The sequence below is a fragment of the Nelumbo lutea genome, chromosome 5 (assembly GCF_056320005.1).
Source record: "Nelumbo lutea isolate HS-2025 chromosome 5, American lotus-T2T, whole genome shotgun sequence".
NCBI lineage: Eukaryota > Viridiplantae > Streptophyta > Magnoliopsida > Proteales > Nelumbonaceae > Nelumbo > Nelumbo lutea.
In genome coordinates this window covers 58148723-58292901 of record NC_142688.1, presented here as the reverse complement: position 1 = coordinate 58292901, position 144179 = coordinate 58148723, and the positions used below count along the sequence as shown (strand labels likewise).

General features: G+C 40.6%; 2 protein-coding genes across 7 annotated transcripts; one reads left to right on the top strand and one right to left on the bottom strand.

The window, feature by feature from the left end:
* Positions 1–47019: 47019 nt before the first annotated feature.
* LOC148852605 (disease resistance protein At4g27190-like) lies at positions 47020–49986 on the bottom strand (the record flags this gene model as incomplete). The annotated part of the gene is given in 4 exon segments (XM_088945835.1): positions 47020–47290; positions 47454–48918; positions 48921–49591; positions 49632–49986. Coding segments are annotated over 4 exon segments (2628 nt in total), but the record flags the coding sequence as incomplete, so codon positions are not given.
* Positions 49987–86557: 36571 nt separating this feature from the next.
* Positions 86558–114668, top strand: LOC148852604 (uncharacterized). Of its 6 annotated transcripts, none has more exons than XM_088945473.1 (10): positions 86558–86828; positions 86970–87050; positions 87139–87219; positions 87308–87388; positions 87477–87600; positions 90853–90950; positions 104518–111439; positions 112325–112453; positions 112991–113099; positions 114183–114668. In XM_088945473.1, the coding sequence occupies exons 7-10, from the start codon at positions 104526–104528 to the stop codon at positions 114369–114371; spliced, it is 7341 nt and encodes a 2446-aa protein (XP_088801599.1). In that variant the 5' UTR covers positions 86558–86828; positions 86970–87050; positions 87139–87219; positions 87308–87388; positions 87477–87600; positions 90853–90950; positions 104518–104525; the 3' UTR covers positions 114372–114668. The 6 variants fall into 6 exon arrangements, with proteins under 6 accessions (XP_088801599.1, XP_088801597.1, XP_088801600.1 ...); XM_088945471.1 differs by having other exon boundaries at positions 90827–90950; XM_088945475.1 differs by having other exon boundaries at positions 86563–86860.
* The last annotated feature ends 29511 nt before the right edge of the window (positions 114669–144179 follow it).

Here is a 144179-nt window from a genome sequence, read left to right as displayed (position 1 = left end):
AGGGGGGAGTTTGAAGTCTTTAGGCATTGGAACTGCCAGGAGCTCAGGAGACAAGGGGAATGGAACAGAAAGGAGGGGAGCCTTAGCTTCACCTGAGCTTACCTCTTCTCTACCTCCGAGCTTAGGTAGGTTGTGGGTGGCAGATCAGCGAGCTCGGCGGTGACGTCTCTGCTTCCTGGGGGGCTCCACATTGTTGTTGCTCACCTCCGTGCTTTCAGGAATGGTTTGCACAGGAAGTAGCTCGAGCCGCTGGTGGTGGCTGTGGACAGAGGGATCCTGCTTGGAGTCTGTAGCTAGGATCCCAAATTCGTTCTCCAGAAGCAGGGTTTCGGACTTTGACTGCCGAGGTGATGTAGACCTGGCAAGCTGGGGTCCTTCTGACCTGACTGCCCATAGTGAGACCGGGGTGGCCGGTCTTTCTTGTCTGCCGCGGGAGGAGGCTTGGCTCTTAGTGGGGTTTTGGGAGGCTTCTCCTTGGCGAGAAGGGCATTCATCCTGGCGGCGAGACATAGCTCGCTGTGAGGCTGGGTGTCGAGGAGGGAACTGCGGCTGCTGAAGCTGAGGCTGAGGTAGCTGAGGGATATGATGCTGGTAGTGGTACTAGGAGACGTGGTGCAGCACTTACTGCTGGTGAAGCTGGTGTTGTTGGAGCTGCTGCACTTGGGCTTGCATGGCCCGCATGCACTGCATCAAATCGTCGAGCTGGTTCTGGCTGGTCGCCAAAGGGATGACAGTCAGTTCAGCAAAGGTCGTTTCAACAGAGGAGGGAAGGGGAACCCCCACAGGCGCTGCTGCTCGCGGCATGTTCAGGCTGGGGACTTCGTCCACCGAGAGGGGAATGGTGAACTGCCAAATGCAGACTGTGGGAACCTGGGGTTGTTCCCTGGCTTTATCCATCTCCATGCTACGTCCGGCATTGCTTGAAGAAGTCATGAGTGCTGAGTTTTTAGAGAAGAAAAAACTGTGAAGGCTTAGAGGAAGGCTTTTAGAAGCGGTTCCCATAGACGACACCAAATGATGGTGCGCAATCCGGTCCTGAAAGGTACCTGAGATGAAGAAGAAGAAGAATCTCCGGGGGCTTGCCTGGCGGGAACCCTCTGACGCTTAAGTTAGTATTTTGTGGAAGAAGCAAGGAGAGGATCAAGGCTAAGAGTGCAGATAGCGCGAGTGATAGAAGTTACCTCTGTTCTTTGAGAGTAGGCTCCTTATAACAGAATTCCGTGGCATCAGGCCCACTAGCCTCTGGTAGGGCAGGTATAACCACCGCTGTCAGCCTACCGCATCCGTTACAGGCATGGCTGCGGTGGCACACGCGGGGCCGTCACTGCAGGGCACGTGCCTATCGGGTGTAAGGCACCCTCTAAAGGTGACAGGTACGACACTGCCTGACGAGGGACATGGCTGCTATCCCCAGATTTGTCAGGTATGGTGGTCGGGCAGGAGATCTTCCTACGATATGCCGAACTGCTCTTTCATGCCGAGCTACCCTACAAGTGGCGAGCTGCCTATGGCAACGAGCTCATTGGAGAGCTGCCTAGCTCCTTGGCGAGCTCCTTGGTGAGCTATCGAGCTGTCTGGCCCAATGTGTCTTCACCTCGGGATACCTAGAGGCAGATCGGGGTGTTCCTATCTAGAAGTGGCCTGAGATTCACTGAGAGGAGCTCAGGTATTAGGAAAGGTTAGGGGACCCCGAGCTCGGAGGCAGCTTGGGGTGCCTTGGCCTCGGGGAGGAGGTGCAGGCTAGGCGGCTCCCGACGAGTAGCCTATCCTGCCGAGTTGCCAGACTGAACTCGGTGGGACTTGCCCTCCAAGTTACGGCTACACTGAGTCATTGCTTGAGCAAGGTCATGCCCACGTGTACCCATGCTACGAGGTCGGGCCAAATCACCCTCCATCAATTGTCCCCTACTCCCTGTGTTGGTGGTGTTGACCCAGCGCGGGGAGTTCATGTTGCGCCGGGTGGATTTGGCTTTGGTACTGATGCCGCTTCATCATGCATTTCGCCCAACTGGATCAGTCTAGTTCCCGGCTCAATCAAAGGGAACCTGGGTCGCGTTCAGTTTACGCACGGACGTCACGCGATTTGAACTTTGCGGATGCTACAAAATGCGCTAAACTGATTTCACCTCGAGGAACCCATAGCCGATTTTGTTGAGAGCCGTTGGATCGTCTCCATCTTGACCGTTAACGCCCGGGTGTAGCGGCTATAAATAGTTGGGGACCGTTGATCATTTCTTCATCACAAAGTCCCCAGCGTCAGTGTTGAGTTCGCGTCTGAGGTTCCCAGCTCGGGTCTTCTAGCTCGGTTTGTTCCTCTAGTTTAGTTCGCATTTCCTGTGGTGAGTCTCTGAGCTTCTTTTTCTTTTTCGAATATTCTTTGCTTTTTGCCTTGTAATGTCGTCTAGCGTAGATAGCCTCATCAATGAGCCCGAGGTGGGTACCTCGGTTCAGGGAGGCTCTTCTACCGCCCAACTGTCTGATGTACGGGTGGCTTCGGGTCATCTGGCCTCCACCTCCCACCGAGGTCGGGCGCCAGATCAATTCGGCCCTTCCATCATGACTTTGGAAGGACTCCAAGACCTCATACAGAGGTTCAAACTTCCCAGGGAGTACTCTTACAGTCTTCATACTGGTAGCTTTCCATGGGAGCACGGTCCCGACGAGATCATGATCTTCAGGGAGCAACTAGTTGTCAGGCTCTGACTTCTTCTTCATCCCCTGATTGTTGAGGTGCTGGTGCACTTTAACATCTCTTTGGACCAACTTCATCCGAATTCCATATGGAATGTGGTTGGGACCATTTCTCTTTGCTTCGACCGTTCTCTCCCTATTGACCTAGATATCCTCAGCACCATCTTGGCCATAAAGAAGAGTGCTTCGAGCACTCTCCCTTGGCACAAACGGTCTTATTACCTGTCTCCCCGCCTGGGTTTTAAACTCATGCACAAGCTCCCGAGTAAAGTCTCAGCTTGGAAGCGGGACTACTTCGTAGTTCGGAGCAGCACGGGGTGGCCCTTCCCTACTGACTGGAGGGTGGCCGTTCAAGACCCCGATGTCATCCTCGATGGGAAGACCAAGAAGTCACTCCAGTCGTGGGCTCAGCTCGGTTTATATTACAAGGACTTCACAGCCGAGGAGAAGCTCATCCAGGCCGGCTTGAGCCCGGGTAGGTTTTTCTTTACTTTGGCTTTTTTGTCCATATATTTACTTCGTGATTACTAATGTCGAGCTTCACTACAGGTACCACGGAGGCGAAGAAGATTGACGGTCAGAGGCTTTTCCGCCAAATGAAGAGAAAGAACCGCATAGCCAAGAAGGCACGCGTTGAGTCTCCGTAGGCCTCTGTCGAGGCTCAGCCTTCACAGGCTCCGGTTCCGGAGCCTGAGCTCCCTGGCATTCAGCCCGTCATTGATCTGGAGGAGGACCTGGCGCCTCAGGGACCTAAGACAGTGGCAGAGGCCACCACTGAGCCTGCCGAGATAGCTGCTAGAGGTGCTATAGAAGCCGCTCCTGAGGCACGCCTTGTAGGGGTTATAGCTGGGGCCTGCCCTATTGGTGCCGCCACCGAGACTTCCGAGGAGTCTGCTCATGCGGCAGAGATGATGGCATCTAGCTTGGAGAGTCAGGGGGTGAAAGTATTCTGAACCCCCGGTGTAGTCTCCAGAAGAGCAAGGAGGCCGCGTACCTGGAGGAGGTTACAGAATGGGCTGATCTCACTCCTGGTCAGGTCAGTGCCCGAGCTGCTTCTCATACCATGGTGGTGAGTTCCTTGTGAAAGACTCTCCCTTTTTTTTTTTACTGGTCCCCTTCTTGTAGGTGAACTCAGCTATGCGTGCTTTGACCTTTCAATCTAATCGGCACCTGAAACAGGCTTTGGAAGTTGAGAAGTCATCACGCACAGCCCATACCGAGCTGAGGGCAGCTCGCAGTCAGATCCATCGCCTGCAGACGATGCCTCAGCTCAAAAGAGCATTATTGAAGTGTTGTTGGTAGAGAAGAGCGAGCTGGCCCGAGACAAGGACAGATTGAGGACCGAAGTGAACAGGTTTAAGTTCGGCCAAGAAGCCTTGAGGCTTGAGGTTGACAGTCTCAAGGCAGACCGAGACAGTCTCAAGGCAGACCGGAACGGTCTCGAGGCAGACCGGGACTCCCTGAAGCTCGAGGTGCAAGGCCTCAAGAAAGCAAACGGGAAGCTAGAGCGCGAGGTGGAGTACCTCCAAGCCAACCTCAAAGAGAAGACAGAAATCTTCGAGGATGCCCTCCAGGAGACCAAGGTTCAAGCTATCATTGATTATGTTCAGTCGTCGAAGTTTGATGATGTGATGACCGAGGCCTACCGCAAGGGCTTCAAGCTCAGCCGGTGGCTGATTAGACACCTCTACCCCAGCCTGGACACAAGCGCCATCACCGCTTCCCGAATCACCAATGACATAGTGCATCAGTTGGCGGATGATCCGGACTCTAAAGACGAAGGCGCCAACGATGAAGCAGAGGCTGTTGGCCCTGTTACTGCCCTCAAGGAGCTCCCTGGAAAAGACAACGAGCCTCCAAAATAGCTCAGTCCTTGTATTTGCAAGTTTAATCTTCTCTTTTTCTTTTTCTTGTAACAAAACCTTTTGTAATGAAATTTTCATAATAAAATCACTTCGCTAAATGCTTGTGCAATTTTCTTTACTTGCTGAAGTGATTGTTTTATCCTGAACTGTTAGGCTATCAGGATAATTACCTGAAGTGAGGGTTCCTCAACTATCGTGACCCCAAACTATATTCCAATACTTAGTAGGGGTAGCCTTATGTACACCGAGGTGAGTAACATAGTAGGGTACATGCCCGGCCTGTTTGCACCCAGGTTAGGTTGATATCAATTGTTCTTAACGGGTTCAACTTGTTGCATGCTAGGGCGGGCTATGCATCACAAGGTTCACACTCGAGCTGCCTGTGCCTTAGGCATTATAAATACTTAGCTTATGCTGATGAGGCGGCTAGGTCTTATGTGGTGCCGGGGTTTTTCATTAGCTCAGTGTTTTAGCCCTTAGGCTGGAGGAGTGGCTTATAGTCCGTTCTCCTAGAGTTCACCTGTGCCGAAGAGGCGACATGGTCTTATAGTGCCGAGACCATGTTAGATCAACATCTTGGCCCTTAGGCTCTGGGAGTGGCTCGTAGCCTGCTCAGTTGTTACAGATAGTATTGTCTTAAATTGACAATATTCCATGCCCGAGGTATTTGTTTCCCTTCGAGGGTCTTGAGCTTGTATGTTCCTTCCCCGAGCATTCATTTCACTCGATAAGGTCCTTCCCAGTTGGACCTGAGCTTGCCAGCGCCGGGCTCAGGTACCATAACTTTACGAAGGACCAGGTCGCCGACGCGGAGGTTCCGCTTCTTGACCCTGGCGTTATAGTACCAAGCTACTCTCTACTGGTAAGCTATGATCTTGATGTACGCGAGGTCCCTTACTTTGTTGAGTAGATCAAGGTTGGTACGTAGCTCATCTTCGTTCGTCTGGTCACTGTGTGCTTCCAGTCGCAGCGTAGGTACTTCGATCTCTATGGGGATAACTGCTTCGGTGCCGTAGGTGAGGTTCTAGGGAGTCTCTCCTGTGGCAGTTTTCTCCATGGTTTGGTAAGCCCATAAGACACTGGGTAGTTCATCTGCCCACAACCCTTTATCTCAGTCCAACCGTGCCTTCAGTTCGCGGAGGATGGCTCTATTTATGATTTCTGCTTGACCGTTTGCTTGTGGGTGTGTGACTGAAGTAAAGTTCTGTCGGATTTCCATGTCTTGGCACCAGTTTTGGAATTTGATGTCCTCGAACCGCTTGTCGTTGTTAGAAATCATTACCCGAGGTAACCCCAAGCGGCACACAATGTTCTTCCAAAAGAAGTTTTGGATGTTCTGGGTTGTGATCGTTACAAGAGGTTCAACTTCTACCCACTTGGTGAAGTAATCCACTGCTACTACTAAGAATTTCCTTTGGCCTGCTGTTGGCGGGAACGGTCCAAGTATGTCAATGCCCCATTGTGCGAAAGGTCATGTGTTGGTGAGATACTTGAGGTTGGCAATAGGTTGGTGGTGGATATTGGCGTGCTTCTGGAATTTGCCACATTTTCTGACGAGCTCAATGACATCTGCCTTCATTGTTGGCCAATAATACCACTGTCGTAGTGCTTTTTGGGTGAGGGCCCTACTCCCCAAGTGTCCGCCGCACAGACCCTCATGAGTGTCGTGGAGTACAAGCTCGACTTCGGTAGGTTGCAGGCATCGCAGGTAGGGGAGCGTGTAGGATCTCTGGTACAACCGTTCGTCTATTATGACGTATTTGGCTGCCTGGCGCTCTACCCTTCTGGCCGCATTGCGATCTGCAGGGAGGGTCCCATGTAGCAAGAAGGTCACGAGCGGGTCAATCCAGCTCGGCCTTGCTTGAACGACGGGAGTGACCTCCTCTGCCCCCCCGAGAATGCTAGGCCGAGGCAAGTCCTCTATGTAAACGATTCTCATGGTGATATCACAGGTGCTGGCTAACCTAGACAGGGCGTCGGCCTCAATGTTCTCCGACCTTGGGATTTGCTTGATGAAGTGTGACTGGAAGTTGAGTAGGCCCTCTCTGACTTTGGTTCAGCTGGAAGTTGAGAAGGCCCTCTCTGACTTTGGTTCAGTAGGCGACCATGGTTGGCTCGTGAGCTTCGTATTCACTAGTGACCTGGTTGACCACAAGTTGGGAGTCGCTGCAGATAACGATATGCTTGGCTTTTACTTTTCTGGCCAAGGCTAGCCTAGCTATCAATGCCTCGTATTTCACTTCGTTGTTGGACGCCGCAAACTCGAAGCATAGCGCATACTCCGATTTCGTGCCACTTGGGCTGTGCAGAACTATTCTCGCTCTGCTGTCCTGTTGGTTCGAGGAGCCATCTACGTGAAGGATCCAGGGCTCCTCATCCCAGTTCACGCTTGGCCTAACTAGGAGAGATGCCACACCGGCTGCTACCTCACGGGGCTCAGACTCAACTGGCCCAGGAGCTTCGGGCTCACCCGAACTGGGGACCTCGTTCTCAATCGGCCTGGGGACTTCGGAGCTGAATGTGCACTCGGTGATGAAATCTGCTAAGGCTTGGGACCTAATAGCAGTTCGTGGCTTGTACTGAAGGTCGTACTCGCTGAGCTCGACGGCCTACTTCGTCAATTGACCAGAGACCTCGGGCTTAAGTAAGACTTGCCTCAGAGGTTTGTCAGTGAGGACGATAACAGTATGAGCCTGGAAGTACGGGCGGAGCTTCCGAGCTACGATTACTAGTGCGTATACTAGCTTTTCTATCTCCAGATATCTTGCCTCTGCTCCCTGCAATACTTTACTAACATAATAGATGGGTCGTTGGACCTGATCTACTTTCTTTATTAGTACCAAACTGACCACTTCGTCATTTGCCGAGAGGTACAGTTCTAGAACATCGCCCTCCTCGGGCCGGGTTAAGATCGGCACACTAGCATGGTATTTCTTGAGCTCGTCAAATGCGAGCTGGCAGTCTTGGCTCTGTTTGAACCCTTTGCTCTTAATTGCCTTAAAGAATGGTAGACAGTGGTCCGCCGAATTGGACATGAAGTGGCTCAGGGCTGCTACGTGGCCATTCAACCTCTAAACCTCCTTCAACTTCTGGGATGGTCTCATATCTAAGATGGCCTTAATCTTATCCAGGTTGGCCTCAATGCCGCGCCGGTTAACGATGTATCCTAGGAATTTACCCGAGGTAACACCGAAGACTCACTTGTTTGGATTCAACTTCATGTTAAACCGTCTCAGAATTTGAAAAACAGAATGCAAGTCTTGTATTAATTCGTGTGAGAATTGAGTTTTGACAACCACGTCGTCTACATAACATTCTACTTTTCTACCAATTAATGGCTCAAGCAATTTATTTACAAGCCTTTGAAAGGTTACCCCAACGTTTTTTAACCCAAAGGGCATAACCTTGTAATAGTAGAGGCCGAACTCTATGATGAAGGCAATCTTTTCTTCATCCGCTGGGTCCATCTTGATTTGGTTATAATCCGAATAGGCGTCTAAGAAACTCAGCAACTCGTGCAGGCTCAGTTTGGGTCGGTGTAGTCGACGCGCATGCGCCACTTGTCGTTAGCCTTCTTTACCAGAACGGGTTGGCTACCCAGCTCGGGTAATGGACTTCTCTTATGAAGTCAGTTGCGAGGAGCTTCGCGACCTCCTCGTCGACCGCTTTCCACTGCTCTGGGGCTAGGTTGCATTTCTTCTGTCTAACGGGCTTAACTACAAGATCAGTATTGAGCTTGTGAGTTATAAGGTCAGGGTCTATACCGGGCATCTCTACCATGGACCATTCAAAAATATCTAAGTTTTCAAGTAAGAAACTTACCAATTCGGATCGTAGAGATTCCTGGACGGAAGCACTGATTTGAAGTGTCCGAGTTGGGTCTGCTGTGGAAGTCAGAACAACGACTGTTTCTTCTATGGGTGCAGCTCGTTCTTCGCCTTGCTCCGTAGGCCGCTCTAGTTCGAGGTCATCGGCCACATTGGTCTTTCCCTTTAGGGCGGTGATATAGCACTTACGGGACTCGAGCTGGTTGCCCCACGCTACCCCTACACCAAAATCTGTAGGGAACTTCATTGCCAAATGATAAGTGGAGACCACCACCCATAGGACATGGGTGATGGGCCAACCTATGATGGCATTGTATGGGGATGGGGTCACGACCACCAGGAAGTCATGGTTGGGTCTGACTATGTAGGGCTATGTGCCGACTTCCATAGGTATTGTCACTTTCCCAAGGGGCCTGACCTCTTCTCCGCTGAAGCCCACCAAAGGAGTGCTCGCGGGCCTCAAGTCACTTCCCTGCAACTGAAGCTAGTTGAACGCAACTTTGAAGAGAATATCTATCGAGCTTCCTGAGTCAACGAGGACGCGCCTGACCTCGAAGTCGTTGATCCTTAACTTTATGACAAGCGCGTCGTCATGAGGGTAGTGGACCCCTCGCGCATCATCCTCCATGAAGAAGATTAGTTCTTCTGTCTTTGGCCGCTTCGGAGGATTTTGTTCTTCCCCGGCAGCTTCGCAAACTGACGTCTAAGCTGCTGTTGAGGTACAACCTGCAACGATCGAGCCTCCCATTATCATGTGGATGGTGCCTTGAACCAGCCTCTCTTCCGGAGGCTGCCTCTACGATTGTTCGGCTGGCCTGCTGCTGGACTCGGGAGCATCCTTACCGTCTTCCCCTTGCCGACCTGCCTTATTATTATTATTATTGTTATTATTTTGTACCAAATTCCTTAAATATTCATGACAGATGAGCTCCTCTATCTCGTTGCAGAGGTTCTTACAATTTTTGGTACTGTGGCCATGATCTCTATGAAAACTATAGTACAAGTTCTTATTTCTCTCATTGGGATTCCCCCTCAGGCGGGGTGGCCACTTCACATACGGGGCATCATGATTGCCATCAGGATTTCGGCCTGCTTCGCGTTCAATGGGGTATAATCAGTTCAGTCCGCTACAGGGACTCAGAACGACTGGCCTGGCTTTAACCCCCAAGCTGCATTCTTTTTCTTTCGGCTGTCCCCTTGGCTGGAAGACTCTCTTTCTCTCTTCCTCTTCTTGGGTGTGCCCTGGCTCTTCTGGTTGATCTCTTCCTCCGTGGCTATAAATCTGTCAGCGAGCTTTAGGAATTCGGTTATGGTCAACGGTTGGTTGATGACCATGTGTCATTTGAACTCTTTATGCGTCACACCCTTCTTGGCTACTACAAGGCGCACGGCGGGGTCCAGGCGCGGTATCTGCATGCATGCCTCGTTGAACCGCTTGATATATCCCCGGATGGACTCTTCCTCTCTTTGTACTATGTTGAGTAGGCTTTCTTCAGTTGGTGGGCAACGCTTACTGGTGACAAAGTGGGACGTGAAGGCTTGCGCAAACTTCACCCAACTTCTTATCGATCCGGGTGCTAGGTTCCGGTACCATGTGCGGGCCACTCCTCTGAAAGTGGTGGAGAAGTCCACGCACATGCATGACTCACTGGCTCTCGCCAGGTGCATCTGTGACTGGAAGGCATCTACATGATCATTTGGGTCAAACGACCCGTCATATTTGTCGAGAGGAGGGAGCTTGAAGTCTTTAGGCATTGGAACTGCTAGGAGCTCGGGAATTGAAAGGAGGGGAGCCTTAGCTTCGCCCGAGCTTACCTCTTCTCTGCCTCTGAGCTCAGGTAGGTTGCGGGTGGCAGATCGACGAGCTCGGCGGTGGCGTCTCTACTTCTTGGCGGGCTTAGCATTGGTGTTGCTCACCTCCGTGTTGTCAGGAATGGTTTGCGCAGGAAGTAGCTCGGGCCGCTGGTGGTGGCTGCAGACAGAGGGATCCTGCTTGGAGTCTGTAGCCAGGATCTCAAACCAGTTCTCTAGAAGTGGGGTTTCGGACTTTGACTACCGAGGTGATGTAGACCTGGCGAGCTGGGGTCCTCCCGACCTAACCGCCCGCGGTGAGACCAGGGTGGCTGGTCTTTCTTGTCTACCGCGGGAGGAGGCCTAGCTCTTAGGGGGGTTTTGGGAGGCTTCTCCTTGGCAAGAAGGGCATTCATCCTGGCGGCGAGATAGCTCGCTGTGAGGCTGGGTGCCGAGGAGAGAACTGCGACTGCTGAAGCTGAGGCTGAGGCAGCTAAGGGAATTGCTGCTGGTAGTGGCATTGGAAGACGTGATGCAGCACTTGCTACTAGTAAAGCTGGTGTTATTGGAGCTGCTACACTTGGGCTTGCATGGCCGCATGCACTGCATCAAATTGTCGAGCTAGTTCTGGCTGATTGCCAGAGGGATGACAGTCGGTTCAGCAAAGGCCGTTTCAACAGAGGAGGGATGGGGAACACCCACAGGCGCTATTGCTCGCGGCACGTTCAGGCTGGGGAGTCCGTCCACCGAGAGGGGAATGGTGAACTGCTGAATGCATATCGTGGAAACTTGGGGTTGTTCCCTGGCGTTATTCATCTCCATGCTATGTCCGGCATTGCTCGAAGAAGCCATGAGTGCTGAGCTTTCAGAGAAGAAAAAACTGTGAAGGTTTAGAGGAAGGCCTTTAGAAGTAGTTCCCACAGACTGCACCAAATGATGGTGCACAATCCGGTCACTCCTAGCTGGCACTTGCGTGGCTCCTGAAAGGTACTTGAGATGAAGAAGAAGAATCCCCGGGGGCTTGCCTGACGGGAACACTCTGACGCTTAAGTTAGTATTCTATGGAAGAAGCAAGGAGAGGATCAAGGCTAAGAGTGTAGATAGCGTGAGTTATAGAAGTTACCTCTGTTCTTTGAGAGTAGGCTCCTTATAACAAGGCAGGTATAACCACCGCTATCAGCCTACCGCAACCGTTACAGGCAGGGCTGAGGTGGCACACGCGGGGCCGTCATTGCAGGGTACGTGCCTGTCAGGTGTAAGACACCCTCTAAAGGTGACAAGCATGACACTACCTGATGAGGGACGTGGCTGCTGTCCCTAGTTTTGTCGGGTACGGTGGTCGGGCAGGAGATCTTCTTGTGATATGTTGAACTGCTCTTTCGTGCCGAGCTACCTTGCAGGTGGTGAGCTGCCTATGGCGACGAGCTCCTTGGAGAGCTGCCTAGCTCCTTGGAGAGATGTCGAGCTCCCTGGTGAGCTCCAGTGAGCTGCCGAGCTGTCTGGCCCGAGGTGTTCACCTCAGGATACCTAGAGGCGGATTGAGGTGTTCCTGTCTGGGAGTGGCCTAAGATTCACTGAGAAGAGCTTGGGTATTAGGAAAGGTCAGGGGTCCCCAACTCGGAGGCAGCTTGGGGTGCCTTGGCCTCGGGGAGGAGGTGCAGGCTAGGCGGCTCCCGACGAGTAGCCTATCCCGCTGAGTTGCCGGGCTGAACTCGATGGGACCTTCCCTCCAAGTAGCGGCTACGCTTGCTGTGCTGTCACGCTGAGCCATTGCTTGAGCAAGGTCACGCCCACGTGTACCCGTGCTACGAGGTTGGGCCAAATCACCCTCCATCAATTGTCAACACTCCATTTTAGTGGTGTATTAGATGTGGGTGGTTCATGTTAGACAGTGTATGCCCTTAGCTCCAATCAGATTGATGTATAGATATGTTTATTGTAAGTGAACAAAAGTACATTATTGTTTCATATTGGTATTTGTATGTTTTTGTGAAATTACTCCTTAAACTGGATAGTTGTGAGACTTGTGTAAGTTTAGAATGCTCTCAGCCATTGGATAGGTTTGGGGAGTTTATCCAGCTAAGGGGAGAGGTCCATCCGAGCAGAAAGTGTGACACTGTACCTTATAGCCAGGGGAGAGGTCCTTCCCTATTGGGTAGTGTTGTGATCATTATGAGCTGAGAGGTTAAGTGTAAGACACCATTGCAAGGTTGATTACCTGATGGGCTTTATCTTACTTAAATCCATTATCGTTGGATCTTCATCGGATGGCTGAATTGAAGGATCATTGAAGTGGAAATGTTGGGCCCATATTGAGCCCATAATTATATGCTCAGGGGTTCACTATGTTTAGTAGTGAATTTGGCCAAGCCATTTCACAGAGGCTGGACCGAACTCACGTGGACTTATGTAAGGTCATTGTGGGGTCCCATGCGCAGGCGTTCACTGCGTTTTGTAGTGAATTCAGCTAAGCCGTTACACAGAGGCTGGGCCGAACTCACGTGGACTTATGTAAGGTCATTGTGGGGTCCCATGCGCAGGCGTTCACTACGTTTTGTAGTGAATTTAGCTAAGCCGTTACACAGAGGCTGGGCCAAACCCATGTGGACTTATGTGAGGTCATTGTGGGGTCCAATGCCATAAAAATCAACCCTAAGTTGGCCATGAAACACCCTTGGGTCGTGCGCCGTATAGCTAATGGGCCTAAGGCCCATAATTAATATGATTAATTAACTTGTCATGTGACAACTTGGTATAGGGCGAATCTGGGTTTGGATCTAGGTATAGAGCACCTAATCTTATAAGAAGATAAGGTATATCTCTAATTAGAGTCTAGATCTGATTTAGATCTGGATTATCTTTTAATTAAATTAGGAGATATCTCCATAAGAGATTATAAAAGGGGAGGGGGAGGACCAGTCTAAAAAAGCTTCACATTTTTGTAGTTTCTGGTTCTCTACACCCTTTTATCTCCCAATTTGACCTCATATCTCTGAGATTGATATAGATCAGTTTTTTCCTTTGATTCTTGCAAGAAAAATTCAGGGGATATCAGGCTCAACTTCCCTAGTTTGATCCAACCAGTTGGGCTACTATTTTGAAGAAAACTGTGTTGCTGAACCAGTTTCACCTATACACTATGCCATTTTTAGTAGATGCTAGTTTTAGGGCTGATTTGGTAATGAACTTTCTACCTTGGGATCTGCATTTGTGGTATCTATATCAAGTATAAATCTCCCTCTTTGTTTTGTTTCAAATCTAGTCTAATTCAATGCAAGACTGATCCTGAAAAATCCAGTTTTTCAAAACATAAGGAATTCGTTTCCTAGAAAGATTAGAAAATTTTTGAAAAATTGCCTACCTATCAAGCATGATTCGATCATCCATATCATGGATCCTAATCCTTCTAACAGTTCATCGCTTCCTATATCGCTTATTAGCTTCTCCTAATTCTTGATAGTGTGCTTCTATCATGGGCCCCTTTTATTGATACGAAGCATTTTATCAATAGACAAGTAAAGCGATTTAGCTAAGATTGTTGATTTTCATCGCCCTCTGTCTTGATAGATTGTTTTCTATCAAGAAACATTATTATATAGTTTAACCGACACGGTTGCTTTGTGCAACCTCCCATGTCTATGGAAAGGTGCGTTGTGGGGCGATATGCAGTAGTCAAGGTGTTTAGCCCCTGTAAGTGAGATTTACTAGCAGTCGTTCTTGTCATTATAGTGGAGGCTTGATTTTCTTGTTGACACGTTTATGCGTGCGTTATGTAACCGGTGAACCCTGTGGCGATTTGTTGGTAGCTTTATTTAAGTTGTAAATGAGAGTGTCTCGCCATTTTAAGGGTATTCTGATAATTTACTTTTTGACAATTCGTTTACTGTTTGGTCTATGGAGAATGACCAGTCGGTCACGTCGGTCCATCGTGCAGCATGGTTTCAAGCCCCTTGCACGTGTGGTGGTAATGTTTAAAATAAACTTTGTGAGGAAATTTCTTTATCCCTCAAGTTTCATTTCAAGCCAAAGCTCTCGTTCCTTGTTACCAGTCATGTTTTCTATTGCACATCTTTTTGTCCGCTGTTGTTTGTTAGGGTATTTTATTTTGGATTGAATGGGGCTCCTCACAGACAGAAGAAGGATGTCTGAATGGACTGCCCTTTTCTTGATTTTGTAAGAGAGGTTGATACAGTGGAGCTCTTGTCTGAGTATGAATCTATAAAGGTTTCTTATCTCGGCATGGGTTTCTGGCCACCTGTGCTTGTGCCGAAGGGGAAAGATGACACATTTCATGTCGTTGAGGGGAATGAGCTTCTATATTTGTGTGGTTGACAAAAGCACAAGATAGTTTATAGATGCAAGGAGATGAAGACAATAGGGACAAAGGGTTCCACTAGTTATGCATCTTGGACGGCTTTCGTGTTGGAGAACCCTATGTTCTATAGACTTCTTTGAGATGCTAGCCTGTTAAGGCTAGTGGATTGTTTCGTGAACCTCCCTGGGTGGAATGGTGTTGATTTCATGGAGCCTCGTCTAGCACATTGGTGTCATCGGACACATACGTTTGTTGGTGCTTTTGGCAAGTTTGGAGTGAAGGTGGAAGACATCGTTGCCTTGGTGGCTTTGCCCCTGGTTAGTAATGTGTCCACACATTTCTGTAGTATACTGAGAGTATTCCTAACGAGCTTATAGCTCTCCATAGAGAGTTGGTAGAGGAGATAGATAGGTTCAAGGCTAAGGTAGACGCTACTTCCGCCCATGGTAAGATGCCTCTGGATGGTAGGATTAGGCACTGCTTTGAATGTTTGGGTACAAATAATTTCATGGTGAGGAAGATGAACAGCCAGTGTCATTTGGCTACATTTATCCTATACATTGCCTCCAAGTTCTTATTTCCTGGCAGCCTTGATATAGCTTATGAAGTGTTCTAATGCCACTTGCTGTTTTGCCGCCAGTGGGCATAGGCTACCATTGGCATCGTTGTTTCTCGGTTTCCTATATGAGTAGATAGATGACACAGCTCATCAAGTTATGGACCCTAGTTGCAGGCGATGGTCGTTGTACATGTTTGCTTTGTTTCTTTTCATGTTTATCTGTGAGCGATTCGACCTTGATGTTGTTTCCTGTTAACTATCTTCCCTTAGTAGATTACCTTGGAGGTCTGTCAAGGGAAGCGATGGCTAAATGCGAAAAGGGGCAAGGGTTTTGGTGTTGACGAAATAGAAGCCTAGATTTCTAGTCTCAATAGGGGTGTTCATGGGTCGGGTTGGGTCGGTTTATTGGGGTTTTCCCAACCGACCTGACCTGGTCGGGTTACCTGAGGTGGAAACTGAAACCGACCCACTGATAGGCCAAACTGACCTAGTCGGTTTGAGTCGGGTTGGGTCGGTTTTGGTTTTGTTCCTATACAAAATGACACCTAATTGAATTGTAATTGTAGTTGCCTAATGAGTTGCCTATTTGGTGTAAAAGATTATAGAAAGTTCGAAACTGGGATAAATTGCCTATTTTAATTGTAATTGCCTAATGGGCCTTCTAGTTCTTATAGAAGACTAGTTATAGTTAAGTAGGAAACTACTCAAACTAAGAACTACCGAACTAGTAGAAGACTAGTTTGGTTCGGGTCAGGTTGGTTTCAGTTTTCACACAAGAAAACCAAAACCGACCCGATATATCGGTTTATATATTCACCCAACCCGAATCCGACCAGTACTGATGAAAACCCGGCTGACTCGGGTTGGATCGGTTTGGTCGGATTGGACATTCTTATGAACAACCCTAAGTCTCAATGGGTTTTTCCCCATCCTTACGTAGAGTACATTGCCCATTCCATGTCGTGTTGTGCTGGCATGAATGTTGCTAAAGGGGGTGACCAACAATGTGTTGTTGGTTTTGATAATCCAGTGGTGGGGGTCGCTCACCTCGTTTTATGGCCTAGAGTTATTTGTTATATATTTGGATAAGTCAGGAAAGACTCAATTGATTGCCTACTGGTCAGATTAACTTCTCCACAAATTTGGTTATGATAGCTTAGGCTTGTAGTTTCTGTGAAATGTGGGCGAACACATGTTTTGGTAGCAAAACAATGCTCTCACTTTCATCCATGTCATAAGTAGGGGTGGACATAAGCCAAGCTCTTCACGAGTTATTTGAGTCGGCTCAGCTGAGTTTCAACCAGGCTTCAAGCCGAGCTCAAGCCTAATTTATAGGCCTGTTTATTAATCGAGCCGAGCTCTTTACGAGCTATTCAAGCTCTACTCGTGAAAAGTTCAGCTCAGCTCGGTTTCAATTGAGTTTCAAACTGAACTCAAATAGCTACATACATACATACATATAATAATAGTAGTAGTAGTAGAATAATAATAATAATAATAATAATAATAATAATAATAATAATAAATTATAGAAAATATTATATATAATATTTTTATTTTTATATATAATAATAACTAATTATTATAATTCTTATTTTTTTAAATATCAAATAAAAATATGGGTAAATTACAAAGACCCCCTTGTACTATGACCATGAGACAAAGACCCCCTTCTGTTAGCTTTTGTTGAAATCTGCTGTTGCAATATTTTTAATCCCCATACACGATCTTGGAAGAAAAACATTGTTCATCTTCCTCGACCTCACGATACACGATCTTGGCTCGGCTCAAGTTTGACTTGAAAAAAATGTTTTATAATTAAAATAAAAAATATATAAAAATATTTATAGGGTAAATTACAAAGAACCCTCTATACTATGGGGTCTGTGACCCTATGCTATGATCGTGAGACAAAGACCCCTTCTATTAGCTTTCCATTGAAATTCGTTGTTGCATTATTTTTTAATCCTCATACTACCCCTGTAATAACTATTCAGACAATTGGAAGAAAAACACTATTCACCCTTGTAATATCCACCACTGTAATATTTTTAATCCCCTTCTACCTCAGATTCCTTCACATTTCTCTCTCTCCCCCAATTTCTCTTCTTCCCCTTCCCCTTTCTTCTTCCTGCTTTCCACTATTCCGTCTGTTCCTCTCGGCCATAGTTGCCACAACTTGTTGCAGCGGCTAATGGTAACAAAATTGACAATAGACAGAAAATGCAATTGTTTCTACAAGAGCCATCTTAAATATGATTCTCATTTTAAGGTACTTAAAAGATAAGGAACATTAGGATAAGAATGCAGATATGGTGGAGAAAATCAATAGATTCATGATACAATGAATAATTACTTAAAAAGAGGGACGCGACATAACTCTCACAATATTAACATTAAGATTATGTAAATGAAATAATGTGGACAGTAATACTACTATGTTTATTGAAAACCCTAGACTTTGCAAACTCATCAGGAAGTCCTCTATTCTTGTTTATTTTATGAGTGGCCCAATTCAGACATTCGTTTAATTATTCTTGTTCAGAGTTAGGAATTGTTTATATTCTTTGTTTATGATCTATTGATACTGAACTTATCTGATTATTAACACCATGGTACCTATGGATAAGGTTCATGTAGTGAGAATTGATTTGAGCCCTCACAACTTAACAATGGATATGGCTTTTGATAGAGTAGAATGGAAATTATTAGTGCACCCGTGCCCATTTAGTTGGCTGAAGTTTGTTGGTTAGCTGGTTTTCTATGTTCAAGAGCACAGAAGTATATTCCTCTAATAGGATATATTAAACATCTTATAAGCTCCCCAACCCATAAGTATGCTATCTGGTCATTGATTCTCAGTTGCTCATCTGATAATTCGGGCTCTTCAGTACTTAATTGGAGCTCTCCCAGTGGACTTGCAATACTGTTATTCTCCTTAAATAAATCACAATCCTCAATTGATTGATCATTCGAATTGCTCGTCGAAACAAACGCTCGTCCATCTTTCGATTTCTCTTCTTCTATCACTTCTTCTTTTTGCTTGCTCGGAACAGAATTACCTGAAGAGGCATTGACAGTCGGACTTTTGATGGTAATCAGATTATGATTAAACCTATTAGAATATGGACGATTCAACTGTACCGTTGGGGCCTTTAAGGCAAAATCCGAAGTAGGTACAACTGAGGAACCGGGGTTTTCTTTAGGAGAAACAAGGACAGAAAAGTTTTTTTGGGATTGGGTGGTTGTGGGATATCTTGGTGACGATTGAGAGGTTTAACAATCCATTCCCGTTTAAGTTGCAAATCCTTTTCTTGTCTTCCTTTTCTGACTTTTCTCATGGCGGGATTACAGAACTAGCAGCTTAGCTTAGGCAGTGGAGAGAGAAGACCAAGGAAAGCCTGAACACAAGACAGTTTGGACAGAATAGACAGAAGAGAGAAAAGCGGGAAGAAGAAAGGGAAAGGGGAAGAAGAAAGATCTGGGGAGAGAGAGATGAATAGTATTCTCCTCCCAATTATCCGAATAGTTATTATGGGGGTTAAAAAATATTACAACTGTCTTTATAATTTACCTTTTATATATATATACTGAGCTCGAGGTCAATGTTCTAAGTCAAACCGAACTCGAGATTAGACCTCATACTGCCTTGGCGAGCCGATCTCGAATAATTAACTATTCGACTCAGCTGAGCTGGAATCCACCCCTAGTCACATGCTTTCCGTTGGCTGGGTATAAGCGTGTGGAGGTATGTAGTTGAGGTTCAACTTTTTATGGTGGCGGGAGACGCAACTGTGGCATGTAATGGCCCCACCGACAGGTCATGCGGCGGGTCGTGCTGAAGAGAAGAACTCGCACAACACCCGTGATCGTGATCGGGTGGTTAGGCCTGTGCCCGCATCCCAGACTGCCTTGGGAGGACAACTTGGTGTGACGACCGTGTGAGTGCTGATGCGAAGGGCAAATGACCTACGATCGAGGCTGGTGAGAGTAGCCAGATAGAGGACGGCATCGCCCGGGCTGTTGAGGCAACAATTTTGTTCCTCTTGGGGTTGCGGTGCCTAATTGTGTGCACTTGAGCAGGAAAGTGAGCACACCCTGTTTCAGGCTTTCAGCTTCGGGAGTGTTTGTTGAGAATGCCTCTTTGGCGACGGCGTCTCCTGCTAAGGCCTACTGTTTGGAAGGGAGAGAGTCCCTGTTCCTCCTAAGTCGGTAAATTTTCCCGAATCTGCCCCAAGTGTTGAGGGATCAAGGGCTGAGGTATTGGGCCCTGATGGAGAAACACCTGTAGAGGTGACTCCAAACGAAGATTCTCGTGAGGAGTTTGTGCAAACTGATGATGAGGTCGGGAAACGGAGTCAAGGAACAGGGCAGGTTGATGCTCGTTGCAATGAAGCACTGGTTGGTGGGGTTCATAAGGCGATGGAGAGTGTTAGTGGTGACACTTTACAATCAACACGGGATCCTTTGGTGCCAAATACGTACGTACAGTCATTACAGTATTCCCTGTTACAGCTACACGGGTGAAGAAGATTGCTCCCCGCGTCCGAGAGAAGGTTGCTAAGGGGTCTGGGTTAACTGGTAGGTGTTTAATCTGAGTCGTTGACTTAGTCTTGTCTTTCTTCTTAACCTAGTTTAATCTTTCTTTCTATCCTTATTCCATTTTAACTAGCCTTTTTTTCTAACCTGTATTCTTTTTCGGCCAAGCTGGTTCAATTGTCATTAAGTTCTTCTTCACCAAAATGAATGGGTATCTCTATATTTGGTGGCGGTTGTGTTGCATCCACCATCTCTAGAAGAGGTGGTTGTTGCTCATCACTCTTCTTGGCAGCATTTTCTTCCAAGATTGAACTAATTAAGAATTAGAGATTCTTGATGTAAGCCTGCAAAATAAGGCAAGCTTACAAGCTATAGACCTTGGAGTGGAATGTCTATAAAGGGAACGATCTTATTTGTAGACAGTGGTTGTCATGTTGACGTGCATGGCACGAATACTTCTATTAAGAAAGTTCTCGAGCTTTCCTCAGGAGATGACACGTGCCCAAGGGATAGAGCACCTCAAGCGAAGATGCATGTAAGGAGAGTAGTACGTACTAGAATGTGTACGTGGCACATGATCATGGCTTTTGTAGAAAAACTTTAGCTGTTGAGACAGTTTCTAGAAATAATGGATAAATTAGTAATTATATCTCAATTTATTCTGCTGTTGGCCCCCAACAGCCAAAGTTAATCCCTCCTATATTTCATGAATCTAAAAAGGATTCGACAACAGATAAGAGAGGGTGAATGGCCTGAGGTACAACAAATGCACTAAATTTTGTGATGTTTGCCATAGCATCAAACCAAGGCTAATCATCATTAGCCTTGCCTTGTTCCAACTATATTTAGTCGACTATACCAATTCTATTTTACCAGTCCACTCTTATTAAATCCATATTCATTGTCAAATTATTAGTCCTTGAATCATTTCTTACTCTTCTAAGTGAAACTGTTGGCAGTCTTTATGCACATGACCAAATCATCTTCTATTCCCTCTTATTTTATCACCGGTCTATATATTGGAGCTATTCATAGTTTCCTACAAATGACTTTATTTCTAATCCTATCATTTCTAGTTTTTTTCTACTCATAAATTTTAGCATTTACATTTTTTGCATAGCCATTTTTTTAATGCTATTTTTTTTACCAAGGATTGTATCGATGCATATTGCATTGTATCGGGCCAATACACACTGATATCATACATCAGTGCATCTAGTGTCTTTTCATTAAAAAAAGCTAGTAGTATAATTCAAACCCCCATGCCCTTTATCCACAAATCTTAAACGCACTTCTTAACCACCAAGCTACTTTACCTTTTGTGTTAAGAAATAAAATATAATTGTTTTTACTAAATTTTTTGTTTACATGCAATTCAAACTAATAACTTATGTTTATAATCAATAACTCTATCTAAAATTAAAAAAAAATAATATTCAAAATTCGTATTTTGCAAACTAATGGAATAAATAACATACCAATAAATTTATACAAAAAATATTAACAATAGAATAATTATTTTATTGCTTAAAATTTATAAATTTGTACACAATAAGTATCTTAAAATTTTTATATAGTTTCATATTACAAATTATTATTTCAATTGAAATTAAATAACATATTTATTATTTACAAAATATTTAAAAATATAATATTATTAACTGTTTCCACACGGGTTAGTCGAGGGCAACGAGGTAAATTCACTCTTCAAGTTTCAAGCATTAGCCGAGGACCTTGAGGCCTCGGAAGAGGTTGACCGAAGTCGAGGGCAGCAAAACGAGGCAAAGTACTCCTTCCGAGAACTATGGTAGCCAAGGACTGCGAGTCGAGATGAAGTCCCTGGTGTCTTGAGATACTGCAAGACAGGGAGTGTCAGAGACCTCAGCGTGGATACCTGAGGCAGAGGCTCCGACGCTCAAGATAGTACAAGGTGTGAAGCAAGGGAGAGTGCAAAAGTGCTCCTGGAGAGAGTCCTTGGATGCACCAGATCTCCTTGAATTAATGCTAGGTAGACAATGTAGGTGTAGGAAGTAAATGAGTGAGTGATGTTAGAGTTAGTCTGCTCTAGCCCCTTTCAAGGGGTAGTTACCTCTTATTTATACTTGAGCATGCTGTGGGTAGGTGAAGATGAACGCCCCGGATGGGATCTGTACGAGGTCAGGCTACAGGCCCCTGGCAGGTATGCCAGACGACTATGTGATTGGCTCCGTAAGGAGGCAGCAGGGCTCTCTAATGGTTGTTGATGCTAGCAGGCATTAGTGGGTTGGGCCTCCCAGTCCTATGTGGGTTGGGCCAAGCTAACCCACATCACTTGTCCCCCACTCTTGAGACCGAGGTGAGGCCTTTGGCTTTACCTGTAATCGGGGTAGTAATCGAACTAAGGCTTTAGTTTCGGTCATCGGGAGTAGTGGTCGTTATGCCTTACAATTTGTCAGCCGAGGGATGTCCTATAGTGGTGTCGTTTTCGCTATTTGCGTCATCCCTCTTCAGTTCGAAAGAACGAGCTATGTGGATGCCTCAACTTGGTAGGGGTGTCTCATATCGCGCACGTGCAGGTCATGTTAGCGGGGCTACCGTGGAGGGGACGATCATCCTAGGAGTCCTGTGTTTGTCGGGTTGAATGGTCTACCCGGTGGTCCATGATGTGCGGGCCTTTTTTTTTTGCTCGACGGGTTGCCATGGGCGATCTTTGCGGTCCACCCAACATCATTTTACCTTCCGAGGGCATGCGCTAGGAGGTGCGGTAAGACTGCTTCGCAGGAGCAGAGGGCTCTCGCATCCGTTGGATTTATGTCAATCTGAACCGTTTCTTTAAGCATCGTTTCATCTTCTGAGGGCTTGTCGGATTTAGAGAAATACAGGTCGTTCATTTTCCTTTAAATAGGGGCCTTGGTAGTGATTTTCTTATCCATTTGAACTTAGACACCCTTGTTCTCGAGTGAACGCAGCTCCCCAACTCTCAAGTCTCCAGAACTTTTTTACTTCTTCTACCCTCTTTTAGGTAATCTTAACATGTCATTTTCAGACTCTGGTCCCGAGTGCCATGAACTCCCGAACATCTCAGGAGGAAGCTCTCCTGCAACCCCCTCTCCCTTGTCCTCTCTAGGTTCTTTAGTTGTAGTTCCCTATCGACGGGAGGTGGCCATTTTGAGGGATAGGTTACCGAGGTGACGAGGGAAGTCACTAGGAGAAGGACTCTCCCCATGAAAGCACCGCCTCAGCGTTGCCGAGGGAGCCTGACGGATCTCCTCTCGCCGAGGGTGATGCCGTAAAACTCGCTGTCGGACCTGTAGGAGGGAGTGGCTGATGTTGGTGTCCCACGTTTGGAGTTTGACAACTCCTTGGACGTGTGTTAGGTCAAATCCTTGGCGAAGAGGTTCCATATAACTTGGTCCTACAGCCTGAGGGTCTCTGATGTGGGCGATAGGTCGTAGACCCCTAAGGAGGAGGAAATCTATATCTACCAGCATTTTTTAGAGTCTGGCCTTAGGTTTCCCCTCCCAACCTTGATATCTGAGCTGCTGGAGTGGTACAACATCACTATCAGCCAGCTCGTACCCAACACCCTTTGGACCATCGTGGCGATGATGGTATGGGCTCAGCTCAGGGGTGTGGAGCTGACATTGAGACTGTTCTACGCCATGTTTGTGCGGAGGAAGCATGCTTCCAAGGACAACATGTACTACTTCCACCCAAGGAGAGGGAAGCTAGTGCACAACCCCTCATCCGTTCACAAGCGGAAGGATAAGTTCTACATCTCCTGCCCCGAGGGCTGGTGCTTTAGGTTCGACTAGGGGGAGGCCTGCGTCATCATCGAGAGATGTCCTACCCACTCCAAGACAAAGAGGCTACAACAGTAGCTCATCTACTTGTGATGGAGACATTCCAGGTGAAGCCGTTGGTGGAGGAGGAGGTCCCCCTAGTCTTTGCTGGGATTAGCCCAGCCCCCCTCGGTAGAAGAGGTTCTGTGGTTAGTGCATCTTCCACATTTTATTTATTTATTTTTTTGCTAATGTGCTAATTGATTTCCTTTGCTATTATGCAGAAGTGCCAATGGACATGAAAGAGTGCTTGTTGTCAAGGGCCCTGGCGATGTAGGCTGGGAAGAAGGCTGGAGGACAAATGCCGAAGAGGCTCGGCTATCAAGCTGCCCCTGCCTCGGTGAAGGGGGGAGATTCGCAAGTACCCACTGAGGGGAAGCAATCGGTGGTGGCACCGAAGAGGATGATGGAGGTGCCGAAGAAGCCCACCACCTAGAAAGAGGTGCCAAAGAGGCCCACGGAGGGGCCCGAGGCGGGAAGGAAGAGGCTCGCTGTTGACAAGCTGAGGGAGGAGCCCTTGCGAAAGCTTGTCAACATAGATAAGTAGGGCAAGGAGATGGTGTGGAGGTCTACGCCTAGGGAGCGCTTATCCGAGCCTTCGTCAGCCCCTCCATCAATACAAGGCACCTCCGAGAGGACCGAAGGGTCTGGTAAGACTTTCCGCCCCCAATGGCATTTCTGAGAGGGGGACTCCATCCTGGACGAGGGAATCGGCTAGGAGTTGGTAAGCGGGTCCATCTTGCCGAGGGATCGCTAACACCTTTTGCAAAGTGACCCCAAGTCTATTTATGACGATGGCCTGTACCACTTGGCGGAGGTAAGATGTTCTTGAATATTTCATCATGTATACGTTTTTTTTTTTTACTTTCGCTAATCAATTTTGTGGCAGACCTGTCTACACTTTGTCGGTTTGGGGGAACGAACAAGGTTGGCCATGGTTCGTGCCGAAAAGGCCGAGAAAGAGAAGAAGGCTGCGAAGGAGAAGCTCTAGAAGGCCTCCGCCGCTGCCGAGGAGAAGCACCGAAAATTCCACAAGGCGCTTTTGGATGAACAATCGCTTCGGGACCGCCTCGAAGCTCAACTGAAGGAGGCGTGGCAAGGGCTCTCCAAAGAGCAAGTGGAGTAGGTGCGGCTGGAGAGCATCATCATGGAAGTGGAGAGACGAGCTGCCGAGGCCGGAAAGAGAGGTACTGAGGCAAAGGTGAAAGCTACCGAAGGCTTTGGTAGACGAGTCAAAGAAGGTAGCGACTGAGGTAGTGGAGGTATACAAGAAGTCTTCTGAGTACTTGGATGCATTGGCAAAGTATGCCTCATCATCTTACCTCAACGGTATTGAAGATACCAAGAAGGCACTCCTATTGGTGTTGCCGAATTTTGATGTTGAGGGACTGCAATTGATCCCTGACGCTCTTTCCGAGGCTCCCACAACCGAAGAGGCCATCCCCCCTCCTACCAATGATGAGGCATAGGCATAGACCTTCCCCCCGCCTCCCCTTTTTTTATCGTCATAATACTTGCCATTTGTTTTGTTGTTGTTGTTGTTTTTCTTTGAACACAATACAAAATTTTGTAAAGGTTGTACAAGATCAACATTGAATAGTGAGTGATGTAAATGAAGCCATTTTTTGTGTATACTATGTTTTGTGTATGTTATCTCTTTCCTTCTTTTTTTTTCTCTTTCTCTCTTTTTTTGTGTGAGAGGTCCTTGCCCCTCCGAAAGGTTGAAACCCCGATACACAAGGCACACATGATTAAGCCGTAGTATTCATTTATTTGCACTCTCATCTCGGCTTGTTGGGATATTGGGAGCCGAGGCGGAGTCATACATTCGATGCAGGGCTCGCCTGGCCTCCAAGTCCTGTGCTATCCCAGGTGAGGCCGAAGAGACATGGCACCTTGGTTGAGGTCTAGGGCTGAAGTATACTACCAAGGTAATGAAGAGCCACGGTAGAGTAGCACCATTGGGGTGCAGCTACCCTGACTCGTTCTTACCAAGTGTTTTCTCGGGGGAGGTCGAGGCATCCCTCCGGTGAAGCCGAGGGCTCTATCTCATTATTTTCTTTGCGCTAAGTGTAGATAGCCAAGGGCGTTACCACACTCCGTGGTGACAAGGTGACGAGGTGAAGTGAAAAGGAACTTTGCTTCATGCATTCATTACTTTCATAAAAAAATTACATTCATCTGTAGTACATCTAAAGGTTTTTTGAGTTCCATGTCTGAGGGATGGGTCTTCCATCTAAGTGTTCTAGCCAAGAGTTTGCTTAATCCGGTAGAGGCCTTCCTAGTTGAGGCTCAACATCCCTACTCCAGGTTCAAGAACCATGACCTTCCTAAGGACAGCGTTTCCCTCTCTGTAGTGCCTTTCTTTCGCTATAGAGTTGTAGTAGTGGGCCCCTCGCTGCTGATATGCAGTCATCCTAATCTGTGCTTGTTTTCGGGTTTCTTCCAATAGGTCTAAGTTTTCTTTGATTGCTTTGTCATTCTCATCCTCGGTATACCCTTGGATCCGAAGCGTTGGTTGGCCAATCTCTGTTGGGATCATTGCTTTCGTGCCGTAGGTCAGGCCGAAAGGGGTTTCTCTCATCGCTGTCTGAGGTGTGGTTTGGTACGCCTAGAGGATGCTGTGTAGTTCGTCGGCCCATAGGCCTTTAGCTCTATCCAACCTGGTCTTTAATCCATCCAGGATGGTTCTGTTCGTGACCTCGGCCAGGCCATTCATTTGAGGGTACGCCACCGAGGCTGTTGCCTTATGCCGAGGGAGGTGTACCATTCTCGGAATTTAGCATCATTGAACTGTTTTTTGTTGTCCATGACCAGCATGTGGAGGAGGCTGAAGTGACAAATAATGTACTTCCAAAAGAAGTTCTGATTGCCCACACATTGATAGTGGCTAGGGCTTCATCCTCCACCCATTTAGTGAAGTAATCCATAGCAACGACGAGGTACTTCTTGCCTCCCGTTGCCTGAGGGAAGCGGCTGAGGAGGTTCATCCCCCACTTGGCAAAGGGCCATAAGCTACTAAGGGTCGAGAGGGTGGTGGATGGTTGATGGCAGAGGTTGGCATGTCTGTGACACTAATAACATTTCCGCACTAGCTCGACTGCATCCTTGTGAAGTGTTGGCTAGATGTACCCTTGCCTTAATGTTTTTTGGGCTAGGGTTCGGCCACCGAGGTGATTGCCGTAGATGCCTTCGTGAATTTCCCAGAGCACATACTCGCCCTCCTCCCTATGGAGGCATTGGTGGTAAGGCAAGGTGAAGGACCTCCTATACAACTTTCCTTCTAGCAAAGTGTAGTGTGCTGCAAAGTTCCTCTTCTTTTGCTTATAGCCTTCCATCAGTGGCTTATCAACTTCCTCTCCTATAGCCTTCCATCATTCCGGTGCAAAGTTCATCTTCTTTTGCCTCATTGGATTAAAGCTCGGGTCCATGCTCAGCCTATGATTAATGATTGAAGGGTCAATTCCGGGCATGTCAATGGCGGACCAAGCAAAGATGTTGGACCCAATGCAAACTGTCCTTTTTGGGGTTGACTCATATAGGAGAACCGAGATGAGGTCTTCGGCTGGTTGGCCTCGGCTCACTGGTTCTTCTCGAGGGTTGAGGCCTTCTAGTGATAAGGCCTCCTTATACTTTCCTTTTAGCATCGCCACATAGCATTGGCAGGCGATATATTGGTTCCCACTAATGACTCTGACGCCATGCTCAGTGGGAATATTAAGGGCCAGGTGATAAGAGGACATGGCTGCCCCTAGTGTATGAAGGGTTATCTTCCCATTATTGCATTGTAGGAAGAGGCGACCTTCACCACTAGGAACTCATGCATCCAAGTTACCTGGTGTGGCACTGTCCCTATCGTGATAGGTTGGGTAATCTTTCCTTCTGGCCTGGTGATGCTACTGGAGAAGCCAACGAGGGGATCATCAGCTGGTTGGAGTCGCTCTAATGTGAGCCTCATTCTCTCATAGGTGTCAAAAAATGATGTCGACTGCGACCATGAGGGCATCATCATGTGGGACAGTAACCCCCTCTAAGTCCTCATTGGTGAAGACGAGGGCATGTGGACAACTCGGCCTCTGCAGAGTGTACGGGTACTTCCTCTTCTTTGGGGCAGGCTTCTAGATGTTGAGTTGCCTGGCATAGGCTTTTCGAGTAGAAGCCGAGGCTTCACCCGAGGCCATGCCCCTAGTGATGATGTCGATGACGCCTGCCACTTGCTAGTGGTGGTGCTACTATTGCTCTTAGGATGATGAGGCGCCAGCCTCTCCTCTAACGAACTGCTTGGGGTGTCCTCGGTGAATGAGGGACTCTATTTCATTGTTTAGATTGTAGCAGTCCTTGGTGTTGTGCCTGGTGCCGTGGTGGTACTTGTAGTACTTCGTTGGGTTCCCCCTCTTGGGGTTCCGCTTCAGCTTCGTTGGCCACTTCACGAACTTCTCTTCCACTATCTGCATCAGTATCTGGGTGTGGGTGGAGTTGAGTGGTGTGTAGTCCTTGTAGGCCAAGGCCAAAGCTGGTGGCATCTTGTTATCTCTGCCGTCATTGTTTTCAGGGTGGCACTGGTTCCCACTTTTCCTCTTCTTCTCTGGGGGGCCATTGTGGCGCTCGACTGTCCTTTCTTGGTTGTCCCAAGCTGAAGCCTCTTCGGCCACAATGTATTTTTGGGCCTTTTTGAGGAATTCGAGTTTAGTCTTCAGTGGGGACTTGACAACCAAGCACTTGAGAGCTGAGCCGGGGCGAAGTCTATTGATGGCTGCATGCATGGAAACCATAGGGTCGAGGTGTCAAACTTTGAGCTCTTCTTTCTTAAAGCGGTCAATTTAAGACCGTAGACTTTCACTCGGCTCCTATCGAGCAACATCCAAGAGACTACGGATCTTCTTGCATTGCTTAATATTGATGAAGTGGGCGAGGAACAGGGTTGTTAATTGCACCCACGAGCTGATTGACCGAGGAGGAAGATTGGAGAACCAGCGACGAGCGGCCCCATGAAGGTAGCCTGGAAGGTCCGACACGTCAAGGCATCGGAATAGCCGTATAGTATCATGAGCGCCTTGAAACCCTCCAGGTGGTCATCGAGGTTAGTGCTTCCATCATACGTCTCTAGTGCGGGAGCCTTGAAGTGTGGGGGGAGAGGCTTTGAGATGATTTCCGGGGTGAATGTTTCCATGCGACCGGCGGAGTTGTCGTGATTGGTTGAGCCGTCGGCTCGACTCTCCTTAACCTAGCGGAGCTTGTCCTTGACAGCCCCGATCTCGGCTCACAACTCGGCAAAACTTGGGTCAGCACAAGCATGGACCTTGCTTCTGTCTTCGCGGACTCAATGGGTATCGACTTAGACTCCCGAATAATCTGAGACAAGGTTACGTGCTCCTTTGTGGGCGCGACAGTCATTGAGAACGTCCTTGAGGTCTAAGATGGGAGGTGGAGTGGGATGGTGTCGGCTCTCACCTTGAGAGCAAACTCCAGGCGGTCAAACTACCTACCATCGTCCCGAGGGGTGTCCCTATGACGGCGGTGGTGCTGCTCCAAAGATTGATGACTATCTTCGGATTGAGCGAGCACACTCTCCCTTCAGCTAGGAGGACAGACATTCCTTCGAGGTGAGTCTGGCAGGAGGTTATTGCTCGATTCTAATGGTTCGGCCAACGGATTCCCATGGCTGAGGGCTGGTACCTCGATGTTCTCGTGTTGGACCCAATCCTTTGACACCCCAGTGGGGCTGTTGTCTTAAGAGGGACCTCCTGCTCGGGGGCAGACTTCTTCCATTCGTTGGGTGAGGTTGTCCAAATGGTCGAGGATGGCCTAAAACTGTTTGTAGGTAACCAAGTTCGGATTATTCATGGCTCTCCTCACCATGATTTTGAGCTTAATGGGGGTTTGGATCTAGAGTGTTATTATTATTTGTCCTGAAGTGGGGGTCGTCTTAGCAACCACGTTCCCACAGACAGTGCCAATTGTTGCCGCACGGATTAGCTAAGGGCAACAAGGTAAATTCACTCTTCAAGTTTCGAGCATTAGGCAAGGACCTCGAGGCCTCGGAAGAGGTTGATCAAAGCTAAGGACGGCAAAACAAGGCGAAGTACTCCTTTCGAGTACTATGGTAGCCAAGGACTGTGAGATGAGGCAAAGTCCCTGGTGTCCTGAGATATTGCAAGATAGGGAGTGTTAGAGACCTCGGGGTGGATACCCAAGGCAGAGGCTATGACGCTCAAGTTAGTACGAGGTGTGAAGCAGGGGAGAGTGCAAAAGTGCTCTTGGAGAGAGTCCTCGGATGCACCGGATCTCCCTGAATTAATGCTAGGTAGACAATGTAGGTGCAGGAAGTAAATGAGTGAGTGATGTTGGAGTTACTCTGCTCTAGTCCCTTTCATACTTGAGCATGCTGTGGGTAGGTGAAGATAAACGCCCCGGATGGGATCCATACGAGGTCAGGCTACAGGCCCCTAGCGGGTGTGCCAGACGACTATGTGATTGGCTCCGTACAAGGCAACAGGGCTTCCTAATGGTTGCTGATGCTAGAAGGCGTTAGTGGGCTGGGCCTCCCAGTCCTATGTGGGCTGGGCCAAGCTAACCAACATCATTAACCAATCAAATTCACTAACCTACATTTATATCAAAAAATGATTTTAATTATAGAAAAATTATAGAAATGACAATATTAATAGTATAATAATTATTTAAGTAATTGAAAATTATGAATTTGCATATGATATGTATATTAGAAATTTTAGAATGTTTTATAACACATTATATTGTTTATAAAAATAAAAATATTATTTACCAAACATTTGAGAATTTTAATATTTAGTTGAACTTTTTTAATGTTAAAAAGTAAAAATAGTAAATAAAAAATAATTGATTTAATAATTAAAATATAATTGTTGCATAGGTTTTTTGCTTTGGAATTAAATAGAAAATAACAAAATATGTGTCTTGGGCTCTTTATGCATTATCATAAAATTGTATGATTCTGTGCACCTTGCTATATTAATTGTAATATATATCCTCATATGCACCACTAAAGTATACATTTTCTAATGTATTTACAAGAAAAAAATACCAAAAATCATTGAATGGGTCAATGAGTTAACGGTTCGACTCAGGTCAATGGGTCATTGACTAATTCAACAGTTTTTGTCTAGGGACTGGGATTGGGGTAAAACGGAACTGGTTGGGTGGATGATACACATTTAAAAAAAATGGACGACCCGTTCTGACAAAAAAAAATTACAGGTAAAAAATTTAGTATCTGATATCATTGGAGTGTTTGATTCATACGACCTGAAGATGGAACCGTTCTGGCTACTTGTTTTTGGGTCGACAGTTTGACTATTTGGTTTGAACAGATGTCCTGTTTTTACAACAAAAATTAAAAAAATTAAAAAAAGATCAAAGACCATTGAACGGGTCAATAGTTTGACCGCCTGGGTCAATGGGTCGTTGACCGATTTAATGATTTTTGGCTAGGGACTGAGATTAGGATAAAATGGAACCGGTTGCTTGGATGGTTCCCAATGAAAAAAAATGGCCAAAAACCATTGAACAGGTCAACAGGTCGAAGGTTCGATTGTTCGAGTCATTGGGTCGTTGACCGATTCAACGATTTTTGGCCAGAGACTGGGTCAATGGATCAACGGGTTGACGGTTCCATTTCAGTCCCTACGAAGCAAGGTCCCTTCACTAGTCTTATATTATTATAAATTCTATAAAATTACACATCTATATTAGACTTGTTCATGGGCCAAGCCCAGCCTGACCATCGAGCCTCCAACTTGGGTCTGAGCTTGAAGTATATAGCTCATGCTGCTGAAGCGGTTGAATAGAGAGAGAAATTATAAAGAAAAAAATAAAAAATGTATATATTAAATTATTAATATAGATTATAATAAATATTATATATTTTATATTATAAAAATGAGTTGGGCCAGGCTTTTTTGATAAATCCTAAGCCTAGCCCGACACACAATCAGGGTTGGTGTTTTGGGTCCGAGGTCAGGCCCGCAGGCCTAATTACATGTCCAAGCCTGACTGGGGTGTGGGCTGGGCCGAGCCGAGCCGTCGGGCTACCTGGCCTGAGCTTTCTCCATTATCCCAATCAAGAACTCTCAACCCCTCTCATTTTAGCTTTTCTTGCTCCCTCTAATTCAAGCTTAACTCAACATCTTAAGCTGGGCTTGAGCTTGGGCATGTTGAGCTTTGTAGTCTAATTTTCAATGTAGAATAGATTGATAATGTGTAAATCTTTATATCATAAAATGTTGGAAGGGCTCTCATATTAGGTCGAGTCAGGCTCAGGCTGCCCAAGGTCTCAACCCATGTCCAAGGTTAAGCCTGGGTTTTTTCGCCCATGCCTAACTTGAGGTTTGAAAGATGAAGCCCAACCAATGCAAAAGCTTGGGTTGATCTAAGTCAAGCTCAAATTGGGGCCACCAAAGTTGTACCCCTAATTCCTTTTGTGTGTCAAATTCTTTTAACAAAGCACGTGCATCGCACGGGTCCTCACTAGTATATATATTAATACGATTGGGATGCTCTCTCTATGCAGAAAAGCACCCCAGTAATTATTGTTATTATTACTGTTATTATTAGTGTTATTAATTACAATAACAATAATTATTGTTATTAATTACTGTAATTACTATTATTATTATAACAGTTATTAATTATTATTATAACTAACACTATTATTAATTATAACAGTAATTACTATTGTAATTTAATAATTACTGATTATTATAGTAATTTAATAAATATATAATTAGTGATTATAATTAATAATTACTATTATTATAAATATTGTTAATAACTAGATATTTACTTTAAAATTATAAATAATGTTATTAAAACAAATACTATTAATAAATTACTAATTATTGTAGTACTTTAATAAATATATAATTAGTGATTATAATTAATAATTACTATTATTATAAATATCGTTAATAAATGGATATTTACTTTAATTTTACTTTAAATTAAAATTAAAAATATTGTTATTAATAAGTATTGTTAATAAATTTTGTAATTATTGTTATCTTAAAAATAATTAAAAATGTTACTAAAAGTATTGTTATTGATTATTTAATAAAATATTATAATTACTATTATTGATAAATACTGTTAATTTAATTTAACTTTGGTAATTATTAATTTAATGAATATTGTTAATAAATCCTATTCATAAATTTAATATTTACTGATGTGGCGCGATCCGGTTACTCCTAGTTGACACTCACTTGGCTCCTGGAAGGTACCTAAGATGAGGAAGAAGAAGAATCCCCAGGGAGTTTTCCCGATGGGGATACTCCGATGCTTAAGTTAGTACTATGAAGGAGAAGCTTGATGGAGGCAAAGGCTAAGAGTGCAGATAGTGCGTTTTCACTATATTTGAGAGATTAGAGGTCTCAAGAAGAAGTTTATCTTCTGTCCTGAGGGCTTTTATAGGGACACTCACATCAGGTCGGGCATAACTGCCACTGGGCTCCTGCCACAGCCGTTACCTGCCAGGGCTGCGCAGGTGGCCGTTGTGGCATACGTCTTGCCCGGGTGAGTGACACGTTTCCAAAGTGGCAGGCATGCCTTTGCCTACTGAGAGACGTGGACGCAGACTGCCAAAAGGACTGGGACTGTGCCGTTAGTAAGGGATATGGCATAATCCAACCGATACGGTTTGTTAGTCAGAAGCTTCCTGAAGAGCGCTTGTGTGGCTCATTTGTGAGCTATTTTGTAGCGAGCTTGGAACACTCTAGGATTACCCTTATTAGAATTGGTCCTCGGAATGACTTGTTTGCTTGGGAGCTCGGACGAGCTAATAGCTTTAGCTCGTGAGCTAAAGTTTCCTCGGAGTATCTCTTCAAAGGTAGCTTGGGGAGCCAGGGGTTCACGTCGTGGCGAAATCCCTTCGCGAGCTACAACATAGTGAGTTGCTTTGCAGGCCCGTCACTTGGTCGTGCCAGGTTACAATGCTGAGCTATCTCTCGTGCTGATTTAGTGTCCATGTGTCACCGTTTCATAGGTGGGGTCAAATCACCCTCCATCAATTGCCCCCCACTCCTTGGGCTAAGAGCACTGCCTTAACGTAGGGAGTTTGTAAAGCGCGATGGACTGATTTGACCGAAATTCAAACTTGATTGACTACCCACATTAATGCATTTGCGGGAATCAAGAGATTTTTTGACTTTCCGAACTTTTTGGATTCTGAAAACGTACTGAAGTGGCTTTTACCTCCGAACGTCATGTGGTCATGATTACCTTAATTATGGAAGACGTGCCGCCAATCACCTTTGGTTTTCAGAAGGCATGCGGTTAGGGCGCCCGCGGGCCATTGGATTTGCATTGATCCGGGCCGTAAAATTGAAAGGGTGGAGACTATAAATAGGGGGGCCTCCCGGGCCTCATCTTCTCCCACGCCAACTTGCTGTCTTCGGATTCAGAGGTCGCGCACTTCATCTAGTCTACCCGAATTCCTCAGTTTGCTTCATTCCGTCTCTTCTGTTGAGTCCCAATCACTGTCAGCCATGTCTAGGTTCCCATACCACACCTACCACTGGGGCGATAGCCAGGACGACGATGCTCTCTTGAGCTCGGGGGGAGCCTGGGAACAGATCCTGGAGGCTCGGGAGGCCTCCAATGATGTAGCGTCTACTTCTAGGGGGAGGGAGCCCGACACTTTCGGCTCTTCCTCCATGACAGCGGAGAGACTCAGGTCTCTAATCCGCTACTTTTGCCACCCTGGGGACCTGGTCTACAGCCTCCCTACTAGCAACTTTCCTTGGGAGCATGGTCCCAATGACATAGTAATCTTCCAGGAGCAGCTCGAGGCTGGCTTGTATCTCCCTCTGCACCCCTTGATAGTGGAGGTGCTAAATCACTTTAATGTCACCATTGGCCAGCTTCATCCCAACGCCATTCGAAATATGGTTGGGACTATATCTTTGTGTTACGAGTACTGTCTTCCTTTGGACCTTGATATTTTTGCCTTTATCCTCTATATAAAAAATGCTGCTCCTGGGGTTCCTCTGGAGAGGCGCTTTTACTACCTCTCTCCTCGTCCTGGCTATAAGCTCTTGTACAAGCTGCCGAACAAGATTCCCACCTGGAAGCGGGACTACTTTGTGGTTTGCAACCCTGAGGGGTGGCCCTTCCCAACCGCTTGGAGGGGCTTCATCCAGGACCCCGGAGCCGAGCTGGACCCCGAAACTCGAAAAATGATGCTGTCCTGGGCATCGGTAGGCTTCCTTTGCTCGGACTACATGACCGAGGAGAAGCTTGTGTAGGCCGGCTTGAGCCAAGGTAGGTTGTCTTTTTAGGTCGCATGGTTTCTGTAACAATGTCGTACTCACATTCACATGTATATATCTCATTCTTGTTGGACTAACACTGATGCTCTTCTTGGCAGCCATCATGTCTAGTGTAGATTCGCGTCGCCTTCTCTCGAGCAGCCAAAGGCGCCTTGCGAAGAGGATGCGCCCCGATCGGACTCTCCCTTCAGGAGGTACTGAGTTCGGGTCTGCCGAGCCAGTTTTATCCTCCCCTCCGCCCGATATTCTGGCAGCCCCTCCCGAGGGAACTAGTGGGGTTGGCTTCGTCGGGGATGAGCTCCCTCAGCAAGGGGAGGCTCCCTATAACCCTCTCCAGCCACGCCCTTACCCTTGGTTCCCAGTGGGGAAATGGGAAGGGGTGAACGATTACCCTGTGGCTCGTTGGAGGAGTCGGAAGGCGATTACTAGCAATGAGGTTGCTCAGTGGGGGAATATGGAGCCCGGGGACCTCGCCGCGTTCGCCTTCGCCCACTACATGGTGGTAAGTGACCCCTTTCCCTTTTCCTCTCTTGTTTTGCTCCTCTCTGCTGTCCTCTGATCTTCTCTTCCGTTGGTAGGTGAATTCCTTCATCCATGCCATGGCTCTCCAGATGCGCGTCCATCGCGTCGACGCCCTCGACCAGTGGGCTGCTAACAAGAAGTTCTAGGGCGAGCTCGACCGGATCCGAGGTGAGCTCCATCACACCCGCAAGTCTCAGGAGTTGCTCGTTCACGACCAGGAGGCTCAAATCGTCTGGCTTTCTGAAGAGAGCGCACATTACAGGGAGGAATCGTCGATGATGGCGATGGAGAGGGAGCTCCTCAGCCAGTAGGTGCGGGACTTGGAGTCCACTCTTCTGAATCAGACTTGAAACTTTGATCAGATGGTGGAGGCTGAATGAGAGAAAGCGGTTTGGGATTTTAAAGACACCTAGGAATTCTACGACCTCTAGGTGGAGTATGGTTCGGGTTCATACCGCTCTGGGTTTAAGCTTTTCCGGTGGCTGGTTCGGAAGAAGTTCTCCGGACTCAACTTTGATGGCATTACCATGAAGGGTCTGTCTCCTGAGACGGCGGACCAAGCGGAGGAAGAGGAGATTGACTCCCCAGTGGATGAGGAGGCGGATCCCTGAGGCAGTGTTTCTCTGGACTTCTGGTGGTTTTCGGGTGCCCTAAACCTAGTCTTTCACAAGTCTTTGGTTGGGCAGTTGTGCCTTGTGATAGTCAGGCTTTCCCGAGTTTAGCTCGGTTATCACATTGTTATTTTTCTTCTCTTTCTTCCTTTTTTTTTTTTTGAAGTGACAATGAAAGTTCTCCTTTTTTTTCCAAGTATGATGTGCTCTCTTTATCCTTTTTAAGGTGATCTCAACACCCAAACTATTAGAGCTATATACCTGAAGTAGAACTCCTCGAAATTGTTGCCTTGAACTGTTCCTCAAACTATTCAAGGCATTTTTATGGTGCACGACAAAGCGATTACCACGTGTGCTTGAACTATATGCTCGTTGGTTATTCTCTAGTTCGATCATCGTACTAGAACAAGCTATGATTGGCGGGGTTTAAGCTCGAGCAGCTTACACTCCTCACTTGAAGTTCGCCCATGTCATTAAGGCAACTGGGTCTGATTGCGCCGAGATCGTGTTAGCTCGGTATTTTGGCCCTTAGGCTTTGGGAGTGGTTCGTGGCCTACTCAGTTGTTGCAAATAGTATTGTCTTAAGTTGACAATAATCCATTCTCGAGGTACTTGTTTCCCTTTGAGGGTCTCGAGCTCATACGTTCCTTCCCCGAGTACTTGTTTCACTCGGTAAGGTCCTTCCCAGCTAGACCCAAGCTTGATAGCGCTGGGCCCAGGTACCATAACCTTTCGAAGAACTAGGTCGCTGACACGGAGGTTCCGTTTCTTGACCCTAGCATTATAGTACCAAGCTACTCTCTGCTGGTAGGCTGTAGTCCTAAAATACGTGAGGTCCCTTACTTCGTCGAGTAGATAGAGATTGGTACGGAGCTCGTGTTCATTCGTCTGATCACTGTATGCTTCTAGTCGCAGTGTAAGCACCTCGATCTCTACAAGGATCGCTGCTTCGGTGTCGTAGGTGAGATTGAAGGGTGTTTATCCCATGGCGGTCTTCTCCGTGGTCCGATAAGCCCATAGGACGCTAGGTAACTCATCTACCCACAACCCTTTAGACTAGTCCAGCCGTGCTTTTAGTCCGTGGAGGATGGCTCTGTTTGTGACTTCTGTCTGACCATTTGCTTGAGGATGTGCGACTGAAGTAAAATTCTGTCGGATTCCCATGTCTTGGTACCAGCCTTGAAATTTGATGTCCTCGAACAGCTTGCCATTGTAAGAAATCAATACCCGAGGTAATCCGAAATGACACACGATGTTCTTCCAAAAGAAGTTTTTAACATTTTGGGTTATGATCATTACGAGGGGTTTGGCTTCTACACACTTGGTAAAGTAGTCCACTGCTACTACTAGAAACCTCCTCCCACCCGTTGCCGGCTGGAATGGCTAGTAGATCGATGCCTTATTGTGCGAAGGGCCACGGGTTGGCGAGATACTTGAGATCGGCGACAGGTTGGAGGTGAATATTGGCGTGCCTCTAGCATTTGTCGCATTTTTTAACAAGCTCAATAGCGTCTGCCTTCATTGTTGGCCAATAGTACCCCTATCGAAGTGCCTTCTGGGTGAGGGCCTTGCCCCTCAAGTGTCCACTGCACAATTCCTCATGAGTGTCGTGGAGTACGAGCTCGGCTTCGGTAGGTCACAAACAACGTAGATAGGGGAGCGTGTAAGATCTTCGGTATAGTCGTTCGTCTATCATGATGTATTTGGCTGCCTACCGCTGCACCCTTCTGGCTGCATTGCGATCTACAGGGAGGGTCCCATGTAGCAAGAAGCTCGCGAGAGGGTCAATCCAGCTCGGCTCTGCTTGAACGATGGGAGCAACCTCCTCTGCCCCCCTGAGAATGCTAGGCCGAGGCAAGTCCTCTATGTACACGGTTCTCATGGTGATGTCGCTAGCGTTGGCTAATCTGGACAAGGCATCGGCCTCAGTGTTCTCCAACCTTGGGATTTGCCTGACAAAGTGTGGCTAGAAGTTGAGAAGGGCCTCTCTGACTTTGGCTAAGTAACCTATCATGGTTGGCTCGCGAGCTTCGTACTCGCTGGTGACCTGGTTGACCACGAGCTGGAAGTCACAGCAGATAACGATGTGCTTTGCTTTTACTTCTCTGGCTAGAGCCGATCCAGCTATCAATGCCTCGTACTTTGCTTCATTGTTAAACGCTGCGAACTCGAAGTGTAGCACGTACTCCAATTTCGTGCCACTTGGGCCATGTAGAACTATTCCGGCTCCGCTACCCCGTTGGTTCGAGGAGCCATCTACGTGAAGGATCCAGGGCTCCTCATCCCAGCTCGCGGTTGGCCGAACTAGGAGAGACGCCGCACTGGCTACTACCTCATGGGGTTCAGACTCGACCGGCCTGGGAGCTTCGGGCTCACCCGAGCTGGGAGCCTTGTGCTCAACCGGCCTGGGGGCTTCGGAGCTGAATGTGCATTCGGCTATGAAATCTGCTAAAGCTTGGGCTTGATTGCAGTTTGCGGCTTGTACTGGAGGTTGTACTCATTGAGCTCAATGGCCCACTTTGTCAATCGACCAGAGACCTTGGGCTTAAGTAAGACTTGCCTCAGAGGCTTGTTGGTGAGAACGATAACAGTGTGAGCCTAGAAGTACGGGCGGAGCTTCGGGGCTGCAATTATCAGTGTGTAAGCCAGTTTTTCTATCTCTGGGTACTTCGTCTCCGCTCCCTACAATACCTTACTAACATAATAGATGGGTCGTTGAACCCGATCTACTTCTTTTATTAGTATCGAACTGACCACTTCGTTGCTTGCCAAGAGGTACAGTTCTAAAATATCACCTCATTGGGCCAGCTTAAGATTGACACACTAGCGAGATATTTCTTGAGCTTGTCAAACGCAAGATGATAGTCTTGGGTCCATTCGAACCCTTTGCTTGTGATTGCCTTGAAGAACGACAGACAGCGGTCCGCCGATTTGGACATGAAGCAGCTCAGGGCGGCTATGCGGCCATTCAACCTCTGAACCTCCTTCAACTTTCGGGGTGGTTTCATATCTAAGATGGCCTTAATTTTGTCCAGGTTGGCCTCAATGCCACGCCGGTTAACGATGTATCCTAGGAACTTGTCCGATGTCACACCGAATATACACTTATTTGGGTTCAGCCTCATATTAAACTTAGGCAAAATTTCAAAAACAGAATGCAAGTCTTGTATAAACTCATGTGAGAATTGGGTTTTGACGACCATGTCGTCTACATAGCATTCTACTTTTCTGCCGATTAATGGCACAAACAACTTATTTACAAGTCTTTGAAAGGTTGCCTCTGCGTTTTTCAACCCGAAGGACATAACCTTGTAACAGTACTGACCGAACTCCATGATGAAGGCAGTCTTTTCTTCGTCCACTGGGTCCATCTTGATTTGGTTATAGCCCAAATAGGCGTCCAAGAAACTTAGCAATTCGTGCCCTGAGGTTACATCCACCAAGCGATCGATTATGGGGAGCAGGAAGTCGTCTTTTGGGCAAGCCCAGTTTAGGTCGGTGTAGTCGATGCACATACGCCATTTGCCGTTGGCCTTCTTTACCAGGACGGGGTTGGCTACCCAGCTCGGGTAACGGACTTCTCTTATGAAGTCAGCTGCGATGAGCTTTTCGACCTCCTCATTGACTGCTTTCCATCGCTCTGGGGCTAGGTTGCATTTCTTCTGTCTAACAGGCCTAACTACAGGATCAGTATTCAGCTTTTGAGTTATAAGGCTGGGGTCTATATCGGGCATCTCTGCTGCGGACCATGCAAAAATATCCAAATTTTGAAGTAGGAAACTTACCAGTTCGAATCATAGAGGTTCCTGGATGGAAGCACCGATCTGAAGCATCCGAGCTGGGTTTGCCGTTGAGGTCGGGACTGTGACTGTTTCTTCTGTGGGCACGGCTTGTTCTTCGCCTTGCTCCGTAGGCCGCTCCAGTTCGAGGTCGTTGGCTACCTTGGTCTTTCCCTTCAGGGCAGTGACATAGCACTTGCGGGACTCGAGCTGGTCGCCCCGCGCAACCCCCACACCGAAGTCTATAGGGAACTTCATAGCCAAATGGTAGGTGGAGACCAGCACCCGCAGGATATGGGTGATCGGCCGACCTATTATGGCATTGTACGGGGAGTTGGTTGCGACCCCCAGGAAGTCATGGTTGAGTTTGACTATGCAGGGCCATGTGCCGACTTTCACAGGTAATGTTATCTTCCCAAGGGGCCGGACTTCTTCTCTGCTGAAGCCCACCAAAGGAGTGTTCGCAGGCCTCAAGTCACTTTTCTGCAACTGAAGCTGGTCGAACGCAGCTTTGAAGAGGATACCTGCTGAGCTGCCTGAGTCAACGAGTATGCGCCTGACCTCGAAGTCGTTGACCCTCAACTTTATCACAAATGCATCATCGTGGGGGTAATGGACCCCTCGCGCATCATCTTCCATGAAGAAAATTGGCTCTTCTGTCCTTGGCCTCTTCGGAGGATTCTGCTCTTCCCGGGCGGTTTTGTGAACTAACGTCCGAGCTGCTGCTGAAGTGCAGCCCACGACGATCGATCTTCCCACTATCATGTGGATGGTCCCCCGAACCGGCCTCTCTTCCGGTGGTTGCCTCTGTGGTTGTTTGGCCGGCCTGTTGTTGGACTTGGGAGCGTCCTTACCGCACTCCCCCTGTTGACCTGCTTTATTATTACTATTACCATTATGTACAAAATTTTTTAAATACCCGCGATGGATGAGCTCTTCAATCTCATCGTAGAGGTTTTTGCAATTTTCGGTACTATGACCGTGATCTTTGTTAAAGCTACAATATAGATTCTTATTTCTCGTTGGGATTTCCCTTCAAATGGGGTGGCCACTTCACATATGGAGCATCCTTGATTGCCATCAGGATTTCGGCCCACCTCATGTTTAGTGGGGTGTAATCAGTTCGATTCACTGCAGGAGCTCGGAACGACTGACCTGGCTTTGCCCCTCGACTTGCATCCTTTTTCTTTTGGCTGTCCCCTTGACTAGAAGGCTCTCCTTCCTTCTTCCTCTTTTCGGGCGTGCCCTTGCCCTTCTGGTTGATCTCTTCCTCGGTGGCTATAAACCTGCCCGCGAGCTTAAGGAATTCGGTTATGGTCGTTGGTTGGTTGACGACCATGTGCCACTTGAACTCCTTATGCATCACGCCTTTCTTGGCTACTGCAAGGCGCACGGGGTCCAGGCGCGGTATCTGCATACAAGCGTTGTTGAACCACTTGATGTAGCCTCGGATGGACTCTCCCTCTCTTTGCACTATGCTGAGGAGACTCTCTTCAGTTCGCGGACACCGCTTGCTGGTAACGAAGTGGGACATGAAAGCCTGTGCGAATTGCGCCCAACTTCTTATTGACCTAGGTGCCAAGCTCCGGTACCACGTACGGGCTACTCCTCTAAAAGTGGTGGAGAAGGCCACGCACATGCATGACTCGCTGGCTCTTGCCAGGTGCATCTGCGATTGGAAGGCATCTACATGACCATTTGGGTCGAACGACCTGTCGTACTTGTTAAGAGAGGGGAGCTTAAAGTCTTTAGGCATTGGGACTGCCAGTAGCTCGAGAGATAGGGGGATTGAACTGAAAGGATGGGGGCCTTGGCTTCACCCGAGCTTACCTCTTCTTTGCCTCCGAGCTCAAATAGGTCATGGGTGGCAGACCGGCGAGCTCGGCGGCATCATCCCTGCATCTTGGTGGGCTCGACATTTGTGCTGCTCACTTCTGTACTGTCAGGAACGGTGTGTGTAGGAAGCAGCTCAGGCCGCTGGTGATGGCTACGGACAGAGGGCTCCTGCTTGGAGCCTGTGGCCAAGATCTCAAACCGGTTCTCTAAGAACGGGGTACCGGGCTTGGAGGGCTGAGACGATGCCGGTTTGGCGAGCTGGGGTACTTCTGACCTAACCTCCTGTGGCGAGGCTGGAGTGGTGGCCTTTCCTGCTTGATGCGGGAGGAGGCCTGTCTCCTTGGAGGGTTTCGGGGGGCCTTTCCTTGGCGGGAAAGGTGCTCCTCTTGACGATGGAACCTAGCCTGTTGCGTGGCTGGGTGCTGAGGAGGGAGTTGTGATTACTGAAGCTGAGGTTGCGGTAGTAGGAGAAACTGCTGCTGATACTGGTACTGAGAGACCTGGTGCAACACGTGTTGTTGATAGATTTGAAACTGCTGAAACTGCTGCATTTGAGCCTGCATGGCCCACATGCATTGCACCAAATCTTCCAACTGGTTTGGGCTGGCCGCTGGGGGCACAACCGAGGGTTCAGTGAAGGTTATTCCGACTGCGGTAGGGAGTGGAGCAACGATGGGTGCCCCTGCAAGAGGAATGTTCAAACTAGGGATCCCGTCCACTGAGAGGGGGATAGCGAACTGTCCGATACAGACAGTAGGGAGCTGGGGCTATTCCGTGGAGTTATTCATCTCCGTGCTTCGTCCGATGTTGCTAGAGGAAGCCATGAGCATTGAGATTTTGGAGAGTAAGAAGATGTGAAAGTTTAGAGAAAGGCTTTTTGAAGCGCTTTCCACAGACGGGGCCAAATGATGTGGCGTGATCCGGTCACTCCTAGCTGGCACTCACGTGGCTCCTGGAAGGTACCTGAGATGAGGAAGAAGAAGAATCCCCGGGGAGTTTACCCGGTGGGGATACTCCGATGCTTAAGTTAGTACTATGAAGGAGAAGCAAGAAGGAGGCGAAGGCTAAGAGTGCAGATAGTGCGCTTTCACTACACTTGAGAGATTAGAGGTCTCAAGAAAAAGTTACTCTTCTGTCCTGAGGGCATTTATAGGGACACTCACATCAGGTCGGGCATAACCGCCACTGGGCTCCTGCCACAGCCATTACCTGCCAGGGCTGCGCAGGTGGCTATTGTGGCGTACGTCTCGCCCGGGTGAGTGACACGTTTCCAAAGTGGCAAGCACACCTTTGCCTGCTGAGAGATGTGGATGCAGACTGCCAAAAGGACTGGGATTGCACCGTCAATAAGGGATATGGCGCAGTCTGACCGGTACGGTCAGTAAGTCAGAAGCTTCCTGAAGAGCGCTCGTGTGGCTCATTCGTGAGCTATTTTGTAGCGAGCTTGGAACACTCCAGGATTACCCTTAGTGGAATTGGTCCTCAGAATGACTTGTCTGCTTGGGAGCTCATTTAGCTCACAAGCTAAAGTTGCCTTGAAGTATCTCTTCAAAGGTAGCTCGGGGAGCCGGGGGTTCGCGTCGCGGCGAAATCCCTTCGCGAGCTACAACGTAGCAAGTTGCTTTGCAGGCCCATCACTTGGTCATGCCAGTTACAATGCTGAGCTGTCGCTCGTGCTGATTTAGTGCCCATGTGTCACCGTTTCATAGGTGGGGTCCAATTACCCTCCATCATTTACTATTATATTAAAATAACTAAATAATATTATTAAAACTATCATTAATGATTATTTAATTAAATAGTATAATTACTTACTATTATTGATAAATTTTGTTAATAACATTCTGATAACCAACGATTCGACCATCCAGTTTGAATCGATGGTCCATTCTGACAAAAAAATTGCAAGCAAAAAATTACGGAACCATTCTGACCATTGGTTTTTGGGTTGATGATTTGATCATACAGTTTGAACAGACGGCGTTCTGACAACAAAAATTATAGGCAAAAAGTTGAGTTTGTGAGGTCCATTAAATAGTATCATACGTGTTATGTCATTTGAGTGTGTGACTCATATGACCCGAAAATAGAACCATTCTGGCCACTAGTTTTTGGGTTGACGGTTTGACTGTTCGGTTCAAATAGATGGCCCATTCTAACAACAAAAAAATACAAGCAAAAAATTATAGAACCATTCTGGCCACCAGTTTTTGGGTCAAAGGTTCGACCGTCTGGTTTGAACGAACGACCCATTATAACAACAAAAATTAGAAGAAAAAAAATTGAGTGTGTGAGGTCCATTATTCTATATCATACGTGTTATGTCATTCAAGCGTATGACTCATACGACCTGAAAATGGAATCGTTCTGGCCATCGGTTTTTAGTTTGACGGTTCGACCGCTGGTTCGAACGGATGACCCGTTTAGACAACAAAAATTTAAAAATTAAAAAAACTACCAAAAACCATTGAGTGGGTCAACTAGTTAACGATTTGATCACTTGGGTCAATGGGCCGATGACTGATTCAATGGTTTTTGCCCAGGGACTAGGATTGGGGTAAAATAAAACTAGTTGCTTGGATGGTACCCAATTAAAAAAAAACAAAAACAAAAATGGATGACCCGTTCTAACAAAAAAAATTACAAGCAAAAAATTGAGTGTCTGATGTCCATTAAGCAGTACCATACGTGTTATGTCATTCGAGCATATGACTCATACGACCTGAAGATGGGATTGTTCTGACCATCGGTTTTTGGGTTGACGATTCGACTATTTGGTTTGAACGGATGGCCTGTTCTGACAACAAAATTAAAAATAAAAAATAAAAAAAGCGACTAAAAACCTATTGAATTGGTCAACGGTTCAACAGCCAGGTCAATGGGTCATTGACCGATTCAATGATTTTTGGCTAGGGACGAAGTTTAGAATAAAACATAATAGTTGCTTGGATGGTTCCCAATGAAAAAAATAATAAAAAATGACCTAAAACAATTAAACAGGTCAAATCCTCTTACCCATTGTTAGAGCAATGCTAGTAGTAAAACAATCCGGATTTCCTACTAACTTTCCTTTACTCCCCTCTCTACTAATCCATTAAAATTATTCCAGCTGTTATTAAGTCCTATCTAGTGTAACGATTGACTAATGCCTTAATTAATTCCTCCTTTAGATACTATTTTAAAGAAATACTTATTTTTATGCATTAATTAAATATTTCTAAAAATAAAAATATAATAATTTTGGGTGGTCTGTAAATCTTTTCTGATGCATGAATTTGCTATTAGGCTTAGGGAATTAATTTGCATATAATTAAAGAGCGAATGGGAAATTTGCATATAATTAAAATAGATATATTTATTTTTATCTCTTTTCTAGGCCTAGTAAAGCAAATTCATGCATGTTAAAAGAGTTACAGATAGCGGTGAGCAAAAAAAACTAAAAAATCAAACTAATCGAAAAAACCAATGAAAGTGAATCGAAAAATTGGTTAACTGAGCCGGTTGGTTCGGTGTTTTTAAAACACCAAAGGTATTGGTTTGGTTTTGGTTAACCAATTTAAAAAACCGGCAGTTAACTGAACCGACTGGTATACATGTTTTTTCTATATATTTATGTATATTATATGTATTTTATATATTATAAATTAGTAAATATGCATTGTATATAAATATATATATATATATATTTATAATATATGATATATTATTTATTATTTAAAATATAATATTTTATATATATTTATAATTTTTTATTATATATATTTTTATAATAAATATTATAAAGTCAAAAAAACTGAAAAATTGATGAACCAAACTATCAGTTAACTGAACCGGTCAATCGGTTAACTGACTGGTTTTGATTCGATTCCGGTTACCAGTTTTCATGAAACCAGTACTACTGATTCGGTTCACAAAAAAGGCCCACAGTTTGGTTACCCAAACCGTGAGCACCCCTAGTTACAGACCACCCAAAATTATTATACTTTTATTTGTAGAAATATTTAATTAATGCTTAAAAATACATATTTCTTTAAAATAGTATCTAAAGATGAATTAATTAAGGCATTAGTCAATGGTTACACCAGAAATGACTTAGTAACAGCTGGAATAATTTTAATGGGTTAATAGAGGGGAGTAGAGGGAAGTTAGTAGGAAGTTCCCACTGGTAGTAAAAGACTAAAAGTGGGAATAACTTTAGCTGTTGAGTGCAATTAGTATTTTACCCCATTTTCATGATAATGTGGCATTCCCAACAATATTCTCAACAGTTGGCCCCCAACACCTAAAGTTTTTCTGTAAAAGTGACATTTTGATGGGGCCATTTCAATATATTGAAAAGGCCATTAGTTTTTTCGGTTCTAGCCATGTGGTAGGACATTGTCTTAGCAAAAGTGAACTAAGGGTTGATTTACACATGATGGGTGAATATGTATTAAAATGTCCATTGATCAATTTAAATTTTAGATATTGGTGAGAATTGGAATTGAAATCAAAATCCACCAGAATAAGAATTGGAATGGTCTATTCCACTCTTACTTGTTCGGTTAGAATTAGAATCAGTTGGAGTGCGGTTTCTCATTCACAAGGAAAGGAGAGGAAATGACTATTTTCTCAATTGGGAAAATGCCATTCAAAAAAAAATGAGAATGTAATTTAGATTCCACCAAACTAAAAAGTTAAAATCAAAATAAACCATTATGATTCCATACCCCTATTCCCCTTAATCAAATGGACCCCAAGAAATTAGAAGAAAGAAAATCAACTTAACCACAAATACCTCGTCATTTAGTCTCACATGGTCATCCTCATGGACACATCTTTATTGTCATTTGGGTGAACCCTATCTGTGTTTCAACCACTGTTCATATTCGTCTCTTCCATACCTGCAAAAATGAAGGGAGAATGGCGGTTCAGCCCAGAGTAAAAAATTTATAGGCCCAAAGTACAGTCAGATGGATGCCAAATCAGAATTGATGCCAAATAAAAAATCTGTATTAGGTCTGTCAGTGGGGATTTTTAACATTTTGAATATTTATAACTTTATAGTGAAAATAAAAAATCTGTATTAGGTCTGTCAGTAGTTCTTTTTTTATTCCCCTTTAAGAGGAAAAAGAAAAGTTAAGAAATTTAATAGGAAAGGTTCAACATTTGGGGTCACATTAACATTCCTTTCGCAAAGGAAAGTGATTAGACAATAATTTGGGACATCAATCTCTAGGATGAGACCAACATGTAATCAGAAACCTTACATCACAATCTGAATAATTGCACCACAAACAAGACCAGGAGATTTGGATAACCCCTTCTTTCTAATAGAAGAAATTTGGATGTTTCTTTTTTTTTTTTTTTGTTAGAAGGTTAAGAAACTTACATATGAATTACTTTTCCGAACTCTTTGACCTCTTCCGAGAAAGACTCATGTAATTCCTTGAGCGTCTGCTGCCGATTGACAATTTCAATTTTATTGATCTTGGGAGCATTTTGATGTCGAAAAGGAAGATGCTTTAAATTTGGACAATCGAGCACAGATACTTCTTCCAACAAAGGCCAATCAGACAAAACACCACACCCACAGATACTTACGAGGCATTGCAACCCGGCAAGGTTTAAATGAGTGAGCTGGAAAAATGTTATCTTATCAACGCATTCTTCGCCATCCTCTTTTGCAACTATTTCTTGCATGGATTTGCAATTTCACACATCAAGTTTCTTCAATTGAGGAACATTCCGAGTAAGGGATGCAGAGAAGACGTTTCTCAATCCATGGGAATGAGATAAATCAATGTACTCCAGTTTTGGCAAACTTCGAGCTGATAGAGATGAATTGTAACCTAGAGTCACAATTCATTACTGTGAGTGTTTTGAGGGTTAAAAATTGGGGTTGATCATCTTGGACTACTGCTTGGTTTTCATCAAAAAGAATCTCCTCTAGGTTATTGAAGTTCATTATTATGAGTTCTTATAAGCATTGGGATATCTGAGGTGAGAACATACCTTTTAAACCCTTGAATTGATGCATATCATGCACAGTTATTTTCTTTAATTTGGAAGGGTTTTGAACTTGCAGTTGGAAACTCTGCAAATTTGGGCAGAATGCCACAATTACTTCTTCCAGAAGGGGACATACAGCACAAGTACCACTCTCGCAAAAGCTTTCGAGGCACCGCAGTACTGAGAGATGTAGAATCCTGAGTTGGGGAAATATGATATTGCCCATAGTTTCTTCACCATTCTTCTTTGTGACGATATATTCCATGTTATCGCAGTTCCAGATGTAGAGATTTTCCAGCTTTGGAAGATTTTTGGCCAGGACAACAGAGAAAAGACATCTCACACTTGGGCAATGTACTATTGTCAGTGTTCTGAGGCCTTTTAGTTGTGGTTGATCATCCTGCAGTACCACTTGATCTTCGGCGACGATTTCCTCTAAGTTATTACAGCCATCGATGAAGAGTTCTTCCAGTTGTGGAAGACTTTGAGCTTCGGCCAATGAAAAGATACTTCTCAAACTCTCGCACTTCTGCAAACACAGATGCTTCAACTTGCCAAAGCCCCCTTCATATAATTCTTTCATGCTTTTCAAATCATTGCATCTCTCCAGACAAAGCAATTCCGTATTCTTCCACAACCGAGAACATAGGGTTTTGAGTCTTTCAGCTGATAAGTCACACAGACATAACGTATGTGGCGTATTTTCATACAATTCAGCAGCAGTCCCAGTACAATATGAGCTTGTCATGTAATTTATCCATATATTAAACCTCACGAATCCTTGAAAGACGAAATCATCTGGCAAATCTCCTCCTAGCTTTAGGTATAGTTCTTCTAGCTGGTACAACCCTGATATCACATTAACTAGATTTGCCCCTTGAGTGGAATCACTCAAATCTAACATCCTTAGATTGGTCAAATGTGCAATATTTTCTGGAAGTTCTGCTGATGATAATAAACAACTGCGAAGGCTGAGAATCACAAGTTTCTTCAACTCTCCAATCATAGATATGTCTACCAAGTATTGTTTATTAGTTACAAAATGTAAAGTGCGAAGGTTCGTTAGGCATCTCATCGATGGAGGGAAGCGTTCTACTTGTGTCCTACTCAAATCCAAAACCCTAAGGGATTCCATTCCTTCAAAGAAAGTGTCTGCGATCTCTGTCAAACCCCGATTTTCCTGCAATAGTAAAACTCGAAGCTTTGGACACAGGCCCGACCTGTTAGGGAGCTTCCATATGCTGTTGGATATCAGTGAGATGGCTGTGTATCTTTCACTAGATTCCATTATTGGATATTCCGTCAGTCCTCTACCAGCTCTTCCCAGGAAGACTTCATGATGAGAATCATCAGATGCCATTGAAATGGCCACATCATGAACGATGTCATGCATTTTGAAATGCTCTTCACTTGGGGAAGTTCTCAAAAATGATGATACAAACCCATCTAACAACAGAGAAGATGTTTTCAGTTTCTTGACACCATTCGCACTCTACATCTTGCATCTTCTATTGTGTCGACATTTTCGAAACATCCCAACCCAAAAACATATCTGGCCATATGCTCTATTTCAATGTTGTAATCTTCAGGAAACAAGCTGCAAAACAAGAATAGCCATTGCGCCTCCCTATTGTTTAGATAATCATAGCTCAACCTTATACACGAGATCACCTTCTTATCTACTCCCTCGATTCTGTTGGGTTCATTCTTTCGGAGGGTTGTCACTGTGTCTTTCCAGGCTTGTAGCTCCTTCTCATTTCTCAGTGCCCTCGCAATTGTTACCAGTGCGATGGGCAAGCCACCACACTCTTTAGCAACTTCCCTCGCCACATGACGCAAATTGTCATCATCCACAACAGAACCAGCTTTACTCTTGAACAAGCTCCACGCATCCTGCTCGCATAAGGTGCCAAGTAGGATACGCTCTTGGACCTCCATTGCTCGACAGACTTGTTCTCTTCTGGTAGTGAGGATGATTTCGCAACCTTTGTGGTTGTCGCTGTGCGGAATTCCCACATCTCCTAACTCCAGTCTCTCCCAAACATCGTCCAAGATTACAAGAATTGTGTTCTCTTTCTTCATTCTCCCAGACAATCTCCATGCTCTTGTTGTTTCGTTCTCATTGGGATCAAAATTCAAGTCTAACATGTTAGCAATGTCATCTTGGATATTTCTCAGGACTGGATCTTGAGACAGCTGCCATCACAACCTCGTTGAAGATTTTCTCCTCGTTCTGCACTCGCTTCCCAACTTCCTTTACCAGGGTTGTCTTGCCGACACCCCCCATTCCATAAAGCCCGATGAAATTGGTGCTCTGATCTCTCAATGCATTCATGACTTTCTCCATTACTTGTCGTGTGGATTCAAAAACATTGAAATCTCCTTCACACAGAGCTTCTATAGGTGGAGGCGACAGTGGATGAGAAACAACCTTGAAGCACCTCCTAATTTGTTGAAGCTCATTAACACCATTCATCATCTCTGCTGCCTTCTTACTTAACTGGTAACGCGAACAGCAGTGAGGACACAACCCAATTTAACAACGTGAGTCCACATTACTGTTAGCAACCAACCCATTTGCTTCATTGATAACAGAATCCACAGTTCCCATCCAATTCGTGACATCAACTAGGATATCCTCTCCCCTCGACTCTGCTTGATCAATTAATTGTTGAACTGATTCTCTCACAGTCTTCAGCTTTTCTACTTGGTTCTTGAGCTGCTCAGTATTTTCCTTGCAGTGAACCAGATACCCAACACGGCGCTCAACCGGTCGTAACACGGGTTGTAACAAGTATTTTCCAATTTCTACTACGATAGTAATCAGACATTCCATTGCCATTACTCCTAGTGGTTTAAAGAGAATAATAATTAAATCAATATGTCTATGATGATGATCAATTGATCACCAACTAAAGTAGAAGAAAAATTTGCAACAGGGAAAAGAGATAATTAATTAAGATTTCAAATAACAAAATGAGAAGGAGATGTTTTCCTGCGTAAGTACCTTTCTTAATTTGGTTTTTAACAACACAACCACCTCCTCCAGCAAACCTTCTTCCTTCTCTCACCCTGCGTAATTCAACACTCAAGACTGAAGACTCAAGCTTGCTTCCAGCCCTGACCAGTGACCAATAAAAATAACTCACTTTTAAGGCTCAAAACAATAATATTGGCCCCAATGCACCTTGTTGTCAGCTCTTATCAGTGGGAAGAATGTCTAAAACTTTTCAAAATGTCTAAAGCTCAGTGTCACTAAGTTTTTATTTTCAAAAATTCACCTTCAGTAGTACACTTTTAGTGTTTCTTAACCGAGGTGTTCATGCATAAATAACAATTTTCATGACCAAATTACCCTTGAATGGCGAGTTAGAGGAAAAATGGTCTTTTTAGTTTTTAATTTTCTTGTTTTTTTTTTTTGCATTTTTAGTGTTTTGGTGTCTTTTCTACAATTTTTTATTTTCTGATTTTATTTTTCAATTTCAATAGTTTCTATAATTTGAAAATATTTTTTTTTATTTTGTTTGAAATTTCTATATTTTTATATTTTTTGTAATTTCTATGGTTTTATGTATTTTATATTTGAAAATATTTTTTGAACTTTTTCCTTTTTTTCATGTCTAAATATTAAAATGGTACTATATTAACAACCGTTAATTTATTTTGTGTATATTTTTCTATGAAGGTTAAAATGGTAATATATTAACACCTGTTAGTCAGTTTAATGTCAAGTTAATGACAGTGAGTTTTAGACATTTTAAAAAGTTTTAGTGAGTTTAAAAGAAATGCTGAAAACTCAGGTGAGCTTTAGACAATTTCCCTTAATTATTTATGCATCATGCATGCCACCATCCTGTCATATTTCCTTTTTCAAAGTCACAGGGATTCTGGCATCTACTTTGTCTATCAGTATGGACAGATAGAATTTGATTGCTTTTGTTTATTTATCTTTTACATGCATTTACTAAAACACCCCTTGTTGTTTGACAGATTTAATAAAACCTACCTATTGATTTCATTTTACTAAAATACCTTCTCTAGTTTTCAACCAACTGACATTCGTTAATTGGAAGTTGAAAGTGTGGTTTTGAGAGTAATGTCCATTCGAACAAATTGGTTGCAACTATGGGGGTGTTTTTTGCACTTCAAAACTAAGTAAAACACAATAATACATGGATTTTATAAGGGAAAAATTAAAGCATTTGGCGGTTAAAAAGAAAATGGAATAAACACCTGATCTCCTACCCACGAGAACTCTAACTCTATCTACACTTGCCGACAAAACACTATCTCTGTGCATTGGGAACATCTCCCCAAGCATAATAAACGTGTTAGAACATGAGATATTCCCCATTTGTGACTGTGATCTCATGTGGATTGATTGGTGTAAGTAGAGTCGTCGTAGGTAAAAAATCCAGACTCAATGAAACAAAATTGAAAGGTAAAGAATCTAAATTCGCTCTGGCTCCAATAGTCCAATGAAATTGAAATCTATGTAGGCTACAAAGCGCCAAGGGTATATATACCACCCATTGTTGGAGAATCCTAAAGGGAATAGGGGGTCGCCAGAAAGCATGAAAACAAGGACAAGTATCCAATTTATTAGTTTTTTTTTTTTTAGTTTACTCTAAATCTTATTCTCAAAGCAAACCCAGTTTAATACTTAACTACTTTTATAATGTTCTTTACGACAAAATGAAAAGAATTCGTTACCACAGAAAACGTAAAGTGTAATTCCTAAAATGCAGGGAATTCCAAGTATTATTTCCAAATTAGAATCCATTGTAGTTTTGATTACAGGATAACCCCTATAGGATATAATAGTTACAGGTTTCCCTTTAGATTTCTGAATTAAATTACAGGATAACCCCTATTTTTTGTTTCTAGCTTCACACTAGGATTTTAGATTTGGGTGAAATTCTGTGAAATATAAAATTTCATACAAATTTTAGAATATAACTAAAAGGAAATCAGTATTACAAATATAGTATAAAATAAAATAATATATATAACAAAATAAATTCATTTGAAATACAAAGACACAAAACAAGTACAATCTTACAGAGTCCAAAAGGGTTTAAAGCAAACCAACAGCAGATCTAGATTTGATGGAGTATAGCAGAATTTGATTTGAATCAAATTTTGTCACCAACTGACACCAGACTAGTATTCCTCCCAACAGATGATTCAAACCCAAAAGAATACACACACACAGACACACACACACACACACATATATATATATATATATATATATATATATATGTATATATAATTCCATAATTATTTAACATTCCCATCTATTGCTTGCTAGGGAAAATACACAAAAATCCCTCTAGTAATAGGAAAACAAACCATGGTAATTTGAAAGTTTCAAATCTCCCATGAAGTTTGGTAATTGCAATCACCTCTCCTAAACTTTTTGACACAGTTGCAAGTAGACCCCCTTTATAAAATTTTTTAACAAGAGGCATGAAAATATCTAAAATACCGTATAATTTTATTGAGGTTGTTTTATACATAAAAAAACAATATAAATGTTATGAACAACAAAAAAAAAGACTTTAAAGTTACAATTTTACTTTTGAGCAATTGATATGAATGGTAAATTTGGAAAATACATCAATTTCGGGAAAGATATTAGAAGGGGTTGGGATAGTGATTGATATGAAGAAAAAATATGGAAAATAAACATTTTGGTCAAAAGTAACTATATGGGTATTTTGGACATTTTTATATTTTTTATTAGAAGATTTTAATAGAGGGTCTACTTGCAATTATGTCAAAAAATTCATAAGAGGTAATTGCAGTTACCATTTTTTTGGGGGTGTTCAGCAATGATAAAGAATTTTACAGAAGGTTTTAGCAATTTACCTTTTCATTTAATTAAATTGATAAAAAACTAAAAATACACATTATGTTCTGAATAGCCAATGTTGGTCCACATTAACCACCATAATATATTAAATATTTTTAATATATAATGTGTATCACGGTCGACCTCTAGTTAAATCCGAATTAAATTTGTCCCATGAACCTCTCCCTTATTGCCCAGTCTAGTTTAAGTCTCTGAACATTGAAAAATACAAATACTTGGTAGAAAAATTTGACCAAATCTAACATCAACTACTACTAGGATATCCTCTCCCCTCGACTTTGTTTGATCAATTAATTGTTGAACTGATTCTCTGACAATCGTCAGTTTTTCTTCTTGGATCTCGAGCTGCTCAGTGTTTTTTCTTGCAGCGAACCAGACGTAACACAGGTCGTAACAAGTATTTCAGAAATTTTCCATGACCACTCCTAGTAGTTGCATTGATCAATTGATTATGATCTAAAGTCTAAAGTAGAAGGAAAATTTGCAACAGGGAGCAAAGCTAATTAATTAAAATGAGAAGATGTTATGTTTTCCTGCGTACCTTTCTTACTTTGGTTTTTAACAACACAACCACCTCCTCCAGCAAACCTTCTTCCTTCTCTGATCACCTTCACCTTGGGCGATTCAAGACTCAAGCTTGCTTCCATCCATGACCGCTGACCTATAAAAACAACTCATTTTTGAGGTGGGGTTTATATATATATACATATATATATATATATCTAATATCTAGGACTAGTTGCTGTAGAGGTTCATAATTAGATGCCAATCAAATGGTGTTTACTCAAAGGGATAATAAATCAAAAGCAATCCATGTGAATGAAATCCAATTTTAAATTTTAAAATTGTAAAGTGAATCTACACCACATTACTCGTGGACCATCCTCTCATGCTTTTCTTTCTTTTCAAAAGTCACTTGGCCCTATGGCATCTGCACTTGGTCCATCAGTATTGGGCAGCTAGAATTTGTTTGCTTTATATTTGTCTTTTGCGGTAATTTATTAAAACACCCCTATGCTTTCACGGATTTGTAAAACCTACCTATTGATTTTATGCATTTTACTAGTAATCCACATTCCGTTAAATGGAAGCTGGACATGATGGTTTAGATGGTAATACACTAATTCCATTCGAACAAATTTAATTCAGATAAATAAAAATGGAAATATTAATTGTTTCTGTTCGAACAATTTGCTTGCAACTACGAGGGCATTTTTGTAAAACATACTATTAATTATTTGCATTTTAAGAGGAAATTTAAATTATTTGACTGTCAAGCTAAGGCTGCATTTGTAAAGTTGGGTTAGTTTTGCACTGAAAAATTTACATTTTTAACAAACATACTTTTACTTGTAAAGATGCAAACACAAAATCCAATAAAATATATGCTTTTTTATCAAATGCAAATTTACTTCCTTTTTATTGATGTACTTTTATGTCTTATTATCAACGTAAATATGCATTGGAAATATGTTTTCTGTCATTTGTCAATGCATACGTGTAATATTGTCAAACACATGCAAAAGTGAAGCAGAGTGCAAATTTATCTTGAACTGTGATTTACACTCCATTTGCATAGTTTCCAAATTCAGCTTAAAGAATCTAAAATCACTTGAGCTCAATAAATTGAAATCTAAGCTATCATGCACCAATCGAAGCATGGGGCATGTATGTATCTAGGGTGTCAATTGGACTGGATTTGGTCCAATTCAATTCAGTGTAGTGTGAATCCATAATAAATGAACCAGATCCAATCTAATCTAATGAATATTTTGGACGATTTTGAGTCAGTCCAATTCAATTGAGTCCAGTGTTAATCCATTATAAATGAACCAGGTCCAATCTAATCTAATAAATATTTTGGACCATTTTGGATCGGTCCAATTCAATGTTTGGATCGCCAATCTATTTAAATCCATTTTGATTTGATTGGTTTCAACTCAAATTTGGTCCATTAACACCTATATTTTTGTCTAATATCAATAAACCAGATATTAGCTTAATCCAATATAAATTTATTATGAAGAAATCAGATACAATCCAATCTAATAAATCTAATCTAATAAATATTTTGGACTGAATTGATCCAATATAATATGTCTTATTGGCCCAACCAATCCATCCAAATTGATTTTGGACTGGATGGGTCCAATCCAAAACCGGTCCAATCCAAGTTGGCAATCAGCAAGAAAACATGGAAAACAAGGAAAGGTATCCTAAGAAAATCCAGCCTAATATTTTCACTACTTTTCTTTATAACAAAATGGGAAAAAAAATCATTGTACGCTAGAAGACGTAAAGTATTTTTCGTACAATGCAGGGAACTCCGAGTTTTATTCCCAAATTAGAATCATTGTAGTTTTGATTACAAGATAACCCCGGTAGGATGTAATAATGACAGATTTCTCTTCAGATTTGTTAATTAAATTACAATTTCCTACATAGAGAACAATTGTTTTTAAAAGACAGATCTATCCCTTTTTCCCTTTTTAAGAAACAGATTTATTACATTAGGATTTTACATTTGGGTGAAATTCTGTGAAATATAAAATTTCATTCAAATTTTACAACGTAAATCGGTATTACACATATAGTATAAAATAAATTATATATATATATATATATATAATAAAATAAATTCATTTGAAATAAAAAAACCTAAAAAAAATCAGTAAGATCTTAGAGAGTCGAAAAGGGTTTAGGAGGTTGAAGATTGACAACTTGTTTTCGTTTTAGAAAACATAATTTTGATGGTTTCATTTCACTTCTCAAAACAAAAACAGAGTTGAAGAACATTATTTTGTCTTTTGATAATGTGGCAATTCTGAAAACAAAGTAAAAGGAAAAACATTCTCGGATTCAAGATGAGTGTCAGCTATCATGGGCTCATGATATCTGTCACTCTATTTGCACAAGCTCGACCAAAAACAACAAGATAAAGTAATGAGTTTGCACCAAGCTGATTGGCAACATGAACTGATGCACATGCTGCCTCACCAGCAACCATTAGCCCAAGAACAACAGCATCTGGGTGATTACCTTTGATGTGAACTACCTGAGAAGAGAACGCATAATGCTGTTGGAAAATGGATATACAGGATAAAGAAAGAATCAAACCCTGGTATCACAATAAGACCTGGCAATTGGGTTGTTTAGGTCAGGTTGGGGTTGGGTTAAGACACTTCGGGTTGACACTCGGGTTGGATTATAGAATGTTAGACCCTAACCCTGAATGTTCAGGTTAGGGTTGACCCATGGGTCACTTCAGGTCATCCCAAAAAATAATTGAAATTTAGAGAAAAAAAAAACTACATTAAAAATATCAAAAATTAAAACAATTAAACTTAAAATTTCAAATATAAATAAAAAAACTTAAACATTTAACAATTTAAAGAGTAAACAATAAAGAATAAAGACTAAATAGAAAAAAATTAAACAGCAAAAACTTCTAAAAATGTATAAATAAACTTAACAATAGGATCAACGGGTTGACCCATGACCCAACCCAACCCCAGTTTTTTCCGAATTGAATTGGGTCGGGTTATTCTCACATTCAAATAATTAAATATGAGACCTTAACCCTGTTTTTTCGGATTAGATTTACAAATTCGAACAAATTTTTGCCGGGTCTAATCACTATACATATTAGACTCAATTCATATATGCTGGCACAATATGGAAACAAATCACGTTGACTGAATATCCACAATATTGCTGACACAATATAAAGACTGTCAATGGTGTCACAAACATTTTTAATGATCATATGCTAATAGTAAGTCACTATGAATCCACGTGAGAATATAAAGATTGTCAATGGAAAGTTCACATTAAATAATAAATTAAAAGGCAGTAATTTCTTTTCAACTATTTGTATTATATTGTTAAAGGTGATCGTTAGCTCTGATGGCTATGGAAAGGCCTTGGGGAGACGATGTTAAGGTGAAAATAAAGTACTTTATGAAAATATGACCTACATAAAAAAAATTGAAGCATGACATACACTAATTAGTAAGTCAAGCCCGGCTTTTTTTCAGAATTCAGAAACCTACAAAGCTCAAACAGTAAATTTGGATGCGTGCAGACATTCAATTGGGTTACTCAACTCCTAAAGAGGTTCGAAAGGTGTACCCACAGAGTATGAATATGGGCAATGGATCACAAAGTAGTCAATCAACTCCATGGCAACGAGTTATCAAGAAAATCAAATTGTTTTTCTTCAAATATCTTGAGTTTTCTTAAATTCCTAATTTTAAAAATTTAGGTGGCGATTCCAAACATCCATATCTTTTTTCGTCCCTCCCTTTGGGTTGGACAGCCACAAATGGTGATTCTACTAGGGAGCTTCTAAGAAGACCTAACTCAAAATACCAATTTCTAAGGATTTTTTAATTCATTTGTGGCTTTCACACATGTTGCATATACATCACTCATGTTTTATTAAATTTTGTTCTTTCCGATTTGACTATAGATGGTCCTTGTTATGATTGTTTAGGGATAATTGTCCTAGAAAGAAGCGGCCCTTCTTTTTTACCTCCGACATATCCAACCACCACCTGAATAAGGTTGGTGGCTCTGGATAAATGTGGTGAGGCCTCAACAGCATACCCATGACTTGTCTTGAGGTATATGGATAGTCCAACCCAACTGTAGTTCCCCTACACCCCTTATGAGCCTTTAGGAACAAAGCTAAGCCCTTGCATGCATAGCCCTAGCAATTACCCTTAGGAGTCCCAATTAGGCATTTTAGTGCATTGGTACTTATTTGCATTTTCCTTTTACTTGCACTTAGTTATTGATGTCTAGCATATCTCTTCTTGTTGCATTTGTATTATTGTCTTTGCTTAAGCAAGCAGGTAGGAGTAGTTGTGGACTAACTCAAGTACAATTCTTCATTTTCTTTCAAATAAAAGCCAACACAACCCAAAACCATGGTTACAACCCAAGGTCAACGTAACTCAAGTATGGACTTATCACAATACCTAAGGGTTATTGAACAAATGTGTCAAAACCATATGGATAAATTCCAAAGTCAAGTAGATATATTTAGGAGTGAAGTCAGACAGCTTTGACCTAATGGTCAAGCCCATCCCAACCAGTGCAAAGCATTCAGGCCCAACCATTATGAGCCACATCTATGCTAGTCAAACCCAACCAAGGGCTATACAACCAAGCCCAAACTTCATGGTCCCCATGCTTTCCAATTCAGCCCATCCAAGGGCAAATCACTCAAGTCCAACCATCATGGGCCACATCTATCCCAGTCCAACCCAATCAAGGGCTATACAATAAAGTCCAAACTTCATAGTTCCCATGCTTTTCAATTCAGCCCAACCAAGGGCAAATCACTCAATCCCAACCATCATGGACCTCATCCATGCTAGTTCAGCTCAACCAAGGGAAAAATACATAGGCTCAACCATCACGGACCCCAACTTAGCCCAATTGGGAGCAATACAATCAAGCTCAACTTTCCCAAGCCCCATCAATGCCAATTCAGCCCATTCAAGGCCATCCAAGGCAAGCCCAACCATCATGGGCCACAATTCCAATGCAACGCATCCAAGGGTATTCTTGTCTAACCCATCCCTCACCAATGCTAGTCCAGTCAAGCCAAGCCCAAGTCCCAATACAAGGGGAAACAATAGCTCAACCAATCTAGACCCAAACACCCTGGTCCTCTACTCCAACACATCCACCAACCCAAAATTCTATGCAAAGAGAAACCTTCTTGCCCGTGACCCCAATTGACCCAGGGTTGGACCAACAGTTAGACCACGTAGTGCAAAGGCTAAGCAAGACTTAGTAGACCTTGACTTGACTACTGGACATAGGCTACCTCCAGGATTTAAATGGCCTGACATGGACAAATATGATGGGATAGGATGCCTAAGGGCCTACATCGGAATGTATTAACAAATACTATGGCCTACGAGCTTAACTGATGAACTTCTAGCCCAATCATTCTTAAGGAGCCTAATTAGACCTACTGCAATTTGGTTAATGAGCACCAACCCTAGCCCAGTGAAGACTTGGCCAAGTCTAATTGACACATTTGTGAATCACTACTCGTATAACATAGACATTCTATTGTCAAGATGTAAACTAAAATTGGTCAAGTAAGGACTAGAAGAATCATTCACAGACTTCATAGCTAGGTGGAGGGCCCAAGCACCCCAAGTCCTTAGGAAGCTTAGTGAGGAGGACCAAATTTCTATGGTCCTAAAGAGCTTGAATAAAGTATATGCTAGAAGGTTAACTCTGACTTATCATCATACTTTTCAAGCCCTAGGTTATGTAGGTTGCCAAGTGAAAGACTCTTTGATAGCCAGTAATGCATTCACCATTGAGGTATCACCAGTAATTGACATCTTATCCAACAATGAGTAGATCACAGATGTCAAGTCATTAGAAATTAAGGTGGACCAACTAGGGAGTGAGCTTTGAATTGAAGCAGCGATTTATAATGCATCACCTCCTAATAGTCAACCTCAACAAGCACTCTATGAGAATAAGCTGATCCAAGCTCTAGAAGACCAACATCAAACTGATCCTCAAGGCCCAACAAAACTACAACAAGCCCTACCAAGTCATCAAGTCAGCACTATGCAACAGAAGAGCCAACAATTTGATCCCACCAAGTACATTAAGCCCATCCAATCAATGGAAGTTGTATCAAAGGCAAAAGAAGACAAGTCTTTTGATTTAATCTTACTCATTAAGCTTATTCAAGTCATAGATGTTGAGTCAATAGAAATCGAGGTGGACCAACTAGGGAGTGAGCTTCGAACTCAAGCAGTGATGTATAGTGCACCACCTCCAAACAGTAAACTCAACAAGCAATCTGTGAGGATAAGTCGACCCAAGCCCTAGAAGATGAGCATTAAGTCAATCCTCAATGCCCAACAAAGGAGCAACAAGCCTTACCAAGTCATCAGGTCAGCACCATCCAACAAAAGAGGCAACAATTTGATCCCACTAAGTATATCAAGTTTATCCAATCAGTAGAAGTTTTATCAAAGGCTAAAGAAGACAAGGCTTTTGATGCAACCCAAGTCATCAAGCCGATTCAAAGGTCAGGATAAGAAGCCCCCAAAATGGTAATGCACATTATCACTATGATGCAGTAGAAAACTGAAAAAGATCAACCATTCAATTCAACTCAATTCAGTAAATTCCATAAAGTAGATAGACATCAACAAATAGATTCACAAAGAAGAACATAATGCGCAATTTGACCAACTATATTTAGAACAAGGTTTTATTGCCTCAATTCAAGTGATTCCCACAAAGCAGAGGCAAGAAAATCATAGTACAGGTCTAGACCAAGGGAAAAGTTCTGCCCTAGAATCTCAATAAGCCACCTCTAAATTTGACATAGGAGATTGGCATGGAATGAAGCAAGACATAGACATATGGCATGGTACATGGCAAGAAAAGCTAGAATTGAAGCAAGCTAACTTAGAGCCCATCTCAAACACAGACAGAGAAGACTGGCATGACACAGGGCTACTAAACCAAGAGCCTTGATAGAACAATCCAGAGCCTAACCTCATCATAGAAATAAAAGATTGGTAGGGAAAAAGGCAATGAAGGAGCAACCAAATTGGGTTGACCAAGACCCAACCATTAGTAGAGAACCGGAAGGTAGAAAACATCAAGAGTGGGTCAACCGTGACCTTAATCAACCTAACTTGGGGGTAATTGACAACTTGAGTCTAGAGATGCAACAAGGAACCCATCATGCAGAAAGGGCTAGCCATGACCTGGATCAGTTTGATCTTGAGCCCATTTATGACTTAAATGAGGAAGAAATGACCCTCGATCTCCTACAAGAAATTAAGCAAATCAAGCTTCTCCTAGGATGGATTGATTCAAATCTTGTCATTAACTTGGACATCAAGGTAGAACTCATGGATCACCAACAAGGTACACCTTTCAAACCTCCTGACCCACCATGGTTGACACCCAAGTTCATCTTTGATCAAGGCCCAAGTCTGAGGCCTCAAGACTCCCTACAACTACCTGAGCAAGATTGTCTACTTCCTAACCCAACTCTGGGTAATTTGAACATTGATGCACCATGGTTTAGACTTATGCAAACATTTGACTTTGGCCTGAGCCAAGGGCCTCATAATTTTTCATAATCACTCGATTCACCCAGTCCACCATGGGCTAGTCCTGAGCTCACACTTAACTTCAGCCCTCTAGCTTAGGGCCTCACAATTTATCGCAACAACTTGATTCACTAGATCCACCAAGGGCTGGACTTGAGCCCATATTTTTCCCTTACTCAATCAAAAAGCTTCACAACTTTTTAAAATTGTTTGACCCACCATGGGCTAATCCTCAGCCCATCACAAGCATAGGCCCAAATCTAGGGCTACACAACTTTCAGCTACATCTAAACTTGAAGCAAAATTCTTCTTGTTCAAGCATGAAGCGATCTGACCAAGGACATGTTATTGACTTCGGCCCATGTTTGGAGCCTTCACACGTTTTGTAGGATGAAAACTCTACCAGTCAAAGAAAACATCGTGATCCAACTAGATTAGCGTCACCCAATGCATCAACACTCTCAATCAAGCAAAATACTAAATCATGCATGATCCCCTTTTTCTAGTGGTTGCTTCTCATCTTCACTTTCATCCCTATATGGGGCCTAGTCAACAACTTTCATATTCAAATTATTTTTGAATTTTTCACTACTTTTCCCCATCCCCTATGCACTTAATGCAATTAGGATCCCCCATTAGATATAATGAGTTAATTATTCCTCCAAGTACATTCATCTTTGATGTTGGAGACTTATTTCTTGATCTAAAGTTCCAAAGGATTCCCAAGCATCCCTTTTTGGGTTTCTTTATCTTAATCTTTGATCTAGGCGATTACCATTTTTCAAAAAGGGATAATTTTTCTTAGCATCATTTTTTAAAAAAGACACAAAAATCAAATATTTTCTTAAAAACAAAAACGAAAAATCATAAAGTTTCATAATACAAAAAAAATCAAAAAAATTCAAAATCCAAAACAATGAAAAAGTTCTCAAAAACCAAAACAATTTCAAAAATCCAAAAGAGTTTTCACTCATTTATTTCCAAAAACGGAGTTAGGATTTCATTATCTCTAGAAGCAAGGTTTCAGCAAAGGAATTCATTGGCATTGACACACATTGAGAAGGATTTGGCCTATTGACATGCAAATCTAAATTGCATACTCAAGATCAAATGGATCCAAGAAATGTTGAAGTCTATGGCTACCTACCAAGGAAAGTTGGTCAAGTATTGGAATCATAGCAAGAACAGAAGCATAACATCATTGACATTGTCAACACACTCATCATTTGACCAACACTTGGCATATCATCAATCATCAGTCTAGTCCACAACATGGCAAGTCACTAGCATGACAAGGCACCATGATCTGCATCATGTCAAGACATTGATCAGAATAACAGATCAACATCATGAGATCCTCAATGTGACAAGTCAGCCTATCAATTCTCAGTGTAACTCCTCAACATGACATATCAAGATAGACATATCTAGCAAGTGCCAAACGTATCATCAATTCAAGTATGAATGGACTTCCTAAGCTCAAAGTTCCTAGAAAACAAGAAAAAAGGAAAAGAGAAAAAAGAAAGAGAAAAGCAAAAAACAAAAACAAAAAAACAAAGAAAATGTGGAACATGTCCTTTACATCCCTTCCCAACTCTTCTAAGATTAGGGGTAAAGTAGTTAATTAAGGTTCACCAAAAGAGAAGCCACCTTTGGCCGATTTTCACCCCACTAAGCTACCTATGTTTAGATATTCAACACTTATGACCCATGAACGGATCTAAGCCCTTCTTGAACCATGAAATTTAACTCTTAAACCCTTTCCTAAAGCAGATATCTCACTATATCTATCTCTTTAAGTTGCATAAGAAAAATGAAAAAAATTCAAGTGAGACAAGGATTCTTTGAGTTAACTTTAACTTCCTATATCTTAGGTAAGGGGCAATGAAAATCCTATGGAATCCACAGAAGAAGAGGCCATGTTTGACCCAACACTTACCCTAAGTCACCCATGGTCACATCATAATCCCTTGCAAGCCACTTTGGACCTAGCATTTTCTTTCGAAAACCTCAACCTTTTTTCAATAAAAAAAAAAAAGAAAAACCCCAAAAACAATAAAATTATTTTCCTTTTTACCCTTTTACCTCCCCTAGGGTCCTTTTGAGGAATACTCACCCACCTCCATCCAAAATTGGGCAGCATAGTCATGAGAATAAAAGTTTAGTTTTGACAAAATTTCCATGAAGAAAGCAAGAAAAAAAAAATCAAAGAGAAGAGAAATCTTAGGAAAAGTTAAGTCAAAGATGCAATCTATCATATCCCCAACTATCTAGTTACTCACACAAGGTGTTATAGTGCACTCATAAGCCCTCCCTAGGTGCCACTTTCAATTTGAGCCTTTTATCCCTTTCTTTCATCACCTAAGCCTTGAGACACATTTTGTCCTAAGTCCTCTTTGGTCCCTTGGGCAATGAAAGCCTTGAGTCAAAGGAGATAGGTGGTACAACTTTAAGACACTCCCTTTTTCAAAGAAAAAATTGCTCTACAATTCTCAGCAAGAAGGTGACCCTTGAACACTTACACTTCATTGTTCTTTTTACCAACCTACAAACCATCAAAGCCACCTTATATCATCCATCTTTGAGCCTTTTTATCCCTTCCTTTTCTATCCTAGCTGCCAAATCATATTTTATCCCAAACAAAGTCCTCTCTGAATCTTAAGAAGCTGCCAAGCACTTATTATCAGAATCAACTTCCTCAGAACTATGTTTGCTTGATCCCACATTGGCTACATAGGCAGTTTAGACCTTTGTTCTAGATGCAGTCATCCCAAAGGAAAGAATCTCCTTAGTCCGCTGAATTGAAAACCTAGAAGGGAAACTTAGGCAAAAGATGGGGCACAAAAGAAAACAAAAAGAAGAAACCAAAAAAGGAGAAATAAGCCTGCTAGATGAAAACTTGAAAGGACTTCTAGGCAAAAAATGAGGCACAAAATAATAAATGGCATGAGCAATGAGGTCCATGTCCCTTCAAGATGAACTTACAAAGAATAAATTAAACAAGCTACACATAGTTGAGGATGAAGGAAATTGGAGCCAAGGGCATGATGTATGTTGAGCTTTGCTACATGATCCAAAATCAAGGAAGTCATGAATGACTAATCTTGCATCAAGGTAAGCATTTCTCAAAGGCATATTAGCTACCATCAACAAGTCATACATCATCACCATTTACTCCATCATACATCTCCAAGGCATATTAGCTACCATCAACAATATCAGCAATCAAGCTTCAACATAGGTAAGCATTAGGTATGCAATCCTCAACTCAAGCATCTTCTCACTTGTATTGCACTTCATCCATTACGGGAGCCCTAAGTCCCATACATCCCTAATCTTCATATTAGGTGGTTGACCCAACTCTCAACATCAAAGCATATTTTAGATTTCTAAGCCAAATGCCCAAGGAGCCATGTATATTGATTTACCAATGTCAAACATGCATGGCTCAGGTGTAAGAACCTACTGGATATCTTTCGTTATGCTTAACAAGGAAATACTTTGGAATGACTTTCCTGCACTCAATAGTTTTCTGAAAAAAAAATCTTATTAAAAAATGTTTTCTTTCCTTTTTCATCATCTATTTATCAAATCATGCATCCCAAAAAATCTTAGGGAATTGGCCAGCGAGAGATTCCACAATTCCTCTATTGTAGGAGCAACCGTAGTCCTATATAGCCACACAAACATTGTGGGTGAGAGATTTCATTTCGAAAACCCCTTTGGGAAGATTTGGGGATTGGCCCGTATGACAATCCTTCTATCAATAGTCAAATGAGTGCTAGATAGCTATTGGAGCATACCAAAGGAGGAGATTCCAGGGGCATCATTTTCAATAAAAAACAATCATCTTCTTTCAATTATCAACACTATTGTCATGAAAAAGTTTTTTAAGCAGCATTCTTTTGAACATGATAGTCATTCCATCGCATTGTCTCCTCAAGCTTTGTTGTTCGGATTTTCATCTTCCAACAAAGAGGGACAATCTATAGACACCCCATTTTTGCACTCCTTAGCATTTTTGCAGCACTTTGAGCTCCAAGCATGTTTCAACTAACCTCGTAACTGACTTGGGGGTATTTTTGAAATTTTAAAAAAGTTGGGGCCTCAAGAATCCAAGACCATAGATACGAGCCTAGAAACCCAAACCCAATGATGCCAAGACAACCTAAATCCAACACCATTTACCCCATCATCCTAAGACCCAAAGCTAGAATCGATTTCGATTGTCCGATCAGAGTCATTCTAATTCTAATCCTCTTTTCACATTATATCCAAAATCCAAGACCATAGGTACATAGATTGTTGAAACCCAAACTCAACAACACTAAGATCGCCCAAGTCTGACATTATTTACCCCTTCATCCTAAGAGCCGAAGCTGGAATCAATTCTGATCGCCCGATTAGAGTCATTTTAATCCTAACCCTCATTTTACATCATATCTAAAATCTGAGACCATAGGTATGTAGATCCCAAAAATCCGAATCTAACAACACCAAGATCGCTTAAGTTTGACATTGTTTACCCCATCATCCTAAGACCCAAAGTCAGAATCGATTCCAATCGCCCGATCAGAGTCATTTTGATCCTAATCCTCATTTCAAACCAATTCCAAAATTCAAGACCATAAGTATGTAGAGCTCAAAAATCTAAAACCTTCTCCATTTACCCTCCCTACGTCCCTAGAGAGATTTGAGAACAAGAAAGCCTAGAGCAATCACTCTATACTCACTAGTATAGAGAATACCCCCTTGAGGTCCAAGAACTCCCCTATTCACATTCCTTACTTCCTTCTATCCCACCATATCAATCTTAAGTCTAAGAACTCCCAAGGTCAAGCCACATTGAAGAAGAAAGCCGAAGCATTTTTGAAGTTTGAAGTTGTTGTAGAAATGTTGAAGACGTCCAACAACCTTTATTGGGCTACATGAACAACACTTTATCATTCCTCGGGCCAAGCATGCCTACTACTAAATGCATTTCTCTTGCCTTTGGATCGATCATATTTAAGGTGAGTTCATGATCTTGGGTTCATTTGTTTGATCTGCTCATTATTGCTAGTAATCGTTAAGGGTTTATTTTGCTAGCTTGATCAAGTAGTCAAATATTTCTTTGAAAGCATTCTACAACATCTTCATTATTGGTTTGATCAATGATGGATTGCTTTCACTAGTAGCTATTTATATTTTAGTGATAATCAAATTTCTCAATAGTCATTAGCTCATGTAACCAGGGTTGCTTAGATTTCATCACTAATTGGTTAGCCTATGGTTGATTTTCAAGTCTGTGGCATAAGTTTTACCATTATGATTATTATTATTCTCAAGTGTTAAAAATGGGTTAGTTAATTTATTTGCTTATAATATGGGCATCATGCATATGTTCAATTATTATAGTCCTCATATGGTTAACCGATAGTTTGTTTATAACTTTTCCACCAATCCTATCATATGCATTAATTAGGCTTGGTCTCATTTAACATTTACTCCATTTGTTTTTCTTCCATTGCCATCAGAACTTTTAGTTTAATACACTTTTAGTTTATAGGCTAGATCATTTATTTATAGCATACAAGGTAGGAAATTTCTTTTAAGAATTTTCCATTAAGATTTGATAGATCATGTTCTTAAAGGTTGCATTCAAAAACTTTTTATAAATAGGATATTTAGTAGTTAGGTTTGTGTTTCTAGTTTCCTAGTCATTTAATTCTCTAGCTAGTATTATCTTTCTATTTTGAGTTTTCTTCTTGCATATATTTGATTCATGGATTGACTACATCTTTCACAATTCGCCAAGGACACCCTAGAGAAGAAGAGGAAGAATCCGAATTCAAGAGGGAGGAAGTTTTAGTTGTTGCACTTGTCTTCGACTTCCAAAGGATAAAATTTTCTTGTTATTCTATTCATTCTTTGATGTGTTCTTGCTGTGTTTCTCCTTTAATTTTCTTGAACATGTTGAATTTAATGATGTCTATCTAAATTCTCTTAGCTAGGATTTAGATGGATTTTGATTTTAAGATTATATAGTTATTTGTTTAATTCAATTTAAGACCTTTATTATTTGCATGGGGAATTTTTATTGCTATGCTTAATGCTTTAAAAGAATTGGCCAATCTTTTAATGATTTGATGATTCATGCATGACTGACCAAATGAATGTTATGAATTAGATCCCTAAGCAATAAAAATCGCATGATAGACTATGATATCGAAAGATTATTAGCTCATTTGTGGGAATCAAGGAAGCTTAATGAGTCAAATCCCCTTTTATGGTTAGAGGTTTCCAAAGAAATTAATGCTTATTTTTCCTTTTGACAACCACTTAGAAATTTGATGGTAGAATTGGATTAATAAAGGATTAATATGACTTGAGAAAGCTTATTAATTAATTTAGGGAAATCCATCATCACATGCAAATGTTGCCATATAGAGCAAACATTTATTTTGTACAGCCTATTTATTTTGTATTCATATTATCTTTCCATAAGAAGATTGTATAGTTGTAGGTAGAGATAAATCAGCCTTAAATCTCTGTAAATCAGTATAGTTGTAGGTAGAGATAAATCAGCCTTAAATCTCTGTAAATCAGTATAACTATAGGTAGAGACAAATCAGCCTTTAATTACTGTATATTCAGCTATATATTCAAGGAAATCAGAATGAAAAGGCATTGAGCCATTCAATCAAAATTCTGTCGAAGGAAAAGTTATCATGGTATCAAAGCCATTGTCTTAGAGTTTTGGAATTTCTAGTTATTCTTGGGTAACATTAGAACTTCAGGGCACCATAGATTGCAAGTTCCATCTGGGTGATTTTTTTAAGAAATCTCACGTATTTTGGTAATTTCTTTCCGATCATATTTTGGGTTGTTTATCTCTCTATATTTGTCTTGTTTTCTACTGAAAATGGCTGATAACCACTCTAAATTTTGTGTTAAATTTACGGGAAAAATTATTCGGCATGGGAATTTAAATTCTGTTTATATGTTACTGGAAAAGAGTTATCAGGACATATTAATGGTACTACTCCAGCTCCAGCAGATGCTACTAAATTATTTGAATGGAAAATTAAAGATGCTAGGGTGATGTCTTGGATTACCGGGTCATGTGATTCTAAAATTGTTCTTAATTTATGCCCCTACAAAAGTGCTCAAACCATGTGGGAATATTTGAAAAAGGTTTATAATCAAACAAATTCAGCCAGGAGATTTCAATTGGAGTGTGAAATTGCAGATTGTGCACAAGGGAGTCTCTCTATTCAATATTACTATTCTGGTTTTCAAAATTTATGGGCTGAATTTTCTGATATAGTGTGTTGTAGTGTCTAAAGTTTCTCTTGCTGATGTATTGGCTGTTTATGAAATTAGCAAGCACGATCAGTTTCTGATGAAGCTACGTTCAGATTTTGAAAATGCTCATTCTAATTTGATGAATTGTCATCCTCCTCTTACCTTGGATGTGTGTTTCAGTGAATTGCTTCGTGAGGAATAACGTCTTCTTACACAAACCACTCTTGAACAGGAGAAAATGACTACAATACACATGGCATTTTCAGTTCACGGAAAAAGCAAGGGTAAAGATATGAGTAAGGTTCAGTGTTTTAGTTGCAAGAATTGTGGGCATATTGCAGCAAATTGTACCTAGAAATTTTGCAATTATTGCAAAAAGCATGGGCACATCATCAAAGATTTTTTAACTCGCCCTCAAAATCATCAAAACACTGCTTTTCAAGCAACAGTTGGCAATTCTTCTACGGATCAGATTCAAACTGGGCCCTCAACTATGTCAGCAGTCAATCAAATTGCTTAATCCACTATTCTTACTCCTGAAATGGTGCAACAAATGATAGTTTCAACCCTCTCAGCTCTAAGACTCCAAGGTAATGGTAATTCTTTATCGAAGTCTTGGCTTGTTAATTCTACCGCATCAAATCAGATGACTAGTTTTGCTAGTTTGCTACAAAATGTCCGGTCCTATCATGGTTCAGAAAATATTCAAGTTGCTAATGGAAATCATTTGCCCATTACTGGTGTTGGTGATATTACTCCGGTTTTCAACAATGCTCTTATATCACCTGGACTTTCTGATAATCTTCTTTTAGTTGGCCAATTAGTAGAAAATAACTATAATATCCATTTTTTTCATAATGGTTGTTGTGTGCAGAATCAGGAATTGAGGACGGTGATCGCGAAGGGGCCTAAAGTCGGACGTTTATTTCCTCTGCACATTTCCATTCCTAGTAATGTTTCTTTTGCATGTTCTGTTGTTAGTAATAAAAATGAGGTGTGGCATAAACATTTGGGATACCCCAATTCTACTATATTGTCTTACTTGTTGAATTCTGGTTTATTAGGCAATAATGATAAAATTTCAAGCCTTTTGTTTGATTGTTCAACTTGTAAATTGGGAAAAAGTAAAATTCTTCCTTTTCCTCTTCCCAGTAGTCGTGTAGATAAATGCTTTGATATTATTCATAGTGATGTATGGGGGATTACACATGTTATCTCTCATGCACATTATAAGTATTTTGTGACATTTATTGATGATTATAGTCGATTTACTTGGATTTATTTTCTTTGTTCCAAATTTGATGTTTTTTCGGTCTTCAAGACTTTTGTTACGCATGTTGAAACTCAATTTTCTACTGTCATCAAAGTTCTTCGATCTTATTCTGGTGGAGAATACATGTCTCATGTACTTCATGATTTTTTAAATGAAAAAGATATTCTCTTACAACTTTCTTGTCCACACACACCTCAACAAAATGGTGTGGCGGAGAGAAAGAATCGTCATCTCTTAGAAGTTGCTCGTACTTTACTACTTGATTCTTTCGTTCCTCCTCAGTTCTGGGTAGAAGCTTTATCTACAATAGTTTATCTTATTAATAGACTACCTTCTCAAATTCTAAACCTTGTGTCTCCTTATTTTCGTCTTTATCAACAGCATCTTCAGTATGGGCATTTACATACATTTGGTTGTGTTTGTTTCATTCATTTTCCTCTTCTTGAATGTCATAAACTTTCTACTCAATCTATTAAATGTGCATTTATGGGATATAGTGCAAATCATAAAGGTTTTGTTTGTTATGATTCCTCTTCTAAGAAGCTTCATGTTTCTCGCAATGTTGTTTTCTTTGAAAATTAGTTTTTCTTTCCAACTTGTGATCAGTCATTCTCCGATATTGCTATTCTTCCTAGCTTTGATGAATCGTCTTCTTCTCCTGAATGATTCAAGCCTGGATATGTGTATGAACGATGTCATTCATCACCGCCCCTTCCGACTCTAGATCTGTCACCTGATCCTGCTCTGGCTATCTTGAGACGCTCCACTAGAGTCTCTCGTCCTCCTAATTGGTATGGCTCCTACCATACATCCTTTAGTGCTGCTTTATCCTCTGTTTCGAATCCATCTTCTTACTCCCAAACAGTTAAGCATGAGTGTTGGCAACAAGCAATGCAAGAAGAATTTCGAGCTCTTCAGGAAAATCATACATGGGATATTGTTCCATGTCCACCCAAAGTTAAACCTATTGGGTGTAAGTGGGTTTACTCAGTGAAACTTCACTCTAATGGGACTCTAGAGCGCTATAAGGCTAGGTTGGTTGCTCTTGGTAATCGACAAGAGTATGGGGTGGACTATGAGGAGACATATGCTCCGGTGGCTAAAATGACTACTGTGCTAACAATCCTTGCCATTGCTGCTTCACAGGGTTGGCTACTTAAACAAATGGATGTCAAAAATGATTTTCTCCATGGTGATCTCAAAGAAGATATCTACATGACACCTCCTCCTGGTTTGTTTTCCTCTTCTACTTTGGAAGTTTGTAAGTTGAATCGTTCATTGTATGGCTTAAAATAAGCTCCCCGTGCATGGTTTGAGAAGTTCAAGTCTACCTTGCTACAGTTTAAGTTTGTGCAAAGTCAATATGACTCTTCTCTATTCCTTCATAAAACTTCTACTGGAATTGTCCTTCTTTTGGTATGTTGATGACATAGTTATAACAAGAACGAATTCTTTATTGATTACTCAGCTTCAGCAGCGTCTTCAAGAGTCCTTTCATATGAAGGATCTTGGCCACCTTACATATTTTTTGGGATTGAAAGTTCAATCTAACTCCTTTGGTATATTTCTCAATCAGCCTAAATATACTCAAGATTTAGTTGCATTGACTGGTCTTCAAGATTCTTCATTGGTTGATACTCCTCTTGAAGTGAATGTCAAGTACCACTCGAATGAGGGAGAGCTACTTACTGATCCATCTTTGTATCGACAATTAGTGGGCAGTTTAAACTACTTGACTACTACCAGACCTGACATCTCCTTTGTATCGACATTGAAGTTGACTGTCATTATATTCGAGATGTTGTAAATACTCGAGTTATTTCTCTTCCACATGTTTCCACAACTTTGCAAATTGCCGATATGTTTACCAAGTCTCTTACTCGATAGCACCATCAATTTCTTATTGGCAAATTGATGCTTCTTAATCAACCGACATCAACTTGAGGGGGCATGTTTCCATATAGAGAAACATTTATTTTGTATAGCCTATTTATTTTGTATTCATATTATCTTTCCATAAGAAGATTGTATAGCTGTAGGTAGAGATAAATCAGCCTTAAATCTCTATAAATCAGTATAGCTGTAGGTAGAGAAAATCAGCCTTAAATCTTTGTAAATCAGTATAGCTGTAGGTAGAGACAAATCAACATTTAATTACTATATATTCAGCTATATATTCAAGGAAATCAGAATGAAAAGGCATTGAGCCATTCAATCAAAATTCTGTCGAAAGAAAAGTTATCAGCAAATAACTTTAATATGCCTTAGGGTAATTTCGATCTTGACTTGGATTAAATAGGTAATTATGTAACTTTGATTTAATGAAATCTAAACCCTATCTGCATTCATCCATCAATTCAATTTTTATTAAGCTCTTGGATTTGCATTAATTCTTTTAGTTATTATTCATTCAATTGATTCACGAGTTCAACTTAGGTTAGTTTAAAATTGATTTGGTTTTGTAATCTAGTCTCTGTGGGATCGACATTTTTTCATCATTATACGCACATTTGACTAACGTACATTGCTTGAATTAATTGTGCATAAATCACACAACACTTACCAAAGAAAGATCAATCAGAGCAAAAAAGAAACTCTCATCTTAGCAAATTTCCTATTGAAGACCTTTCCTTATTTCTCTGTTTCTATTCTTGTAATTATTTATAATTTAATCTTTATTATTGTGCATAAACAATCAACCATATACAACCATTCAATATAATGGAATTCAACCCATGCTTTGAAATTCATTCTTCCCTTAAACTCTAACTACGTTTGTACAATCTCTTAAAGGTCTTGAGGAGTTTGGCAGGAAGGCTCCACCATTGAACGGACATAGTTTCACCAGTTTTGCTCTCAATGTCTAGCATAGCGTTCTCCACTCCAGAGGGAAAGTTCAGTCTTCAAGGTTTGAAGTTCGAACCAGAAGAAGAAACAGAGAGTGAGAGACGGATCTCATGGGTTTGAACCAGAAGCCATGGCTCCTCTATGCCTTTCAAAGACGTGCAATGGAGGGCTTGTTTGCATCAGGGCAAGCAAGGACAATCGGGGTGAGCAACTTCTCTACAAAGAAGCTGGAGAACATGATAAAATATGCAAAGGTGTCGCCTGCTCTGAACCAGGTTGAATGCCACCCTGTCCAATAGCAACCTGCACTGCATAACTTGTGCAAATCAACCGACGTTCATCTCTCAGCAAATTTCAGACTAGTTAATTTGGATTTGGACAGATTGCCTGGTATGCTTGACTGAACCATACCTTTCAGTTGCTCCGACTTACTTGACCCAATGGAAGAAAGTGGAGACAATGGGTTCGGAGAGAGAATCAACGAGAAAAACCAATGAGGTGTGATCTGGGAAAGGATTTCACTGGTTCCCTTCTATTGCAAAAGGAAGGGAAGTATGGGCAATTTTGACATTTTGAAATGTTTTATTGACTCCATGAAAATTAACTAGGGCAATTTCATAATTTTATCGGTTTTCCGTTCGAACCACTAACGAAAGGGAGGTTTTCGTCGAGATTTTTAAAAATTCTAAGGAGGTTTTTATTGAAGTAAAAATATGGGGCTGGGGGCTTTATTGATTGTCAGAAATTTCATGGAGATTTTTGTATTTTACCCCAATATAACTATTGGATTTCAGGGCAATTTTGACATTTTAAAATGTTTTATTGAGTCCATGAAAATTAACTAGAACAATTTCATAATTTTATCGGTTTCCCGTTTGAACCACTAACAGAAGGGAGGTTTTTGTCGAGAATAGTAAGGTTCAGTTTTGAAGGAGCTTATTGCATTTGTACTTCTTGCAAATGGAGTATATGAATTGAATAAATTGCTGAAGCCTCCCAGAGTTTTTGAAGTTGTTAAACCTTATCCTGTTTTACTATTAAATCAGCGCCCCACGTGTACATCTAAGCATGCATGGCTCCCGTATTTATCATTGGAGATACATGGGAATATCTCCGGTATTTATTATTGGGAGATGTTTCTAGTATACGGTCCAGATGTATTATTGGGAGATGTACCATATCTGTGGATGCAGATGTGATCTCTCAATTGCTTTATGCTAATGACATTATCGTCCCCTTTTTGACACTGTCAGTTACACTTACACCCCATCTCCGGACGTTAAATGGCCATCAGGGTAATGGAAGACCTATATCTAATGCGTATCTGCGGGGATTGACTGCTCCATCCAAGGTTTTTAATGTTGAATTGGACAATGAATCAGTTAGGGATCCGGTTCTGGGTTGAACGATCCATTGTTAGAATTGATTGGATGGTCCATTCTAACAAAATAAAATAAAAGACGGCCAAACTGTTAAATGATTAGAATAGTTCAACCACTAAGAACAACGGTTTATTGATCAAATCAATGATTTCTAACAAAATAATGGTTTTGGAATAAAATGAAACTAGTCACTTGACCAATTGTTTTTCTGGTCCGACTGTCTAGTCCGATCTAGTTTTGAAAACCATAATTTCATCAAAGACGAGAAGAACTATCCAAAGTGGCATTGGAAGGTACTGAAGCTGCTCTAGTAATTCCAATATACAAATCCACAAGTATTTTACATACTTCCATCAGCTTCAGCATGTATTTGAGAATTCCATCTTTTGCTCTAGACATTGTCTTCTTCCGAGACTAGTCGGAGGTCTATTTTGGCTTGAGTTTCTGTTGGGCAGCACTTTTCTTCCTCTCGGGCTCGGAGGTCTATCTTGGCTTGTGCTTTTGCTGGGCAGCACTTTTCTTCCTCTTCTTGATCCAATAAATTTTCGAACACGTTTTTAAATTAGAAACTTTAAAAGTAGTTAAAACACTTCTAAGCTATATTCATTCCCTCCAAAACCCACTGTTACTTCTCACTTTTTTATATAAACTTCATCGATGTAAAAATAGATCGATCGATTTTAACCATGGTTTTTAAAATCGGACTGGATCAGAGGGTCGAACCAGAAAACCGGTAACCAAACAGCCCCCAGGTTTGGTTTTACTTAAAACCGGACTTTGTTAGAAAATATTGAAAAGGTAAAAAAACTGCTGATCCAGGCTGTCGGACCACTAAAACATTCGACCCATGCAGTGGTTCACGGGTTAGTATTTTTTTATTTCATGAACTATCACGAGTAATGATGGAGACCTATGAGAGATTCCTCTTCTATAGGAACTCTAGAATGGATGGCTCCTGATGCTGCACGATCTGGGCACTCCTATCTAGCTGTGACTTGGCTTCTGACTGGAACGAATGACACCTAAGAGGAAGGAGAAAGTGAAGGGCTCCCGGGGAGATATCCCGGTTGGAACACTCCGACGGCTAAGTTAGAACTGGAGAAAATCTCAAAGAGAGAGTAGGGAGTAAGAGTGTTGAAAGTGCTTAAACTTCAATACCTTTTCTTCATGTGGGACTGGGGTCCTTTTGTATCAGAACTCGACCATACCTGGTACAACCACCACTGCCCTAGCCGTTCTTGCCAGGGCAGGTGTGGCAGGGGTAGGTAACTGCTGTAGACTGCTATGGCCAGGTACGGAATCGACATACGTACCACGCTTTTCAAGGATGACAAATAGAACGCCGCTAGGAAAACAGAATGCCGCCTGGCAAAGGATCAGGGCCCTGCCCCCGGATCCGGTAGGTATGGATGTCAGGGAGGTCTCCTTGCCACTTGCCAAGCTGTTGCATGCCAGGCCACCCGAGGTGTGGTGCCGAGTTGCTGAGGTACCGAGGTCCTGGGACGCCTGTCCTGGGGTGGTGCCGTCCCGAGGTGCTTTTCCCTCAGGATGCTTAGCCAGAAACCGAGGTGCTTCCTCTTTGGGAAAGGAGAGTTCGGGGCCTCTTAGAAGTAGCTCGGGTCTCAAGCCAAGCTCGGGCCCCCCGGGGGGAGCTCGGGGTCCCCCCTACACGGTGGGAGTCAAGGTTAACCGGGTGTTGGTCCTCGACGAGTCGCTTATCCCGTCGAGTGGCAAGTATTGGACTCGAGGGATCCTCCTGTCGAGTTACTAACACGCTGTCAGGCTGTGATGTTCCTCGAGTCAGGTCACGTACATGTGTCCCCGGGCTACAAGGTTGGGCCAAATCACCCTCCATCAATTGCCCCCCACTCCCCGTGCTTGGGGTGCTGACCCAGCGTGGGAAGTTCACGGTGTGTCGGGTGGATTTGGCTCAACACTTATGCCACCTCGTCGGGCAAACCTTTGGCCGGCCCGGTCTGGCGTTTGGTTCGCTCCGGAGGAGAAACTTGGGTAGCATGCAACTTACTCACGGACGTCATGCGATTCAGACTTCGCGGACGCCAAATAAACGCCCTAAACTGATTTCGCCTCGAGAGTCTCGTAGCTGGTTTTCTTGAGGGCCGTTAGATCGCTTTGATCTTGGCCGTTGGTGACCGGGTCCTGCGGCTATAAATAATGGGGGACCCTAGTCATTTTCTTTCGCTCGCATCTAGAGTCTTCAGCTCGGGTCTTTTAGTCTGGTTGCGTCCTTTTCCTGGTGAGTCCCCGAGCTTCCCTTTTTCCTCTTTTCCAGTTCATTCCCTTCCATGTCTAGCGGGGATAATCTCTTAGACGAACCCGAGGTGGGTGCCTCGGGTCATGGTGACCTTGCTGTCGCTCATCCTTCTCACGAGGCTCGGGTGACTTCACGCAAACTGGCGTCTACCTCTCACCGAGGTCAGGCGCCGGATCAGTTCGGTCCGTCGGTGATGACGCAGGAGGGGCTTCAGCACCTCATCCAGCAATTCTACCTGCCTCCGGAGCACTCGTACAGTCTTCCCACCAGCAACTTCCCTTGGGAGCACGGTCCAGATGAGATCGTGACCTTCTGGGAACAACTAGTAGGCGGGCTTCGTCTTCCTCTCCACCACCTTACTCCCGAGGTGTTGAGGCGCTTCAGCATCACGCTGGACCAACTTCACCCCAACTCTATTCGGAACTTGGTCGGGACCATCTCCCTCTGTTCCGAGCACAACTTCCCTTTAGACGCGGACATCCTTTGTTCCATCTTGCTAATAAAAAAGAGTGCCCCTGGCACTCCCCCGGGCATGGGCAGACCTACTATTTGTCTCATCGCTCGGGTTTCAAAATGCTACACAAGTTCCCAAGCAAGGCCTTGGCCTGGAAGTGGGACTACTTTGTAGTCTGGAGCAGCACGGGGTGCCCATTCCTTACCAACTGGGGGGTGACCACTCAAGCTCCCAACGTTGCTCTCAACCAGAAGACATGGGAGAGCTTTCACTCATGGGCTCAAGCCGGGTTCGAAGGGAAGCTCGTTCAGGCCGGTTTGAGCCCGGGTACGTCGATTTCCGCTTTAGCGTTTTGTTTAATCAGTTTAATCTTTGAACTTACTGACGCTGAGCTCTATTGCATGTCCTATGGAGGAAGAGAGGATCACCAGTCTGAGGCTCCTCCGTCAGATGAAGAAGAGGAAGAAGCGGGCTGCCAAGAAGGCGCACATGGAATCCCCAGGGACCCCTACCCCTGAACCCAATCTTCCGCAGGCCCCTTCTTCAGGGCCCGAGCTCCCATGGGCCCCTCCAATGATAGACTTGGAGGGGGACTTACCACCTCGGGGGCCTGAAAACTGTGGCAGAGTCGATTTTTGAGCCAGTTGGGGCTGCCGCTAAAGTCCCAAACTCTGTCGGGGCTGCTGCCGAAGCTTCCGAAGGGTCGACTCATCGTGCCGCAGACACGGTGACATCCAGCTCAAGGACCCAGGGGAGGAAGAGAGCATCATGAATCCTGATGTCAGCCTCGACAGGAGTAGGAGAGCGGTTATCATGGCGGAGGTCGTAGGTTCAGCCGAAATCTCCCCTAGTCAGCTTGGTGCCCATGCTGCAACCTACGCCATGGTGGTGAGTTCATACCCTAAGAGCCACCTCATCCTTCTTTCTTTCTTCTTTGTTCGATACTGATCGACCCCCTCCTGTTAGGTGAACACTACCGTGCATGCGCTGACCTTCTAGTCTAACAAACACTTGAGGCATGCTTTGGCTATTGAGGAGTCATCTCGCACGGCTCACACTAAGCTGAGAGCAGCATAGGGCAAAATTCACCAACTGGAGAGTCATCTCGAGGCCTTGCTGTTGGAGAAAGAGGAGCTGGCCCGTGAGAGGGATAGGCTGAAAGCGGCTCAGAGTGGGTCAAGAAAACTTGAAGCTCAAGGTGGAGAGTCTCAAGGCACTTCAGAGTGCTTCTCAGCTTGAGGTGTAGGGGCTTAAGGAAGCCAAGGGGGCCTTGGAGCAAGAGGTGGAGTACCTCAAAGCCGATATCAAGGAGAAGACCGAGATCTTTGACGAAGCTCTCGAGGAGGCGAAGGCCCAGGCCATTATCAACTATGTCTAGTCGTCTAGGTTTGATGATGTAATGTCGTAGGCCTATCGTAAGGGGTTCAAGCTCGATAGGTGGTGGATAAGGCGCATGTACCCTAACCTTGACATAAGCGCCTTCACCACCTTTAACATTACAGACGATATGGCCCATCAGGCTACGGATGACCCGGACTCTGATGATGAGGGCGGCAACGAGGAGGCCGATACCGCCAACTTGGCTGACATCCCCGAGGAGGCCCCTGGAGAGGTCCCGAGCAAGGCTGATAAGCCTCCTGAATAATTATGTTTCACTCATTTTGTCTTTTTCTTGTTTCTTTGTACTTGGGACTTTGTAATGAAACGACATTTATGCAGCAATAGTATATATGTATATTCTGTTAAGTGCTTTTGTGATTCACTTATGCCGGAGTGTTTGCCTTGTCCGAACTGTTGGGTTAGTAAATTTAGTTTCTTGAGGTGAGCGACCCGTTACTATTGTCACCCCGGACTGTCTTCCTGCACTCAGTAGGGGTGATCATCAGATTTCAGCGATATACGTCGAGGTAGGCATAGTAGGGTGTGTGCCTGACCTGCCTACTTGGCTATTAGGTTGGCACTTACTTCTAGTAGCATATACCGAGGTAGGCTAGGAGTCGGAAAGTCCATTCTCGGGGCGCCTTTGGTCTGTGTCATGTTAAGCCTACGCTGGCAAGGCGGTAGAGTCATGCATAGCGCCGAGGTCTTTAGTCAACCTGGCTCATTGACCCTTATGCTGGAGGGAGTGACTCGTGGTCACTCCAAACTGTTTTCTTGGAGTCTGCCCCTGCTGAGGGGGTGACTAGACCTTGTGTTGCCGAGGTTGTCGTTAATTCAGCGGATTGGCCCTAAGGCTAGGAAGGAGTGGCCCGTGGTCACTTAGTTTGGCGGTTCACGGGTAAATCGTCTTAGGTTAACGATATTCCATGCCCGAGGTACTTGTTTCTCTTCTAGGGTTTCGAGTTCATATGTTCCTTCCCTGAGTACCCGCTTTACTCGGTAGGGTCCTTCCCAATTCAGACCGAGCTTGCTAACGCTGGGTTTAGGTACCATAACCTTGCGAAGAACCAGGTCGCCAACGTGGAGGGTTCGCTTATTGACCTTGGCGTTATAGTACTGAGCGATCCTTTGTTGATAGGCCGCGGTCCTGATATACGCGAGGTCCTGCACCTCATCTAGCAGGTCGAGGTTGGTACGTAGCTTGTCTTTGTTTACTTTGTCTTCATATGCTTCTAGTCTCAGCGAAGGGACTTCAATTTCAGCTGGGATGATTGCTTCAGTGCCGTATGTGAGGTTAAAGGGAGTTTCTCCCATGGCAGTCCTCTCTGTGGTACAGTAGGCCCAAAGTACACTAAGCAGTTTGTCCGTCCACAGTCCCTTAGCTCGGTCCAGGCGTGCTTTCAATCCTAGAAGGATAGCCCTGTTCGTAACTTCCATTTGGCCGTTTGCCTGAGGGTGCACCATCGAGGTGAAGTTTTGCTGAATTCCCATGTCTCAGCACCAGTTTTGGAACTTGATGTCTTCGAACTGCTTACCACTGTCGGAGATCAGTACCTGAGGTAGTTCGAAATGACACACTTTGTTCTTCCAAAAGAAGTTTTGCACATTCCGAGCTGTGATTGTCGTGAGAGGTTCGACTTCGACCCATTTTGTGAAATAGTCCACTGCCACCACTAGGAACCTTCTTTGCCCTGTTGCTGGCTGGAATGGCCCAAGTAGGTCAATTCCCCACTATGCAAATGGCCATGGGCTAGTGAGGTATTTCAGGTCGGCGGTAGGCCAGTGGTAGATGTTAGCGTGCTTCTGGCACTTGTCACATTTTTTGACAAGCTCGGTCGCATTTGCTTTCACGGTTGGCCAGTAGTACCCTTGTCGCAGTGCTTTCTGAGCAAGGGCCCTACCCCCAAATGCCTATCGCATAGGCCTTCATCAGTGTTGTGGAGGACAAGCTCAGCTTCTGAGGGTTGCAGGCAGTGTAGGTAGGGGAGCGTGTAGGACATTCGGTACAGTTGCCTGTCTATCATGACATATTTGGCTGCCTGGCGCTCTACCCTCCTGGCAGCATTACTGTTTGTGGGGAGGGCCCCGTGTAGCAGAATGCTCGTGAGTGGGTCAATCCAGCTTGGCTCTGGTTGAACGACGGGAGCGACCTCTTTTGCCTCCTTGAGAATGCTAGACCGAGGTAAGTTTTCTATGTACACAGTCCTCATGGTGTTGTCTCCCATGCTGGCTAACCGTGACAGGGCATCGGCCTCAGTGTTCTCTGATCTTGGGATTTGCTGGATGAAGTGTGACCAGAAGTTGAGCAGAGTCTCTCTTACTTTGGCTAAGTATGCTACCATAGTTGGTTCACGAGCTTCATACTCACCCAGGACTTGGTTTACCATGAGCTGAGAATCATTGCAGATGACAATGTGTTTGGCCTCCACTTCCTTTGCAAGGTCTAGCCCAAATAGCAGCGCCTCGTATTCTGCTTCATTGTTGGATGCTGTGAACTCAAAGCGTAGTACTTACTCCAATTTCACACCGCTTGGTCCGTACAGAACGATCCCAGCTCCGCTGCCCTGTCGGTTTAACGAGCCATCTACGTGAAGGATCCAGGGTTCATCATCCCAGTTCGGGCTTGGCCTAATTAAGAGAGAGGCTGTGTTGGGTGCTACTTCACGGTGCTCGAGTTCAACCAGTCTAGGAACTCCGAGCTCTCTCGTACTAGGGGGCTCATGTTCTACCGGCCTGGGGACTTTAGAGTTGAAGGTGCATTCTGTGACAAAATCTGCCAAGGCTTGGGCCTTGATAGCAGTTCGTGGTTTGTACTGGAGCTCGTACTCGCTAAGCTCGATAGCCCATTTTGTCAACTTTCCCGAGACCTCGGGCCTGAGCAAAACTTGCCTTAGAGGTTTGTTGGTAAGGACAACGATGGTGTGAGTTTGGAAGTACGGGCAGAGCTTTCGAGCTACTGTAACCAGTGCATAAGCTAACTTCTCTATCTCGGGGTACCTCGTCTCTGCTCCCTGCAACAATTTACTAACATAATAGATGGGCCGTTGGACCCGATCTACCTCTCTTATTAGTACCGACCAGACCACCTCGTCACTCGTCGAGAGGTTCAGCTCTAAAACATCACCCTCTTCGGGTCGGGTTAAGACTGGGATGTTGGCCAAGTGCCTTTTGAACTCGTCAAATGCGACCTGGCACTCTTCAGTCCATTTGAAACCTTTTGTTTTTTATGGCCTTAAAGAAGGGCAAGCAGTGGTCTGCTGACTTGAACATGAAGCGGCTCAAGGCGGCTAGCCAGTCGTTCAGTCTCTGAACCTCCTTTAACTTTCGGGGTGGTCTCATTTCTAGGATGGCTTTGATTTTTTCCGGGTTGGCTTCATTGCCTCGTCAGTTAACGATGTACCCTAGAAATTTACCCGAGGTGACACCAAAGACACACTTGTTCGGATTTAACTTCATTTTAAACCTACGCAAGATTTCAAAGACTGAGTGTAAATCTTGTATTAATTCATGTGAAAATTGGGTCTTGATGACCATGTCGTCTACATAACATTCTACTTTTGTGCCGACAAGTGGCTCAAACAACTTATTTACAAGTCTCTGAAAAGTAGCCCCAGCGTTCTTCAGCCCGAAGGGCATGACCTTGTAGCAGTACATGCCAAACTCGGTTATGAAGGCGGTCTTCTCCTCGTCAGCTTGGTCCATTTTTATTTGGTTATATCCCAAATAGCCGTCCAAAAAGCTTAGCAACTCATGCCCCGAGGTCGTGTCCACTAAGTGGTCGATCCTGGAAAGTGGGAAGCAGTCCTTTGGGCAAGCCCGGTTCAGGTCGGTGTAGTCGACGCAGATGCGCCACTTACCGTTAGCCTTTTTTGCCAGAACGGGGTTAGACACCCAGCTCGGGTAATGGACTTCCCTGATAAAATCGGCTGCAAGGAGTTTCCCAACCTCCTCGTTAACTGCCCTCCATCGCTCCGGGGCTAGGTTGCATTTCTTTCGTCTAACGGGCCTAACTGAAGGATTAGTATTAAGTCTGTGAGTGACAATGTTAGGATCTATGCTGGGCATTTCTGCTGCCGACCATGCAAAAAAGTCGGAATTTTCGAGTAAGAAGCTTATCAGTTGAGACCGCAAGGGCTCCTCAATAAAAGCGCCGGTCTGAAGTACCCGATCTGGATCATCTGTCGAAGCTGGGATCGTGATGGTCTTCTCGGTAGGTGTAGCTTGCTCCATGAACTGTTCTGCAGGTCATCCTAGCTTGAGGTCGCCAGCTACTTTGGCCTTTCCTTTGAGAGCGGCTACGTCGCACTTGCGGGACTCGAGCTGATCGCCTCGTACCACTCTGACTCCAAAGTCTGTAGGGAACTTCATCGCGAGGTGGTATGTGGATACTACCACTCGTAGGATGTGGGTGATGGGCTGGCCTACTATCGTGTTGTATGGAGAGGGGGTCGTGACCACTAGGAATTCGTGGTTGAGCCTTACCACATTGGGCCAGGTACCAATCTCCACTGATACGGTGACTTTCCCCAAAGGTTTGACCTCCTCGCCGCTGAATCCCACCAGGTCACTTTCTGGTCACTTTCTAGGAGCTGAAGCTGATTGAAGGCTGCCTCGAAGAAGATATCTACCGAATTGCCCAAGTCTACTAGGATGCGCCTGACTTCGAAGTTGTTGATCTTAATCTTGATGACGAGCACATCATCGTGGGGGTAATGGACCCCTTGCGCATCGTCTTCAGTGAAGAAGATCGGTTCCTCCACCCTTGGCCACTTTGGGGGGTTTAGTTCTTCTTTGGCAGCTTTGTGGGCTGATGACCGAGCTGCTGCCAATGTGCAGCCTGCGATAATCGATCCTCTAACGATTATGTGGATGGTCCCCCGGACTGGTCTCTCATCTAGGGGCTGCCTCTGCGGCTGCTTTGCCTGTCTGCTAGACTCGGGGGCTTCTTTATTCTATTCCCCGTAACGACCTGTCTTATTATTTTTATTGTGATGTTGCACAAAGTTTCTCAAATATCCACGACGGATGAGTTCTTCTATCTCATCACCGAGATTCTTACAACTTCCAGTGTTATAACCGTAATCTCTATGGAAACTACAATACAAGTTTTTGTTCCTAACATTGGGGTCAGCCTTGAGCCGAGGTGGCCACTTTACATATGGGGCATCCTTGATTTCCATGAGGATCTCGGCCCGCTTTGTGTTGAGGGGTGTGAACACCCTTTCTACTGATGGAGCTTGGAAAGGCTGAACTGGTTTTGCCCCCCGAGCTTGATCGTTCTTCTTCTTGTAGCCACTATGAGTAGGGGGTTTTGGTTTCCTTTTTCTTTTCTCGAGGGCGTGCTCGCCCTTCTTGCTGATCTCCTCCTCTATTCCTATTAACCGATCTGCAAGCTCGAGGAACTCGGTCACGGTCTTGGGCTGGTTGACAACCACGTGCTATCTGAACTCCTTGTGGGTGATACCTCGTTTGGCCGCGGTAAGTCGAACTGTAGGGTCCAGGTCAGGTATCTGTAGGCAAGCGTCATTAAACTGCTTGATATAGTTCCAAATGAACTCCCCATCCCTTTGGACTATGCTGAGGAGGCTTTCTTGGGTCCTCGAGCATCTCTTGCTAGTGACGAAGTGGGAGGTGAAGACCTTCATGAACTGCGCCCAACTCCTTATTGAGCCCGGTGAGAGGTTTCGGTACCAGGTGCGGGCCACTCCGTTGAATGTAGTCGAGAAGGCCACGCACATGCAAGATTCACTCGCCCTGGCCAGATGCATCTGGGACTGGAAGGCATCGACGTGGTTGTTGGGGTTGAAGGACCCGTCATACTTGTCCAATAGTGGGAGCTTGAAGTCCCTGGACATGGGGACTGCGAGGAGCTCTAGAGATAGAGGAGAGGGGACTGAGAGAAGCGGTGCAGCTCTTACCTCTCCCGAGCTTATTTCTATTTTGCCCTTGAGCTCAGGCAAATTGTGGACGGTGGCAGTTCAACGAGCCCGGCGGCATCTCCATTGCTTCTTGGTCGGCTAGAGAGTAGGGAGTAAGAGGGCTAAAGGTGCTTAAGCTTCAATACCTTTTCTTTGTGGGGGACTAGGGTCCTTTTGTATCAGAACTCAACCATACCTGGTACAACCACCACTACCCTAGCCGTTGCTGCCAGGGTAGGTGTGGCAGGGGTAGGTAATTGTTGCAGACTTCTATGGCCAGGTACGGAATCGACAGACGTATCACGCTTTTCAGGGAGGACAAATAGAATGCCGCCAGGCAAAAAGAACGCCACCTGGCAAAGGATCAGGGCCCTGCCCCTGGATCCAGCAGGTATGGACGTCAGGGAGGTCCCCTTATCGCTTGCCGAGCTACTGAGGTACCGAGGTCCCGGGGTGCCTGTCCTAGGGGTGGTGCCGTCCCGAGGTGTTTTTCCCTTAGGACGCTTAGCCAAAAACCGAGGTGCTCCCTCTTTGGGAAAGGAGAGTTCGGGGCCTCTTAGAAAGAGCTCGGGTCTCAAGCCGAGCTCGGGCCCCCGGGGGGAGCTCAGGGTCCCCCCTACACGGTGGGAGTCAAGGTTAACCAGATGTTGGTCCCCGACGAGTCACTTATCTCGCCGAGTGGCCAGTGTCGGACTTGGGGGATCCTCCCGTCAAGTTGCGGACACGCTATCAGGCTGCACTGTTCCTCGAGCCAGGTCATGTACACGTGTCCTCGGGCTACGAGGTTGGGCCAAATCACCCTTCATCGGCTCCTGAGTTCATCCACAGTGAACCTTTCACAGAGAAATGTGACGTATTCAGTGTGGGTGTGATAAGTAGGGCATGGAGTCTATTTGCTTTCTAAGTTGCAAAAGGAAACACTGGACCCTCCAACATTGATTTGTGTGATTACAAATTTGATGCCGGATTTATCATTGGTGACAATTGAATGGGAAGCTCACCTTGTAGAACTTTAGATTGTTGGGCAGAACCGGATGAACGACCAAGCTGTGAAGAGATTCTCTCGTGCTTGCTCGACTGTGAATACACACTCTGCCGATTCGGTTTGTATTGTACAGAAAACAGTGTAGAGGTCACACTGCCCTCATCCAATACTGCCTAAGCCACCGTACATAGAAATATGAATGCCAAGAGATGGGTACAGAGTGTTTGAATGAGTTTGACTGTTCGAAGTGGGTACCTCTTGATCTTATTCTAAACTCATATAATTATAGAGGGAAGCTCATTACATTTCTTGCTTATACATTTTTTCTATATTTTTTGGAAAATTTTCTGTATTCTTTGGAATTTTTTCTGTATTTTGTTATTTTTTTATTAGATATTTTTATTTTTCATATGTTGTTCCTTTTCCTGTATTTTTTGTATTTATTTAAATTTTGATGATATTTTTTATTATATATAAATATTTTTTCGTTTTTTATTTATTTATGACATCACAGGTCAAACCGTTTGACCTGAACGGTTGAACCACCAAATCAAAAAACGGTGCCCTGACCGGTTGGGTTTTAAAAACCATGATTTCAACGCAATAGGTTTAAAATTAGTAAACCAAACCTTTGGAAGTTTTTTAAAGTGTGATAATTACTATTAATAAGACATGGATAAAATCAATATAATGCCGGGCTGCCACCTGTCAAAATCACATTACTGGCTACAATGTGTTTGTGCCTTGAGGTGAGTCACAAATCATGAGAGTCACCAAAAACTGAGGATTTGTTCATGTATATGCACATTAATGACTTGTGCACAACAGATGAATACCACATACAATAAAGAAGTCTAAATCATTGAGTTATGGTGATTCTTGTATATAAAATCCTCGTACTCCTTGTGAGTTCTAAAGTGAAATTCTCTCACTCCTCATTCCATATGCTTATATGTGCATCCCAACACAATAATACATTAGGATTCAAGTTCCTTAAGCCAAAAAGAAAAGTTTCATTGAATTCAATTACAGAAAAAGTTGGACAGTTACCATCAAAATGAAAATGCGAGTACAAAGTGAGGGACAAAGATTGTCCCCACAGACACAGAAGTTTCATTGAATCAAAAGTCATCCACTTGTATCAAGAAAAAAAAATCTAGAGAAAGTGAGTCCCCCTACAACCTTCACCCTAATTAATTATTTGGGATTCTAAGACTTTTCAAGTTCAAGTCTTTAATTTTGTCGGCAGATGGACACAACGATTAGTTGGGTCTTGGGTCTCTATAAGACTACTGGGTCCCTGCGAAGATAGGGATAACCATGACCTCGTCAGCATGGACGGGGATGGGGAGAGGCTCCCCGTCCCCGCCCTGCCCCATTACCATACCTAACCTCCATTATGTAAGTTTTTCATGACATTTAGAACTTGGAAGAGATAAGAAAAAGAAGTCGAGGGAAATCCTTATGAAATCCTTGAAGAACTTTCCTCAACACTGTATTTTTCTCTTTTTCTGTATAGAACCAAATACACCCTAAGGGCTCGATGCGTTTACTTAAAAGTATCGTGACATGAATTGTAGAGGTAAATTGTATTCTTTAATAAATAATAAAGAGGTAAGGTACAACTCTTGCTTGACCAGTGATTCAAAGAAGTGATTGTGATCTTAATTTATGTGAACTGTCTACCTTTTTAGACCAGATCTTAACTGTTTGTTTTCTTTAGGATTGAGTTTCTTCTTCTGATCTTAGAGTCCTCCAATCACCGGAAGTGCAGAGCTTGAGCAGCAGAGAATAAAGAAGAGAGGTGGTGAATTCAAAGAAGTGATTGTGATCTTATTTTATGTGAACTGTCTACCTTTTTAGACCAGATCTTAACTGTTTGTTTTCTTTAGGATTGAGTTTCTTCTTCTGATCTTAGAGTCCTCCAATCATCGGAAGTGCAGAGCTTGAGCAGCAGAGAATAAAGAAGAGAGGTGGTGAATTCAAGGAAGTGATTGTGATCTTATTTTATGTGAACCGTCTACCTTTTTAGACCAGATCTTAACTGTTTGTTTTCTTCAGGATTGAGTTTCTTCTTCTGATCTTAGAGTCCTCCAATCATCGGAAGTGCAGAGCTTGAGCAGCAGAGAATAAAGAAGAGAGGTGGTGAATTCAAGGAAGTGATTGTGATCTTATTTTATGTGAACCGTCTACCTTTTTAGACCAGATCTTAACTGTTTGTTTTCTTCAGGATTGAGTTTCTTCTTCTGATCTTAGAGTCCTCCAATCACCGGAAGTGCAGAAGAGCTTGAGCAGCAGAGAATAAAGAAGAGAGGTGGTGAAAGAGTCCCTTGTATTGCTGAAAGGAAAGAGAGGTGTGCAAATAAACTCTATCCTCATGTTCATTTTTTTACAACTCTCCTCTATATTGTTGTTCGTTGATTTTAGTTTATGTTGGTTCATCCTTTAGAACGTATAATATATTTTCAACTCTCGGACATAAAAAAAAAAAAAAAAAAATTGTTGGGGAAGGCTAAAGCACTAAGGGTTCGGGAAAGGATGTGCTTCAGGATTTGTTATCTTCAGAATTGAAAGAACGAGTGGGTTTCCAATTGAGAGGAAGAGAGAAGGAACAATAAAATTGGGGAAGAGAGACAATGAATTGCTTTTCGCTTTTAGAGATTGTAGAATTTTTTCTACAACCAAGATGCAGTCAATGTTAACTCAGATCTCACATACCTAAAACCCCCAACCCAGATAAAACCAGTAATCAATCCCAAATCTCCATCATAACCAACCGGAGACCTTACCAAACCTATTGGCACCTTTTGATTTGGGTCAAATCTCCATCATAACCAACCGGAGACCTTACCAAACCTATTGGCACCTTTTGATTTGGGTCAAGTTAACCTAATCCAACCTCAGTTTGGCAACTCCAAAATTACTCCATAAACAACTACTAAGATCTCTAGATATAGGTTTGTACTTTTTTCATTGTGTGGATTAAAGTTTTTATTCAATGTTTCTTTTTATCAAACCAATGTTTCTTTTGGCAATTCCAAAATTTCTCCCCACAACTACTAAGACCTACAGAATAGTAAAGTTTTGGTGATGTATCATTTCCTTGGGCTCAACTTTTACAAGTTGATTATCAAAATAATGAATACAGTAGCGGAGGGGCCCTGCTTCGCAAGGGCTGGAATGGTATTATCGACCCATTAACACGGTCCTTAGTGAAAATTGTTGAATTGGTTAATGATTCATTGATTCAAGTGGTTGAATTGTCGATCTACTCATTAGTTTAATTGTTATTAGCTGCTTTTTTATTGTTTTAACTAGGAATCATCCAGGTAATCAGTTCCATTTTATCTTAATCTCGATCCTTAGCCAAAAATCATTGAATCGGTCAACGATCCATTGACCCAAGTGGTCGAACCATTGTCTAGTTTAATGTTTTTTTGTTATTTTTTTATTTTTTAATTTTTGTTGTCAGAACGGGCCATCTGATCGAACCAAACAGTCAAACCGTCAACCTAAAAATCAAAGGCCAAAATGGTTCCGTTTTCAGGTCGTATGAGTCACATGCTCGAATGACATAACATGTACGATACTACTTGAATGGAACTCACACACTCAATTTTTTGCTTGTAATTTTTTTTGCGAGAACGGGTTGTCCATTTTTATTTTTTTTTAATTGGGAACCGTCCAGGCAATTAGTTCCGTTTTATCCCAATCCCGGTCCCTAGACAAAAACTGTTGAATCGGTCAACAACCCATTGACCCAAGTGGTCGAACCGTTAACCCGTTGACTTGTTCAATGGTTTTTGGCCATTTTTTATTTTATTAATTTTTATTGTCATAATGGGTCATCCATTTGAACCGAATGGTCGAACTGTCAACCCGAAAACCAGTGGCCAAAATGGTTCCATTTTTTGGTCATATGAGTTATACACTCGAATGACATAACATATATGATACTACTTAATGGACCTCAAACACTCAATTTTTTGCCTGTAATTTTTGTTGTTGGAATGGGTCATCTGTTCAAATCGGATGATCAAGCCATCAACCCAAAAACCGGTGGCCAAAATGGTTCTATAATTTTTTGTTGTCAGAACAGGTCATCCATTCGAACTGGATGGTCGAACCGTCGATCCAAAAACTAGTGGCCAGACCTGTTCCGTTTTTGGATCGTATGAGTCACATGCTCGAATGAAATAACACGTATGAGACTACTTAATGGACCTTACAAACTCAATTTTTTGCCTATAATTTTTGTCCTCAAAATAGACCATCCATTCGAATCAGACGATTAAACTGTTGACCCAAAAACCAATGGCTAGAACAGTTTTGTAATCTTTCGCTTTTAATTTTTGTTTTCAGAACGGGCCATCAATTCGACCCAGTGGGTTAGTATTTTTTTTTTTATTTCATAAACCATCACGAGTAATGATGGAGAATCCCATGAGAGATTCCTCTTCTGTAGGAACTCTAGAATGAGAGCTCATTACATGTTCTTGCTTACATATTTTTTGGAAAATTTTCTGTATTCATTGGAATTTTTTCTGTATTTTCTGTATTTTATTATTTTTATATTTAGATATTTTTATTTTTCTTATGTTGTTCTTTTTTCCTGTATTTTTTGTATTTTATTTAAATTTTGATGATATTTTTTTATTATATACAAATAAATGTTTATTTTTTATTTATTTATGATGTTATAGGTCGAGCCATTCATTCAACCTAGATGGTTGAACCATCAAACCAGAAAACGGTGCGCTGACCGGTTCGGTTTTAAAAACCATGATTTCAACGCAATGGGTTTAGAATTAGTAAACCTTTGGAAGTTTTTTAATGTATGACAATTACTATTAATAAGACATCATAAAATCAATGTAATGCCGGGCTGCCACCTGTCAAAATCACATTACTGGCTACAATGTTTTGTGCCTTGAGGTGAATCACATTAATGACTTGTGCACAAGAGATGAATGGCGTGTATATGCACATTAATCACAAATCATTGGGTTATGGTGATTCTTGTATATAAAATTCTTGCTTTCTTCGTGAGTTTCTAAAGTGAGATTCAAGTCCCTTTAGCCAGAAAGAGAAGAAGTCACAACTTAAGAGTCTGAATCTAGCTTCCAAGCTACACGCCAAGATTGTTTCATAGAAAGCCTGAGACACATATGAGTCCATTGCTGGTCGATAATCAGCATCAATAATATCATCATCTCCTTTGAATTCAATTACAGAAACACTTGAACAATTACCACCAAAATGAAAATGCTAGTACAAAGTGAGGGACAAAGATTGTCCCCACAGACACAGAAGTTTCATCGAATCAAAAGTCATCCACTTGTATGAAGAAAAAAAATCTAGAGAAAGTGAGTCCCCCTACTCCCTTCACCCTAATTAATTATTTGGGATTCTAAGACTTTCGGCAGTTGGACACAACGATTAGTTGGCTTGGGTCTATATAAAACTACTGGGTCCCTGCGAAAATGAGGATCCCTGCGAAAGAGAAGAAGTGATTGTTATCTTATTTTATGTGAACTGTCTACCTTTTTAGACCAGATCTTAACTGTTTGTTTTCTTTAGGATTGAGTTTCTTCTTTTGATCTTAGAGTCCTCCAATCACCGGAAGTGCAGAAGAGCTTGAGCAGCAGTGAATAAAGAAGAGAGGTGGTGAAAGAGTCCTTTGTATTGCTGAAAGGAAAGAGAGGTGTGCAAAGAAACTCTATCCTCATGTTCATTTTTTTACAACTCTCCTCTATATTGTTGTTCGTTGATTTTAGTTTATGTTGGTTCATCCTTTAGAACGTATAATATATTTTCAACTCTCGGACATAAAAAAAAAAAAAAAAAGAAAAAAAATGTTGGGGAAGGCTAAAGCACTAAGGGTTCGGGAAAGGATGTGCTTCCGGATTTGTTATCTTCAGAATTGAAAGAATGAGTGGGTTATCTTTCTGGGTTCAAGGATAACATGAAAAAAAATCTTTCATAGGGAGTCTCAAAGATCAGTTAAAGAAGCTGAACAGAGGATAGAAAATGTTAGAAATGATGTTAGGAGAAGACAATTATACACCTTCTCTGGCTCCCTGCTCCACCTCCAAACTGGTGGAATCCGTTCAGACATTCTGCTTTCTTCACCGAATATATTTAATCAGTTAAATAAATTTTGAATCCACAGAGTTGTTAATGAACAAACTCTCTGTTTTCACCACCTCCATCTCTCTCTCTCTCTCTCTCTTTCTCTCTCTCCACTAGTAGATAATAAAAGCTGTCCCTGTTTTACCATTTTTTTAATAGGAACTGCAGGATTCCTCTATTTTATGATTATAACCAAATATGCTTACATTTTTCTACTCAAAAAGTTACTAAACCTTGCATATTTACCAAAAATAATAGCATAAATATTGATATGAACAAATCAAACACCATTCAAAACCATTGAACCTTAAAAATAAAGGGAAATTAAAACTGAACTCGACTTTTCAGCATTTCTAAACTCACTATAACTTTTCAAAACGTCCATAAAAACTTCGTGTCAATAACTTTGGTATTAAGCAACTAACTGTGTTAGTAGATTACTATTTTACCCTATGTTAGTAATTTTGCTGTTAAGCAATTAACTATGTTAGTTGATTAATCTTAAACTCCCTCCCCTTCCACTTTGCTTCTTCAATTTTAACCATCATCGTCCCTGAGATCAAGCTACATAGTGGCAGTAGAGCGACAACCTCCTCCTCCGATAACTCATTCGACCTGTTTTCATCATTCTCTCTCTCTCTCCTCCTCCCTCTTTTTTTCTTTTTTCTCCCCTGTTCCACCGCGCCTCTTCAACTCAAACCAGAGGCAGTAGAGTGACCATCTGAATAGTCCCAAATTCTTCAAACCTTTCTAAATTTTTGGTCTTATATTTTTATATTTCTTTATATCCATTGGAGGTTCAAGCCGGCCACAATTATATATGAAGAGATATAAGAAACCAACTACCTGCTTGGGCCAACAGACTTTGGGAGATACAAGGGTAAGGTTTCAAGTTTCAACTATAGCCTTCATTGTGTGGCTAAGAAAACTGGTAGCCAGAAGAAATTTTTCTCTTTCTAGCAAAATTCTTATCAAAGTAGTTGTAATTGCTATCCTGGCTTAAATTGGGTGTTTGGACAAATGTGAAGTAATTGAAAGTGTGCAATAAACCAAACAATCTTTGGGTCAGAGTGATCAAAAGAAAACAATAATGCTAAAACGATTGTCCTATAGATGATAATTCTACTTTAGGATTAGGGATAAAAAAAATGTTTATTGACTGGTAGAAAGATGTTGTCGCATGAGAAAAGATGAGATGTCAACTCAGAGAATAAAATCAACAGTTGGAGTTTCAAACGTTCATGGCTTTCAAAGGATTGGCCCAAGGCCTAAAACCTGAATGTCTTTTAAGGGCATGTTCGTTTTTCGTTAAGTGAAGAAGGGAAAAGTTGGTCAATACGATTCGTAATACCATTGACCAATTTACTCACATTCAGATTTCAACAATAAGGGGGATCCATAGTAAATAAAATAGTTAAAATATCAAAATTGCCCCCACAACATATAAGCATTCGAGAGCTTTTCCGCTTCTATTGTTCATTCTCCCAAAACTCAATGTTGCCTGCTGTTGAAGAGTTTCTATCTCATGTTCACCGTTCTTCTGTCACTAGCGATGATACTCACTCTGACTTGTTGCCGCTGCTCCACCATTAACTTGGCTTCTAGCCCTTCCCATTCTGTCTTTCCCATGCTAGGCAAGAGTCACGACTTCTTTCATGGTTGTCTTGAATTCCACCAGCCTACCCTTTAGGCCATTAATTCAACTGCCCATGTTTGTGAATTTGTCTTGCATGTCTCATGGCAAGTTCCAACCTTGCCATCCTGGCATCCAAGGTAGCAAGGACATCCCTTGATGCTTCTGTTGTTTTCTTGGAGTAGCCCTTCTCTTGCTCGTGTGTCATATTATTGTTGAGTCCGTTCGACATCATGTCTCCGCACAAGCTCCCGCGTGCCCCTAGCAAAGTTGCTCTGATACCACTTGTCACAAACTGACTGCTCCCGTTAGCTAAGTCGTATGGCACTCACTTGGCCCTCCAAGCAAGTCAGCCAAACTGCACACCCAAGACCCTTCTTCCTAGATTCCTTAAGTGTTAAGGACACACACTAAGGCACACAAGAGAACACTAAGTATTGTAAGAAGAAGAGATCGTATTGCACTAGAAGAAAACTTGCAACTTAAAGTGTGCTCTTACAACTTGGATACCTCCTACAACTTAGACACTTGTTGCAAATAAAGGAGGAGACCCCTATTTATACACTAACCCCCTCCAGGAATCCTTTAGAACTATGTACACTTAGCATCATTCAGAAGCACCTCTACAACATTCTACCATCTACACTCTTCTAGGGGACGCCTTATTCATAAGATACAAGAACATTCTAGAGGAAGTCTAGATTGCTCCTAACCCCTCTAGTTTATTCCACAAGGTTCTAGAGAATTCCACCAGCATCTAGACCCTTTTAGACACATGGAGAATACTCTAGAACACCCCAAAAACATGTAGAATTAGCTAGAAGCCTCAAGAAACATCTAAAAAACCTCTAGCCCAGCAACCCATTGTGTCACCTCATGACAATATGCTCTAATTATTCTTTTTTATTATTTTTTTAATATTTTAATAAATTTTTTTGTTATTTAAATAAATGGTTTATGTGTAAATTAATAAAATGTATATTTCTTTAGATGTCACAACACTCATATTTCTATAAAAGCAAAAAAAAAGCAAATTTTCCACATCATGCTTTTAGAGTCTTTTCAGATTTTTCTAGACTTTAGAAATTAATTAAATTTATCAAATGCCACCTTAGCTTACAATTCCCTTTCCTATTGATTCAGATAATATCTACCCAATATTTTTTTGATCAACAATTTCATTAATCAACACATATAGGGAATTTTAACTAATTCAATGAATTTTACTGATCAAACCAAGATCTAACATTACCATATTCATATTTAGTTAGTTTTTGTTGATAAAATGATCAAATATAAAACTAGATAGGTCATGGGTTTGCTTCCTTGTAGGATGGATATGAGTTTGGATGTGTATGTTTATATAAAAACATATAAACATTGTAAGATTAGTGTTTTAAAACATGTCTTATAAGATTCAATTACTTTTTCCTTTCGAGACAATGAGTTAGGGGCTCATTCGTCCATGTCAGTTAATTAACCCATAATGTTTTTATTATAAAAAAAAGATGAAAAAAGTTTGATTATGATATTAGAAAAATATATAACAGTAAATTGGTATCATAAATAGTACTAACCAATCAGGTGCATTTCGTAGGGGGTTTGATTGCTCAAAGCTTTTTTTTTCTATCATAATTTTTTGGGATCATAGATTTCCCTAGAAGTAAAACAATACATAAACCAATAACCCATCAAATTGAATGAATTAATGATTCAATTGCATAGGTCAATTGGTTATTCATTTAACCAACTATATTTAATATAGTGGGTAGGAGATTAGCTAAATTAAGATTATGGCTGGGCTACTGAATCACTAGTCCAATTGGTTGGGTAAAAAACTAGTTGAAAGTGTTATATAACATTTAAGTTATATTTGAAGTCAATCAAGTAAAAGTGATTCAATTTATATTTGGATCTATCTAAATAGAGGCATTTTCTAGATAGAGGGTTAGATATGGTTTCAAAGATATGAAAGTAGAACTGTTATGGATTTTGACTATGGGTCCACCTAGATTTGAGCCAAGATCAAATAAGGCAGAAAGGGTTAAAGCTAATGATGTGCAAGCTGGTCGCTTCCTGTTGGATGGTAGCTCGGACGTCGGTCTGCTTATGTGGTCGGTCGAATTGCAAGGAAATAATATCAAAGGTCCCAATGTGCTTTACCTGGTGTGGACATTCTGATGCTTAAGTTAGCAAAGAGTGTGGTAGCGAGCTTGAATGCTAGTAAGTAAAAGGGCTAGAGAGCTAAATCGGGCATACCTTGTGTGGGTGATGAGGGGCCTTTATAAAAGTGAGCTTCCATGGGGTTCACGAAGTGTATCTAAGATCACTGGTCCGTGTAACCCGGAGTCCGTTTTGCAACTAGAAATGAACTTCATGTGAGTTGATAAGGCTTATTGAGTCCATCTGATCCGAGCGGGATGAGGATAAGGCTTGCTGATGTGCATCATGATCCCGAAGAAATTGGAGATGGTTGGCTCCCTTCTAGGAGAACTCTACATGGCACCTTGGCAGGTTGCGTCATCACAAGTACTTGGACCTCGACGGTTTTGGCCGAGCCCGAGGTGCTCGAGGTGACCTGGCCCGCTAAGGTGTTCGAAAATGCTAATGTGTCATCCCACCATCAAGTCATTCCACATGTCCTCATGCTAATGAGTCGAGCCAAATTACCCCTCATCAAAAGCTATTAGGATAATTTATACTTGAAATTTGCTAGGTGTTATAGCTTCTTTAGAGTGTTCTTAAAATTGAATATAAATGAAAGCATTTCTCCCTCTAGTTGTAGATATTCAATTGTTTGGGTTGAAGAGGTCAACTTATGATATCATAACAAAATAAACTTGGTAATAGAATGGAGATGGAATAGGAGGGGAAAATAAAGAAAGAATAAGGAATAGAACCAACAACAATTTTCTTGCCATAGGAACTCCATAGTCATAAACCCAGTACTTGGGTTGGTCTTTACAAGTGGAAACAATTCACCATCATAGCTTCTACTACAAACAAAAGTATTTGTTGGCTCATCCATCTCTAAAAACAAAGATATTTAGAACAAAAATAAGTGAAGACAAATAGTAAGAGAGGATATCCTAAAATCCCTACAACATGTTGTTCAAAGCAAAACCCAAAAAACTCTCTTGCTTGCCAAAAAAGAAAACACAAAAGTAGGAAGATAAAAGGAAAAAAATCTAAAACCCTAAAATCCCACAACCATGACGAATTATGATCCCACTAACTCTGTGTTTGGAAACAATGCAAATAAATGTGAATGCAAATATGTAGATGTAAAACAGTCCATATAAATTACAAAGTTGTGTTAGTTTTGCACTGACAAATTTACCTTCTCACCAAACAGACTTTTTAGTTGTAATGGATGCAAACAAGAATTCCAATAAAGCAATTCCTTTTTTAATCAAAATTCCACTTAAATGAAAATTGACTTATTTTTTATTGATGTACTTTTACATCTTATTGTCAATGTAAATATGCACTCGAAAATGTGTTTTCTGTCTTTTGTCAATGCATAAATATAATGTTGTCAAACAAAGGCAAAAGTGAACCTGAGTGCAAATATACCTTGAACTGGGATTTACAGTCCACTTGTGTCGCTTCCAAATGCATCCTAATGGAAAAACAAGACTGACATGAAGAACCCTAAAAGACCTAAATACCCTCCATTGTTGCTTCTAACAAAAACGTAGAAACTCCCATCCATGATACTGCTAGAAAAAACACAAAACCCAAAAGGCCAAAAATTGAAATCAGGAAGAATAACTGATCTAGAAATCCCTAAATCAGGAAGAATAACTGATCTAGAAACTCCCATCCATGGTCATTGGATTTTCAAATAGAGATAAAACCAACATGTAGAATAGAAAATCACACCCATGTTAAGACTTAAAAACTAAGATAAAGAGAGGTGGAGAAGAAGAAAGTGTAGAAGAAATACCGTGGAAAGGTAGAGTTGACCATGGATAGAACGAAAATGTGTAGAGAACAGAGAGAGAGAAAGAGAGAGAGAGAGATGAAGTTCCTCGAAGCACAAGTTACAAAATTAGTTAAAATTCATCGATTAAAACACTACACTTAAAAAATCGCCGATTAAAAAGCTTAGAACATGAGATAGTGCCCAAGCTATTCTTGCACGTGAGGGGTTTCCATCTACTTGCACGAGTAATTCCAAATTCTCAACTTAGATGCCTTATATTCCATTTTAAGGATGTATATTAGAATAGATAATACAAATATATAAATTAGTGTAAAACATAAAATTTAGAGAGAAAAATGAAAATATAATACATCTACTTGCATGTGGGGGGGTTTCTCTCTCCTCACTATTGTGCCTTAAAGGTCTTCACAAAAGTTTGCTAGATTTTTGGCTTTTGAAAAAGAAAAATATAACACATAAATACAATGAGATTAAAAATAGATGTTCAACCCACCATGGAAAATGAAAAGTAGAGTGGTAATTAAAATGTTGTCAACTTTTTAACACTCAAGTCCCACTTCTCCTTAAGGCTATGTTTGGTTTGAAGGAAAAAAGTAGGGTAAGGAAAGGAAAGTTAGAGAAACCTTCACAAATCTTGTATAGGTTTCCTTATCTTTCCTTTCCTTTTCCTACTTTTTCCTTCAAACCAAACATAGCCTAAGTTTCTCTTCTATCTTCTCTTGATCAACTACACTCTTTACTAGAAAGGAAGCATTTTAAACAAGGTTTTAAGTGACGTGGTTTGCCCAAGATCCAAACTAGTATAATATCCATATTTGACGGGTGTTAGGTTAATATACTGATTAAACCCAAAATGGATTGGATATGGAAATCAGATTTGTACCACACAAAATTGGTCTTCATACCTACCTAGCTCACAACCCTTGCAACTGTGCATTGGAAACATCTCCCCATGGACATAGAAACATACAAGTATCAAGATGTTCCCAATGTACAGCTGCAAAAGTTATAAGGTGAGTGTGAGGACTGATTTTCTGAGGGGTAAATCTGAACTCTTTGATATGTGTTTTCTTATGATGTGGCTAAATAAAAGAAAAAGAAGCAAAAATATCCCTACAAAAATAACCCCCTTCTCTTCTATAAGAATTGATAGCTTATTACTTATTAGAGGTGCCAACTAAAATATTACACGAAATCCTTTAGAATGTGCCCCGTTCACAAGTTGTCCCTTAGGAGAAACAAAAGTACCTTCAAACAATCCCTCCAAAAGGTAACTTTATTTACAAAAATGCCCAAGAGACCAAAACCCAATAGAGGGTGCACCCAACTTCCCCTGATTACAAATACCCAAAAGAGAAAGTTCTAGTCATATTACAAAAAACAAACAAATTCAAAAAAATACTTACATCTGTTTTTTCCTTTTTTTTTTTTTTTTTTACTTTTGTGCTCATCATTCCCATCGAGTTAACAAGAGCTTGACTCTATGCAAGCAACAAACTTAGCAACCTTACATATGTATTCATTCAGCATCATAAACTCTTTTTCACTAATCCAAGAGTTTCTCAATTGTTGGTTTTCCCTCTACTTGATTTAGAATCTAAAATAGGCCCTCTTTCGAGTGTTGTTGACTAGAACATATTCTTCACTTTATTGATAAAAAAAAAAACATATTCTACACTTTCTAGTCACTCAAATTCATTAGAAGTGTTGAACTTCTGTGCTTCTCTCTGATCAACCATTGCTATTGCTTCTAGATGTATATGATAACCAAAAAGGCCTAGTAGCACTTAAGATGGACCAATATTTTTCTACTTTATCTTTTGGTATGTCCTAATAGGAAATTGCTCAACTCATAAATAAACCATGACTACATTGCCCTCATGAAACTCCTTCATCCAATGATACATATCTTTAATTAGCTTCTTTCTACTTTTGAGGGGGTGCTCTTACTGTCATAAACTCTTTGTTGGGAGGTGGGAGGTCTTAAAGGATACTCTTTGGCATATAAAACACCACATTTCTAATTGCAGGGATTTTGTAAACTGAATTTCCTCATATTTCAATGCAGTTCATCAAAAGATCTGAGAACCTTGTGGCACACTTACTAGCTAGAAAAGCACTAACACTATCGTCAATCTATACCTGGTTTGTTAGCTGTTATAGAATTTCTGCATCAAGATTTCCTAAATGATTATACACTGAGCATTTCTAGTTAATTATCATGTCATTTGAAATAAAAAAAAAAAAAACATCTCATGGGTCCCTTCTAGTTACAAAAATGCATACATCCTATATAAATACAATAAGATTAGCATTTTGTACCACTTCTCATTGGAATGTGAAACGTGGAGAGTCCATTAAACTGTAGTCAATTTTTTAATTCATGTACCACTACCTCATTCAATCTCTTAGTGCTTATACACCATGGTGGTGAAAGAAAGTCCAACAATAGGAGGTTGACAATTTGTTCACATTGCCTTCGAAAGCCATTCGATTCAACTACAAATCCATAGAAAATTTTATTCCATGGAAAAAATCCCACACTTCCACTTGTTAATGTTCTTAAGCCCATTACTTAAGTTGTATCTTAGTTATATCAATTGAAAGTCAATTAGGCCTGAATAATGTATGGTGTGGAAGCCACAAATATTTCATATTGGTACTTAAGAGTTTGGCCCATGCATAGAAGCACATGGGCTGAATTCATTAGGTAATTTTAATGAACCCTTGAGCTAATCAAATTGGGCTCAATATGGGTCCAACACTTAAACGTAAGTGATCATTGGTTTCAACCACCCTATGAAGCACAAGGATAATGGGTTAATATAAGATAAAAGCCTATAAAGTTTTAGCCCTAAATGGTCTTTTGCTCTTAACCTCTCAATCCAAAATATTCAAATACTACTTATAAGGAAGGACTCCTTCCTAACTATTAAATGTAGTGTCACACCCTCTAATTAGATGGACCCTAGGATTGAAAATTGTTTGCAAGATTTTCATAAAATAACTTATTACAAATATAAATTCATTTTTCAAGAAGATTTTGAAAAATATATTAAAATTAATTGTCATCATTTTTAGGTTTACATCAGAGACAATGTAAATGTAGATATTTTCTTTGTCTGACAAAGGGATCAATCCTATCATAGTGATCATCCACTCAAGTAGTATCCCAAATTGCTTGAACATACCCAAGTATTTAACCCTTAGAAGATTTTAGTAGTTGGCAAAACAATAGTAGCCCAGTCAAAAACCTAATGCAATCATTATCTAATCTGGAGTTAAGTGCAACTTTCTAGTTTGCCCATTTGTCTCTAAAGTCTAAGGATTAACTAGAAATTAGTCCTCATTCAATGTTTTTTTATAAACACCAACTAATTGTACCTTGGGTCTAACCCTAGGAATTGAGACAAGTGCTCCACCAATTTGATATTATATTAGTATCAATATTGTTAAGATCGGCTCGTTAAATTTATTTAATGGTTGAGAACGTTCTAAACTAACATTGGCCTCAAAAATGTTTATCTCAAGGTGTAAAACATAAAAAACATACCAACCACAAATATGAAATAATAATTATTTGACTTGATTAATTATAAAACTCAGAATACATTAGTTTGATTGGAGCTAAAGGAGTATATTGTCTAATAGGAACATCTCTAACAAATTAGTATGGCCTTAATTGATGGCATTATCAACTTGCTTCCAATTACCATATGACCTCGATGTGATGGTGGATGGAATTTTTAAATGGAAATGTCAATGGGTAAAGCACTAAAGGCTTGGAATGGATTTGGATGAAAGAGAGATAAGGGATTATTGGAATGAAATGAAGATTAAGTGATTCTTTATTTATCATAGAATCACAAGAACCACTTGAATGGCTTAAAATATCTCGAATCAAAAATAGCTTGAATGCCTCAAAGGGAAAGCTTACCTAATTATATTTGAGTCCTTTCCTACTTTAAATGTGGTTTTTCCTATGATTTAGAGTGTAGTTTGGATTGGATTTCTTCTATTGCAAATATTTCAAGCTGGACAAATATGGCATGATTCATCAAATTTTTTTCTCATAATGTTCAAGAAGTTTAGGTGGTGAGGATAACACTAACCATTTCCCCCATGTTTACCTTATCTTGATTATAATATGGAATGAGAGCTATTGATAGTTGAAAGTTTTTTAATTTAAATTTTTAGGGCTAAAATGGTCATTTCTATACATTATGGAATGAGGCTATTTTAGGTGATCAAAGTGTTTAGGTAGGTATTTCCCAAATAGCAAAGCCTAAGAGGGGGTGAATTGGACACTAAAAGGATTTCCCCCAACTAAAGCCTTTTAAAACAATGAATGCAAACTTGAAAGAAAGGAAGGCTGTGTAAGTGTGATATGCAATGTGCAATAGATAATTGAATGATCAAATAAGTAAATATGAACAAATAAAGTAAATGATTGTCGAAAATTAAAGCACACAAATATTTATAGAGGCTTAGCCAAACCCTATCTTATGTCTTCTCCTCAAGAAATCTCTTGATAATTTCTACTAATAGTTGACTTTTGGATTCCAGCAAAACCTTACAATTAGTAGGGCTTCCAAGTGCTTACAAGACCTAACAAGTGAAACATCCAAATGTCAACCAAACTTGAACAGGTGCCAAACAGTGGTGCTCTCATTTGAATACACATATACAATAGATGTAACAATATAGAGAAGAAATACAAAGTAATGCCTCTTAACAGGCTGATAGAAATAAGTATAATGCAAACTATATTAGATGCAAGAGTATGCACAATACAATATGTTCAAACTCTTGAAAAGATTCAAGAAAACTCTGAGAAATAATTAAGCAAAAAGGTTACTTAGTTTTTCTCACACTAGAATTGATTTAACTCAAATTTCTCTTCTCTAAAAAATCTTGCTCATAAATGCTATCTTTCATTTAGCAAATATTCATTGATCAAGTTGTTTTTAATTTTTAATCCAAAACCACTAATTTATAGTGGTAGAGAGCATATTACCATTATAGATCCTTGAGAAGGGATTAGCCTATACTTGGAAATGTTCAAAGCCTATTCTCAACAAGGTTAAAGGCTTACCCAAAGTGGAGATAGACATTATGCCCTCAAATGGTTAATTTTCTCATCAAGTAGTTGACTATCATGACTTATTAGTCAACTACCACTTGTAGAGAGAAATCCTTTTTCTCTCGAAGTCGAATGATTACTAACTTATGCCCACCCAATCTTGACTATGGAAATAGTTGACTATAGATTTTCTATAGTTGACCATCGAATAGTGTCTAGGTAACACCAACCTCGATTGTTATAGGTAATCAGCTATTAGTTTATAGGTGTCAACTATTCACTATTCACAACCTTAAAAGCTTTGAGATATTGATTTCAATGGCCTCTGAATTATTTTTTTAAGCTTCTAGACATAGATCAAGTCGAAGAATGAATATGAGAACACCTAAGAACTACAAATAATACTAGCCATTGGTTTCTAAGGTTAGGTCATTTGAATTTAGTCAAGTTCAATCTCATAGAGTGCATCTCGTGCGAATAATTTGCATCAAGTCCAAAAATCTAACACAAAATGTAGCTTACTGGAACTTGGTGATTTTTTCTTTTCAGCTCTAAGGTTAAAGGCTTACCCAAAGAGGAAATAGATGTTATGCTTTCAAATGGTCAAATTTTTCTTCAAGTAGTTGACTACCACTTGTAGAGAGAAATCTTTTTTCGCTAGAAGTCGACTGTTTACTAACTTCTGCTCGCACAACCTTGGCTGTGAGAAATAGTTGACTATCGAATAGTGTCTAGGTAACACCAGCCCCGACTTTTATAGGTAGTCAACTATTGGTTTATAGGTAGTCAACTATTCACTATTCACAACCTAAAAAACATTGAGATATTGATACCAATGGCCTAGAAAAATATTTTTTTAAGCTTCCAAACATAGTTCAACTCGAAGAATGAATTCAACCCCATAGAATGCATCTCATGCAATTAATTTACATCAAGTCCTAAAAACTAACACACAATGTAGATCACTGGAACTTGATGTTATTTATTTATTTATTTTTCAATTCTTGGTAGCATCCTTCTTCTTTGGAGAAGAGCAGGTTAATTGATAGACACCCAATGCATTTCATTCAAGCTTGGATTCTTCATAGCAATTTGTTAAACATTTTAGCTCAATGGGTTTATTTATCATCAAAACACATAGGGTCAATACAAGGGTGATGTAAGAATAGCCGATATGAGTCTTAGGACAGTTGGTTTGTTAGAAACGACCTTTTTGGGCCTCTAAACTGAAAAACTAATGAGAAATATCAGGATGGAATCATTGAAACTTCATGGTTAATATTCAAAATTTTGTAATAAAAATTGAAAGTAAGGGCTTGTGGATGGTCCAGAATCTTTTTTGTGGTGTTGATTCTTTTATTGGGTGCTTAAATTGTAAGTTTTTTAGACCCGTGATGATGTACACCAGTAATGGTCACATGATGGATTTTGACATCCATTGAGTTTGGTTTTGAGATGGGAGAAACTTTGACACGTCTTGAGTTTAATGGTTGGGTCATATTTGAGTTTTGATGTAATTATGTGGTTTAACTTTTGGTCTTTTTTGGGTTAAGTTAGTTGGAAAGAGATTTTTTTTTAATTTAATGGTAATTGGATTTCATAGGTGGTTAGAAATAGTTTTATATGGATTTTGGGATGTATCGCATCACATGGAGAAGTTTGATCATTCAAATGGTATCTTGATGATGGTTATCCTTAATGTGGGTGCAGATTGGTCTTACAATGGTCATTGGGTTTTATCATTAGTTGAGGATTTGTGCGTATAGGTCTTCGATGTGAGCCCAATTTGGGCCGAGACTGGCCATGTAGTAGATCTTCAGGGTTGTCATGTTAGGTTTTTCTTCTAGAGAGATTTTTGGATGTCTTGGATTTTTTGGTGTTCAAATTATTTGTTTTACGTTTTGACTATTCTATGATTGAACCAACTTGATTTGAAATGGAATAAGCCTTTTGTGTTTGGTTGCAGTGCAAATTTATTTACATTAGTACAAATGCATGGGGTGCAAATGTAAAAATTTATTGTTTAATTTTATTTTGGATTTTACTTTATTCTGCTTCATGTCTTAATTTACTTCATTTATACTGCAATCAAACAAAATAAGCTAAGATTTGAAACAAAAATAGGTCAGAATTTACACTCAAATCATTTGCACTGCCATGGCTTTACATCAGTGCAAATTCATTTGCATTGCAACCAAACACAAACTAATATGTTTTCTCTTTATTTTGCATTTTTCTTTTGTGTTTTTTGGTTTTTGGCACAACAATATTTATGCAAGAAGGTTGGAGAAACTTTCATCACATAAACCTTATACTAATAGTACAATTGAATGAATAGGCAAAACTGTGAGATTTGTGCGCTTTAAATTCATCACAAAAAGTTGTCACTTCCTTTTTGTATATTGTGAATGAAAGTTTGGAATGAAGATTAAAATGAGTTAGTTCATTTCCATTTTCTCTCACAATAATTTCAGATATAGCCATGGAATTTGTATCATCCATCGTAGTAGAAATTGGAAAATGCTTGCTGGGACCAGTGTTCGAAGCGGTTGGGCAGTGTGTTAATTATGTGGTTAAGGTGAAGGAAAACATTGAGCAGCTCAGGAAGCAAGTCCGTGAATTGGAGAAAACGAAAGAATCCGTTGAAAACTTGATAAAGCAAGCAGAGAGGAAGGGAGAAGACATCAAGGATAATGTTACGAAATGGCTTGAAGATGTAATGTCTATTATAGATGAAACAAATAGTTTCATTGATAATGAACTTAAGGAGAATGGCAGTTGCTTCAAGGGCTTGCATCCTAACTGTGGCTCACGCTACCAATTAAGTAAGAAAGCAGGGGAGAAGATGAAACGCATTAAAGAGCTTCAAGAAGGTGGCAGGTTTGATGTTGTATCTGATCCAGCTCCTCCTCTTGGTATAGAATTCATGTGTGACAAAGATTTTCAGAAGTTTAAATCCAGAGAATCAGCAATAAAGGAAATCGCAGAGGCATTAGGAGATAAAAATGTCCATGTCATTGGGGTTTATGGGATGGGAGGTGTGGGCAAAACAACGCTGGTGAAGGAAATTGGCAAAGAAGTGAAGAAAAAGAAACTTTTTGACAAGGTCGTGATGGCTGTGGTGTCCCAAGATCCAAACTTGAAACAGATTCAAGATGAGATTGCAAGGATGTTACCCTTAGAATTTGAAGAAAAAGAAGATGAACGGGAAAGAGCACAGAAGCTATCAAGAAAGTTGCAAAAGGAGAAGAGTATTCTTATTATCTTAGATGATATGTGGAAAAACTTAGATTTGAAAACACTGGGGATCCCTTTGGATTTGGATGACAACAACCAGAGGGAGAGGAGGGGGTGCTGCAAAATCCTACTCACAACACGGCGTCAAGATGTTTGCCATGCAATGAAGACCCAAGCAGATATTCCTCTTAGCATCTTATCTGAAGATGATGCTTGGGATTTGTTTAGAAGGAATGCAGGTGATGTGGTGGAAAATGACGCTTTGATCAAAGATGTTGCCAAGGATGTGGCGAAGGAGTGCGGGGGTTTGCCCATAGCAATTGTAACAGTTGCGGGAGCACTACGGGATAAGAGAGATCGACGAGAATGGGATGATGCACGAAGGGAACTTAAATCGTCTGAATTTAAAAATATTGAGGATTTAGATCCGAAAGTGCGCTCGTGTTTGAAATGGAGTTATGATTATTTAAAGGATTTGGAAGCCCAACGGTTGTTCTTGCACTGCTGTCTTTTTCCTGAAGATTATAATATTTCCATTGAAGAACTAGTACTATACTCTTTTGGAGTGGGACTTTTGGAAAATGTTGAAACAATAAAAGATGCAAGAGACAGAACACGTAGAATTGTAGAGAAGCTTAAAAAATCTTCCTTGTTGTTACAAGGTCGGAATGAAGAGTCTATCAAAATGCACGATGTTGTTCGTGATGTGGCCATCCATATTGCATCTAGTAAGGGTGAACAAGATGAATTATTCCTGGTGAAAGGAGGTAGTTTGGAGGAATGGCCAACAATGGAATCAACAGCAGATTACACAGCCATCTCACTGATATATCATCGAATAAAGAAGCTACCTTATTCATTGGAATTTTCAAAACTAAGGACTTTATTGTTGAATCGTACTTATGTGGAAATGGAGATTCCAGACACTTTCTTTCAAGGGATGAAAGCACTTAGAACTTTGGATATGAGTTTAAATTACGGGCTTTGCATCCTACCATCTTCAATTCGGTGGCTGACAAATCTTCGAACATTAAATCTACAATCTTGCACTAACTTAAAAGACATATCTATGCTTGGAAATTTGAAGAAACTTGTTATACTCGACTTAACTGGATGCGAATCCATACATAGGTTGCCAACAAATATGGCACAGTTGACCGATCTAAGGTTGTTGAATTTGACAGAAGCTTATGGGATTGAAATTATACCACCGAATGTGATATCATGCTGGTCCCAACTAGAAGAACTACACATGTGTAATAGTTTTAAGGATTGGGAGATAGAAGGAATAAGTGGAGGAGGAGGACATGGATGTAAAGCTCGATTGGCAGAGTTCAATGCATTGCGTCGGTTAACCACTCTAAAAGTAGAAATAAAAGATCCAAGAAGTTTGCCAGATGATTTTGTTTTCCAAGATCTTGGAAAGTTTAACATAAATATAAATTTTCCAGATTATTTCAATCATCGTAGAGAAAAGGAGTTACGTATCAAAGGCGTACGGACCCAAAAAATCAAAACTGTATTTTCTAATCAATTGAAAAGAACAAAAGTCCTACGTCTACAAGATTGTGAGGGTGATTTAAAATGTATAATAGAAGAGCCAGATGCCGTCGAGGAACTCAACTTGTGCGGATGCAGTGATATTGAAGATTTCCCGTCACGTGCCCTTTTTTCCAACCTAAATATCCTTGCCTTGAAAGAATGTAGGAGTTTGAGAAGTATTTTTTCACCTATCAATACTCGAAATCTACAACAGCTGGGGGACCTTCGGGTAGAAGGGTGTGATTCTTTGGAAGAAATTTTTGTAGAAGAGGAAGGCGGGGACAAGATCGTATTGCCCAAATTGAAGACCTTATTTATCTCAAAATTACCATCCCTCACAAGTATCTGCGGAAACAGAAATCCATCTGATTGGCACTCGTTGGAACAAGTGAATATACACGATTGTCCCAAATTGAGAGACATCTTTTCACGTGCCACAACTCAAAGTCTACTACAGCTCAAAGTGCTTCAAATACATAGCTGTGATTCTTTGGAAGAAATTTTTGTGAAAGAGGGTGAAGGTGAAGCAGTGGTGGACAAGATCGCATTGTCGCAGTTGAGGACTTTACATCTTAAACATTTACCATCCCTCACAAGTATCTATGGAAACAAAAATCCATCTGATTGGCTCTCGTTGGAACAAGTGAATATACACGATTGTCCCAAATTGAGAGGCATCTTTTCACGTGCCACAACTCAAAGTCTACTACAGCTCAAAGAGCTTGTAGTATATAGCTGTGATTCTTTGGAAGAAATTTTTGTGAAAGAGGGTGAAGGTGAAGCAGTGGTGGACAAGATCGTATTGCCCAAATTGAAGACCCTATTTCTCTCAGAATTACCATCCCTCACAAGTATCTATGGAAACAAAAATCCATCTGATTGGCCCTCATTGGAAGAAGTGACAATATTCGATTGTCCCAATTTGAGAGGCATCTTTTCACGTGCCACAACTCAAAGTCTACTACAGCTCAAAAAACTTGAAGTACATAACTGTGATTCTTTGGAAGAAATTTTTGTGAAAGAGGGTGAAGGTGAAGCAGTGGTGGACAAAATCGCATTGCCGCAGTTGAGGACTTTACATCTTAAACATTTACGATCCCTCACAAGTATCTATGGAAACAAAAATCCATCTGATTGGCCCTCGTTGGTAGAAGTGACAATATTCGATTGTCCCAATTTGAGAGGCATCTTTTCACGTGCCACAACTCAAAGTCTACTACAGCTCAAAGTGCTTGAAATACATAACTGTGATTCTTTGGAAGAAATTTTTGTCAAAAAGGGTAAAGGTGAAGCAGTGGTGGACAAGATCGCATTGCCGCAGTTGAAGACTTTACATCTTAGACATTTACCATCCCTCACAAGTATCTATGGAAACAAAAATCCATCTGATTGGCCCTCGTTGGAACAAGTGACAATATTCGATTGTCCCAATTTGAGAGGCATCTTTTCACGTGCCACAACTCAAAGTCTACTACAGCTCAAAGTGCTTCAAATACATAACTGTGATTCTTTGGAAGAAATTTTTGTGAAAGAGGGTGAAGGTGAAGCAGTGGTGGACAAGATCGCATTGCCGCAGTTGAGGACTTTACATCTTAAACATTTACCATCCCTCACAAGTATCTATGGAAACAAAAATCCATCTGATTGGCCCTCGTTGGAACAAGTGACAATAATCGATTGTCCCAATTTTAGAGGCATCTTTTCACATGCCACAACTCAAAGTCTACTACAGCTCAAAAAACTTGAAGTACATAACTGTGATTCTTTGGAAGAAATTTTTGTGAAAGAGGGTGAAGGTGAAGCAGTGGTGGACAAGATCGCATTGCCGCAGTTGAGGACTTTACATCTTAAACATTTACCATCCCTCACAAGTATCTATGGAAACAAAAATCCATCTGATTGGCCCTCGTTGGAACAAGTGACAATAATCGGTTGTCCCAATTTGCGAGGCATCTTTTCACGTGCCACAACTCAAAGTCTACTACAGCTCAAAAAACTTGAAGTACATAATTGTGATTCTTTGGAAGAAATTTTTGTGAAAGAGGGTGAAGGTGAAGCAGTGGTGGACAAAATCGCATTGCCGCAGTTGAGGACTTTACATCTTAAACATTTACGATCCCTCACAAGTATCTATGGAAACAAAAATCCATCTGATTGGCCCTTGTTGGTAGAAGTGACAATATTCGATTGTCCCAATTTGAGAGGCATCTTTTCACGTGCCACAACTCAAAGTCTACTACAGCTCAAAGTGCTTAAAGTACATAACTGTGATTCTTTGGAAGAAATTTTTGTCAAAGAGGGTGAAGGTGAAGCAGTGGTGGACAAGATCGCATTACTGCAGTTGAGGACTTTACATCTTAGTCATTTACCATCCCTCACAAGTATCTATGGAAACAAAAATCCATCTGATTGGCCCTCGTTGAAAAAAGTGACAATATTCGGTTGTCCCAATTTGAGAGGCATCTTTTCACATGCCACAACTCAAAGTCTACTACAGCTCAAAGTGCTTCAAATACATAGCTGTGATTCTTTGGAAGAAATTTTTGTGAAGGAGGGTGAAGGTGAAGCAGTGGTGGACAAGATCGCATTGCCGCAGTTGATGACTTTACATCTTAAACATTTACGATCCCTCACAAATATCTATGGAAACAAAAATCCATTTGATTGGCCCTCATTGGAACAAGTGACAATATTCGATTGTCCCAATTTGAGAGGCATCTTTTCACGTGCCACAACTCAAAGTCTACTACAGCTCAAAGTGCTTGAAGTACATAACTGTGATTCTTTGGAAGAAATTTTTGTCAAAGAGGGTGAAGGTGAAGCAGTGGTGGACAAGATCGCATTGGTGCAGTTGAGGACTTTACATCTTAGACATTTACCATCCCTCACAAGTATCTATGGAAACAAAAATCCTTCTGATTGGCCCTCGTTGAAAAAAGTGACAATATTCGGTTGTCCCAATTTGAGAGGCATGTTTTCACATGCCACAACTCAAAGTCTATTACAGCTCAAAGTGCTTGAAGTACATAACTGTGATTCTTGGAAAGAAATTTTTGTGAAAGATGGTGAAGGTGAAGCAGTGGTGGACAAGTTCGCATTGTCGCAGTTGAGGACTTTACATCTTAAACATTTACCATCCCTCACAAGTATTTATGGAAACAAAAATCCATCTGATTGGCCCTCGTTGAAAAAAGTGACAATATTCGGTTGTCCCAATTTGAGAGGCATCTTTTCACGTGCCACAACTCAAAGTCTACTACAGCTCAAAGTGCTTCAAATACATAGCTGTGATTCTTTGGAAGAAATTTTTGTGAAAGAGGGTGAAGGTGAAGCAGTGGTGGACAAGATCGCATTGCCGCAGTTGAGGACTTTACATCTTAAACATTTACCATCCCTCAAAAGTATCTATGGAAACAAAATTCCATCTGATTGGCCCTCGTTGGAACAAGTGACAATAATCGATTGTCCCAATTTGAGAGGCATCTTTTCACGTGCCACAACTCAAAGTCTACTACAGCTCAAAGTGCTTCAAATACATAGCAGTGGTTCTTTAGAAGAAATTTTTGTGAAAGAGGGTGAAGGTGAAGCAGTGGTGGACAAGATCGCATTGCCGCAGTTGAGGACTTTACATCTTAAACATTTACCATCCCAAACAAGTATCTATGGAAACAAAAATCCATCTGATTGGCCCTCGTTGGAACAAGTGACAATAATCGATTGTCCCAATTTGAAAGGCATCTTTTCACATGCCACAACTCAAAGTCTACTACAGCTCAAAGTGCTTCAAATACATAGTTGTGGTTCTTTGAAAGAAATTTTTGTGAAAGAGGGTGAAGGTGAAGCAGTGGTGGACACGATCGCATTGCCGCAGTTGAGGACTTTACATCTTACAAATTTACCATCCCTCACAAGTATCTATGGAAACAAAAATCCATCTGATTGGCCCTCGTTGGAACAAGTGACAATATTCGTTTGTCCCAATTTGAGAGGCATCTTTTCACGTGCCACAACTCAAAGTCTACTACAGCTTAAAGTGCTTCAAATACATGGCTGTCATTATTGGGAAGAAATTTTTGTCGAAGAGGCAAGCGGGGACAAGATCGTATTGCCCAAATTGAGGACCTTATATCTTAAATATTTACCATCCCTCACAAGTATCTCTAGAAATGGTAACCCATTTGATTGGCCCTCGTTGGAATTAGTGGATATATACGATTGTCCCAATTTGCCAGGCATCTTTTCACGTGCCACAACTCAAAGTCTACTACAACTCAAAGAGCTTCAAATACATAGCTGTGATTCTTTGGAAGAAATTTTTGTGAAAGAGGGTGAAGGTGAAGCAGTGGTGGACACGATCGCATTGCCGCAGTTGAGGACTTTACATCTTGCAAATTTACCATCCCTCACAAGTATCTATGCAAACAGAAATCCATCTGATTGGCCCTTGTTGGAAGAAGTGTATATAGACGAATGTCCAAGGTTGCAGAATTTCCCTTTTCAACGCCAAAATGCTCCCAATGTAAAGACCATCACTATATCATCAGTCGAGTTGTCAAGGAAAAAATTAGGGCAAAAGTATCAGGAATTGGAATCGGAATTTGGAGAACTACTTCACCTGTAAGTTCTTCTTCATTGCTCCTTGAACTAGATTGAATTTTACTCTTCTGATCAGTTACCAGAATATATACTAATATGGTATCGATAGCATTATATTTTCCTCTTTTTTATTTATTTTTTCAATATATAACATCCAATAAATTTGTAATTTTGGTGAGGGAATCTTTATTTCAAGTAAATGTTTTTATAAAACTGAAACTTCTTACATAACAAAAACTGCCTCAATCATGAACGTTGTAGTCGATTTTATTTTCCAAAGCAAAATCATAAATGTTGTGAACGCCTCTGAAAATAAGTTATTCTGCTCTTTCATTCTCCATTGCTATCAATATTTTATTTATATCTTTATGATGAATTACCATGGTTGGAGCCTTCAATCTTTTCCTTTGCATTTGCATGCATTACCAAATTATATACTTCCTTTCATTACCTAAAACCTAGTTTACGGTTGTAATTTGTCCTAATTTCTGAAATAGAAAATATTAATAAAAAATAACTTTTCTCAGTTAAACATATCATATAGTTGTAGCTTTCATTCTATCCATAAAAACCTTATTATATGACATTTGCAGATATAAATAATATCAAATATTAAGGTGTTCAGAAAGCCAACATCTATATTACTATATATGTTGGAAGATCCATGAAGTTGTTATTTTGTCCATATGAATTAATGTATTTTAATTAATATAAAATTATAATTCTATAACTTTAAACCTAACTTGCAAGGAGAGATTTCTTGAGAAAATTCCATAGACTTCCATAGATTTCATAGACCAGCTATAGAAATATATTATCTAATATTAAAAGAAAAAGTATACTTAATTTAATTGTTGATGTTTGAGAAATAGGGGTGCTTGTTAAATACTAAGACTCTTTACGCAGGAAAAAAGGAGGAGGAGAAGAAGAAGAAGAAGAAGAAGAAAGAGAAGAAGAAGAAGAAGAAGAAGAAAGAGAAGAAGAAGAAGAAGAAGAAGAAGAAGAAGAAAGAGAAGAAGAAGAAGAAGAAGAAGAGTAAGTATCAACACCTAAACTATAATTTTTAGTAATTTTGGTAAATTGAAAATTTAGTCACCAACAATTACCTGTTAAAAACTAGGGGTACAATTTGGGCTGGCCCGAATAGGCCCAGCCCGAAATTTTACACGGGCTAGGCTTGGATTTTCAGTCCTTTGGGCTGTGGGGTGGAATTGGATTACGGTTGCAATTGGATTCTCAATTGAAAGGCGTATAATTAATGAATAAACATTCAAGATGAGGTGAGTCATTTATTGAAAACAAAAGAGTGGGGTGGAATCACAATAAAAATCCTATTAGAGATAGCAATTTTGTGGAAATTTTTATATACCTGATCCATCCTAATTTAATAGGACTCTTTTATCAAAACTTTATAGGATTTGGGACGGGGTTGAGATTTTGGATTAAAACTTTATAGGGTTTAAGATAGACTTGGGTTTTGTCATTAGAGTACCTGAACCCAATTAATAGAAATACCCAATAGGAAAAATGCTTTTTGAAAGTGAAATTGAAATGCTAAGACTATTTATGCAGGGTATCAGAAGAAGAAGAAGAAGAAGAAGAAGAAGAAGAAGAAGAAGAGGAGGAGGAGGATGTGAGAAGCAATTATAATAATGACAATGATGTAAGGCAAAACAACGAGGTATTTCCTTGTCTAAAACTGTATTATTTTGCTTCTTAGTTTTTTCAAAATACCTTTAAATTTCAAATGATTGGCGGATGTTCTTATACATGTGGTCATGTATAAATCAACCATTCAATCTATTGGGATTGCATTAGCAATAACTTTTGCCACATCAGAGAAAATAGCTTCAGTTTATGCATCTATTTGGACCATTATAACCAAATAGGAAATCTAGAGGACACAAAGTATGAATTACATTTTTACTTCTGAAAATCTGATATTTAAGAAATTTTTAACACCTCAAGACAAAACCCAGGGCCAGGGATTACCCAAAAGCAATACTTTCTCTGTAATGGCATTTAATATCATTTTTCATAGAAATGTTAAAACCCGCTGGTGTACGTGAGGCTGTGCTTGGTTGCACTGCAATTTTACTTGAACTAGTGCAAACGGATGGGAGTGCAAATGTAAAAAATGTAAATTCTTGTTTAATTTTATTTTGAATTTTACTTTACTCTGTTTGATGTATTAATTTAATTCATTTGTACTACAATCATACAAAATAATCTAAAATTTGAAGCAAAAATAAGTCAGAATTTACACTTAAATCGTCATTTGCACTGTTTTGGTTTTGCATCAGTGCAAATTTAGTTGCATTGCAACCAAATACACCCTAAAGTACAAATAGATTTTGCACTGAATGCAAGGTGTCAACTGGTTGGCTGGTAAGGTTTTTAGCTAGTTGGAGAGCGGATCTAGTCTCATACAACGGGTCACAACAGCCTTTGCAGCGGTGCATTCAGAACATCTCCCTTGTCCTCCATGGTGAGATGTTCCCGATGTACAACTACAACTTACAACTACTGCAGCTGATTGTTGGGACCCTGTTTTGGGACCTGATCCAAATCTGATCAATTGTAATGGAACTTGGGAGTCGAATCCCGCCTGCACGAGGGCTGGGGGGTTTGGGGTTTTTTATTAGTTTGTAGTTGCACTCTCCCCAAACTAGGCCTTAATCTCACAACAAGAGGAATGCAGCACATACTCAAAAGAAATTAACAGTCTTATTGCATATGCTGATCAAATTACTTGACCTAACAGGTAGAAATTGATCTTAACACCATTGACTTCTTTGCGATGCCGTCTATGGAGTCATTGCAGCAGCTGGATGAATTGAGGCAATCTGATGAGCCTTCACTTGAGTTGAATTTCTTCGAGCCTCCTAGCAAGAAGCAAAAACTCCATCCATCATCATCTACAGCCTCGACCTCCAAGTCACATAGAAATTAACCTGAACTGGTGGAGAACTTGATCGAATGTTAAACTTATCGTGATATATTGGAATGCTTATTGAACCTTATCCTAGAGCAAGATTATTGTGTGATGCAGATTGACTTGAGTCTCTAATTAAATTCTCATAGTAATAAGGGTCACGTAGTTAGCCAAACCAACTTTTCCATTAGATTTCTTTATTAATAGTATGACACAATGGAGAGTCGTGTTGATTTTGTTAGTTGTATTTATTCTAAGTACTCTTTTAATACTCTGAGTATTAGTTTGCAAACTGTCATTATTACCTTGATCAAATCTTTGATATACATATGAATATGTCTGTGCATGGAAATGTTGCCTTATAAGGTAGATGGTGTTAGTGTTTTGTCAAAAAGCTTTAGGGGGTATTCTACAAATGGTTTGTTTTGTTTTTGAAACAAAAACAACTGCTACATCAGCAGAAATAATTTTTACTGAGGTTGGCAGCCATTTTTGTTTAAGGGGTATTCTACAAATGGTGTGTCAATTGCCATTTAGTGATCTTTTTTATTTTTCTTTTCTTTTTCGTTATTAGTCCTCAGGCTGAGGAGGAGAGGACCAATATATTGTATAGTGCATGAAGTGGCAAGTCTTGCTAATCTGTGAGCCACAGAATTTCAACTTTTTGGACTCACACAACTGTTGAAAAGGGAAACAAGTCTCTGGCAGTCTCAAATGCACCAAGGTGATATAAAAGTATCCACCAACAGGTCAATTGCAATCTTTTTTGCATCACCTTTAGGGGACATTCTTTTTGTGGATTTTGAGAGGGGGACAAGTTGGTCAATGGGATTTTGGTTCCCATTGACTAAGAAACACATGTTCTTTTTTTAAATTTATGTGGGGAGCAGGGAAATTTTATTTTCCTGGTATCATTTACCAATACCAGGTAAATGATATCCATCTCTTACGTGGGTAAATAACTTTCCCACTTGGGAGGAAAGTTGCCAACACTTGAATGGGACAAAAATGCCCATTTTAAGAATGGAATTTTATGTCTAAAACTATCATTGCCTTATTTACCTGGGAAATAAAAGAACATGGGTAAATGCACTACTTGAGTAAGTGATTCCAAGTAATTTACCAAAAAGCAAGCATGGCATTACAATGAAGTGTGATAAATCTCAATCTATAGACATTCATAAACCCTAGGCCCCATTCGCTTTTCGGTAAGTTATTTACCCGAGTAAATGCACTTACCTGGGTAAGTGTTTCCCAAGAAACACATACCTAGGTAAGTGCATTTATCCACGTTCTTTAATTTTTCATGTAAATAAGATAATGACCATTTTAACCATAAAAATCCATTATTAAAAAAGTCATTTTTGTTCCATTCAAATGATACCTAGGAAAGTAAAGTTTCCCTGGTCCCCACATAAATCCCATTGACCAACTTTCCCCCTCTCAAAATCCAAAAAAAGAATGCCCCCCTAAAGGAAAGCTCTAGCTTTGGCCATTTCAGCAAGGCACACCTCAAAGGGGATGGCTTGAGAAAATAAAAAACTGCCATGTTCATCTATGAAGGGCAATGGGGTGAATTCAAAGACAATTATTGTAAATTCTAAACCCTCTCCCACCTCCTGAAACCTCCTCCTATACACTCCTTATAACCTGTAAGGGGTTGGATTTTTAGAGCCCAAACCCTGACACATGAAAATGCAAAATCCTCTTCAGTCCCACCCTTAAGCATTCGAAGGTGGTGTTGGTTGGGTCAAAAACCTGCAACTAATTTTCTATTATATACAAGTAATAAATCTATATTACTTATAAAAGTAGGAATGATAAGGTATTGGCTTCTAGATTTTTTTACTAAAATACCCCTCATCTTGAATTTAATTTATCTACATTGAAAGGGCAGAAAATGTAAATAAAAGAATACCATTAATTACATTCAATTACCTCTCATTAAGTCTCACATTTAAGTCATTAAATAAATCACATTTTCTCTCATTAAATCCAACATTTATACTTTTGTTTATCATCATTAAATTCCACTAATAAATCCATACACAATAATTATTAATAGAATAAAATTTTATATTTTAAAATAAACATAGAAATAAAATCATATTTTTCATCTAGGTGGTGGGTAAGTAGTTCAACCATTTGGGTCAAATGGATAATTTCATAATGTCATAAATAAATAATACAAATTTAGAAATATAAAAAAATATTTTTGTTTATCATCATTAAGTTCTACTAGTAAATCCATACACAATAATTATTAATTGAATGAAAATTTATATTTTAAAATAAACCTAGAAAAGAAATCACATTTTCCATCAAGGTCATGGATAAGTATTTCAACCATTTGGGTCAAATGGACAATTTCATAATGTCATAAATAAATAATACAAATTTAAAAATATAAAAATACAAGAAATATAGTAAAAAATAAATTTTGATAAAAAATGGACATGTTTCTATTATTATATATTTGTCATATTAAAAATAACTAAGATAAAATAGACAAAATTTGATTAATAGTGGAATCAAATATACAACTTAAAACGATTGGAAATTAAACCATCTTCCTATCTAGGGGGTGGGTTAGTATTTCATCCTTTCTAGTTAAATAGGTTAACTCATGATGTATAATTAAAAATAAATTTTTTAAAATACAATAGTACAAAAAATATGAAACAGTTTTAGACACATCTATAATATTATATACTAATAATATAAACAAAAATAAGTATGATAAATAATAATTACTTTATCAATGATATAAATGAAGTGCAAATTTTAAAACCAATTTGAAAATGAAATCATTTACATACTTAGAAGGTAGGTTGGTCAATGATCTAACATTCCAGGTCAAATGGGTCAATCTATGATGTCATTACTAAGTAACGAATATTAAATACATACATACATACATACATACATACATAAATGACTCAAAGAAAAATATAAGCTTTGTATAAAGCATTTTGATACAATTCTATTGTTATATATTCACCATATTAAACAAAAATAAATCTAAACATAACAATTACTTTTGTCAATGATGAAAATGGAATACACGATTTAAAATCAACCAAAAAAGTAAAGTGGTTTTTCCATCCCAGTAGTTGGTTAGTGGTTAAACTATCCATCTCAAAGGGATGTTATTATTAAATAATAAAATACATAAATTTCTAGAAAATGTAGAAATGTGTCGATAATTTTGAGTACATTCTATAATATTATATATTCATCATATAAAAGAGTGTGATTAACGAGAATTATCTTCGGGATAAAAATTAGGATAAAAAATAAAGAACATTAGTGTCTAGCACATGACCTAACTAACCATGTCAAATGATTGAATAATTTAATTAGTTAGGTCATCGTAGGTAAGTGGTTTGGTAGGGATGCAAACAGATCAAGTCAATATTTGAATTAGGGTATATTCAAATTTGATCCGATCCAAAGATTCGACCGGATCTCATAAATATTGATTCGAATTCGAATCCGAATCCGATTAAGATGTCGGATATTCATATCTAATATGATCTAATTTATTTAAAAAAAAGCAATAAATAATTAAAAGAAAAATAAAAATATAATAGTTGAAATAAAAAAAAAATATAAGTATTTTTTTAACTATTTCCATCATATAAAAAGTTTACAAAAATGCAATATAAATAACATATTTATAAATAAATAATAAATAACATATATGTTATATATAAATAATATATATACTATATTACATATAAATAATTGATTTGATCACAATATTAAAAACTAATGTTCAAACAATATATTGGAATTGCAATTCCTCTTGGTAAATAAGTAATTTTTATTACCTCATAAATTAAATAATAAAAAATTAAAATATAGAACTCTTATAAATTTTATAAGAAAGTTTGAATATACATTAATATTATATTCTTCATATTAAACAAAAATATGTTTGAAAAAATGAGAATTATTGTTAGAAAGATAGAAATGGCTAAAATACAAAGAAAAAAAATAATTAATGTCTTAATCATAGTCCATTTTCTTGGCTAAATAGGTTAATGTGGTTCAACCAATAAGGTCATTTGGTTGCTAACTATTATCATCATCATCATTTGATATTGTCACGTGCAACGCGCGTACACTTTTACTAGTAGAGTAAAATACATAAACCTCCCTTTAGTTTTAACATAAATATTTCTACCTCCCCTCAGATTTATTATAGTACTTAGGCCAAGTTTGGGAATGTTTAAAAATAAGTGCTTATTCAAATAAACATTTATTTTAAAAATATGTTTTTATTTAAGAAGCCCAAAATTCTAGCTTTTTTCTAAGACATTAAGCACTTTTTTGAAATTTTGGTTCCAAAATACTCCCTACTTAGATTTCAAAACACCACTTATGTCCTTCCGTCAACCAAAAACATAGGGTTTGGCTCTTCAACTCCATTGTCTTCTCCAACCAACGACACTGCAACTCAATCGATCAATTAGGTAAGGCATCCTCTTTTTTTTCTCATCCTCAAATTAATGAATAAAAGTCCCACACGCTGGCATTTTCCAACAGAAAAAACATATTTTTTTTAACAATTATTACATTCATAAAATCAAAATGACAGCACTCACTACAAGAAAATGGGGATATAGCTACTATACTTTAGCTACAGTCATAAAAACCGTAGCTAAAACATGGGATATAGCCACAGACCACTTCATGTCCATAGCAAAAAGATGAACTTTTACTACGGGCATTTTGGTCGTGGCAAAAACATGTTTGTCCATGGCTAAAAGATACTTACAGCCATAGTTTTAAGGTATTGGTGGCTATAAGTTACAACAATAGAAGTTAACTTATAGCTACGGTCATTTAATTTGTAGCTAAAGAGCATTTCCTTTGTGGGTAAAAGTTATTTACAACTATAGCAATGGTTTTTAGTTATTTGGGGGTATAACTATTATGTTTATCTTTAGCTACAGTCATTTTATCCATGGCTATGCAACATTTTATCCGTAACTAAAGTTATGTATGGCTATAGCCACGGGTTTTAGTTATTTGTATCTGTAAATTTATTATAATGTAATTATAAAATAATAAATATATTAAAAATTAATTAATTTAAAAATATTTAATAGAAAATAATAAAGTAGTAAGTATTTATTAAAATTATTAAAATTTAATATAATGCATGGAAATTTCATAAATAATAATAATATAATATTAATTAAAAATATTTATTATTTATTAATTACCATTAAAAGTAAATTAATCACTAAGAATCATTAAAATAAATAAAATTGATTAATAATTAATAATTAACAATTAACAAATTATTAGTTCTTTACTAATGAAGAATAACAATAATAAATTAATGATTGGTATTTAATAATGCTTAAACTAGCAAATAAATTATTACTAATTTCATAAGTACATTCCTAAAGATACTGTGGTTATAGGTTAATACATTTAGCTATGATTTTGTAGTAAACCGTAGCTATAAATAGAAGAATTATAACTATGGCTTTGTAAAAATCCATGGTTATAGATTTGGATATATAACTACTGACAATTTAAAAAGCGTAACTATATGCGTCTTTTAGCTACGGTTCAGCCCATGGCTAAAGGATCATATGGTTTACATCCGCCCTTTAGCTACAGACAGATACCATAGCTATAGATGGGTTATAGCTATGGATTAATTGAACCAAAGCCATAGGCTATAGCCACGCGAACATAGGCTATGGTTTTCTGTCTGTAGTTAAACCATAGCTATAGGTCTATAGCTATGGTTTTTGTAACCTTTTAGCCATGGTTTTGCTCGTAGGTAAAGGTCATATTTCTTGTAGTGACTACCAACGAAACAAAAACACATTGATGGAGGAGAAATCTAAAGAACCCTATAGACAAAAGAGAAGTCATTGGCACCCCCACATCAAATGCAAAGAAATCACCACCAGATAAGCAAAACACCCAAAACAAAATCTCTCCAAGCCTTACATCAAACCGAATACCAATGGACAAAGTGATTGGTCATAACCCCCCCCCCCCATCAAATGTAATGAAACCACCATCAAATGTTGGTGGACACCACCATTTAATGTTGAAAACCAAGTGATGGAGGTTCATGGTGGGAAAGCCTCTAATGTCTCTCTGATCATTTTCTTTGCTAATTGAGCAAAAGCTGAACTTGAAACGATTGAAAAACCACTCATGTAGTTGAAATCAAAACGAATCACTTCTAAGAAAAAGTAGCAATGTGTTTAAAGGAAAAAATTGAGTAAAAGACCTAGCAATCTAAACCCATAAAAGGATCTCTAGCTATCTACGTGATCAATCTCAACCTCTTGAGCACATGGAGAAATATAGGTTGTCTGCAATGAATTCAAACAACACCAATTGAAACATCAAAATCTATTAAAAACGAAGTTAATTAGCTAGCCACCACTAGAAAGTGGACACACAAACCCAAAGATTACAACATAAAAAGTAGCCTAAATAGGTGATTAAGAGTTTTGGTGCAATTAAGAATTTCAGCTAGAAAATAGTTAAACATCTAAATCAATCATTAAAAGCATTAAATTTTTAATAAATAAGTAATTACAAACTAAGGGAAATGGTAATGGGAATGGCAAGGAATAAAAGGAAACACAATAAGGTAATAATTGGCCTAAAAGCAAGTGATAGCAAATTTAGGGTCCATTTAGTTCACAGTCAAGATCAGAGCTGGAACTAGAAAAGGAATCGCCTATTCCAAACACCTATTTGGTTTAGATAGAAATTGGAATTGGAATATTCCAATTGTTGCTGTCTTGTTCAACTAGAAAGCCAGAATCACAATCTACCAAAATTTTCAGTTTTGCCCCTATTAGAAGAAGAAGAAGAAGAAGAAGAAGAAGAAGAAGAAGAAGAGTGGAGAAAGAAGAAAATGGATGATCAGCTGATGAAATTAGGAATGATGGCAACAAAGGGGACGAGGAAGATGGAGAGAAAGAAGAGAGAAGAATAAGAAGAGAGGAGAGATAAGGGAAGAATGACCATAAGTTGGCGATCGGTCTTATCTTGTTGGAGATAGATGGGGATTGTCAACTGTATGGAACGCTGGTAGTGATGGATGATAGGACTGGAGACTTGGGGTTGAGGAGGGTATGAATGACTAGCACATTTCTCAATAAAAAAAAATCCAAAAATAATACTCTAGAATGGGAATCACATTCCTCGGGGCCAGAATGGCCATTCTTCAATATGCGGGAATCCCATTCTGATTTGAGACTAGGATCTGAGAATGTAGTGGTAGTTTACAGGGTCTATTACAAGACCATGAATACCATCTATCCTAATACCAAGATCATTGGAACAAAGGGAATGACTACTTTGTTCCAGACCAACGCCGCAAGCAATGTTACTATTCCTAGGATAATCATGTGGAAAGATGTGAAATTGTTGGATAGTTGGTCAATAGCTTATACAAAACCTCCTAGACCCATGGAATCTACTAAATTAGCATTTGTATTCAGTGAATAGGATGGATATGTTGGGCTTAGGTTTAGGAGAGCCTCGACTTCATCAAGGCCAGCATATGCTAAACCATTGGAGGCAAGACATTCCTATTCTAGAAGATCGATGGATTTGTCAGAACCATCACCTCTTCCCCATCCTGACATTATTTATGCCACATATGAAACACCAGTAGTCAATACCCCACCATCGGCTTATCACACAACCCAAAAGACTACTCCCTCAAAAGTCTTATGAGCCAACTAAGGCATATTTTGAGATAAATGTTTTGGAATTCGAAGAAGAATTCCAGATAGATAAAGACCTTATTAGTTTAGATATGATGGAATTGAAATGGTTTTTTGAGAACTTCTCTAAAAATGAGAGGTATCATACTAGAGAACTCGGGTACAAAGATATGATGGAATTGAAAGAAAATATTCCCTTTTTGGACTAGTTTGTAAAGCAAAATCAATTTAAAAAGCAAAAGCAAAACCTCTAGAAGAGGATCTAGACCTTTGTGGTATTAAAAGACTATCTAGAGCATGGAAATTTGCTTTTACCAGTAAAACCATCGAATCAGTACATCCTCCTCTAGAATCAGTCAAGATAGGAAAAGAAGAGCTAATTGCAAGCCCAATAAAAATTTTGCGATAATAAAGGAAGCTGAAAAACTAATCCCAAAACATTGTTCTCAAATAATAGAACAAAATAATTATACCAACATATGTCTAAATGTCTTAGAAAAACAGACAAATATAATAGAAACATTATTAAGTTCATTAGAAATTTCTAATCAAAAAGCAATAATAATAATAAAGGAAAAACCTATGGCAATGGTACAAGAATTCCCTCCTAATCTGAAATTTAAAAGGACCCCTCAAGACCTGTCCAAAATAGATTACAAGGACCTCGTAACAAAAATTATTTCATTCTGAAACTCCAATAGAGAGAAAGGGGAATCATTAAAAACTTCTTCTAAAAAGCAAATACAAGGAGAAGAAAATAGAGGAAAGGGACATGGTTCCTATTCAATAAACTTATTAAGCAAGGAATCAAAAATAGGAATAGAATCAGAAATTAAGCCAATAGAAAATCCCTCCATGGAGCTAAATAAGCTCTCATATGAAAGTAAAAAGCCTTGTTATCCTAGGCATACTCTGGTAGATTTACTATTTGAGAAACCAGCCAAACCCCAAATCAGTTGTGATGGAAACACTTTTTATGAATGGAATCTAGATGGAAAATATGAATTCTTGATTCATGAAATGATCCATCGTATGGCCATGTATTCTATCACCATAAAATTAGATGGAAATGAAGAGAAAATAATTGTCACAATAATAATTGAGTCTTTTATGGAACAACTAAAAGGATAGTGGCATAATCATCTTTCTCAAGGAAAAAGAGACTACCTACTAAATTTAGTAAAAAAGGATGAGGATGGAGAAATGATCTTAAGTCAAGGTCACCGGATACAAGGATGCAGTTACTACCTTAATGTTGAATATATTAAACCATTTTATAGGAGAATCTAATAATTTGTATGAAAGAATAAATGAATAGCTTACAAATCTTAGATGTAAAATACTATCTGTTTATATGGTACAAAGAAGTATACTTATCTAAAGTACATAGGTTAACTAATTCAAGAGAAGATTTATAGAAAGAGCAATTCATTTCAGGACTTCCCCTATTGTTCAAAAAATAGGTTAGAAACCACCTTAGGAATCTAGGTGGAGGAAGATTGTTATACCCTCATGAAGGGTTGAGAGATCCATCCCATGGACGCCCAAAGATTGCGGAATAAGGGGCGAATTTTAAAAATTTTTCTCTCCCTTCAACTGGGAATCACATTCCCTATTTAGAAAATCATATTTTCAATGATCAATCTTGAACCTTAAACTGAACCAGATCTGAACCAAAAGGAATGGGAGAGAATGATACCTGATACGGAGAAATAATATCTCCCAACGAAGGTGTTCACGCCCAAGGAAGGATCCAAAGACTGCTCCCACTGAAGATGACACAGTGCAGGATGGAGCAGAATCAGCAGTGTTCTTCCCCAAGAACTTTGTCCTTCACAAGAAACAACAGGATGGAACGTGAGCACAGCTTCCCTTTTCAATCCTTTCTCAAAGAACTGATATCAAGATCCAATCTTGACTTCTTCCACAGCTGGAGATCGAACTGGCAAACAGGGCGGCAAGAGCAGGGATGCGGCAAGAGCAGGGATGCGGCAAGAGAGTATTCGCAGGGTGCAGAATTCTCTCTTCTTGATTTCAGCATTGAAGAGGATCTGATGTGTTTCTTGGTCTCTATAAAGGCTGCCGCCCCCTCCTTCTTTTTGTTACCTTGAAAAGATCAGCTCCTAATCCCATTAGGAGGTGCTTATCCAAATCATATTTGGATCAGCCTTCTCTTCTAGTGATAAGGTTAAACCCTTATCTTATCTGCAGATTAGATTAGTTTTATCCTAATCCCATTTGGAGGTTTCTAGATCTGAATCACATTCAGATCTGAACTCTCTGAGTGGATAGGATTAAGACCCTATCCTATCTACTAATCCATCTCAGAATTCGCCCCTTTAATTAACTAAATTAATAGCCCAGTTCAAAATGGGCTTTAGGCCCATCAAGCTTATGTGCTCACTTAACCTTCCTAACTGCTGCCCAGTTGGGCTTCCTTGTATGGCGTGGGACCCAAGCATTGATCTACACATCAGCCACATGGGTTCGGCCCAGCCTTTGTTACAAGGCCTGGTCGAATACACTGTTAAGACAGTGCACCCCCTGAAACCCATCAAATGGGCTCTATGGGCCCAACACTTACCCTAAGTGGTCCCTGGGCCAAGCCACCTTGTAACACCCAGGGACTGTGGGCAGATGAAAGATTAGCCCACTAGGTATTATCCTCAATGATCTTACACTTAACCTCTCAGCCCATAATGATCATACACTGCCCGACAAGAGAGCACCTCTCCCTCGGCTGCAAAGAACAGTGTTGCACTCTCCACTTATATGGATCCCGGGAATTAAAACCTTTTGCAAACATTTTAGAAACCATAATATATATACTTTTATATCTCATATAAAATATACTTTGCAAAACAAATCTCAACGGTTGAAATCGGCTGCCGGCAATCTTGGTTTCCAACAGTGAGAGCACATCCCCGATCATTACCTTTGTCTGACAAAGGGGCTGATCCTGTCACTATGATCACCCACTCAGATGAATTCTCGGATTGTCCCAACATACCCAGGTATTGACCCCTACTAAGGATCTCACTGATTGGTACATTAAAGACAGCCCGATCCGACACCTAGTGTAGTATCATAATCGAGTCTAGGGGTCGGGTGTAACTTTCCAGTTTTGCCCATCAATCTCCAAGGTCCAGGGCAATATTGGAAATCTGGTCAAGTTCAAAGATTCAATTAATCCCACACTGTATGTGCCTAGGGTCTCACCCCGGTAGTTGAGACAAGCCACCCCAACCGACTTGGTGGCACCGCAGTGTCAGACTTGTCAGGATAGGTCTCCCTAGACCGACCCACTGGCTGTGAACATTCTAAACTAACACGAGTCTCAATAAGTGTCCAGTTTAAGGGTATTACACAGAAACATACCAAGGGAACATGAATCAAATATGTACTTTTATTCATTTACAATAAACTCATAAAGTACATCAATTTTGATTGAAGCTAAGGGCATACAAAACTGTCTAACAGCTCCCACTTGCACTTAGGTCCAATCAGGTACTAGTCGGAGTCCCATGCTTTCCACGTGTTTCTCAAACACTTTCTGTGATAGTGGCTTTGTCAATGGGTCTGCTACATTATCCGCTGACGCTACCTTCTGAATCAGGACGTCCCCTCTACCAACAATCTCCCGCAGTACGTGGTACTTCCTCTCGATGTGCTTTGACTTCGAGTGGGCTCGTGGCTCCTTAGCCTGAGCAATGGCTCCATTGTTGTCACACAACAATGGGATGGGTGATGTGTCGGACGGAACTACTCCCAACTCATGAATGAACTTCTTCATCCATATAGCTTTTTTGGCATCCTCACTTGCGGCAATGTACTCGACCTCGGTCGTGGAGTCTGCAATGGACCCCTGTTTGCTACTTTTCCAGCAAACAGCACACGATCCTATCGTGAAAACATATCCAGATGTAGACTTTCTATCATCTGGGTCTAACTAGAAATCGGCATCTGTATACCCTTGGATCTGTAGTGAGCTACCGTCGAATACTAGACAAAACTCTTTTGTCCTTCGAAGGTACTTAAGTATGTTTTTCACAGCAGTCCAATGCTCCTGCCTTGGGTTGGCTTGAAATCTGCTACTACACTCACTGCCTGAGCTATGTTAGGACGAGTGCACAGCATTGCATACATGATGCTCCCTACGGCAGAGGCATAGGGAACGTCTTTCATGCCATCAATCTCCTCGGAAGTCTTGGGAGACATCTTCTTGGAGAGAGTGACTCCGTGCCTGAAAGGAACATTTCCTTTCTTGGAGTTTTCCATGCTGTATCTTTTGACTATTTTGTCAATGTAGGCAGATTGGGATAATCCTATTATCCGCTTCGATCTATCTCTATAGAGTCGAAGACCCAGTATATAGGAGGCTTCTCCAAGATCTTTCATGGAGAATTGTTGTGATAACCATACTTTCACCGTAGTTAACATCCCTACATCATTCCCAATGAGTAGAATGTCATCTACATACAGAACCAAGAAGGTAACCTTATCTCCACTGTACTTCCTGTAAACACAGGGTTCATCTGGATTCTGCTCGAAGTCAAACAATTTGATGGCAGAGTCAAAACGGATGTTCCAACTTCTAGAAGCTTGCTTAAGTCCATAAATGGATCTATTAAGTTTACATACCATGTTTTCCTGACCTGCAGCAATGAAGCCTTGCGGCTGCTACATATAGATATCTTCAGTAAGATCTCCATTCAGGAATGCAGTTTTGACATCCATTTGCCAAATCTCATAATCATGGTATGCTGCTACAGCTAGCAGGACCCTAATGGATTTAAGCATGGCCACAGGCGAAAAGGTTTCCTCATAATCGATGCCCTCTTTCTGAGTGTACCCTTTCGCCACCAGATGAGCCTTGAAGGTCTCAACCTTACCATCGGGGCCCTTCTTCCTCTTGTAAATCCATTTGCAACCGATTGCTTTTACCCCGGAGGGCGGATCTACTAGAGTCCAGACTCCATTGGTCTCCATTGAGTCCATCTCTGCTCTCATGGCCTCCACCCACTTCTGGGAATGGTGGCCAGGATACCCGAGTGGATCTTCTAGGTTGGTCACTACCTGGAACTTGTGGGACATCTCCCACTGCTCCTGAGCTCTCCTCATCAAGAACAACTTCCTGACGATGGGTGTCCAGGATATAGTCGGTTTCGAAGAATTGCGCATTACGACTGCAAAACACTTTCTGCTCACTTGGGTCATAGAATAGGTAACCTACAGAGCCTTTTGGGTAGCCTACAAATAGGCAACAGCTGGTCTTGGATTCCAACTTGTCTGCACTCGTTCTTTTAACGTGTGTTGGACAACCCCAAATCTTCAAGTGTCTGACACTTGGTTTCTTTCCGGTCCAAAGTTCATATGGAGTATTCGGAACCGATTTGGTTGGAACTCGATTCAGCACATAAATCGCAGTCTCTAATGCGTAACCCCAAAAGGATGTGGGTAACTCTGAATGTATGAGAAGCGACCAGACCATATCCAATAAGGTCTTATTCCTCCTCTCCGAAACACCGTTAAGATGTGGTGTAGCAGGAGGAGCTAACTGTGATACTATCCCATTGTCCTTTAAGTAGTCCCTGAATTTGTCAGAGAGATAATCGCCACCTCAATCTGATCGAAGGGCCTTAATTTCTCTCCCTAACTGTTTCTCGACCTCTTGTCTGAACTCTTTGAACTTTTCAAAGGATTCAGACTTGTCTCATTAGGTACACGTAACCGTATCATGAAAAATCATCTGTGAAGGTGATAAAATACACGTGTTGATTTCGTGTCCTAACACTCAGGGGACCACATACATCAGTATGTATTAGGTCAATTGTGCCCGTACATCTTTCAGGCTTACCGTTAAATGGCCGTTTCGTCATCTTGCCTTGTAGGCAAGGCTCACAAGTGGGAAGATCTTCTACAGTTAGAAAATCCAAAGGACCATCCTTTACCAACTTTGTGATTCGGTCAACACCGATGTGGCCAAGTCGATAATGCCATAGACACGTGGGATTAACTGTATAACGAGCTCTCTTCTTAGGGATTTCAGTCGACGTAGTTTCGGTTATGTTAGTTTCTAGAGAAGGATGTAGAACATAGAGACCGTTCTCCAGTTCCCCGTATGCGATGAATCTGTTGTTTCTTTTAATAGTAATCGTATTACTAAAGAAGACAGAATAACCATCTGCACACAGTTTTGAGATAGAAATCAAATTTCTCCTTAAATTTTGTACATAAAGACAGTCTTTCAGTACAATTATTCCTTCTCTAAAAATTAATTCCACGGTTCCTATGGCCGCGGCTGCAACAATTGCAGTAGTCCCTAAGAAGAGTGTGACTTCTCCTTCACTCAGCCTTCTGCTTACCTTGAACCCCTGCAGTGAGTTACAAGCATGAGTCGAAGCCCCGGAGTCAATACACCAGGATGCAGAAGCTACCAACAAATTGGTTTCTATAACACAAGTTTCGAAGTTACCTTTCTTGGATTCCAGGTAGGCAGGACAGTTCCTTTTCCAGTGGCCGGTCTTCTTGCAGAAGTGACAGGCATCCGATGCTTTGTCTTTCTTCTGCTTCTTGCTCTTAGTGGCTTTCTTCTGAGGCTTCTTTGTCTTCCTCTTTCTCTTGCCTGTCTTGCCAACTTCAACAAGCATGGCTACAGTCTCATCCTTTCTAATCAGTTCTTCAGCTCTTTGCAACATATTGCTGAGCTCTTGTAAGCTGACATTCAGCTTGTTCATGTTATAGTTCATGATGAACGGATTAAAGGAAGGAGGCAAAGAGTTAAGGATAGCATCTATCTGGGTTGCAAGGTCCAGCCCGGATCCAAGAGCCTCCAGTTCGTTGATGTATCCCATCATCCGAAGACAATGGTCGTGAACTTGTTGACCCTTGGACATTTGAGCGGTCATGAACTGTTTCAAGACCTTTTGCCGAGTAGAACGATTCTGCTCTTCATACATTGTCCTGAGACTGTCCAATATGTCTTTGGCAAGTTCGATCTGATCAAACTGCCTCTGTATCGGGTTGTCTAAGGAGGCAATGATGTAACACCGGGCAAGGGAGTTTTTCTCCTCCCATTCTTGATAGTCTCTCCTTTGGGCCTCAGAAGCCCTATCACCCAGACGCTTCGGGGCAGGATTCTTTGCCACTTTGTCCAGCTTTTCAGAAGCTAGGACCAGCATAAGGTTCTTGTACCAATCAGCATAGTTTGGGCCCTTCAACTTGTTGTCATCAAGCAGTTTTGCAAAAGATCCGTTTGCCATTTTTTGATAAAAGAGCAAACATCAGTCCACAGCCTAATTTGATTCATCTTCATTTCATAGATATGGATTTTAATCTACGATCCATTTCCATTTATTTGTCTCTGAGATTTCCCTCCTTTCTCAGTGACGGAGACTACGGGTTGTCTCTGGAAATGTGGGAAATCACATAGGGTGCATGGAGCCAACTGTTTCAGCTGCATAACCCCACCACCTTTCTGTGAAGGATCACATCCACTCATCATATGAGTTTTCCCTTTGGCCTCTGTCAGACAAGGTTCAGAGCCGTTTTCAGATAAACCTTTCTGTCCAGTGAGTGCTTACCCATCATATTCGTGAACACCAAGGTACCGTGAGAGAGTTCCCATTTTCTGGTGAAGCCCCTCCCACATCGGTCTATGACGCCCCTATCATCTTATGAAACACTCAGACAAGCCCAACAGCAAATGGATAGCCCATTTTCTGGTGCGTTTCCTCATTACTGAAGGACCCATCCTCATGCTAATGATGGAAGGCCTTTAGAGAGTTCATCATATGAATCTCCCTATCACATGCACTCATATTAGCTGGAGGGAACAAAATTACGCCCTAGTTTGATTTAGGTCAAACCAAAGTGGCTCCCACTGACTTTCATAAAGCCAGATTTCGGTGGGCCTTGAATCGACTAGGGTTCCGCACGTAACCTCTTGATGAGGTGTGGGGCCCACCACTGAGAGAAGTCATCCAATGACCAATAGGGACACCATGGCAATGATGTGCATTCAGCCATGGTGTGCGCAAGAGCCACTGTCGAATGAGCATGGGCCAAGTACTTATGGCCCATGTACGCAGCACATCACACATCCATACATCACATGCAGGGATAAATTGATCCAATCAATTAATTATTTGTAAGGCCCGTTGGAAGCCCGTTAAAAGTCCATAATATTAACCATTAATATTATCTAGGTATATGGGCTGAATTAGGGTTACCCAGTTCGGCCCATATAGCTTTATCCTTTCAAATGGGCTTTTGCAGTTTTAACTATTTAAAACTGGGCCTTTACAGGCTGGGCCGAATTAACCATTTAATTAAATATCAATCCTTAGGCCCATTAGTGGGAAATTAGGGCTGACTTTCAGCCTTGATTAAACCCTAGAATTGGTCCAAACAGTTTTGAACCAATCTTGGTTCGAATGGGTCTAGGGTTTGATTTTTAATTAAATCCTTAATTCAAGAAAATAATCTAAAATTAAATACTGATAAAAGAAAAAACAAGAATCAGTCAAACAGGGCTGTTCGCACAATCCTTCCTGCAAAACAGATGTTAGATCACAGAATGCAGTTTCACAAACTGCAAATCGCAGATAGCATTTCTCTCATCTGCGAAATCTCCTTTTCTGCGCCGCCAACTTCGATCCAAAATAAAAATAAATAGAAATCCTATTTCTATTAATAATTACATCAGATCGAATACCTATACATTGAGTCTAGAAAATAAAAAAAAAATATTTACAGACCCAAAAAAAAAACAAGAACTGCAAAATCGCAGGTTCCCTGCGCAAACCAAGAATTCGATCTCCTCTTGTACGAACAGCCCATAAATCAAGAAAATTATAAAGAACAATTCTAAATAATAATAATATTTATTTAAAATTAATTTCATATTATTTGCCCATCTGTTTTGGGAACAAATTTCCCAAAAACAAAAACTGCGCAAATTGGGTAGAACGCCTTCTCCCTAATTGCGCAAGTTTGGATCTGAAACAGAATGGTTCAAGATTTGAACCTGTGGCTCTGATACCACTGAAGGGTTGAGAGATCCATCCCATGGACGCCCAAAGATTGTGGAATAAGGGGCGAATTTCAAAAATTTTTCTCTCCCTTCAATTGGGAATCACATTCCCTATTTAGAAAATCATATTTTCAAGGATCAATCTTGAACCTTAAACTGAACCAGATCTGAACCAAAAGGAATGGGAGAGAATGATACCTGATACGGAGAAATAATATCTCCCAACGAAGGTGTTCACACCCAAGGAAGGATCCAAAGACTGCTCCCACTGAAGATGGCGCAGTGTAGGATGGAGCAGAATCAGCAGTGTTCTTCCCCAAGAACTCCGTCTTTCACAAGAAACAATAGGATGGAACGTGAGCACAGCTTCCCTTTTCAATCCTTTCTCAAAGAACTGATGTCAAGATCCAATCCTGACTTCTCCCACAGCTGGAGATCGAACTGGCAAACAGGGCGGCAAGAGCAGGGAGGCGGCAAGAGAGTATTCGCAGGGTGCAGAATTCTCTCTTCTTGATTTCAGCACTGAAGAGGATCTGATGTGTTTCTTGGTCTCTCTAAAGGCTGCCGCCCCCTCCTTCTTTTTGTTACCTTGAAAAGATCAGCTCCTAATCCCATTAGGAGGTGCTTATCCAAATCATATTTGGATCAGCCTTCTCTTCTAGTGATAAGGTTAAACCCTTATCTTATCTGCAGGTTAGATTAGTTTTATCCTAATCCCATTTGGAGGTTTCTAGATCTGAATCACATTCAGATCTGGACTCTCTGAGTGGATAGGATTAAGACCCTATCCTATCTGCTAATCCATCTCAGAATTCGCCCCTTTAATTAACTAAATTAATAGCCCAGTTCAAAATGGGCTTCAGGCCCATCAAGCTTATGTGCTCACTTAACCTTCCTAACTGCTACCCAGTTGGGCTTCCTTGTATGGCATGGGACCCAAGCATTGATCTACACATCAGCCACATGGGTTCGGCCCAGCCTTTGTTACAAGGCCTGGTCGAATACACTGTTAAGACAGTGCACCCCCTGAAACCCATCAAATGGGCTCTATGGGCCCAACACTTACCCTAAGTGGTACCTGGGCCAAGCCACCTTGTAACACCTAGGGACTGTGGGCAGATGCAAGATTAGCCCATCAGGTATTATCCTCAATGGTCTTACACTTAACCTCTCAGGCCATAATGATCATACACTGCCCGATAAGAGAGGACCCCTCCCTCGGCTGCAAAGAACAGTGTTGCACTCTCCACTTATATGGATCCCGAGAATTAAAACCTTTTGCAAACATTTTAGAAACCATAATATATATACTTTTATATCTCATATAAAATATACTTTGCAAAACAAATCTCAACGGTTGAAATCAGCTGCCGGCAGTCTTGGTTTCCAACAGTGAGAGCACATCCCCGATCATTACCTTTGTCCAACAAAGGGGCTGATCCTGTCACTATGATCACCCACTCAGATGAATTCTCGGATTGTCCCAACATACCCAGGTTTTGACCCCTACTAAGGATCTCACTGATTGGTACATCAAAGACAGCCCGATCCGACACCTAGTGTAGTATCATAATCGAGTCTAGGGGTCGGGTGTAACTTTCCAGCTTTGCCCATCAATCTCCAAGGTCCAGGGCAATACTAGAAATCTGGTCAAGTTCAAAGATTCAATTAATCCCACACTGTATGTGCCTTGGGTCTCACCCCGGTAGCTGAGACAAGCCACCCCAACCGACTTGGTGGCACTGCAGTGTCAACCTTGTCAGGATAGGTCTCCCTAGACCGACCCACTGGCTGTGAACATTCTAAACTAACATGAGTCTCAATAAGTGTCCAGTTTAAGGGTATTACACAGAAACATACCAAGGGAACATGAATCAAATATGTACTTTTATTCATTTACATTAAACTCATAAAGTACATCAATTTTGATTGAAGCTAAGGGCATACAAAACTGTCTAACACCTCACTACACATTCTGATATTTGGTTCAAATTGCCAAACAAGTAGGGTTAGACCTATGTAATGACCTATGCCTAAAGAAGCAAATTAAAAGAGAAAATAAAGCTCTAAGAAAGAGTTAGGAGACTTTTATTACGTATTTGGAGTTGGACCTGAACCAATCAATTCTAAACTAGGACATAGGAAAAGAAAATCGAAATTTTATAAAATGAAATATGAGAAAAAAGAAAGAAAAACAAATTCTTCTATAAACAAGATGAATTGCAAAACTCCGACCTGCTTCAAGTGTGGAATAAAAGGACATTTCACTAATAAATGCTTCAAAACCTCCAATAAAATCAATGGATTAATAGAATCGAATAAAGAAGCAACTTCTGAAGAAGGAGAGATTTCTACCTCTACAGAAGATTGCTACAATAATCAAGGTCTTTGTACTTATAAAAATGAAACAAGTACAGAAGAGAGTCAGATAGTATTAATGTGCTTTTGTTAAATGAAGAATATCTTCTAGAAATCCTAGAAGACGTTTCAGATAAAGAAACCAAGAAGAAGAATTTTCTTATGGCAATGCAAGGAAATAAAGAAAAGGATAGAAAACAAAACTCTAAAAGAGATTTATTTACGTCAGAAAATATAATTTCATACAATGAGATTATGAAGAAAAGCTCAAGCTAGCACTTCACGAATTCCTACTCTAATAGACCTTAGGAAAGAGGTCACTGATCTTAAAAAATGAAGTTAGATCATTAAAAGTTAAAGTTGGGAAATTAGGATCTTATAAAGAGCTAATCTATTAGGACAAATCTTCAATTGGTATCACAGAACCGACGAAGAGTTTATATACTCAATTGAAGAAGTCAAATACCAAAACTAGTATTCAAAGGTGACTTTGAGAATTAAAGATTTTTTTTTCTCACAACTATAGCTCTAATTGATTCAGGAGCTAATATTAATTGTATTCGAGAAGGGTTAGTACCTTCTAAATATTTTGAAAAAATCGCTCAACGAGTAAGTGTTGCAGATGGGAGAAAGCTGGGTATAAAATATAAAATTCCTATAACCCACATCTGCAATCAAGGTACTTGTTTAAAAGCCACATTCTTTATGGTCAAGGATTTAAAGCAAGATGTTATATTAGGAACTCCATTTTTATTATCAATTTTACCCTACCAAATACACCCTGCAAGAATTACCACTACCATATGTGAAATAGCTATCACCTATAAGTTTTGTCAAAAACCCAAAACTACAATGATAAACACTCTAAAAGAAAATTTAAATAATAAAGTTAAATTTATTTCTATGTTACAAACAGAAATAAGAGAAAAATAATCGGCTAAAATATTAGAAGAGCTAAAAACTCGTCTAGAAATTAAAAATTTTCAATCTAAATTAGAAAAGGAAATATGCACTGAAACCCCAAGTGCATTTTGGTACAGGAAAAAACATATAGTAGAGCTTCCATACGAAGAAGGATTTAGTGAGGCTAAAATTCCTACAAAAGCCAGACCTATTCAGATGAATAGCAGATTATTAGAGATAAGCAAGAAGGAAATTCAAGAACTATTGACTAAAGGTCTAATTAGCCCGACCAAGTCTTAGTGGAGCTGAGTGTTTTATGTAGAAAACACAATAGTAATAGAAAGAGGAGTAACTTGGCTGGTAATAAATTATAAACCATTAACAAAGCCTTAAAATGGATTAGGTATCCTATTCTTAATAAACAAGACCTAATAAATAGGTTATAAGATGCAGAAATATATTCCAAATTTGATCTAAAGTCAAGTTGTTGGCGTATTCAAATAAACAAGAATGATAGGCATAAAACTGCCTTCACAGTTCCTTTTGGGCATTATGAATGGAATATTATGCCCTTTGGCTTAAAAAAATGCCCCCTCAGAATTTCAGAAAATTAAGAATGAAATATTTAATCCTTACACTCAATTTATAGTTGTCTATATGAATGATATTTTAGTATATTTCCAATCCTTAAAATCTCATTGGAAGCACCTTAGTATATCTCTCAGAGTTATGAAGGAGAATGGCTTAGCTATGTCAGCCAGAAAAATGAAGCTTTTCAAAACAGAAATTAGATTTTTAAGATATCAAATATCTAAGGGAAGAATAGCACCTATCCAAAGGGTATAGAATTTGTAGATAAATTTCCTGTTGAAATAAAGGATAAAAACCAACTTCAGAGATTTCTAGGTAGTCTTAATTGTGTGGTAAACTACTATAAAGATTTGGCTAAAGATCATCAATTGCTTCAGAAAAGACTAAAGAAAAGTCCTCCAAAATGGAAAGAACAGTTCACTCAACCAGTGAGAAGAATTAAGTAGAGAGTAAAGACTCTTCCTTGCCTTAACATCCCTCATCCAGAGATCCCTAAATAGTCGAAACCGATGCAAGCAAGATATGATATGGAGGAATCCTAAAGTAGCATAGGAATGGAAGAGATGAAATTATCCGATTTACCTCTGGCACCTGGAATGATACCCAACAAAAACATTCCACCGTTAAAAAAGAAATGCTAAGCATCATTCTATGCATCTCAAAATTTTAAGGAGATTTAATAAATCATCATTTTACTTTATAGATTGATTGTAAATCTACAAAAGAGATTTTAGAAAAGGATGTTAAAAATCTAGTTTCAAAACAAAGTTTTGCTGGATGGCAAGCTATTTTATCCATTTTTTATTTTGAAATTAAATATACTAAAGGCAGTGATAATGCTTTGCTAGACTTCTTAACCAAAGAATTCCTTCAAGGACATCTAATAAAAGATGGCCAGTGGCAACAGGGATCTCCCTCTAACTCCTAATTAGAGGGAGCTTAATAGAAGGACTAATCAGTTCAACCCACGAACTTATCAACTCGAGTCTAGTTCTCACAGGACTATCAGTCCCCCAGCTCTAATTCTCCCTTAATTAGGGAATTGTCTCCAATAATTGATGAGGCTAATGTGAGCCAATATATAACTAATTCAATAGATTTCGTTGTGACTATAATCCGTAAAGAATCATCAATGGTATCACCTCATGTCAACCCTGATGGTTCCCTTTAGCATATCCCTTCCGAATGTCTAGAAGGTCATCCCTTCACAGTCTATGGATCTAGTAAAAACCAAGAGTATTATGAAGAAATACTCTAGAAGGCATTTTTTGTAAAATTGATATAGCTTATTCCAAGCTTGTTCTAGGATATCTTTGCTTGTTCCAGGAAAAGATGAAATTATCCTGGTAAAACTAATATGCTGAAGAGATGACCTTCTAAATGAAATTATCCTAGTAAAGTTGATATTCTGAAGTGATTTCGGGTTGGATTGGGATAATTTTATGTAATTTACATAATGCACATATAGAGCTGGCAATTGGGTTGGGTGGGTCGGGTTTAGGTTGGGATAAAACACTTTGGGTTGAATTTCAATAATTCTAACTTAAAATAAAAAATAAGCTTGTTGGGTATCATTCTAGGTGCCAGAGGTAAATCGGATAATTTCATCTTTTCCATTCCTAAGCTTGTTAGGTGTCATTCTAGATGAGGGATATTAAGGCAAGGAAGAGCCTTTACTCTTGCTTACTTGAATAGAAATATAAGTTGTTACATCGATAGAGAGAGACCATTATATATTAAAATGAAAATTGAAGAAAATGTTGTTTAAATTTTAATCTATATAAATAAATCAATGTAATTAATGTATCAGAAAAAATAATTGAACAATGTACACTATACATGGCCCTTCTCAAGACCATAATACATTACAACGATACTTTGCCAGCAAAAATTGTAATCTTTCTCAAGGTTTTTAAAATAGTACCGATAATTGTTGTGGGGTGTGGTTCTTAGGTCCAGCGGTTTGGCTGTACAAACCAAATGAACAGCCCATTCTAACAAAAATATAATAATAATAATAATAAATTAAAAAACATTGTCTAGGTCAACGATTCAACCACCCGAGTCAATGGTTCATTGACAAAAATCAATGGTTTTTGGCTCTAGGGTGAGACAACCGATTCCCAATTTTCCAATCCAACCATCCAGTCCAGTCTAGCTTTGAAAACATTGATATTTCTAGATCTCCCACATGCCAACACCTTTAAGCCATTAGATCTAGGCATCCAACCAGTAAAATTAAAACCCCCTGAAATCAAAGAGTACACTTTTACTCCAAAATACCCCTTGTAGAGCTAAATATTCATTTAAGAAAATTTTTAAATTTATTAGAAAATGTTTATTATTTTCCTAGGAAATAAAAGAACACTTTGGGCTAAAATGTTCATTACCTTATTTACTTAGGAAATAAGAGAACATGGGTAAATGCACTTACCCGGGTAAATGTTTCCCAGGAAAAACTTACACAGGTAATTGCATTTACCCTGGTAAATAACTTATTGAAAAGCGAATGGGGCCTTCCAATGGACCCATTCCTAATTTTTTTTTATGTATAGATTTTGTTTTGTTACCATAAAAAAAAAAAAGAATTATGGTAACTTTGAACAATTAAGATAAAATTGGTAATTTTCAGAAGCACACAAACTATGGTAATACTAAGTAATTTACCTATACAAAAAATTGAATGATTAGCATAGTTTACATGAACTATTGATAATTTTCAATTTTTTACATAATTAACATAATTTTTTATAGCTTTTAGTAATTAACATAAATAATTACTACATAATGCACATATATGGTATTTTTAAGTAATTTATTTAATGTACACATATTGTAAATTTTAGTAAATTACATAAATTATATAATTTCCAGGTACATACATATATGAAAAAATAGGTAAATTTCAATGATTTGCATAAATTGGGATAATTTTACATAATTTACATAATGCACATATATAGTTGGCAATTGAGTTGGGTGAGTCGGGTTTAGGTTGGGTTAAAACACTTTGGGTTAATTTCGGGTCAGGTTGAATTTTGGATTGGGTCAGAAAATGGTAGACCCTAAAATATGGAAAATGCCAAAATTAAAGGAATTAACCTTAAAATTCTAAACATAAAATAAAAGATTAAACTTTCAACAATGCAGAGAGTAAATGTTAAGAGTAAAAACAAAATAGTAAAGATTAAAAAGTGGAAACTTCTAACAATACATAAATAGTCCCAATTAGACCTGACAATCGGGATAGTAGGTTGACCCATGACTGAACCCAATCAAGTTTTTTTCTGGTTAGGTTGGGTCGGATCATTCTCAAATTTAGGTAGCTAGATATGAAAACTCAACCTTGGTTTTTCAAGTTGGGTTGGGTTGGGTTCATGGGTTGTATAAACTTTTTTAAAGTCATAACATATTTTTTTTAAATTATAACATAATTTTGTTAGTTAATCTATTTTTTGTTTTTGAAATCATATATAAAATTTTGTTATTAACTTTCTAAAATACAAAACTATTATTAATTCAAATTTTACAAAATATATTATAATTATTTTTCTACTCTTAAGAAAATTTTTAAATTTATTAGAAAATGTATTATTTTAACTATATAAAATTTAATTATGTTAAATATTTCATTTATTAAATATTTAAATAATATTATTACATAATTTCATTAGGATACTTAAATAATTGTTAAATTTTTTAATTGAAACTCTCTTTAGATAGATATAGATGAAAAGTGGGGAGAAGATAAATAGAAATTAGAGATAATTTAGGAGATAAATAAAAATTAGAGATAGTTAGAGATAATTTAGGAGAAAGTGGTAGATAATTAGTTTACTTATAAAAAGGAGAGGAAAAAGGCATATGTTTCATGCTAAGGTAAAAACTCCATGAGCTTTTAAAAGGCAATTTTGAACCCCCTATAAAATTGCTTGTTTTGGGGAACTGAGCAAGGAGAGGCCATCCAACCTGATACTTTCTACTTTAGTAATATATATAGATGTTAGATACGAACTACTTTAATTAATAGCTTTCAAGGAGTTCTAATAGAACTTTTCGTCACCCTTCAAATATCAATGCCAAAAAAAGAAAGAAACAGAAAAATCCGATGTTTGCCAAAGCTAAACTTCATGGTAGGACTCGTTGAACAGTGCAGCATACTAGTCCTAAAATAAAATATAAATTTAGATTTGAACACAATGGAGAGGAAGTACATATATTAGAGACTTTCTTGCTCAAATAAGTGGCATCTTTTTTTTTTTTTTCTAAAAGCGAACAACTTAAAGGTGATTACTCTCACTTTAAAACAAAAGCTCCCTTTTTTAAACATGTGTCTACCCACTCAAAAATAGGTATGAGCTTCAAAAACTAGTTTCAAATAATTAGAATCCATAAAGCGGGTTATTATTTAGAAATTAAACTCGGTTTAGTCTATTAAATTAGATAATAAATTTATATATAAAAATGTAAAATAAAATAATAACCTAAATCTACAACATAAAAATGGGTTTAAAACAAAAATTATTATAATACATGAATAAAAGAATATCAGAATATTAGCCCCACACTTACTATGGGGTCATCCTCTAGTATTACATAATAATAAGAAATATGCAATGCCAATAAAATAACGGCACACATGGGGCGCCCGCTGTATATCTAAATCAAGAATTAAGAGTTTAGATGTATTGTATTACTACTTTGTTATTTTGTCTCATGTCATCTCTCTTGCAACTTGCAACTCACACACATATGCTTCTGTTGAGCAGGAGACCAAGAAGAAGAAGAAAGAAGAAGGAAGAAGAAGAAGGAGAAGAGGAAGAAGAATAAGAGGCAATTGAGTTAAAGCCTCAATCAAAAGTTAGCTTCAGTCGAGTGAAGCTATCTATTTATACTATTCTGGCCGTACATAACAATATGTCTACAGAATTACAAAAATACCCCTACAGGTACTACGACTATGTACAATACATATAATACACCTGTTAACACTTCCCCTCAAGTTGGGGCATTGATATCAATCATGCCCAACTTGTCACAAAGACCTTGATGTCTGGAATGGTTTAGCCCTTTTGTAAATAAGTCTGCTAATTGGTCTTCAGAGCTGATGTATGGAGTGCATATTTCGCCTGTGATGATTTTCTCTCTGATAAAATGCTTGTCAACATCAATGTGCTTTATTCTATCATGTAGTACCGGGTTGGCAGCGATACTGATAGTTGCCTTGTTGTCACAAAGTAGAGTCATGGGTTTACCAACTAGAAAACCCAACTCTCCCAATAGATTCTTTATCCACATACCTTCGGCTACTTCGTGTGCCATTGCACGGTACTCAGCTTCAGCACTGGATCTAACTACCACGGTTTGCTTCTTACTCCTCTAAGTAACAAGGTTCCCTCCTACAAAGGTGCAGTAACCACTAGTAGACCTTTTGTTACTTTGAGATTCAGCCAAATCCGCATCTGTGTAAATTTCAACCCTCAAGAGTCCATGTTTCTAGAATAATAAACCAGCACCCGAGAACTTCTTAAGATACCGTAGTACTCTCTTCATTGCTTCAAGATGGGTGGACCTAGGTGCATGCATGAACTGATTGAGGACACCAACAACATATGCTATGTCTGGACGAGTCATAGAGAGGTACAACAATCTCCCTACAAGCCTCTGAAATTGCTTCACATCGTTAAGTGGTTCACCTTGACTATCACTTAATTTATGGTTGGGATCAATGGGAGAGTCAGCCAGTTTAACCCCAATTTTTCCCATGTCCTTGAGCAAATCCAGGACATATTTCCTTTGGGAGATGAAGATACCCCTTTTTGATCGGACAACCTCAATCCCATGGAAGTATTTGGAGGATCCTAGATCATTCACCTCGAACTGAGTGGCAAGGAATCCCTTCAAACTTTGAATTTCATCCTTCCAGTCACCAATAACAATAATGTCATCCACGTATACTATTAGGGCAGCCATTTTACCTTCTACTCTTTTTACAAACAGTGTGTGATCTGATTGACATTGCTTGTATCCCCTCTTCTGAACTACAATATGAAATCTATTGAACCAAGCTCTTGGTGATTGCTTCAGCCCATATAAAGACTTCTTCAACTTGCACACCTTTTGTTCACTTCCTTGAGCCAAAAATCCGAGGGGTTGAACCATATAAACTTCCTCTTCAAGGTCACCATTCAAGAAGGCAATTTTGATGTCGAGCTGATGTAGATCCCAATTCAGATTGGCAACAAGAGAGAAAATGACTCTAATAGAGTTCATTTTGGCAACAGGTGCAAAGGTTTCTGCATAATCAACCCCATATACTTGAGTGAAACCCTTTGCCACTAAACGAGCTTTATACCTCTCCACGGTTCCATCAACCCCATGCTTAACAGTGAACACCCATTTACATCCAACTGGATCCTTTCCCTTAGGAAGATCAACAAGTTCCCATGTGTCATTCTTATGAAGAGCATCAATCTCTTCCTTCATGGCCTTCATCGATTCTGGTACTAAGAGAGCTTCTGCCACATTCTTGGGAATAGGGATACTGTCAATGGAGGTGAGAAAAGCACAAAATGAAGGTAAGATGTTCTCATAGGAAACAAAGTTGGAAATGGGGTATTTGGTGGTGCATGACCTAACCCCTTTCCTGTGGGCAATGGGAAGGTCAAGATCATTAGCAATAGGGAGGTTAGGAGTCAAGTTTCCTGAATGAGCATGATCTTCCCCCAAGGAATTTGATGGCATTTGAGGTACAATTTCTGGATTCTCCTCAGCTCTTGAACCTGATTGGCCTTTACAACGATGAGAAAAAACATGGAAAGGAAAAGGATCAGAGGGAGGAAGGGGAGAAGGAGAAGGAGAAGGAGAAGGAGTAGGGAGAGGAGGAAGTTGAACTAGTTTCTCCTCATACCTACACTCCCCCTAAGGAGAAATAGGAAAGAAGGGCTCATCCTCAAAGAAGGTAACATCCATGGAGAAATAGAATTTTCATGAAATAGGATCAAAGCAAAGATACCTTTTTTGAGAGAATGAGTAGCCAAGAAATATGCATGGGATAGCACGAGAGTCCAATTTTCCCCGGGTGGGGGATAGGTTTTGGACAAAGCACCGACAACCAAAAACACAAGGAGGAATAGAAAGAAGAGGGGCCTTAGGAAAGAGAAGCTAATGTAGAGCTTTATACTCTAACCAACGAGAGGGCATTCGGTTAATGAGGTATGTAGAACAAAGGACGGCCTCAAGCCAAAAACATTTGGAAACATTCATGTGGAGTAGTAAACCCCGTGCCACTTCAAGAAGGTGACGGTTCTTCCATTCAGCCACACCATTTTGTTGTGGCGTGTGGACATAAGAGCACCGGTGAAATGAGCCATGTGAAGCAAATAACTCCGTGAGGTCACTATGAAAAAATTCTTTTGCATTGTCTGATTGAAATATTTGAATTTTGGTCTAAAATTGGGTGAAGACCATCCGCTGAAAATCTTGTATAATTTGTTGTACTTCCTCATGGGTTCGCATTGGATATACCGAAGTGTATCTGGAATAATCGTCAATGAAGGTAATGAAGTACTTGTAGCCACTCTGAGAAGGTAAAGTAATAGGGCCCCACACATCAGAATGCACAATGTGAAAAGGAAACTCAGATTTACTATTTCTTTGAGGAAATTGAGTTCTACAATGCTTGCTTAACTGACACGTTTGACAAGAAAAATTAGAAACAGGCACGAACTTACACAGTTCTGGGAAAACAACTTTCAAGGACTCAAAAGACAAGTGACCCAAACGATAATGCCATAAATACATTTTGCTCTTTTTGAACTGACTCATAGACTCTGTAACAAGAAGGCCAGTCGTATTCTCCAGCATATAGAGTCCATCAACCATACGACCACTACCAATCGTCCTCCCCGAGGCCAGATCCTAAGTCACACAATAGGAAGGGAAAAAAGTCACGGAACAGCTTAAGGAATTTGTAACACTACTGATTGAAAATAAATTCATAGAAAATTTTGGAACATGAAGAACATTAGATAGAGTAAGGCCAAGGGGAAGAGAGAGAAATCCTTGACCAGCTATGGGAGAGTATGATCCATCAGCTAGTCTCACTTTATCTCTTTCGGAAAGAGGGTAATAAGTTTGGAAGAAAGAGGACATACCAGTCATGTGTTTTGACTCTCCAGAATCAATGACCCATAGAGAGTCAAGGTCGTGAGAAGCAACATGGAAATCTATGGTAGGATTACCTGATGTGGATGCAAAAGAAGTGGTGGGAGGAACATCCATCTGGCGAATTGTTCTACCATAAAGCTACAAATGGTCACGGAAGGAGTTGACAATATCCTCCCTTGGGTCAAATCCAGAGTAGTTATGTTGGCCATGTGATGGTTGAGTCAGTGGAGGTGGAGGAATGATTCTCCCAAGTAACCATATTGGCCATGTGGTGTTTCTTGGTACCTTGCTGCTCGGGGTCTTCCACTACCATCTGAGCCTTGCTTCTTAGGTAAATCCTAAGCCCACTTCGGTTTCCCATGGAGATCCCAACATTTATCTTTGGTGTGCCAGGGCTTCTAACAATTAGTGCATCGCAATTTTTCCTTATCTTCCGCTTTCTTCTAGAGATCCCCTCTCTTGAAAGAATGTCCACCACTAGTAGAGGGACCCCCCTTTGCCGCCAACACAATTGCATACCCTCCGGTGCTATTCATCAAGTTCCTTCTGCTCTCTTCAGACTGGACAAGAGCATAGACCTCCTGAATTGAAGGAAGATCCTTAGAACTCAGAATTTGTACTCTGATGGGTTCATAGATAGGATTGAGACCATGTAAAAAGGCAAACACCATTTGCTGTGAGACAAGTTTCTTATACAATTTTGCATCTTCCTCACACTTCCACTCAATATTCTAGTAATGGTCCAACTCCTTCCAAACAGTTGTCGGGTCAGAGTAATAAACTAATAAACTCCTCTCCCCCTATTTACAAGTAGATGAAGCTCCTTGCAGTTGATAAATTTTAGCATAGTATCGAAGTTCAGAATATGTGGACTTTGCCTAATCCCAGATATCATTTGTAGTTTCAGCCCACATGAAGTTCTTCCTTATTTGCGGTTGCATGGAGATCAAAAGCCATGACATAACCATACTGTTCTCCTGATCCCATCTATCATGTTCTGCATTTCTAGAAGGTGGTTCTTTGATTCTTCCATTTATGTAGCCTACT

Excerpts from the sequence above, each read along its gene's own strand:
- LOC148852604 (XM_088945474.1), top strand. The coding sequence starts at position 104,526 with ATGGAATTTGTATCATCCATCGTAGTAGAAATTGGAAAATGCTTGCTG. Across the intron at positions 111,440-112,324 it reads TTTGGAGAACTACTTCACCT|GAAAAAAGGAGGAGGAGAAG; the intron begins GTAAGTTCTTCT and ends CTCTTTACGCAG. Across the intron at positions 113,100-114,182 it reads ATGTAAGGCAAAACAACGAG|GTAGAAATTGATCTTAACAC; the intron begins GTATTTCCTTGT and ends TTGACCTAACAG.